At 38.9% G+C, this 144,179-nt stretch overlaps 4 protein-coding genes and 2 long non-coding RNA genes across 13 annotated transcripts; 3 read left to right on the forward strand and 3 right to left on the reverse strand.

The window, feature by feature from the left end:
• Positions 1-6,433: 6,433 nt before the first annotated feature.
• Positions 6,434-39,166, reverse strand: LOC143875578 (alpha-1,6-mannosyl-glycoprotein 2-beta-N-acetylglucosaminyltransferase). 3 transcript variants are annotated; one of them, XM_077377170.1, is made up of 16 exons: positions 38,874-39,166; positions 36,902-37,113; positions 28,018-28,154; positions 27,214-27,324; positions 26,993-27,094; positions 26,684-26,792; positions 26,388-26,588; positions 25,596-25,764; positions 25,154-25,235; positions 24,891-24,981; positions 23,931-24,027; positions 18,326-18,419; positions 8,603-8,675; positions 7,419-7,592; positions 7,195-7,317; positions 6,434-6,828 (listed from the first exon to the last, which is right to left on the reverse strand). In XM_077377170.1, the coding sequence occupies exons 1-16, from the start codon at positions 38,884-38,886 to the stop codon at positions 6,667-6,669; spliced, it is 1,950 nt and encodes a 649-aa protein (XP_077233285.1). In that variant the 5' UTR covers positions 38,887-39,166; the 3' UTR covers positions 6,434-6,666. The 3 variants fall into 3 exon arrangements, with proteins under 3 accessions (XP_077233285.1, XP_077233283.1, XP_077233286.1); XM_077377168.1 differs by having other exon boundaries at positions 24,891-24,984; positions 38,874-39,154; XM_077377171.1 differs by lacking the exon at positions 38,874-39,166 and adding an exon at positions 32,678-32,774 and having other exon boundaries at positions 24,891-24,984; positions 36,902-36,924.
• Positions 39,167-39,943: 777 nt separating this feature from the next.
• Positions 39,944-55,596, reverse strand: LOC143875579 (uncharacterized). Its single transcript, XR_013250144.1, has 5 exons — positions 55,297-55,596; positions 50,639-50,735; positions 49,896-49,968; positions 49,566-49,635; positions 39,944-40,240 (listed from the first exon to the last, which is right to left on the reverse strand). It is a non-coding gene; the product is annotated as an uncharacterized LOC143875579 (long non-coding RNA).
• A 1,600-nt stretch (positions 55,597-57,196) lies between these two features.
• Positions 57,197-77,540, reverse strand: LOC143875580 (splicing factor U2af large subunit A-like). Of its 5 annotated transcripts, XR_013250145.1 has the most exons (14): positions 77,291-77,540; positions 71,935-72,158; positions 69,609-69,722; positions 64,953-65,020; positions 64,233-64,303; positions 64,077-64,121; positions 63,916-63,975; positions 61,586-61,646; positions 61,380-61,492; positions 58,889-59,335; positions 58,374-58,509; positions 58,032-58,099; positions 57,667-57,766; positions 57,438-57,575 (listed from the first exon to the last, which is right to left on the reverse strand). XR_013250145.1 is itself a non-coding variant. In XM_077377172.1 (13 exons), exons 1-13 carry the CDS (start codon positions 77,408-77,410, stop codon positions 57,438-57,440), a joined length of 1,665 nt encoding a protein of 554 aa, XP_077233287.1. In that variant the 5' UTR covers positions 77,411-77,540; the 3' UTR covers positions 57,197-57,437. The 5 variants fall into 5 exon arrangements, 3 of the variants coding, with proteins under 3 accessions (XP_077233287.1, XP_077233289.1, XP_077233288.1); XM_077377172.1 differs by lacking the exon at positions 57,667-57,766 and having other exon boundaries at positions 57,197-57,575; XR_013250146.1 differs by lacking the exon at positions 57,667-57,766 and having other exon boundaries at positions 57,495-57,575; positions 58,032-58,252.
• A 3,071-nt stretch (positions 77,541-80,611) lies between these two features.
• COP8 (Proteasome component (PCI) domain protein) lies at positions 80,612-106,537 on the forward strand. 2 transcript variants are annotated; one of them, XM_077377177.1, is made up of 14 exons: positions 80,612-80,920; positions 81,005-81,156; positions 86,226-86,329; positions 86,426-86,486; positions 86,584-86,676; positions 86,827-86,927; positions 87,330-87,438; positions 87,819-87,863; positions 88,051-88,119; positions 88,216-88,307; positions 88,428-88,470; positions 91,465-91,524; positions 91,807-91,866; positions 106,107-106,537. In XM_077377177.1, the coding sequence occupies exons 1-14, from the start codon at positions 80,791-80,793 to the stop codon at positions 106,179-106,181; spliced, it is 1,194 nt and encodes a 397-aa protein (XP_077233292.1). In that variant the 5' UTR covers positions 80,612-80,790; the 3' UTR covers positions 106,182-106,537. The 2 variants fall into 2 exon arrangements, with proteins under 2 accessions (XP_077233292.1, XP_077233290.1); XM_077377175.1 differs by lacking the exon at positions 106,107-106,537 and adding an exon at positions 93,682-93,922 and having other exon boundaries at positions 80,614-80,920.
• Positions 96,546-106,100, forward strand: LOC143875582 (uncharacterized). Its single transcript, XR_013250147.1, has 3 exons — positions 96,546-97,044; positions 104,899-104,959; positions 105,105-106,100. It is a non-coding gene; the product is annotated as an uncharacterized LOC143875582 (long non-coding RNA).
• Positions 106,538-114,303: 7,766 nt separating the features above from the next.
• Positions 114,304-130,574, forward strand: LOC143875583 (uncharacterized). Its single transcript, XM_077377178.1, has 9 exons — positions 114,304-114,460; positions 114,941-114,989; positions 118,958-119,046; positions 119,180-119,236; positions 122,249-122,311; positions 125,879-125,944; positions 126,548-126,634; positions 128,251-128,344; positions 129,837-130,574. Exons 1-9 carry the CDS (start codon positions 114,356-114,358, stop codon positions 130,376-130,378), a joined length of 1,152 nt encoding a protein of 383 aa, XP_077233293.1. The 5' UTR covers positions 114,304-114,355; the 3' UTR covers positions 130,379-130,574.
• The last annotated feature ends 13,605 nt before the right edge of the window (positions 130,575-144,179 follow it).

Consider the following 144,179-nt stretch of genomic DNA (forward strand, 5'->3'; position numbering starts at 1 on the left):
GAGAAGAGTCTTGAAACATGTTAAAACTGCCTAGACGGTATTTTAGACTTTTTTCCCATATGACGCTAGAATCCAATTACCTCGATTTTCGTTTCAATTCGCCATGAATTTTAGATTTTTCATGCCTTTTCTGAGTCTTTTTCCTTTTCTTAAAAACTTGTTATGTGTTTTTTGTTGGCACCTAGGTAGTACTCTTCGTTAAAAGTTAGTCATTAAGGGGAGGGTGTCCAAGTCCTCATAAGCCCATCCGCATCCATTTACTTTTCCAATGTGGGACATTGGCTTCCGTGTGGAACCCCCAACAATCTCTCCCTCCACATGGAAGCAACATGGACAATCTCGCCCCTCCACCCTTGAAGGATTTTTCTCCATCCTCAAGAGTCAACCGGGGTTACCGACATCTTCCTTGATAAATTTTTCCATCCTCAGAGACACGCCGGGGGTACCACTTGTTGGGACCTGGTAGAGTTCACCCAAAGCTAGCCGTTAAGGAGAGGTTTTGCCCTAGTCCTTATTAGCCCATCCACATTCATTCACTTGTCTGATGTGAATTTTTGCTTTCGTGTAGAACTTTCAACAATTTTTTGTCGATTTTCTATTTATACAATTTGGTTCATATTCCTCTATTTTCTATAACTAGTTGCATTCCCGTACAATGCACGGGGCGTATCCGTTGAGATAGAGAGAAAAAGAAGTGTTGTTTGGGTTTTGACTCTTGCTTAGGAATATGAAACGTGTTTGAGATGGGAACGGAGAAAAATAAGATAGGTCGTCTAACCAAATCAGTCAAAGATAAATTATCAACGATATAAATATCAATAATTTATTGATTAAGGGATTAGGAGACGTGCCATGTAATTTGGAAAAAGTAACTTTTGGAATTCCTTGCGGTATTATCCTTAAACAAAGATGTTTTTTTAAATAAGGGAATGCAAGCGTTTTAAATTTCGGGGTGCCCCGTGGTGACACCCCAGCTGACCACATTCAACTTTATAGATAGTTGGAAAGAGTAACTTTTGGAATTCCTTGTGGTATTGTTCTTAAAAAAAGATATTTTTTAAATAAAGGAATGTAAGCGTTTTTAAATTTCGGGTTACCACGTGGGGGTACCGTGGCGACACCCCAGCTTACCACATTCAGCTTTATATAGATATAGATAGATTTTAAATTCTAAATTTTGGTTCCACTGCCTGGATCAGAATTGAGGTTCCAACGTACTAAATACCCTTTATATTTTCATTCTTCTATTGCTATTCGTAAGGAATTTTTCACAGTATTTAGAGACCCTAATTAAAATGACATGACATTTCATTTTGAGAGCCTCTCTCTCTTCTATTCTATGTTCTTCCCTCCCCTAAGCCTAAGCTTTAATTGTGTAGGATATAAGTCGGATTTAGAACACTCCAATGCCCCGTCTCATTCGCATTTGATCTTGACTTAACTCAGACAGTAAGATCCAAAAGGCACAGGTGTGGATGTGGGATCCGTTTACACCACTACCAAAGTATAGTCCGAACGTGATCAAAGTTTCGGGGAAAATTACATCTGAAAACGCAGTCTCTTTTTATTATAAGGGTGTTTTTTTAACAAAAGAAGTCTTTTCTTTGCTTTATTTGCATATAAGAGTCTTCTAGTTTGACAATCTGCAAATAGGGGCTTATAGTTTGCCATAAATTTGTGACCAAAATACCCTTTGTAGATTTTTTTTTAAGCACAAAAAGACCAAAATGTTCATATATTTGTAAAAGATGTAAATTACCTTTTAAAGGATATCGCCGGAACTACCCATCAAAACATGAGGTAAAATGGTGGGCCCCCATTGCATGGGCCTGAGTTGAGTCGGTGGGATTCACCGTATAAAAAATATTAAAGGGCCCAATCCCATCAAAACACGAGGTGTAAAATGGTGGGGCTCAGCCTCATGCATGGTTTGAGTTTTGGGAGTCACCGGCCCTTTCAAAACATATGGTTGAGTGTACCGAAATTTTGGTCTTTTATAGTAATCTTCGTCTTTTCACATATACATGGACATATTAGTCTTTTTACGACTCAAAAAATTCTACCATGACTATTTTGGTCCCAAAATTATTACAGGAGCGGATTTGCAAAATTCACTCAAATGTGATGACTTTTTTGCCAATTGACAAACTAGAAGTCTGTTTTTGCAAATAAAGCAAAGTATCAGACTTGTTTTGCAAAATGCCCCTATTATAATTCACGAAAAGGCAACAGTCAAGTAAAACTTGCGCCCACAGAAATACGAATTGTCTGAAATACGCCTCGAAAGCTGCCATTGCAAAATGGGTCACTGCTTTGAGGTTGCTTGGTAGGGTAACCTACGTAGAAGGACATGTCTCTAATTATCATTCTCCGTATGGAAAACGGCTCTAAAAGATTATAAAGACTTTTCTCTCCTTCCAATCGATCTCTAGGATTACTTTAGACTTTTCACAATGGATAACTTCTCTTTTCAAATTTGAGGTCCTTGCGAGTTGGGACTACCCAAGTTTGTACCCCTCTTTCATATTCAGATTTGTAAGCAGATTGATGGCTAGGATTGTCTAATTTCTAGTTTTTTTTTTTTTTTTTTTTAATTTGACACATCTATGATGGGCCCCATTAGATAACTGAATCAATGCTCTAGCCATATCAAACATCTCCAAGATCGGGAAATCATAATCGTCCAAAATTTGATCGGTGGGTTTTTTGTTATGATTTGTTCATGGGCCATTAATCGATGGCTAAGATTCGTGGTTGCCCGATAGGTGGGCCCTTCAGTTTGGCTATATTCAAGGTGGGCCCCACCAGATAATCGGCTCTGATATATGTAGAGTAGAGATCGATTGAAATGGACTGCACATTGTAATCTCTCGGCATGAAGGGCCTTTCAGAAATTTTCCGGATTTGAAGGAGGAAAAATACAGAGATTTTGGGGACAAATGCACGGCTTTTGGTAGTGATGATAAGGATAGGGGGTTTAAGAAGTTTACAAACACACCCAAAAGCCAGCATGTTTTTAATCCATTCTCCATCATTACTTGCCTTGACTAACACTCTGTATACTTTTCTATAATACAACACCTTTATATTTTTTTATACTTTTTACTTATTACTTTTTACTTCTTTATTTTATTTTATTTACTCTTCAGCTACACATGTACTTCTCACACTCTCATCACTTATTTCTTTTGTATCCTCTTTTTACTTGGTCTCCATTTCTTTATTAACTTGTTTAGAATAAGGTATTGATCTTTTTTTTAATCACGGAACAGAGTTGAAAATGGATTTGCAAACAATGCTTAAAAACTAAGATTTTGTGCAAGCGTATCCACAAATCTCCTTTCTGTCGGTTCATTAATGGCCTCTAGTGAGACATAATTAGTTGATATATAACTAAATATAATTAGGGCGATGATAAATTCGCACCGCTGTAGGATAATTCGCACCCCTGTTAAAAATGAAAAGACGTTTAAAGTCGGCCACAATTCTTGTTAAAAGGGGTGGGAATTGTCCTACAACAGGGGGTTTGAATTTATCATCGCCCAATAATTAATAATCTAAATAAATTTATTAAGATAATTTGAATTCATTTTTTTCTTTTTTTTGTCTTGAACGCTTCAAAGTAATTTGATTATTTCTCAAATCATTTATTTTTCTTTAATTATTGAAGATGAAAAGTAAGTGAAAATGAAAGAAAGTTTCTGATTTTCAACCTTCACTTTTGGATTTGGGAATTATAATTTATAGTTTGGGAGGCTGTTGAAAGCCAAATCTAAGAGACAAAATCTAAAGAAAATGAGGGATATTGTAGAGTGATCATGAGATCATTGATTATCATTTTGCTTTTACACTAACAATTTGGTTGGAGATACTGACGGATTTGTGTAGAGACTTGGATCTCTCTCTCTCTCTCTCTCTCTCTCTCTCTCTCTCTCTCTCTCTCTCTCTGTGTGACTATTTTATGTATATCATATTTTAATTTAGTGGTTGGTGTTTACATTGTTTATGTGAAGACCTGGAGTTCTCTGTCATGATGTTCCTGCCCCTTTTTTCCTCCTTGTTATTATCATACACGGTGTGGGCCCTCGCTTGCCTATAAAAGCTTATGAATGTATCTTATGGTCAATGACTACTCATTCATTGGATTGGGTCCTTCCTTAGATTTAACTTTCGGGGCGGGGGGGAGGGGAGCTTGCCAGGGTGAATTGTTCTCATACGTGGAACATGTAAGAGAGTGGAATCCACCGTAACATCATATCGGGGTGGAGAGAGAGAGAGAACATGTTAAAGAGTGGGACCACCATAACATCTTCTGAGGAAGAGGAGAAAAGAGAATGGTACTGGTTTGTGATTCTTGTATCGATTGCATCTTTGGGAAGTGGGACCCACCAAAAGATATTACTAATGAGAGAGAAAGAGAGGAAGGTTGAAGATATGTGTATCCACCAATTTGTCGGTTGCACCAAGGCTATATATACATAGAGGCTGATAGATATGTGGATCATGATCAAAACATGTGGATTTGACGCTCTTAAATTTAAAAATAATACGTATTAAATAGATTATAAAATAAAAAATTGAAAAACATAAATACTATGAAGGAAAAATAAATAAAATCCATAGATTTAGCATCATCAGCAGATTGGATTGCCGGAACCAAGGGGTGGAATCGGATCTTATACTCTGCCAGTCGGAATGAAAATTTTATTGAAATTTTTTAAATTAATTTTTTTGAAGGTCATTGGAATAGCAATCAAAATATTATACTGATTCCGATTCACAATCCAAAAGCAGCCATTGAGGGGGGGAATGTAGCATTTAGACATTTCTTTTGAAGAAAACATATTAAAATCTCGCCTTCTCTTCAAACCCAAATTTGGATTGGTTGCATTAATTCCAAGCGCTTCTAAATGGTAAAGAAAGGCCCACCTTGCACATATCTGCAATGTTTAGCTAATCTATTGGTGGGGCTCACCAAAAAAAAGAGTCAGAGGAGATCCAAAGCAAAGGTTATCAAATGAACGGTTGAGATCAATCAAGGTGGGACCACTAAGTGTTTGGGCACTACATGTGGTCCTGCTCTGCTAAAGCATTCCTCACCCAATCAATTGTCAACTAAAATAGGTCCACGCTCAATGCATAAAAGCCCTTTAATTGGAAGCTCAGATCCAATCGGTGTTAATAATTGATTAGTGGGACCCATCCTCAATTGGCCCCACCAAAATGGCTTGCTCCGATCACATCCACCGTGGAGATTGGGGGAAGACTATAGACTTTGGTACTCTCTTGGGACTACCTCCTTTTCTCTTACAAAGAAAAACAGGAAAGTACAATCAAAACCCTAAAAATTGCAGGGACCCACAAATTGAAGGGAGTTCAAAAAATCATGAAAAGGCCACTTTAGGTGCAAAAGTCTCCCAATTTGGCAAAAAAGAGGGAGTACAGAAAGCCCAATTTAAGGACCACCTTATAGTGGTGGGGCCCTTTTCTTTATATCCAATCCGTCTTTCGGCTGATAATGACAGAGGCTCTAATTTTACAGTAACCGTTACTTTCAAGTATCAATAGCCTTTTAGCTGTGCAGAGTGTCAATGAACTTTTGGAGCTTCAATGCTCCCCCACTAATGGCAGATGTCTCCGATGGTTCTCCAAAAACTCTAGAAAAACATTACAAAACATAACTAATGATATCGGCACAACCATGTTTTGATATTAGGTGTGAACTCACCTTGTCCCGTATGCTTAGCCTCCTAAAGTGTTATAAGTAAACCCTAAGCTCGGCACTTCCATTAGCCAAAATGGCAAGAACAATTTTCGTGGCTGGATGTTGCATGAGGGAGTAGCCACACAGCTCACTTTTCAGCAGATTTCTGTCTTTTTAATTTAATCCGTCTGAGGTGGCCGCTCCCTCATGCGACAGCGCCGCGAAATGCCTATCTGCAAAAGTCACTAGCAAATCCCTTTTAATTAAGTTGATCAAACACCTCTTTGTATTACATTTAATTAATACAACATTTTCTACAGTTAACACCCAAGGAGCATGAATGAAAAAGTAATTAGCCTTATAACCTTATTCAAGGAAATCAGAAAAGCAAAATGTGACAATCTGAAGTTCTTGGGTTTCAGCTGCAAAAACGAGATGGTGGACTTGTGTTTTACTTTTTTTAAGTTTTCTCGCCCCAGTCCACTGTTGAAATAAGGTTATGATGTGTATTGGGGCTTCAGTCGTTGCAGAATTTGGTTCCAGGTGCAACATAACGAAGAGGAAGAAACCAAAGTTTGGTTAGTTTCTAAGGGCCTCTGTTTGGGGTACAATAAGAGAGACTTTTTCACTTAAATCCCCTAGATTTAGCCATTTTTTTCAGTGACACAGGAGAATGATTGCGTATACTGTGCATCAAAACAAGCATAAAAGTCAGCTACACCGTACAGAGAATTCAAACTAGAGATCTAACTCTCTCCTGCCGCAATACAAAATAAGAGTTTCTCATGCATGCTGAGGCCCATATTTGTCATACCATATGCACATTCCAAAACATGCTGCAATTGCAAGAACGGTTTGTTCTTTTTCTTATATATTTTCACAAATCAACAGTTATACCTCTGCCACTATGATACAAAAAGTAAAGGAAACGGGGGGCGGTGGGGATGAAATGTAAGACATCTTCAAGATCTGCAGGTACGGTAGATCTCAGCTCGCATGACATCAATAGGCGTGTGATCGATTGTGTAACGTTCGGGACCACGATAGACTCCAGTCTTTTCTAGAAGGGAGAGACCTTCATCTCTACCATATCTTGATGAATAGAGCTTTAGATATTCTATATCCTACATTACAAAAATACATATATCAGACACATAAATCATAGAATAGGTTATTACCTTCTCTTGCCACTCATGTTCTTTCTTCGTGGTGCATGTGATTTCAAAAGAGACCAAATTCGGATAGAACAAGGAAACAGCACAGAGAAAGAACACATAAGATCCTGAGAAACACTATATTCAAGCATGGAATGAAAGGAATCAAGTAACAAGTCCTCAGATGACATCAAATAGAATTTGAATGACAATAATATCAATAGTAGAACGCAATATTAGATGAAGTCTATATTTTTATTTCTTGAGCATATAAATACTGTCACGAGCATAAGAACCGGACACGGATTTACTAGACAGGTAGAAGTAGGTACGTACCTGCAAGCCACTGAGAATGCGCTCTAGCCTGGATGAAGCAACCGGTTGATTTGAATGGGAGAAAACTTCACCGGGATAGAACAAGACACCATCACCTGGGGGAAGGCCGCGCCTGAACCTTATCTGATCCATACACACAAATTTTGCTTAGAAATTTGACACTGTAGATGATTGAGGGCACCCCCTATCATAAACAGAGGTATATGACAATTGACAAGAAATACCTCTGCACTAGCAACTGTCGATTTCTCATAGCAGTTGGCACCCCAATATAGAAACCCGGTGCCCCCTTCCTTCCACACTCGCCACATTACTGCACGGTGTTGAGTGCCTCGCATCCCTAGGTGCCAGTTAGGGTGTGGATCAGAAGGTCCCATGCACACATAGGTCCACCATTCCTGCTTGAGAGAATAAATGAACACAGTGTGCACACGCATATAGATGTAGATAGCAAACAAAATGCAGACATGAAAATGGCAAAATAGCATAATACTAGGTATCACAGTTTAAATAACCAGATACATGACGAGATACATAGATGAATCTTAGCTATTGATATGTGATATAGGGTGTGATGCAGGACCAATAGACAGTTAAAATAATTCAACAAGTCAAGACCTCTGTCCACAAAGTAAAATATATGCTAATAAAATTCATAGAGTACCTTCATTATCAGTTTCTGATTTTTAACTAATTTTCTGTTTTCTGGGATTTTTTTAGGCAAATTGAATCTATATCAGGCATCGGCAACACGGATAGGAATTTGTAGTGTCGGATACACCTCCAATACCCTAAACTAATACTTTTCCAAATGGCTGCCTTGGAGGAAAGAAGGATAGGGCAATGCAATTGCCACATCTAAGTTAGGCAGAAATGGTAGGAAAAATGGAAGAAAGGAGGCAAGCGTAATGATTTGGACATATTTGGACATATTGTCGTCAAAACATGTGAGAAGTGAGGACAGCCTTGTTCAGTAAGAACCGTCTAGTTCAGATGGTTCACCAATGAGACCATTTAAATTGGTTTACACAGCTTTTGAATAAGGATGATATAGTTGAAATGGACCTGGGTTCCAATTCTGTCAAGCCAGATAAACTACATCAACCTCCTATTGCAACATGGCTTATCCAGACAAGATGCAAAAGTACATATAAATGCACTACATGGTTACACATGTGAAGACAGTGGAACTATAGAGGCAGCCCTGCCATGCCTACTAGTGTGGTAGTAGGCCACTCAAGGGTGAAGGTCTAAGAAGTAACATTTACTGATACAGAACTCAGATCCTGAAATCCTTCCATAATAATAAGAAAAATATCTGATATAACTTTTTTCCAGATTTTATAAGACAAGTAGATGTCGGTAAGATATGAAGGAAACAAGGACAGATACCTTCATAATGTCTTACCTCGCCATTCTCCGGCTGTAACTCTGCAACTATATCCTTGACCAAATCCTCCCGATTACCTAGAACCCACTCACTGCAAAAGAGCAACAAAGCAACAAAGCACACAGTACTCAGGAATCACTTCATGTAGTCTTCAAAAGCAAGTGTTGGAAAACCAAACTCACATTAGATTTCCACGTAAGAAAGTAAAGTAGAAAGCCACTGACTTTGATCCTTGATAGTATAAACCCACCGACTTTCAAATAATTAAATTGCATTTCGACTGATCGCGAATCAAACTCCACCCTGAAGCACTCAGGGGATAGGCGAGTGCTAAGTGACCAAGGTATTTAAATGTTTGATACGAACATACATACATAAATATACAAAATATGTAAAAGTAGTGTTTAAAAACGAGGACTCGGCCAAGGTAAAAAGGATAGACCGGGTGAGTCAATGATTGATGAGATCAATTTTCCATTAACTCGGGCAGGTCAAAGGAGGTTTTGATAGACTTGGTACAGCACAACTAGGAATTGGACAAGCGAATCAATGATTAACTGGAGTTTTTAAACAGTGTGCAGAAGTAGAGATGGCGATATGCAAATACAATCGAATGATAGAAAAACACATGCTATGAGAATGAAAAAAGATATACTAATCATTTCAGAAAAATGAAAAGAGATACTATTCACTTCTATTCTAGAAGGAAAAAGACATTTTTATCCTTCAATGAGTGGTAGTTACTGTTCCCCATTGTATGCAGCCTCCCAGACTACTTTGGCCTGGACGTCTAGGTGGCTGCCTTGGTTTAAGTTGCCTCCAAAGTAGGCGTCTGGGCACTATTTTCCCATCCAGGCACCTAGGCCAGCTATTTTTGTAATAATGCGTGTGACAAGTGAAAAGAAGAATCTAGCAGACTCCAAGTAAACCTAAAGTTGAGCCTTTTAAATGCTTTAAAATAATAGAAGTAAAGGACATAAAGCCTAAAAGTTATCGTGGTTCACTGGTCGCATATGGTACTCATGGGATGATATTGATATGGATTTAATGCCCAAAAAAAGAATGATCATTCAGAGAGACTGTCAATGCACTTCAAGGCGCCAAAGCCCTTAACATCCTCCAAAGTTGTGCAGTAGCCTCCGCTGTGTAGCCCCTTACAGCTAAATCAAGATGGCATACCTCGCCCAAAATAATGAAATTAGTGCTTACCTAATGCACTCCCTCAAAAATTAGCAGAATGTAGTGACACTTTGGCCTTCTGATTAGCATAAGGTAGTAATACCAGGCCCCCAAGTGGGCTTACAGATTTTATCATGATCAAGTGTTTTTTAGATCATCTCATGCCTTGTGATTGGTGTTTATCCCCACAATCTCTCGAGTCTTCTCTATTTCTGCATTTTCCTATGCTTTTCTCTATTCCAGACATTTAATTATGATAAAGGGCATGATATTTTTTACTTCCTCTTTTCTATACTATGATATTGGGTTCGTTAAAAAACCTGGAATAACTGAGCATCTGATAATGCAATGCGACATTATGTCTAGGACACTCCTGGTGTGTATACTATTTTGCTTTCCCCTTGTTTGATGACATGGACAAAATTAGGGTCTCTTCTGAGGCGAAAAAAAATAAAATAAATTTGAACAGAGTGCTTTCATAACAGGGTCTCTTCCGAGCCCATACCGGGGCAAAAAAAAGGCGATTTCAAACTCCCTCCCTAGGTCGACAGTAACCTAGTGAGGGAGGTGGTCTCTCTCCCTCTTCCTCCCCTCCCCCACCTCCCTCTCTCTCTCTCTCTCTCTCTCTCTCTCTCTCTCTCTCTCTCTCTCTCTCTCTAAAGTGGAGGCCGGATCTGGAGCCGTGGAGGCCGTGAAGCTGGATCTGGAGCCAAGGAAATCCGCGGAGGTTGCCGCAGGCCGTGAAAGGCCGGCGGGTGCTGGATTCGGAGCCGTGGAAGGTCGGGTATGGTTGCTGGGTTGGCGTGGTCATCGTTATCAAGATCGTCGGTGGTGGCCTGAGGACGAGCGTGGTTGCCAGTGGCAATGGAGGTTGCCGGACTCCTGATGACGGTTGTGGTGGCTGAGACTCCCACGGCGAAAATGATTTTTGTAGGGGATATGGAGGTGAAACTGGAGGTGGTGCCCGCGGTGTTTGGTGGTGGTACGGATGGAAGTCGCCGGAGATCTGACGATGTTGTTGGATGATTGGCTATCATGCACGGTGAGAGTGCACGAGAACTTAGGGCCTTCAAGAGGGATTTTTGAAAATCGAATTCGGAATGTGGTGGAGAAGTCTGTGTGACATGGCACGCCACGATCTTGACTGGGTGGGCCCCACAATATGGAATTTTGCTTTCCCCTTGTTTGATGACATGGACAAAATTAGGGTCTCTTCTGAGGCGAAAAAAAATAAAATAAATTTGAACAGAGTGCTTTCATAATAGGGTCTCTTCCGAGCCCATACCGGGGCAAAAAAAAGGCGATTTCAAACTCCCTCCCTAGGTCGACAGTAACCTAGTGAGGGAGGTGGTCTCTCTCCCTCTTCCTCCCCTCTCTCTCTCTCTCTCTCTCTCTCTCTCTCTCTCTCTCTCTCTAAAGTGGAGGCCGGATCTGGAGCCGTGGAGGCCGTGAAGCTGGATCTGGAGCCAAGGAAATCCGCGGAGGTTGCCGCAGGCCGTGAAAGGCCGGCGGGTGCTGGATTCGGAGCCGTGGAAGGTCGGGTATGGTTGATGGGTTGGCGTGGTCATCGTTATCAAGATCGTCGGTGGTGGCCTGAGGACGAGCGTGGTTGCCAGTGGCAATGGAGGTTGCCGGACTCCTGATGACGGTTGTGGTGGCTGAGACTCCCACGGCGAAAATGATTTTTGTAGGGGATATGGAGGTGAAACTGGAGGTGGTGCCCGCGGTGTTTGGTGGTGGTACGGATGGAAGTCGCCGGAGATCTGACGATGTTGTTGGATGATTGGCTATCATGCACGGTGAGAGTGCACGAGAACTTAGGGCCTTCAAGAGGGATTTTTGAAAATCGAATTCGGAATGTGGTGGAGAAGTCTGTGTGACATGGCACGCCACGATCTTGACTGGGTGGGCCCCACAATATGGAATTTTGCTTTCCCCTTGTTTGATGACATGGACAAAATTAGGGTCTCTTCTGAGGCGGAAAAAAAAAAAAAATTTGAACATAGTGCTTTCATAACAGGGTCTCTTCCGAGCCCATATAGGGGCAAAAAAAAGGCGATTTCAAACTCCCTCCCTAGGTCGACAGTAACCTAGTGAGGGAGGTGGTCTCTCTCCCTCTTCCTCCCCTCCCCCACCTCCCTCTCTCTCTCTCTCTCTCTCTCTCTCTCTCTCTCTAAAGTGGAGGCCGGATCTGGAGCCGTGGAGGCCGTGAAGCTGGATCTGGAGCCAAGGAAATCCGTGGAGGTTGCCGCAGGCCGTGAAAGGCCGGCGGGTGCTGGATTCGGAGCCGTGGAAGGTCGGGTATGGTTGCTGGGTTGGCGTGGTCATCGTTATCAAGATCGTCGGTGGTGGCCTGAGGACGAGCGTGGTTGCCAGTGGCAATGGAGGTTGCCGGACTCCTGATGACGGTTGTGGTGGCTGAGACTCCCACGGCGAAAATGATTTTTGTAGGGGATATGGAGGTGAAACTGGAGGTGGTGCCCGCGGTGTTTGGTGGTGGTACGGATGGAAGTCGCCGGAGATCTGACGATGTTGTTGGATGATTGGCTATCATGCACGGTGAGAGTGCACGAGAACTTAGGGCCTTCAAGAGGGATTTTTGAAAATCGAATTCGGAATGTGGTGGAGAAGTCTGTGTGACATGGCACGCCACGATCTTGACTGGGTGGGCCCCACAATATGGAATTTTGCTTTCCCCTTGTTTGATGACATGGACAAAATTAGGGTCTCTTCTGAGGCGAAAAAAAAAAAAAAATTTGAACATAGTGCTTTCATAACAGGGTCTCTTCCGAGCCCATATCGGGGCAAAAAAAAGGCGATTTCAAACTCCCTCCCTAGGTCGACAGTAACCTAGTGAGGGAGGTGGTCTCTCTCCCTCTTCCTCCCCTCCCCCACCTCCCTCTCTCTCTCTCTCTCTCTCTCTCTCTCTCTCTCTAAAGTGGAGGCCGGATCTGGAGCCGTGGAGGCCGTGAAGCTGGATCTGGAGCCAAGGAAATCCGTGGAGGTTGCCGCAGGCCGTGAAAGGCCGGCGGGTGCTGGATTCGGAGCCGTGGAAGGTCGGGTATGGTTGCTGGGTTGGCGTGGTCATCGTTATCAAGATCGTCGGTGGTGGCCTGAGGACGAGCGTGGTTGCCAGTGGCAATGGAGGTTGCCGGACTCCTGATGACGGTTGTGGTGGCTGAGACTCCCACGGCGAAAATGATTTTTGTAGGGGATATGGAGGTGAAACTGGAGGTGGTGCCCGCGGTGTTTGGTGGTGGTACGGATGGAAGTCGCCGGAGATCTGACGATGTTGTTGGATGATTGGCTATCATGCACGGTGAGAGTGCACGAGAACTTAGGGCCTTCAAGAGGGATTTTTGAAAATCGAATTCGGAATGTGGTGGAGAAGTCTGTGTGACATGGCACGCCACGATCTTGACTGGGTGGGCCCCACAATATGGAATTTTGCTTTCCCCTTGTTTGATGACATGGACAAAATTAGGGTCTCTTCTGAGGCGAAAAAAAATAAAATAAATTTGAACAGAGTGCTTTCATAACAGGGTCTCTTCCGAGCCCATACCGGGGCCAAAAAAAGGCGATTTCAAACTCCCTCCCTAGGTCGACAGTAACCTAGTGAGGGAGGTGGTCTCTCTCCCTCTTCCTCCCCTCCCCCACCTCCCTCTCTCTCTCTCTCTCCTCTCTCTCTCTCTCTCTCTCTCTCTCTCTCTCTCTCTCTCTCTCTCTCTCTCTCTAAAGTGGAGGCCGGATCTGGAGCCGTGGAGGCCGTGAAGCTGGATCTGGAGCCAAGGAAATCCGCGGAGGTTGCCGCAGGCCGTGAAAGGCCGGCGGGTGCTGGATTCGGAGCCGTGGAAGGTCGGGTATGGTTGCTGGGTTGGCGTGGTCATCGTTATCAAGATCGTCGGTGGTGGCCTGAGGACGAGCGTGGTTGCCAGTGGCAATGGAGGTTGCCGGACTCCTGATGACGGTTGTGGTGGCTGAGACTCCCACGGCGAAAATGATTTTTGTAGGGGATATGGAGGTGAAACTGGAGGTGGTGCCCGCGGTGTTTGGTGGTGGTACGGATGGAAGTCGCCGGAGATCTGACGATGTTGTTGGATGATTGGCTATCATGCACGGTGAGAGTGCACGAGAACTTAGGGCCTTCAAGAGGGATTTTTGAAAATCGAATTCGGAATGTGGTGGAGAAGTCTGTGTGACATGGCACGCCACGATCTTGACTGGGTGGGCCCCACAATATGGAATTTTGCTTTCCCCTTGTTTGATGACATGGACAAAATTAGGGTCTCTTCTGAGGCGAAAAAAAAAAAAAAATTTGAACATAGTGCTTTCATAACAGGGTCTCTTCCGAGCCCATATCGGGGCAAAAAAAAGGCGATTTCAAACTCCCTCCCTAGGTCGACAGTAACCTAGTGAGGGAGGTGGTCTCTCTCCCTCTTCCTCCCCTCCCCCACCTCCCTCTCTCTCTCTCTCTCTCTCTCTCTCTCTCTAAAGTGGAGGCCGGATCTGGAGCCGTGGAGGCCGTGAAGCTGGATCTGGAGCCAAGGAAATCCGTGGAGGTTGCCGCAGGCCGTGAAAGGCCGGCGGGTGCTGGATTCGGAGCCGTGGAAGGTCGGGTATGGTTGCTGGGTTGGCGTGGTCATCGTTATCAAGATCGTCGGTGGTGGCCTGAGGACGAGCGTGGTTGCCAGTGGCAATGGAGGTTGCCGGACTCCTGATGACGGTTGTGGTGGCTGAGACTCCCACGGCGAAAATGATTTTTGTAGGGGATATGGAGGTGAAACTGGAGGTGGTGCCCGCGGTGTTTGGTGGTGGTACGGATGGAAGTCGCCGGAGATCTGACGATGTTGTTGGATGATTGGCTATCATGCACGGTGAGAGTGCACGAGAACTTAGGGCCTTCAAGAGGGATTTTTGAAAATCGAATTCGGAATGTGGTGGAGAAGTCTGTGTGACATGGCACGCCACGATCTTGACTGGGTGGGCCCCACAATATGGAATTTTGCTTTCCCCTTGTTTGATGACATGGACAAAATTAGGGTCTCTTCTGAGGCGAAAAAAAATAAAATAAATTTGAACAGAGTGCTTTCATAACAGGGTCTCTTCCGAGCCCATACCGGGGCAAAAAAAAGGCGATTTCAAACTCCCTCCCTAGGTCGACAGTAACCTAGTGAGGGAGGTGGTCTCTCTCCCTCTTCCTCCCCTCCCCCACCTCCCTCTCTCTCTCTCTCTCCCTCTCTCTCTCTCTCTCTCTCTCTCTCTCTCTCTCTCTAAAGTGGAGGCCGGATCTGGAGCCGTGGAGGCAGTGAAGCTGGATCTGGAGCCAAGGAAATCCGCGGAGGTTGCCGCAGGCCGTGAAAGGCCGGCGGGTGCTGGATTCGGAGCCGTGGAAGGTCGGGTATGGTTGCTGGGTTGGCGTGGTCATCGTTATCAAGATCGTCGGTGGTGGCCTGAGGACGAGCGTGGTTGCCAGTGGCAATGGAGGTTGCCGGACTCCTGATGACGGTTGTGGTGGCTGAGACTCCCACGGCGAAAATGATTTTTGTAGGGGATATGGAGGTGAAACTGGAGGTGGTGCCCGCGGTGTTTGGTGGTGGTACGGATGGAAGTCGCCGGAGATCTGACGATGTTGTTGGATGATTGGCTATCATGCACGGTGAGAGTGCACGAGAACTTAGGGCCTTCAAGAGGGATTTTTGAAAATCGAATTCGGAATGTGGTGGAGAAGTCTGTGTGACATGGCACGCCACGATCTTGACTGGGTGGGCCCCACAATATGGAATTTTGCTTTCCCCTTGTTTGATGACATGGACAAAATTAGGGTCTCTTCTGAGGCGAAAAAAAAAAAAAAAATTGAACATAGTGCTTTCATAACAGGGTCTCTTCCGAGCCCATATCGGGGCAAAAAAAAGGCGATTTCAAACTCCCTCCCTAGGTCGACAGTAACCTAGTGAGGGAGGTGGTCTCTCTCCCTCTTCCTCCCCTCCCCCACCTCCCTCTCTCTCTCTCTCTCTCTCTCTCTCTCTCTCTCTCTCTCTCTCTCTCAAGTGGAGGCCGGATCTGGAGCCGTGGAGGCCGTGAAGCTGGATCTGGAGCCAAGGAAATCCGCGGAGGTTGCCGCAGGCCGTGAAAGGCCGGCGGGTGCTGGATTCGGAGCCGTGGAAGGTCGGGTATGGTTGCTGGGTTGGCGTGGTCATCGTTATCAAGATCGTCGGTGGTGGCCTGAGGACGAGCATGGTTGCCAGTGGCAATGGAGGTTGCCGGACTCCTGATGACGGTTGTGGTGGCTGAGACTCCCACGGCGAAAATGATTTTTGTAGGGGATATGGAGGTGAAACTGGAGGTGGTGCCCGCGGTGTTTGGTGGTGGTACGGATGGAAGTCGCCGGAGATCTGACGATGTTGTTGGATGGATTGGCTATCATGCACGGTGAGAGTGCACGAGAACTTAGGGCCTTCAAGAGGGATTTTTGAAAATCGAATTCAGAATGTGGTGGAGAAGTCTGTGTGACATGGCACGCCACGATCTTGACTGGGTGGGCCCCACAATATGGATTTTTTGTTGGATTCGATACAATTAAGGCTATTGGGTAATGGGTTTCCTTTGGGTCAAGGAGAATGCTCCTGGGCAATTCATACTATGTAAATCTGGTGGGACTACTGGTCCCCATTGTAAATTTGCTGGTATGAATATATTTGTCAATTTTCAAAAAAAAAAAAATAGATTAATAGGAATCATATTGGATCCTTTTATTCTCAGTTAGGACGTAGTGCATCAGATCTGTTTGTTCTTTTCTTTTTAATCAATTTTCAAGCATACATTTTCACTACCTATACCTATGCAATTGATGTCCACTGTGACTTGTGTAATCTTTGGGCGAGGAAAAGAAGAAAGATAAAGAGAAGGATAATGAGAGAAGGGAAAGAAAGAGAAGTTGGGGGAAAGAATTGTGTTCAGAGAAATACAGAAGGGAAATAGAAGTTAAGGGAAGGAAAGAATTGTACTTATAGAGTTGGGAGAAACCTAACCTGTGTCAACCTTTAGTGAAGTCGTGGGAAAAGAAAACCACTCACATGAAATTGGGGCCCACCATCCACTTAAGTCACTTTAGTTAGATCAGTTAAAGTTATTCATGGTTAGAGTAATAAAAGACTTTAAGCTTTTATTAACAAGTATGTGAACCCTACGGACCAATCCTAACAACCCAAGTTACGTCAAAATGTAATATCTCGAACACTACCACTAAAGCTGGAGTAGAAAATCAGCTTGAGGGAGAGTAGAAATCAGCCTCGATTCTACTCTCTCGTAGAAATCAGCCTCTCTCTCTCTCTCTCTCTCTCTCTCTCTCTCTCTCTCTCTCTCTCTCGTATGATATGGCAATTTACCTATATGTGTTTGGTCCACTGTAACACCTGGCCAACACATGCACACACGTTATGTCAGTTTGCATTATGAAGAGTGCTTTTTAAAACAAAACCTACTCTTATGTCGGTTTCAAAAGCTCTGAAATCAAGTGGCAGTGAGGGTTACTTCACCCTCATAAACACCGACCATCGCTGAAGTTTCCTCCCAGCAGCCATTAATAAAATCTTCTCTAGTTATAAAAACCGTTTTACAATTTTTTCCCATTTCACCCTTAATACGTGCAAAATATATCTAGATAGGTTCAGCCATTCTGGCAACCCCACCAGTCACTCCCTCGTCAGCAAACCACATGATTCTTTTTTGTAATGTGAGTTTGCTATTGAATTTCATTTGATATCTTCGAAAAAGAAATTATTTGATAGACGGAATTGTTTAAATCAATTATTTGGATCAAGTATAAAAAAAGTTATTTGGCATGTATATCTGGAAATTGCCTTGATTTTGATGATGAAAGTATTGACTCTGGATTGCGAATATATTATGCATTGTGATACTTTGAATTGTTTTATGAAACTCTGGATATATTCGGTTATTTGCTTTAAACTCTCAGCCTGACTGTGATCTAGATCCTGCAAATTGGGGTTTAAACATTGGTAGCATGATCATGTTTTCCATTCTACTTGGCTTTTACTGTTGTGAACCGTGCTACAGGGGAGATATGTGGCTTTTGTTCTAAACCCTCGCCACAGGGACGGTATGTGGCTTCTATTCTGGGCCCTGTCATTGGGATAAGTGCAGCTGTAGTCACAAAGGACGTAGATTTTCAGGAAAATGTTTTTGCAGAGGCTGCAAATTTTCAAATGGAATTTGCAAGCAAGCTAAACACGAAATATTTTCATGTTATATGGCGTCTCTTGGTTCAACTGATTCAACCATGCCATGATTTACTATGCCTAACATCCAAACCAAAATGTTGAAGAAGTGGAAGCAGATCAATTTCTAAAATTGACTCTTTGAAACATTTCCTGCTTACACATTGCTTCAAAAGTTGATCAAACATTCGTTTAGAAAATTGATTTCAAACATATCTCGTAGTTTCTTGGTATGCATCAAACACATAACCCCTAACACAAGTGAAATATTTTAAAAAATGAACTTATTAATAAAAAACATGCATACAACAATACAAATAGGTACCTTGTACAAAATATTTGAGTATGAGGCCGTAGGAATTTTGGAACTTTAACGAAAGCCTCAAAAGTGCTAGGTGCAAGAGGTGAATCACTGGGACCTACAAGGAAAAGGCCCATCTAAGAAACCCGCAGAAACAAATTTTGATAACAGATTACAGATGAAACATTTGGTACACACAACACCCGGACATAAGATAAACAGTTAGAGAATTCAAAATGCACACTATTGGAAATGAAAATTATGAGTTCCATAATAGTGAAAAAATTTTTTACGATCACTCATACTAAGAGGCCACATTATGCTAACACTGATAAACATGTATTAAATTAAGCATGTGAGAACCATACGAAAACTAGACTAGTACCAAAAACTTAATGTTCATGTCCTGCTCCAGACCCATGACAACAACTTTGATGTACAAGTACTATAAGCCCGGGATGTAAAAGATGAGCTGAACTTGATTGGAATCAAATTACTAACAAAAAGCTATTAGCTGAGGGTAAATAAGATTGCACATGAAAACATCATGGCCGTGTACAAAAGTTGAATGCATCAGGAGAAGCAAAACTAAATAGCAGTCACAAATATCTGCAACATGTTTTGAAAATATTATGATGCTGAGGATAATAGGATATACATAAGATCGCACATGAAGATATCATGGCAGTGAATTAGCTAGAAGTTGAATGCATCAGGAGAAGCAAAAATAGAAGTTCAAAAAAAGAGGCACAGATATCTCCAATATCTTTTGAAAATATCGTGATATTTTGCAACTTTTTATAAAATGACAAAATTCAAAAAATTTCCAAAGAATTTTAAATATCATTGAGATATCTTCATATTTGATTTCTTATGTCAAAAATATCACGAAAATCTCACGAAAAAATCATGAGATTATTTGTTGTCCTAATTGTGTGCTTAAATTTTATATTTTTACGTATTTTAAACATTTTGTTTTGTAGTTTTTTTACAATATAAATCCCAAAAATAGCAAAGAGTAAAATAAAATATCCTGAGACAAATATGTGTGGCTATGACAAAACAAAGGCATCTCCAATCAATTCAATTATAGAAATTTCCACTGAAAATGGAAATTTAAAACCTTGATTGTAATTTACAGTTTTTCTAACTTGCAGGCGAGCCTATCAGGTCAGCTATTTCCAGTTGTTTATTAAGTTTCTACCTACAACTAAAACTATAAGTCTAGAAACAAGTTATATATATATATATATATATTTATGATAATGTAATACAATTTCAGAAATTATGCAACACAAGGTACTCTCACACAACAGTACCATGGTACTGCATATAGCACTATTAGAAGATGACTATCCAAAGTACAATGCTACACAAGTTACACAAGTATTCAAACATATGTTAAGCTAAATATGAAGGTAAATATTAACACATTTAAATCAGAACACGAAATATATGTGAGGCATAAAAAATTGATAAGAAAAGAAAACATTTAAATGACGAGATAAATGTGAGCAACTAGACTCAAAAACATATAAAAATATAAAAAATGAAAAAAAAAAAAAAAAACTAGGCCCAAATTAAAAAGATAAAAAACACAAAAAAAAAAAAAATCCATGTATAACCACCGAATCCCACCAAACAACATTCAATGAATCATGCAAATTTGATGATACGACAAATTCCTAGCCCAGAGAGAGAGATGACAAAAACAAAGAAAATACCTAGACCCATCGACTCATCAGTTCATGCTTCATCGCATGTGTGTTTTTTATGCTCAATTTGAGTAAACTATACAGTCACACAACCCTTAATCCCTGAGATAACGATCGAAGGAAAAAAAAAAGAGCTATGGGTTGCTTTTTTTACGCAACCAGAAATCCAATGATTTCAACACCGACATGGTGGCATATCGATACTAAGTCAACGATACTCCCTGATACAGACATTAAAGCAAAGTATCGGCAATTTTGTATCACACTCCAAAATCCAATACTAATCAATTTATAGGTTGATGCCAAAAGACCTTGCTAATTTTTACACACCCAAGATGCCACAGGTAAAAGATCGAGTGCCAAATTTAGTCACCCAGGCAATTTTTCAATCAACCAATTCACAAATGAGATTAAAACATTTTTTAGAAAAAAAATCAATGAATTTGCAAATTGGGGAGGAAATAAATAACAAACGGAATTTCAACTCCATGATTTAAGTATCACCCTACTCACTAAATCAGCAGCATTCCAAACAGGACATAAAGAACCAAATACAATTGATGTGTATCGTTGGACTCAAAATCTATACACTATATATAAAGCGAGAACCTTAACAATTCGTTCCCTTCTTTTCTACAATTTCCTCGTGTCCCATTTGTGTTGGTGAAAATAATTCCCCTTACAGCCAATTGACAAAGGGTATTTTTGCCATTTCCATCGTCAAGTACCCCTGCAAATGCTTCCAAAACCAAACTGGTGACCTGTCATTCTTCCCATCTGCTAGCCACCTTCTCCGAAGGCTGCATCTCGCCCGTCCTTTGCAATTGTGTGTGTTAAGAGATTTGTCTTATTAGCCGTGTTGAAAAACATCACGTAAATACTATGTCTGTAAAGGTGGCTAGCAATAATGAGTAACCAAAGGAGCTACCGATAATAATCAGTACTTATTAAAGTTTTGTAGGCAAATTACGGACCACGGATGCCTGTATATGACAATTACGAAAAAAAACTACGGAGAGGAGGTATCGACATATGACAATTACGCACAAACTACTTCTCCTGATGAATTTTTTGGGGATATTACGATTCCGGCACACTTTGCGAAATATATACGAATTCCGGGCGCCTGAAGAGGAACACCATATTATGGAAACCTCTAGAGATTGGAGGGCTAGGATCAGCCTATGGAACTGATTTTACGGGCATGACCTATTGATGTTGTGTTCCATCACATGGACGGTTTGGATCAACCGATGATGCACGAGCCGGATGCGGGTCCAAGCCCAATGACCCGTAAAATTTCCCGCGTCAATTTGACCCGGTCCGTTTGACCCATTTCCCCATCATTTAGAGGGAAATGATGTGATTATGAGAGTTTTTATATAGTGTAAGTCCTTATAGTGAGTATTTTTTTCAAAAAGTACTGTATGGCTTATATCGTAGGATGATCTAAACCGTCCATTTGATGGGCCACAATGTAAGTAGGTTGTGTGCCAAAATTCATTTCCATAGGATAATTACAACCCTCCAATCAATAAATGTTTCCTAAATATGCCGTTCCTCTATAGACTATAGGCTAGGATCATCGCATGGAAATGTGTTTTTTTGGGAACATCCTATTTACGATGTGGCCCATCAATTCAATGGTTTGGATCATCCTATGGTGTAAGTTATACAGTAGTTTTTTTTTTAATAGGGAGTAAGAAATATTTTTTGGTTTGCAAGCTTTGTCACAAAATTCTTGTTAGAATATATATATATGGTGTAACACCATGTAGTGAAGTATGTTTTTAATAAGCCGGTAGGGGTCCCCGCAAAACCCCAACTTACCTATCAAAAAAGAAAAAAATTTACTGAATATTTTAAGGCCTACACCATAGGATGATCCAAACCGTCCATTTGATCATTCCCAAATGATGATCGCATCCCTACAATCTATAGATAAATGACATATGGAAATGATTTTTGGCATACAACCTATGGTGCAAGTCCATACAATCAAGTATTTTTCAAAAGAATCTTACACCCTGTATCATAGGATGATCCAAACCATCCATTTAATGGGCCACAATATAAATTGATTGTTCCCAAAACAAAATTACATATGATAATCCTTTGTTCACGCACTTGCAATGCACGTGCGTTTTTACTAGTTTTACAAAAAGGGGATAATAGTAAAATCCCTTCGTAAAATGAGAAGAGAAAGAAAAGGCGTGGTTATGCACATGGTTTTAAATTTCGACCGAAATCCGAAATTTTGGACCAGAATTTTGGATTTCGGTCAATATCGAAATCGAAATCGCATCATGTTATTCCCTAGAGTAAAAAGGATAAGCATAATGTTAAAGTACAGTAATGAAAAAGAAACAAAAAAAGGGGCCCACGACTAAGGGAAAGAAATCCCTAAATTTTAGGGAACAAAATAACTCGCGAAGGAAGAAATGAGTCATCCACTTTTCAAAAAAGAGGAAGTTACGTAACTCCCACACAAAAGAGGAAGTGGAGATCGTAAAGTTGAGATATAAGGGGTGAGGTGGCAGTTACCAATCACTTACGAAAGGAAAAAATAAAAGGAGAAGAGAGAAAGGTGAGAAAAGCTTTCTGGCACTAACAGTTTCTCTTTCTTTTCTCTCCCTCTTTTTGCAAACTTCTTCCAAAAGGTTCCAGAAAGGAGATAAGTAAGAGGACCCTACTCTTTCAGGAGAAAGGAGAAAATCCCTTTAGAATATCTTACAGAGACTCCCTAAAGGTCCCTCTTTAAAGGGAGAAGACCTTTCTCCTTCAGGAGAAAGATGATAAAGATGACGGCTCCAAAAAATAAAGACGAAAGAAAATCCCTTTAGAATCTCTTTCCAGAGACTCTCGAAAGGTTCCTTTAAGATCTCTTCCCAGAGACTCCCTAAATGGAGAAGACCTCTCTCCTCCAGGAGAAGGATGATAAAGATGACAGCTCCCCAAAAGAAAGGCAAAAGAAAATCCCTTTAGGATTTCTTTCCAGAGACTCTCTAAGGTCCCTTGAGGATCTCTTTCTAGAGACTCCCTAAAGGGAGAAGACCTTTCTCTTCCGTGAGAATGATGATTAAGATGACGGCTCCCCAAAAGAAAGACGAAAAAAATCCATTTTGAATTTTTCCAAAGACTCTCTAAAGGTCCCTTTGAGATCTCTTCCCAGAGACTCCCTCAGCTGGGAAGACCTTTCTCTTCCGTGAGAATGATGATAAAGATGACGGCTCCCGAAAAAAAAGACGAAAGAAAATCCCTATAGAATCTCTTCCAGAGACTTTCTAGAGGTCCCTTTAGGATCTCACCTCTCTTTAGGATCTCTTCCTAGAGACTCCCTAAAGGGAGAAGACCTTTCTCCTCCGGGAGAAAGATGATAACGATGATATTTCCCCAAAGGAAAGATGAGTAAGGTCCCCTCCAGGATAAAGAAATTTGGTCTGAGAGGATCTGTTCACAAAAATCAGATCTTTCAAAAAGTCCCTCTTTCTAAAAGAGAATTAACCAAAAGTTGTATTTAGATAGGGAACCTCATGATAAATAATCAAAGGTATTTTCTTTCTTCAAGAAATGTAATTAATGACTAACATATCCGGAAGTGTACGTCTCCACAAAAAAATTAATAAAACCTCTTCTTGCAAGTGGGGAATTTGATCCCAATATGTTTTACGTGTGTGATTCTCTTTTTCATGTATGCGAAATTTGTTGCGAACATGTACATGTATCAAAATACATCTCAGGTGACTCCAATCGAAGTTCCAGACCAACATTGATCAATCCATCTCTGTGATAAATGGGGTAATACAACTGAAGGAGTGGAACTAATATAGAAAAATAATATATAAATGACTGGTGATAGAACATTTTCAAAAAATAGCAGACTGAAAATCAGTATGGCAGCATAAAGTTCTTACCAGAGTAGTAAGTAGTTAGAACACGAGCATCAGGTGCATATGTCTGTAACTCACTGGACATGCTGCGGACTGAATCATATTGCTCCCGATTTAAAGGCTAGCAGGCAGTATGACATAAATTTTAGTCCCTCAAAAAGAACAATTAGATGACAGAACACATACTTTATTATTGGTTAGTATGACCAAGGTTTAAATTTTGGTTTTGCTTTCGGTTTCAGTCGTCACTGAAATGGAAACGTTTCGGTTTCGGTGAAAATCCTGTAAGATGAAGCAAACGTATGAAAATATATGCAAATGACAGGATTTAAAGAAGAAACTTCCAGAAAGACTAGAATAAGCACAAATACGAACTTAGAAATAATTATATAAACAAGAAAGTCATCCATGATGGTTTAAAACATCAAACACCTAATGACATGCGTCGTCGAGCATATCAAATAATTTAGTACCTGCCAAATTTCACATGTACTTAACTCAACTCAACTAAGCCTTTGTCCCAAACTAGTTGGGGTCGGCTAATGAATCCTTTAGAAAATTTTCATGAAGAAGGTGAAAGAGTCTACCCGGTTCAAATCGACTAACTCTAATCCTGGCAATTTCACACGTAATTCATATAAATACTTATAATGCATGTACCACATTTTGCATTCACTTCGTATAAATATAATTATATAATACATACTAATATAGTATACGAAACTGTCAAGAAAAAACTAATATAGTATACACCTATTACACTTATGATTTCGGTTTATGCATTTCGGTTTCGGTGGAGATGGAAACAGAAACATTTCGGTCATTTCATATTGGTTTCAGTGGATATTTAAAACCATGACTATGACATTAGTCAAGGCACACCATAACCTGTAGCCACCAGGGACTCTGGCTGTGCAAGTCAAGTTTCACAGGTGCACTAGAGGGCTGATTGTTTCAAACTAATTTGCTACAACATGTTCATACCTCATCCCAAAGGTAGAAGTAAGCTTTCTTCCAGTGAGCCCTTGTCTTCAAAATTTCGACCTCTCTCCGCAAGGCATCTTTTGCAGCATCACTACTGTTGCATGTCAAAACAGATGCTGCTTATCAAATCTATCACAAGATCTGAAATAAAAATACCTCACAGAAGTTGTACTCATCTCGACTGCCTTGGTCTAGGGATTTGCCTTTTTATTAATATATCTATCACTATTTCAAAAAAAAGTATTATGGGATTAATGACATACCCAGAGAGAACTGGAGCATATGGTACTGCATATGCAGCTAATCTTGGATCCGAAAAGTATTCGTCTGATTTTGGATGGTCAGCTACAGTAATAATAAAATATTATCAACCAGATAGTGATACTAGAAATGATGGAATGAAGGGCACCCTTGCAAAAATCAGCTTCAAGGGCGCCCCTATTGGTTAATTTCTGCAAATTGTGGTGTCGGAAAAAGTGGATGACGCATAAAAAAGTGGAAACCATGTTGCCTTCGCATAAATCAACCAGCAATGGCGCCATTGAAGCTGATTTTTGCAAGGGCGCACTTCATTCTATCATTCCTCTAGTGATAGAATTTACAATTGGAACAAAAAAAAATTGAGCAGAACAACAAACACACATTTTATGGCGTATATAGAAGTTAACCATATATCTTACAATTAGACTTCTTTCACCAAATTACCTGGCCAGGGGCAGGTGTAAGCAAATACACGCATACTGTCACCCCATCTGCAAAAGAATGGGCTAATTCTAAATTGAAGAAGCCATTTGAAGTGCCTGTCTAATGCATCATACCACCCAACACTCCCATGATCTACTCGAAAACGATCCTCAATCACGGTTTCAGATATCTAAAATATAGTCAAAGAAGTGAGATGATATAATCAATCCATTTTGTCGACAAGTGAGGAACAAAAGAATCCATTTCATTAACAAGTTTTCATCTTATGCAAGATAACTTTGGCTACTACAACCAACGGCTTAAAAATTCGAAGGCAGAATGAATTCCAAAACCGTCATTTCACAAACCCAGAAATGGAACCTGATGATCAAGCCAATGAAAAAAAATATAACACACGAAAATCCAGGTTCATGGTATACATACCATACCACACTGACCAATCCCCTAGCACTGCAATAATACTATAACCAATGGCTTAAAATTGTGGGCCATGGTATCCCACAAGCAAGCAACACATATTCATTAGAAAAACAAAGATAATATAAAGCCTCTATCAAAACATGTTAAGGCAAGCACGCGGAAAATGGTATAAGTATAAGTGTCATAAAGGCTTGAACTTGCCCAAGCATGGGCAAAATTTGTATATCTTCGAGAAATTATGTTAGGTAAAACTCTGAACGCATTGAAATGGTTTAAGTTTCACATGGACAAGGGAATATAATCATTTTGGAAAGTTGTGCAAAAAATATAAGAAGCTTTTCCAAATGAAAAAGGAATAATAGCAAAGGATACACCAAAGACTGCCGGAAGTGAAGGAGTCACTGGGAGAATGAAGTCCCACACAGTCACACTCAATTTCAAACGGATCGAAATGTTTGTCAGAATATCTTCATCCATCATGTCACCTGACCCATTTTCTAGGGAAAACTCCCTAAATGTTGGTGACATAAGAATTCTTCTTAAACCTGTAGATGCAGATTTCACTCTTTCCACCTACAAAAAGGAAAACAACTAATAAAACAACTTATAGAAATAACAGGATCTTCCAAGGATTTAGAAAGAAAATGGATGCTTGTTCAAATACCCACCATTTCCGCTGATGGATTTCCCTTTATTGGTTCCACCATTTCAAGACAACTTCTAATTTCTCTATATAATTGATACTTTTCAGATTTAGCTAGACATTGTGCTGAGGACCTGTTGATTTGATAGCATATTAACAAAAACCCATAACCAAATAGTTATAAGTATTAAAGATTTAAGAAAACCTGTCATTCAAAAAAAAAATACCAGAAAACGTTTTAAATTATTTTCAACTTTTAAAAAATCAAACTAAAAGACAACTATACATCAAAGAAAACTAATATTTAACTGAGGTAAACAGGCTAGGTTATCACTCTGTGTCTGCCTTCATAGCAGTAATGAAAAGTTCCCCTTCATATTGTCCAGGGGGTTGCCCGGCAGGGACATCAACTGAAATCCAAATTGCTGTCGTTTCTCTGCAGCAAAGATAATATTTCCGTTATTGAAAGTGGGACAGAAAACATTCTACAGAACTCCAATCACCTGCCTGGCTATACTATAAGAAGCATTTTTAAATATTTCATCTGAACAGTACCCAGGAAGTAGGTTTATTTGAGTGACAGGTAGATCAAGAGGCACAAGAGCATCAGGCACACCTAAGATAGGCACCACACGACGTAAAGTCAACGATTGCCCAACCAACAACCTGCACATTGACACTATTTACAAAATATTTCCAGAAACAAAAATCTAAAGCAGTAAGGGCCGTTTGGATACACAGATTTTAGAATCTTGGATTTTCTCAAAATCCTAGTTGGGAGACGAGAGAAGAAGGAGACCATCTGTAGTTTTCTGATTGCCCATCCTTCTTTCCGTCATCAAGAGAGTAGGGAGATCATCCCATGTTTCTAGGTTTTAGAAATCTCAGGATGGGGGAGAGATTTCTAAAACCAGTCTTTCTTAAAATCCAGGATTCTAAAGAGAAGCGAAACGGACTGTCTCCTTCTTCTCTTGCTTCCCATCGATGATTTTGAGGAAATCCAAGATTCTAAAATCCGCGTACCCAAACGAGGGCAGTTTGGATACGCGGATTTTAGAATCTTGGATTTCCCCAAAATCCTGGATGAGAGACGAGCGAAGAAGGAGACCGTCCGTTGTTTTCTAATTTCTGACCCTTCTTTCCGCTGAGCGAGAGAGTAGGAGATAGTCCCGTGTTTCCAGGTTCTAGAAATCTCAAGATGGAGGAGAGATTTCTAAAACCTGGATTTCTTACATAAAATCCACGATAATGGATTGTAAAATCCAGAATTTTACACCGCTTTCAAACTAAAACCTGGATTCTAAAATCCACGTATCCAAACAGCCCCTAAGGAAAAAGTAAATCATCAAAATGTCAAACCTATCACCAGAAGTAGAGCACAAGTCACTACAGTGAACTTGTACAACCCCTGCAATACCAGGTCCTCCCCATGAGACTTTTGGACGCAAAGCAATCTGAGTGCTTTCCCTCTCATTTCTTGCCACAAGGAGAGATATCTACAAAGCCAACTTCACTTTCAGAAACCAGCACATAATGGGTAACTCAAAAACCGTTAAGAATACAAACTGTCCAGCAGTTAATGCCAATTGCAACATTACAAACTGCCCTCCAATCCTACCAACTTAAACACCTCATATCATTAATGTAAAGGGTGACAAAGCTGATTTCCCTACAGTCTCCCAACCAATGTTACATGGTTCATTATTTTGATTGGGTTGGCTTTGGGATCATGGTTCGCAACTTTCTCATGAACCCAGTTGGCTATTTTTTATTTGCTTCATTTGTCTGCTTCAGTTCTCTAGTTTGGTTCGCTCCTGGTTCGTTTAATCAGGTTCGCTACTATATATATATATATATATATATATATATATATATATATATATATAGAGAGAGAGAGAGAGAGAGAGAGAGAGAATCAAAAACTCATGTGGGCCCATGTTTTTGGGGGGATCCAAAGCATTCATTTAAAAGGCCCTATATTCATGTGTACCAAAAATCAGGTCCATAGGATCATCCTAACCCTTCCATTTGTGGAGGGGAAAAATGGGCAGATATGTGGGGAAACAGTATCTGTCCATTTTTCCCTCCAATTTTGGATGGGTTAGGATGATCCTATGGACCTGATTTTTGGTACACACCCTATCCATGTAAGGGCCTTTCAAATGAATGCTTTGGATCACCCCAAAAAATGTGGGCCCACATGAATTTTTGACGCGCTCTCTCTCTCTCTCTCTCTCTCTCTCTCTCTCTCTCTCTCTCTCTCTATATATATATATATATATATATATATATATATATATATCATCCTTTTTTATTGTAATCAAAGCGAGAAATCTCTCAACTAACTCTACCATAAGAAAGAGTGTTTCTTGCATCAGTTCAAATCTGAGGTGAACCTCAATTAGCCAGTTGATGAGTATGCCACGCATTCTTGGGCTTATTTGTCTGGAATCTGGATACTCGTGTAGTTCCCTGAGGAAGGATTTTGTGGCTCCATGACCCAATAATGTTGGTAGATGTCATCAACATATTCCGCAGCTTCTAGGTGATTGGTGACATCATCAATATTTGGCAGCCCATCCTTCTTGGAAAAATCAGCACACTCACCTATAACCTTAGATCTTGCCATTAGTGAGGATGTATGAGATCTACGGCGGCTACTTTTAGGTCTAGAAATAATTACAGTTACACTCGCACTTGAGCGGCCATGGTCAATAGATGGAGGCTTGTCTAAAGTCTAAACTACAATCATTTGAAATTTTTGGTTCTATATCCTTCCGTATAAGTCTGATTGCTACTTTCCCTTCTTTGCTCATGCATGAATGTTGCGTGGTAGACACAAATTTCTTCTTCAAACCTAAAGTAGCTTGGACTTCGAGGTCATTCTGGTTTTGGAGCCTCTAAGTGCAATTCTCCTAGCAGTCTGGCACCTCTATTGGGTAATGCCTGAGTTACTGCATCCAGGTCTGAGCCAAATTGAGTAAGGGCGAATTGATGTTGACCTTAGGTGTAATAGGACTCCCAGTTACTGCGCGTGATCGTATACTGAGGTGCTCCCCGCCGGTTGTTGGAACGACGCACTGGTCCTAATTCCAACAGAAATACTACTTCTGTTTGTAATCTTCTCTGAATGTTTAACATTCGTCTTGATACTACCTAATTTATCGTCAGTCCCCTTAGTCATTTCATTCCTTGATTAAATTGATGAAAAACGTTTGCAGATTCTTTTAGAAGCAGCGGACTTCCATGTTGATGTTAGAGGCTTACATGAAACCTTTCCACCATTAGCACCAACGGATCTACGAAACTGGCCATTAATCGTCACACCATCAGAGCAAATCTTAACCTCTCTGGCACCCATATTTGACGCATGGAAATCTTTTAACATGTGCTGATCGCGGGCCTCAAGTTTAGCACTGTCATTAGTCGTCTTCCCAATAGATAGCTCCCGACATTGCTCACATCGGCCAACGCTTTTCTCCCAGTCTTGATTTTGAGTCTTTTGACAATAATTTCGCATTTGCCTGTAGCTTTCTCCGCATTTTCCGTCTTCATAATTACATTAGAGGGTACTGATTTATGTGTCGGTATCAGAGACTTCCTTGCAATCATCTTTCCGTCAACGTCCAACGATTTGCGAATCGGCATCTTGATCTTCTCGTTATCAGTATAAAATTTAAAACCGTTCTTGAAAGAGCGGCGATCTTCAAGCCGAGGATCTTTGACCTTCGTTTTGCCCTTGGACACCATTTTTTCTGTATTTTGTTACCCCACTCTATTGTTTTATTTAGGGTTTGGTTTTTTAGAGAGTTTTTCTTCTGGCTTCATGCCCGGACAATCGACTATGGAAGCTATCTTCTTGATTAGGCGGTTAATGGAGAGATTTAGAGAAAATAAAAAGGACCTTCGTATGGTTTTCATTAACTTGGAGAAAGCATATGATATTTGCAGATGAAAAAAGTGGTGGGTCCTTGAAAGGAAAGAAGTGCCTACTTCATATATTAATATGATTAAGGATATGTACAATGAAGCAGTAACTAGTGTCAAAACTATGGATGGCACGTCTAGTGAGTTTCCAATTACAATAGGATTCAATCGAGGATCAACTCTAAGCCCTTATCTTTTTACTCTAGTTATGGATGAACTTACGGAGGATATCCAGGATGAGGTACCTTGATGTATGTTATTTGCAGATGACATAGTATTAATTGCCGAAACCAAAGCAGGAGTTAATTCTAAGATAGAGTTAGAGAGCTACTTTGGAATCCAAAGACTAAGACAGAGTATATGGAGTGCAACTTTAGTAATGTAAGGAGGCAGGGCGAGGATGTAGCAAATATGACTAGACAAGAGGTACCTAAGAGGGTATCTTTCGCTATCTTGGTTCAATCCTGCATAAGGAGAGATTGAAGAGTATGTTAACCACAGAATAAGAGCAGGTTGGTTGAAGAGGAAGCATGCTTCAGGAGTTCTGTGCGATCATAAAATACCTACCAAGCTGAAGGGAAAGTTTTATGAGAGAGTTGTGAGGCCAGCCATGCTGTATGGCTCAGAATATTGGGCCACCAAGAAGCAGCATGTGCATAAGATGAGTGTAGGGGAGACATAAGATGCGAATTCAGTGATGATAGGCAGGAGGGATATGGATTGGTAGCTCATGGTAGTTTTTGCTACGAAATCAGTTTTCCTTATGCCTGGTGCCTTATGAAAGTGTAGAAGTGGTAGTACGACGAATTGTGACGGTTCCCGCTTAGATGGATGTGCGGCCACACAAGGTTAGATCGAATTAAAAATGAAGACATCCGTAAAAAGGTCGGGGTGGCACCAATCGAGGAGAAGATGACAGAGCACCGCTTAAGATGGTTTGGGCATATCCAACGTAGCACTTTAGATGCTCCAGTAAGAAGAAGTGACTCGTGCCAAGTTGATGGAGTAAAAAGAGGTAGGGGTAGACCAAAAACAACTTGGGTAGGAACATTGGGGAAAGACTTGAGGGCTAGGAATATAACAGAGAACATGACTTTGGATAGGATAGAATGGAAGAAAATGATTCATGTAGACGAACCCAACTAGTGTCAGGATTAGACTTAGTCAATTTGAGCCGGGTAGATACTTTCACCTTCTTCATGAAAATTTTCTAAAGGATTCATTAGCCGACCCCAACTAGTTTCGGACAAAGGCTTAGTTGACTTGAGTTGAGTGTGTGTGTGTGTGTGTGTATAGAGAGAGAGAGAGAGTAGCTACTATATATAGAAAGACATGTCGTGCACCCCTCCTTTAGGAGCAGAATTTAACCAGATCCATTTGCAAATTACATCAAATAAGAAAACAAACTCTAATCTCCATCCAAATTTCAAGGTTACACCAGTCACTTCACCCAAGTGGAACAATGAGCTCATGTCGGCTAAAAATGAAAATGATAAAGAAGCAACGAGAGTATAAAACCCATTTTTCCAACCCTTTTTCCAAAATGAGAATCATAAAACGAACTGTAATTTGAAACAGAATCAAAGGGATATAACGGTCATTTCAGGGATGGTGAGCTTTAAGTTCCTACCGTAAGTGAAATTTAGCAACAGAATGTGATTTCTGAAGAATACAATAACTGCCCATTTTCTCTCTCCACAAATGGCAGGGTTAGGATGATCCTATAGTGCTGATTTTTGGTACACACCCTATCCATGGAAGGGCCTTCCAAATGAATGCTTTGGACCCCCCTAAAAATGTGGGGCCACATGTGTTTGTGAGCTCCTGCTCAGATAAGCTTATCTGGGTAGCTGCTCACAAACCATTTCCTCTTTCAATATACGATTTTTCATTGAATTTATTTCAAAGAAATTACAAGAAAAAAGAAGCCAAATGGGGCTTGATGAGAAAAACAGGGCCGAACATCAAACCGATACATGGGGGAAGTTCAAAATGTCTAACACATCAAAATGTTTGTTATGTGACTGGGATCACAATTTGCACTTCCTTTCAATTATTGTGAATTGTTTCATGCTGAACCAGTTCACAATACCTTTACTTGCCGAGCGAACATAGTAACGCTGATCCCAATCATCACATGCTCCTTAGTGCCTCATTAAACATTACGGGTCCACTTGGATGCACTTTAACTAGAAGTAGAAAGAAAGTAAAATGACGTCATTTTCCATGTAAAATAAAGTAGAAATAAAAATCCCGTGCATGGCAAGTGGCAACCAAGCGTCTCTGGGAAAGAGGAAATGGCGTCGTTATACTTCCCTTTCCCAGGAAATACTATTTCAGTGGCAACCAAATGGACATTACAGGACTCCTAATCCCAATCCACAACAACATCACATAAAAACCAACCAAAGCAATAACCAGTTTGTTCAAACCAAAACAACTCAGTAGGAACATGCCAATTTTTAAAAGGACAGCCTAGACTGAAATATTCTTTAGAACAAAAACTGGATGAAAGAATCCTGGTTTTTAAAGGATCAATTGCATGCATTATGAAAACGCTACTAGAGCACTTAACGCTAGGTTCCATTTTCATATGTAACGGTTGGATTCTCTCTTTTCAAGGAATAAAATTGCAAATAAAAAATCAACAGCCAGCACTAAGTTATAAGTATTGGATAAACATAAAGACAGAAATATCCCCAGCATGATAATAAAAACAATGAATACTTTTACTTTTCTGGGACCACCAATTATTCTGAGTGAATTGTTGATCAACCAAACACATATCTATCAAAATATATGGCCCAATGCCTCTCATGATGACCTTGAAACAGGTTGCAATATCAACCAAGACCAGCAGGAGAGCTCTGATGGGTGTCATATAGGCAACTTGTTCTGACTGGATGTCAATCTGTGCAGCGTATTAGGACTCGCAGAAGCCAAGATGCTTGGGGGCACTCTATTCCTCTGGTGGTTCCATTAAGTTCAACTTTAAAGGATTTATGCATGCATTTAGGCAGGTATATGTATATGAGTAATTTATCTTATGCAGCCTAGTTTCACTTTAGCATAGTGCTTTGTAGCAGAACACGTGAGCTTTACCTGGATCATTCTGAATCCTGAATGTAGTAGGCCTCATCGTGGGTGGTTCACTCCTATTAGGATTTCGGACACAATAAATAGATAGCAAATATATATAGGCATGATCCAATGCTTCCTGGATGCATCATATTCACCATGCTTCCTACCTAAATCACACACATGGGACCCACACTGAATGATATCAACTACTTGCATGGTGTGGTTCAATTAGATAGGTCATAGCCCAAAATCAACCATTTTAACAATATATTCAATGGTTCTTTGGACACTGCATTTAGATAAAATGCATTATTATATTTGAATTGTACTTTCAGCATATCTTGATCAGATAGCTATGATCACCTGATCATAACGAAATGTCCATAGCCACGCTAGGATTATTGTCAGGCATTGCACTATATGTCTCGCTTTAGGTGAGACAGTTGAACATTTGTTTCTTCGTTGTATTTCCATTCAAACTATCTTTCTTGGTCGCCCACTGCTCCCGGTTCCTTGAAGTTAAACTTTGATGGATCTAGCTTGGGAAATCCCAGGCCTGCCGGTGTTGGGGGTGTTATGCATAATGATAGAGGAGAGGTGCTTTGGGCCTATGCAGGCCCCATCGGGGTGGCGGATTCTACCGAAGCGCAGGTGCGTGCAGTTTTTCAGGGTTTGAAATTGATGGTGAGAGATAGTTTGAAAAATGTGGTGATAGAAGGGGACTCCTTAAATGTCATTTGTTGGCTTAAGGGTTCCCAAAATCCTCCTTGGAGATTTGATAGATGGTTCGATGAGATGTTAGATTGGAAGCTCTCTCTCTCTCTCTCTCTCTCTCTCTCTCTCTCTCTCTCTCTCTCTCTCTCTCTCTCTCTCTCTCTCTCTCTCTCTCTCTCTCGAATTTAAGCATATGCATCACTCGGCCAACAAGGTGGCGGTTAGACTAGCAAAAGATGAGTCTGCAAGGATTCTTTTGTCCTCTACGATGAATTTCTGCCTTGAGTTTATATGACTTTTGAAACATCTTTATATTTTTCTTTGTATCTTGACCACCTCGGTCTTTTTTTATATCAATAAAATTTGAAAAACCATTTTCAAAAAAAAATAAAAATGTTTGGTTTGAGTTGGGTTCTAACTGGTCACAAAGTTGAGTAATTTGATTCTCATGCTTTTACACCTTGGCCTCCTAGGGGCCATATTCTATGGGGTTTGTTTCTACTCACTTTCTTTTAGTTAGTTTATAATGAAAGAAACGGAAGGGTTTTAATAGGGATGTCAAGACTCAAGAGAGGTTCGGGTCATCCAGCAACAGATCTTCTCTACTGTGGTGCAATGGGCAGTTGTTAGCCCCAGTTACAAATGTGCCTCTAACATTTACCAAACGTAGGAGGTGGCTGGTGATTCTCCCCACTTTCAAAGTTGTCTCTAAATCTAGCATTCACCAATCAGAGGAGATCATCTTCCTCCCTGATGTTGTTCTTCGGCTTTTCCTTTCCTTCTGTGTTTTCATGTAGCTTGACCACCTCGATCAGGGAGTTTTTACTCCCTTCTTAATAAATTCATCACCATTCAAAAAAAGAGATTTTTAGGCATGGAATCACATGAATGGCTACGATCAATCACTCCTCACACACACACATTTGTTTGTTCACATTCAATGTCCAAAAATCCATTGATTGAGCGGTTAGGAGTTGTCAACTATTGTGCCATGGGCGATCCAAGGTGTGGTCCATAGCGAACAGTTCAAATCAATCAAGGCTGTTCCCATTATGGTGGAACCAAGCTGCAAGCATGTACCTTGTAGCTATACCACATGCATGTATTTTTGTAAATGATCAAAAGTTACATGGTCCGTTATTTAGTCAGCAAAAAAAATTTGCCAACAAAGTCAATAAAATTCAACAAACTAAGTCGAGTCAATGAATATTTTCCCAGCTCATCCAAGTCAATCATTGACTCACCAAGGTCAGTTGACCATGTCCATGTCAGAATTTTTAAGCACTGATGTGCTTATGTGGGCATATAGAAACATTCGTGTAATGCTTATGTTGTGTGAAACACATGCATGTTGTGTGAAACATTCGTGTAATGCTTATGTTGTGTGAAACACATGCATGTACACATACATCATTATACATGTATAGCATAGGAAGATGACGATGATGATGATGATGATGATAATATATATATATATATATATATATATATATATATATATATATAGAGAGAGAGAGAGAGAGAGAGAATAGAGTTCCTAAGGTGTCACCTCATATAGCTTATATGAGGTGGCGCTCACAAACATAAGAGGCCCACATTTTTTGGGTGATCGAAACCGTTCATTTGAAAGGCCCTTAGATGGATATGGTGCCTACAAAAAATCAGGTCCATAGGATCATCCTAACCCTTCCATTTATGGAGGTTAAAAATGGGCAGATTTATGGAGGTTTATACTTTATACCCATCCATTTCAACCTCCACAAATGGAAGGGTTAGGATGATCCTATGAAGTTGATTTTTTGGGCACACCCTATCTATGTGAGGGCCTATCATATGAATGGTTTGGATCATCCAAACAAAGTGGGCCCCTTATGTTTTTAAGCGCCACCTCATATAAGCTATATGAGGTGACACCTTAGGAACTCTATTCTCATATATATATATATATATATATATATGAGGACATGGTTTGAAGCAGCTGCTCAGATAAGGTTATCTAAGCAGGAGCTCACAAAACACATGTGGCCCCACATTTTTGTGGGGATCCAAAGCATTCATTTGGAAGGCCCTTCCATGGATAGGGTGTGTACCAAAAATCAGCCCTATAGGATCATCCTAACCTTGCCATTTGTGGAGGGAAAAAATGGGCAGAAACATGGACACACAGTGTCTGTCCATTTTCCCCTCCACCTTTGATTGGGTTAGGATGATCCTATTGGTCTGATTTTTGGTACACACCCTATCCATGGAAGGGCCTTCCAAATGAATGCTTTGGATCCCCCAAAAAATGTGGGGCCACATGTGTTTGTGAGCTCCTGCTCAGATAAATTCACAAACCATCTCTCGCTCTCTCTCTCTCTCTCTCTCTCTCTCTCTCTCTCTCTCTCTCTATATATATATATATATATATATATATATATGCAAGTACGTGTATTTAAATTAGCATCACAAAACATTATTATGGACTTTGAGAAAAATTAATTTCATCAGTCACTGACAAAATAATGTCAAACAAGCTTACAGGCTCCAAAGATCGAGGCATTTCTTGCTGGCCAACATTTGCGGTGCTTGGCATGCACCACACATGCAATAAATCTGCAGATGGAACCTTTGTAGGATCAACTACCCCACTGATAGAATTTGAACAATGAAAGCTACCATCATTCCATCCATAACCAGTCCCTCCTCCGGCAACACCTTCCACTGGAAGCACAATGATATCCTGAGGATTCCCTGCTCAATGTACCAAAAAGAACATAATATAGACAATATTAGCACTTCTGACTCCCGCAAATCGGAGTCAACCAGAAAAGATTCAAATTAAAAGGTAGAAATAGTTTCAATACAAATGACCAGAAGATTAAGCAGGAAATTTAAACTGGTATGGAAAAACCCATTAATCCGCTACAGTCCGTGCAAGTAGAAAGTTAATGACATTGAATATATTAAAAAACAGAGAGAGAAAGAAAAAACTGAAGCCTGGTACATTTGGGAGATTGTGACCAATTAGATATTCAGAAAGGCGGGTGATTGTAACTAACATCATATTTAATAGTATATAACTATATATCATTAAAATGTATTTTTGGTGTCTGACTCTGAATGGATGTAGATGTGTTATACTAATCATATAGCATGAAACTCTCGATAAATGAACACATTCTAATTTTGAAAAGTGCATAAGGATATCAAAAGTGAAGAGAATCATCGGTATCAGCCATCACAGCATTAGTCAAACCAAAAACGCTTAGGCACGAAAACATTAAGAGTCAGACCTTGTCATAGGCAAGACCAAATACCATCCCATGGGGCCCAAGTTGCTTTCGTCGTCAAATCTCAGCTCAAGTGCAAGTTCAGATAATCACTCAGATAGGGTAAACAAGAATGGGGTGCATGTGCAAGAAACATATAGAATAATTGTGAGGACACTCCTATTGTCAGGTGAAATTGCATGTGATTATAAAGCTAAAAAAGAAAATTAAATCTTCGTGTATTTAAGTGTACACATGCAGGTGCAAAAAGAGGTAGACTCATTGTTTAAAAACGTGGATGTGGCACGGAACACGGACGAAGAAAATCCTAGTCGACTCGGCACGATACGGCTAAGTACTTGGTTGACACCGCATTCCGCGTTTTACCCTACAGAGTCAATAAAAACTCCTTTTGACTCTCCCAAATTATGACCGTGTCAACCGAGTATACTCAGCCATGTCAACCGAGTACTCAGCCACGTCAACCGAGTACTCGACCGTGTCGTGCCGAGTCGACTAGGATTTCCTTCGGCCACATTCCGCACCGCATCCGCATTTTTAAACACTGACCACCCCCACCGGCTTGTCAAAATACCATAGTAGATTACTTGCACTAGCATTTCCCTAACCATTTCATAGCAATTTTCAAATATCGACCAGTGTTGTTTGTTCATCAGTTTATGAACAAAATCCACATCTTTCAACCCATCCAAAAAAATCCACATCTTTCAAGGCAACAGAATTTCTGACAATCCACCAAGAGATGATACAGAAAAAATCAAATTCACATCAAATCATACCCCTAAACAATCGAAATACAACCAGAGAGATCCTTCCTACAGTACATTCTTCTCTTTGGCAAAGTAATATTCCCTAATTGTAAGCTGAAACAAAAATATGAAAACCCTAATATTCCAACGAAATTGGAAAACCCTAAAACTCTATCTAAAGCTTGGTGAGCAAATCCGTCTCAACAAAACATCAAATAACAACAAAACAGCAACATGAACGAATTAGAGCAAAGATAGCCCGAGAAAACTGACAAATAAAGCAAAAAAGAACAAAAAAGAGAAAGATGACGAACCCTAGAACCTCAAAATATAGTAAAACCCTAGGCATTAGAACAGTTCTTGCTTAAAGGCAGTATAATGCAAAGAATGTCGCCATTGATTCATATCAGAAGGAATAAAAGAAAGTCTATCCATAAATGAATTTGAAAAACTTGAAGAGACGAACGTGTACCTGTGTTTTCCATCTTTCCAGCTTTTTAGCTGCTCCAGGCTCAGTTTCAGATACTACAGCAAAAGGAAAGGGAAGATAAACACAAGGAAATAAAAATGATACCGACACGCCTCTCTGCATGGGCTTTTATAATTTCCCAGTCCGCCGAGTTGGACAGAAAAGACTAAGACTGCTTTTCAGATCGGACGGTCCAGACTACCAGTTTGCCTGGGCCCAACTGTTGATGACGCATAATCATACCTCTCGGTTGAAATAATCAATAGTTTTTTACGGTCAGATGTAGATCGTGAGTTCATATAATTAGGAGAAATACTATGCAGGCTTATGTGGTGCAATAGAGACAGTTGATTCTTTGATTTGAAGAAATTGGAGAGAAGAACTCGAGCGCGCCACATCATCCGACCGTCGCCCGACAGTGCTAGTGGTGAAAAGACCTTAAAAACTTTAAAAGGCAACCAAACAATCTCAAGAAGATGTTCTCCCCTCGATCAGCCAACCAAACAGAGCATAAACGCGGCATGAAGGATCAAGACTCTGGGTTGATCCTATCAAGGTGATCTTAACAAAATTGTTTCAACGGATCCGATCAAGCCCGTGTGGCACAACACATGGGTACCCAAAATTTTATTATTAGGAAAGAAAAGAGCCTAACTTCCACCCATCTTTTTCCCATTTTTTTTATCATTAGTGTGCAAATTGGTTTATGAAGAGGATGGGCAACCGGATGGATGGTTCAGATCATCCTATAGTGGTCCCGCACACAAGGGACACTGGCTTACTTACGGTCTTACACAAATCAAATTCTCCAATGCATAAACAAAAGGGGGGCGGACACATAATAATATTTTGAAAAAGCCATGGAAAAGGAGGTGGAATATTGGCCTCACATCGATGACAGGCTTTCTGGCCATTGTAGTAAAGCTCTTTAAAATTGAAAACAATTTCAGATGGGTAACTGATATCCGCACCCACAATGTTCTACACTTTTACATTTTTCTTGTTAAAGGCCGTTGCAGATCACAAAGTGATATCCGCACCCACAGAGTGTTTAATAAAGTGAAGCTGCAATATAAAAACAAGGGATTGAAGGTATCATTACCCTTTCAGATATTGTGTAAAAACAAAGGGGGAATTGAATGCAAAGATCTTCTAGTAAAGAAGATTCATTTATAGTGATGCATATGGAAATAAAATCCTTGCATCGCCTGTAAGAAATGCCTATTCATACATAAATAATGGTCCGATCCATAGTTGCACGACTGATTTCATACTGTCACCACCTATCAGGATGCTATTTTATGGCTTTGACTTAGGATGGCTGCAAGAATGGTAGATTATCACCAATCCCCAGCTTTGATTTAAGATGGCTGGAAACAAGAATGAAAAATGGATTAGAACAATGATAAAAATGATCAGAAAAACAAAAATAATATCACAGTAAAGAGGAAACAAGAAAATATTCATCGTGGGGTGGCAGTTAATACATATGGGTCCAAGGTTATCAGCTTGAGCTAAGGTTGCATGCCAAAAGATTAAACACCAAGTAGGATCAAATTTCACTAAAAGCTAGCCCATTGCATAGGCACCTGGACCCATGCTTACAGACAAGGTTGCAGTATGCAGATTCATATGAAAAAAAACCACCACATGACAGCACAAGATCCAAAGGCTCTGTTTCTTTTGGCATAAAGTGGGCGCAAAACGAATTTTGCACCCATTTTTAAGCGGCATAAAATTTGTTTTATGCCCATTTTACGTCGAAAGAAATAGAGACAAAAGGAAAAGGAACACAACAATTTACTATTATGCATACAAAAATGATAAAGAACCATTGCTTTCTCAAAGTTGATGAGAAATTTGTTTTTCCATTTGCTATAGCCTTATTGTGCACAAATGACACCAGGGCCATGTTTGTTTTGGATTTTGACAACCGACTGTGAGTTCAAAACTGGTTATTGGACTCAAATTTACAATATGCAGATGGCATTCACATCTCTCTAAATAGCAATCTCACATTTAAAATATGTAGACGACATTCTCATCTTTCTAAATAGCAAAGAAGAGGAGCTAAAAAACAGATCATCCCATGTTTCTAGGTTTTAGAAATCTCAGGATGCAGGAGAGATTTCTAAAACCTGGATTTCATACTTAAAATCCAAGAAACGCTGTCAGGACACAATACAACAGCTTGATCATGAACCCTCTTTTACTCTATTTTCAAACTAAAACCTGGATTCTAAAATCCGCGTATCCAAAATGGCCCTAAATGTGAGAAGGCTCAAAAAGAAGCGAATCAAACTAGCAAGTAGGTGTGTTCTATGCACGAGTGCAAGGAAACCATCGACCATATCATGATTCTTTGGCCTTCTGCAGGGAAGATTTAGTGTACGTCCACTTAGTGAGGGACATGTTTTGCAGGACTGGCAAGCCATTTTTATAAAAAAAAAAAAAAATTTAAAAAATTGACAAATTTCATTAATATTAAGATAATAGTTGGGACCAGTAGTCCCGATCTGCATTACAAAATATTAAGATGGACTGGACCAACTTGCCGGCACCAGTCCAAAAGATAAGCAAAACAGCACCCATATTTCTATACAGTATTCAACCACTATCTAGGACTTCCATCATTCAATTCGTAAACTTCCTCAAAAATTCCAACCCAAAGAAACTCGTTATATGCCCTTACCATCTATACATTTTCTTCATCCAATCATAACCAAATATCTAGTTCCCATGAAACCACCCAAGAAAAACCTTTTTTGATCAACTCATCAGAACATCAGAACTAATTCTAGCACAAAAACTACCACGCACACTCTCAATTCCACCAATAAAATTCCTATTCCAATTCCAAATCCATATCGTCAGGGAAGAAATCTGAGGCAAACTGCGGGTAGGGAACCTCTTCAACCGGATCCATCCTGATTGCTATTAACTCATTTATCTTTCTAATGCAAAGAGATTGCTTCGCCTCCCAATCAATAAGCCTCGAGGTATTTGCGACCTCCAAACGGCCAACAAAAAACGAAAATTTGTAAACTGGTATACAAAAGCCCTTTATATTGTATGTACCTGTTAAGGGAAATTATTCTTCTACAATCATCTTATAATCCTCTTGAAACTGTTTCCATTGACGTTTAATAATACTTTTAACTTGTTCAGGGACGGTGGGGGCTTCCACCGAGGCTTTTGCTCTATTATATCTCAAGTTACGAACCCACCGCCGATGATGGAACCACTTGGAGCAATCCGGGAACCCTCTCCATAGCCTTTTGAAAGTTCGAGGGTTCGAAGAGGAAGAAGAAGCATCTATTTTCCTGACCTAGTTAATACTGTGCTTACCTAGTCTTAGGATGATCAACACACTATTTAAGTAGAGACGGCCTAGAAGCCAAAGTCACACTCATAACGCACAGGAAACTAAGCTAATAATCAAAAGGGTACACTCGATTGTCGCGCCATACCTCCCTGACCAAAAGATTTGCCTTTTCAAATGCCAGGGATAATCAGACAAAGCTTACTAGTTTCCGTAAGCCTCAAGCACCAGTCCTTATCAAGACACCTAACAGATTACTCCGCTTTTTTCCAAGCCCCAAGACGCCATAAATGAGTTACTGCCCTTCTACTGGCAAAATCTTTCCACCATCATAACTTATCCAAGTACCCTAGACTTTTTAAATAGTCTCAGTCATCATTCAAGACATCCTTCCAAGATAATCTTCTGCACCTCAAAATAAGGTTCCTTCTAATAGATCTATCCACTTTTCTACCTCCCTCTTGCAACACTCCCTAAGCCCACGCCAACTAGCCCAACCAAAGGAAGCTAGAGGCAGTCCCAGATGTTCATCCAGAGACGGTACAAACCTTAGGTGTCATACCTCGATACGATGAAAGGCCAAAGACACCTTTTGGAAATCTAGAGTTTTTCCTAGCCATCCTCCATTGGTTAGAAGAAGAAGGGAACATGAAGCCTGTGTTGCGAAAGGTACCCTGTACTTTTCCCGCCCATACTCCTGATGGTTTGAATTTTGAAAACAAGGGGTCCCGCTCCGACGGAATAATGGGTTTCCTATTTTGGGAAAGGCACCCTGGCAAGACAAATTTTGCCATCGTTAAATCAATCAAGTTACTGAACTGTTCTAATTGGACGGTCCCTCACTAATTTCAATTCGGATTCATCAAAATGGCCCAAAAGGCCCTTGAATTTGGGGTAAAAACCCGAACTTCACGAAAAAAGGGAATGAGAATAGTTGTAGCACCGAAAAAACCCTTTTGATGCAAGACCAACAGGAAAGAGATTAGTTCTTGTAGCTTCGATACCAAATGATGCAAAACTAGGAGAACTAATCTCCAATACTTAGATCATGTGAAGTTTCAGTTAATTCAATTAATCTAAGACCTCATATTTGTATTTCAATTATATGACTAGATCAAACTGTTGAATTTAAGATCAAGATTGAACAACAGAATCCAAGACAAAATAACTAAAACCCATCTATTTGATTTATGATCAAGTCAAGCAATAATGAAGTTAATCAAGTCTGGAAGGCTAGAATCTTTAGCAAGATTGTAGTCTACAACAATATCTCATAGGAACTTTTGAATCTTAAAATCATTTTTAAAAAAATAGAGAGAGTACTAAAGATGAGAAGAAAATTTTGGCTGTCGGACTTATGATCAAGTTTGATCATTCAAACCTTTAGCACGATATGTCAAAGATAATGTCTCGCAGGAACTTTAAGTTCTTAAAATTGCAAAACCATAAGAGATCAAGTTTAAAACAAGATGAGAATATGAGAAAAGATTAAGAAGTACATTACAACTACCGAAGCATAAATATCAAGGCATCACACTGAGGGTCAACTTAATGCATCATGCCTATAGTGTTGATTAGGTAATCAAATCAACATAAATAGAGAATCATTCAATTGTGGTCACGGAAGGCAAAGGGGCTTTTTCTTCATTCATAAGCATCATCATCAAGACAATAGCCCTAAGGCTTTACAATACATATAGACTTCCACTTGCGACTTCTAAACTCTTCCTAGACTTGGACTTAGACACATGTGGGACCTCTTGCCTCAAAAGTCCAAACCCTAAACTCTAGAGAGTTGCCCTAAAAACCCACGAAAATAAGAAACCCAACTCAAACCTCAAAAAAAGAAGACGACCTCTCCTCTAACTCCACAACGCAAAGCCCTACCCACTTAAAAAACATACAAAACTCACTTAAGAGACTTAAGTGAATTAAAAAGAAAAGAATCAAATACCCCTAATGACTTAAATGACTCAATTATAATTCCATGACTAAAATAAAAAGATACTTTTAGCATTAATATGGGCCCATCATCTTATGTAACTCTCTTTTGATTCTTGTGAAAGATTATCTCCATCACATTTGGAGGCATAATTAAAATGACTCAAATACCCTTAATGACTTAAATGACTCAATTATAATTCCATGACTAAAATAAATAGACACTTTTATCATTAATAATGGGCCCGTCATCTTACTTAACTCTCTTTTGATTAGCGTAAAAGATGGTGCCCATCACATTTAGGGGAGGGTTAGTGGCAATTTACATGATTTCCGGAGGACTCGATGAGTTACGTATTAGTTACCTAGGCCTTTTGTCAAGAACTCCAAAGTGTTGCATTAGTCGCAAGTTCACGTAAAACTAGGATTTTTCGTGGGCCGAGACTTAAAGTTCCCATATACATATGAGATTGACCTAGCTCAAGTCAAGCTCAAAGCAGGTGAAATTTCAGTCTTTTACTTTTCTCTCCCATATCGCCTCTTCTTCTTCCCCATCCATGCATCCAGTCAAAGGTCTCTCTCTCAAACACACACAAGGGTTTTCTGCTATGATTTGTTGACACGGACATGAGTGTCGCATGTCGACACGGACACGGAGTGTCAGACACGGCAAACCCCCAAACTTTAGAAACGGGGACACGGCTAAAATAGAAAGTATATGTAATCATGATTTGTGGATATGGATTCGTGTGTCCAGTTTTAATATGGATACGAGTTGTCTAAATGAGGTAAACACAATATTCAATTAAAAAACAGAATGTCACACTTGACATGGTACAAAAACATGTCCACACACCCACATTAATTCTAACACTTCCAGCAACACAAGTAGAAGTGTCCAAAGGAGTGTCGACACGTGTGGACACGGGTGTCGTGTCGGACACGGCAGGACACGTGAGTCGGCAATAAATTCAAAGTGTCGGCCAAATCATAGGTTTTCTGCAACAGTTACTCTCTCTTTGCAAATGGCTGTTTTCTGTCTCTTGTTATATCTCCGGGTTTCTACAATCAAGACAACGAACAAGGGTTTTCTGGATATGGTTGTTTTGCAATAGGCCCGTTTGAGGCTTTTCTGCATGGGGTTTTCTGCATATATGGTTGTTTTGCAACAGAGATACCTAATCTCTCATAGGGTTTTTTGCATATACGGATGTATCACTTGTTTGAGGGCTACCCGCATAGGGTTCTCCAATCGAGATAATCTCTCTCTCTCTAACCTTTCTACATAGGCTTTCTGCATTGGGTTTTCGGCTTGCTATCCCTGTAGTGAATAGCCCCACTAAGGGACGCGACATTTGATACAGAATCAGAACAAGCACATAATTACTTGCCATTTCCTTTTTCCATTAGAGAACTGTGGAGAAATTGGTAGTGCTCCAACTCCTGCTAGCAGTAGCAGAGGGGTCGTGAAATGATAAGGGAACCCTGGTTTTGAAAGTGACACCCATCGCTAAAACCAAATGGATCACAGGTCAAGAGATAACTTGAGAATTTTGGTTTTCTGATTTGAATCAGAGTCGCAAGGGTTGATCATTCAAAAAAAAAAATCAAAGTCGCAAGGTTTCATATGAGATTAGCGATATGCTTTTAATATGGTGGTGAAAAAGTGGGGTTTATTCAAGATAAGTAGCCAATCTTTTCTGGACATTGTTGCTTTGCAATAGGCCAGTTTGAGGCTTGGGTGTTCTGCATATATGATTGTTTTGCAGCAGCGATACCTAATCTCGTAGTGTTTTCTGCATATATGGATGTATCACCTGTTTGAGGGCTTTCTGCAACAAAGATACCTAATCTCTAGTAGTTCTTGTTGAAGTGCCTGTACTCTTGAGAGTCCCAAGTGTCCGCACATTCAAAGTCAAAGTCCTCAAAAAGTCATGGGCAATCTGGTGAAGTCCATTAGGGATTTAAAATCCCGCACGACTAAACCCCCCTTAGAGGCATGTATCGATTGTGGCGGTTTGGCATATTTGGAAGAAAAGAAACCATAGGATTTTTTATTATTTTTTTTTAATGGTAAAACCATAGGATTTTTAATTACCATCGTAATCCAATAGGAAAACTAATACCATAGATAAAAGTTGAAATAAGTTGACGGGAGTGAAACAATAAAGCGATCAACATTAGCCACTCGATGTAATTAGGAATTGGAAAATCATCATTTTGGAAAGAGCTCCATGTTTTTTAAATGCCTAAGAAAGAGCTCCATGTTCAAAACTAAAATCTCGTTGGGAACCACCACCTCATGAATGGATAAGGTTAAACTTTAACGGGAGCTCAAGAGGGAAACTAGGATTAGGTGGAGTGAGGAGCGTATTTCTGAATTACCATGGTATCGTGTTGATGTCCTTCTTCAGGCTTGACAGGAAATGAAATCAAAATGAAGCGGAAGCATATGCACATCTATGTGAATTTTTAATCATCAATGAGTGGGCCTCTTATAATTGAAGGGGGTTCCTCATATGTCATATCATGGGCTTAAAGGAGATAGACATGGCTTTGAATATTAGTAGGCATAATCATGGAGATTCTTGATGTGTTAGGATAACCCCAACTTTTCGGCATAGAACAACATCCAAAAACGAGATGGCAGATATATTGGCAAATAACGGAGTAGAGAGAAGAATTGATCGTAAGAGATACTTCTAGTGTGCAATGTAATTCTTCATTAAGGCATGACTAACTGAAGTTTAAAACTGCCACCAATCTTCCAAACAAACAGATTTAGTAACACAAAGGGGCAATGTTTAAACATAACTCAGAAAAACCAGCACTCCTTGATTCTCGTGAGAAGGCAAACTTCTGTTATTAATTGTTTGTTCTAGAATTAATTTGGAGAAGAAATCACTTGCACGTGGCGGTCAAAAGAAATACCAAAACTTGAAACAAATAAAACAAGGATATTCCAACAATACTAAAATTTTGCCATGCTAGAACTTTTCAGAAATGCATCAATAGTGATCTTAAGACAATTATTTAATTTATATTCTTAATCGTTTCTTAGATAATTTAGATTAGATGGTTTCTTTTATCTCTAATAGATATGATATTTTTTGGGTAATGATGATTTATTAAATTGTGAACCCAAACGTACAGTCATAGTCCTGGGAACAAGGCGCCCCCAGCGACCGTAGCAACAATTATATTAAAGAGAGCTAACTGTGAAACAGATTCCCTAATCAAAGAGAGCAAGCTGTGAAACAGATTCCCACTACCCCTGCCCCACCCGGGGCATTTGCTTGGAAATACAAAACCTTAAACAGATTGGACTAAATTCATGGTGACCAACAACCCCCTTGTCTGCACCGCCTTTGGCGAGCTTGTCGGCCATTCGCCAATCTCCTGTTATGTTGAAGCAGAGGCTTGATGCAGGATCCGATCTAGATCTTGAGAACCATCTCCGACTCATAACAAGGCACGGGCTACCGCCTCATTAACATTGTAAATGCTAGAGGATTGTAAAAAAAGTAGAATCTTTTGTCCCTTGGAGTCACGGAAAATTTCTCCAATCCCCGCCCGACCAGGTTACCTTTAGAACTTCCATTAAAGTTAAACTTGACCGAACCGGGTGGAGGAGGAGATCACTTTGAAGATATCTTGAGATAACCACCCTTTTCCATGACAATCGTCCACCAATCTCCTAGAATTTTAAGCTTGTCTCCTCTTCCCAATAGGATTAAATCAATTTTGATATCAAGAATGTTAAAGTATAAAAGATAACTAACGACTTTCTCCAACAGCTTAAGCTTTTGGAGAAGTTGGTAAGTTAACATGGTATCAGAGCCAAAGGTCTCGAGTTCAAACCTCCCAGATAGCAAAAATCCACATGCGATGGTCGGCCCAAAGTGGGTCCACATGTGCCACGTGTTTGCCAAGTGGGCCACACGTGCGGGGGAGTGTTAAAGTATAAAAGATAAATAACGCCTTTCTCCAACAGCTTAAGCTTTTGGAGAAGTTGGTAAGTTAACAAAGAAGAATTATACCCTTCTCTCTAATTTGGTGCTTGAATAATCGGTTTCTTTCTATAGATGTCATATTAAAGAAAGAGGGATAAGCTTCCATATAACTCGTCCCACTTCGCCGAATGGGCCCACGCACCAATTAAGAAGAATTATCTTGATGAAACGCGAAAGTACCCAAGATAGGATTAAACGTTTGATAATGCTCATCCATAAATGATGGGAGAAAGGCCATCTCACCAAAAGATGATCCAAGGATTCTTCACTTCTGTTCGGCTGGCGAGCTAAAAGTGTCTTCTCACCAAAAGATGCTCATCCAGTCACAGACTCAGAAGTGTTAATTTTTTCTTTGCCACCGTCCATGCAAACGCTGTCGTACAAGGAGAGGGGAAGTTTTTCCAATGTTTTACAACTTGGGAGACATCACGAATCATGGTTGCTAAGCATTGAAAGAAAGATTTCACTAAGAATATTCCTCGAGGATCTAGGTCCTCAAGCTGCAATCATCCAAGTTAGGAGAACAATAGCAAGAGAATAGAGTATTCAAAAAAAGAGTTAGACCCCTCCCTTCCTCCTTGTAGTCACAGACTCTAGCCTCCCTATTGGTAGCTAACGAGAATAGGCTTGGGTATGCACGGCACAATACAGACTCTCCTATCCAATGATCTACCCAAAACCTTGCCTCCTCCCCCTCCCAACCCTAAATCTATCTAAAGGTTCGTAGAGGGGTTTGGGATCATAGATGGACTTCCATGCACACGAGCCTTTACCTAAAGATAAGTCTCTACTCTCTATTACCCACATCACATCCCATACTTATCCCCAATAACCTTATGCCAAAGAGCATTTTTTCCCTCCCCAAATCTCCACAACCACTCATCACCCTCCCATAGAATGTCTCTCAGCAGCTTTTCGATCTTTTTGTCCCTATTGTCGGTATTTTGAACAAAGAAAGTTTGGTAGGGCCGCTTTTATAAGAGTGATTCTGCCTCCCAGGGATAAATACTTTTTCTACCAAATTGCAAGCTTTCTTTCCATGCTCTAGAGGACTAGGTCCCATAAGCTAGCTTTAGGCACGTCGAACTTTTCCTAAATCACAGAAACATTTATCAAGATCCTATATTGTTATAATTTATAGTATTCATAATAATGTGTGTTTCAACTATCAATGCTATTATATAAACATATATGGATGATTCAACATGGCAGGTTTCCCACGGCAATGGGTAGACATTGCTACTCATATCCAAGTCCAAGTTACAAACTCAGAATTACAATGGCACCATGAGAAATTGCTTCACAAAACCAAAGTTCCATATCCTCTTGTAGGGACAAGAAGATAACACTCACTAAAATGTTTCAATCAAGACAACTTGATCTTATTCTATGATTTTCCATCAAGCACCAAAGAATTACCTGCAAGATCACTCCATTCACACGAAAAGCAAAAACTGAAACGATGGATCATTTCGTGGATAATGGCATACTGTTAAAAATGAAAACGAGTCCATCAGATTATCTCATCTCACTGGAATTGAACATTAAACATCAAAACAAGCCATAGCAACAGCAATATGGGAACAATGTAAATTGCAAAAGCAATTCGAATCGACACCAACACATAGCAAATGAAGCTACTGCAAACTATGCCCATCAACACACCATAATTACAAAGAGTAAACAGGAATTCAAAATGTATAAAGCCCCTACCACTTAGAGAATTGGCTGTAAAGGGCATGGGTTTACCTTCTGAAGAACTCTGCTGCAGAGCGTGATCCATTGTAGAAAATAAACCATAGGAGCACAATCATCAATGTATCTGCCACAGTTAAGAACCTAAAAGAGCAAGAATACTCCTACTCTCAATTTTCTATGAGCGAACAATGACTCTTTTTTTCAGAGGAAATGATATCTATTAATATGTAAAGTTTTTATGCTTAAAATCTCCAATAAGGTGTCATTTTGGAAATCCAAACAATAGTGTAAAAATTATACGACATAGCATGGAAAGGAAGACATCAACATGGATAAAATATCTGAATAAAAAACAGTCATTGCAGGCAAATGGCTCAAAAAAACAACTCTAAATCTCGAAAACTCTAACAGCAAAGAATTTTATAAAAAAAACACCAAATTAAAATGATAAAAAATAAATACCATTAAAAAAAATGATAAAAAACCAAATCTAATTCTTAGAAGAAACATGCTAGTGTAAAATTCCAAAACCTTAGTTTTTTTTTTCCCAATCAGGTGAAAAACACTCTCCAGCTCACAATGATCTCACTCTTAATATAATAGAAAAACAAAAAGAAAACACAACTCTCATAAATACCCAACCATAAAATTTTCTGGTCATAGCATGAAAAATCCATTTCCTGCTTGTGGGCAGGTCTATCAGTCTTGAAACCCAAAACCCATTTCCAAAACATTAATCACATCAAAACCAAAGAAGAAAAAACGGCGTGAGTGATGATGGTCTGAAAGGATACTGAAAAGATATCGCTCCCACCATTCCAACATGTAGAGTCCGAAGGTAACATTGTAGAGGTAGATCTTGCGATTGATCCAGTTCATTCTTCTTTGAATCTACGAGAAGAAAATGAAGCAAAATCCATTTCAAAAAATAAAGGAAGCAAATTCAGAAAAGGGAGATGAAGGATATGGAATGGAATTGAAATTGAAATAGGGCCTATATAGCTTATGACATGTTTGGATATGCTGAAAAAATTTCCGTGAACTTTTTCCCGTGAAAAAAGTTTCACTGGAAAGAATTCTACTATTTGGTTCGGATCCTTGTATTTCCTGGAAGTTTAAATTTTCAATTTTATTATTTGCTTCATATTAGTAAGCATTTTCATGAAAAACTTTCTCATGCCTGCTCGAGTTGCAATATAAAACTTCTAGTGATGTTAGTCGTTTTTGACACGTCATATAATGCTACTCTCATTGTCCAATTTAAAAATAAAAGCACCCAAACTAGATTTCTCATAATGTGCATAAACTGCAGGCATATACGTAGACTTGAAAATTGTAGACGATACTGCATAGATAATATGATTCCCTGATTGGTTACCCGTATTTTACACAACACACGAGTGGAAACTAGCAAATAGCAAGGTCGCTAAGGCATTTGTGGTCTTGAGAGTTGTGAGCGTGAGAAGGTTAGGTGTGACTAATATTTGAATGAAGATGAATCATCAATTACCATCTACGAACTGAATATTAGTGGAAGGTGTGAGAACATAAGGAAATGTGCCTGACAACTTCAAAGAGGGTAATAAGGTAGTTGGGTCTTTAGAGTATAATTACTTCTGTTCTGTCACAATAATACCTCAAGGCCTTAACAAAATCAAAGATGAGTAACTAACTTGTTGAATTGATATCACTTCTTACCATAAAATTAATTCATAAAAGTAGAACACAGACCGTTTTGTAACACAATAGGCAATTAACAGAACTATTCTATTCACATGCAGTATATTTATTATTGTAATATAATAAATAAACTGAATGATCAGAGAGGTCTTGATGCATCTTTCTGCATAAGTAATCCGCCTCATGAGGAATAGAAATCATTGTACATGTTCTACAAGACAGGAGAGGCATCAAATTGCATGGCCAATTCTCCATTCCCCCAACCAAGAATTGCCAAAACGTCACCCACCCCATCACTACTTTTTCTCAAGAATACAATCACGACTAAGAACAAATTAGAACGTGTGGAAACATATAGATCAAGAACCTAAATAACAAAGCAACCATGTGGAAACACATAGACCAAGAACCTAAATAACAAAGCAACCTCAGATAAACATATATGATATATCAACTAAATAAAATCACATTACTCTGTTAATCTATGAAACCAACCATGGATGAAAAATTACAAGCACTAAGTTCATGGTTGGTAAGCATAATCAAGTCTCTATACAAAGAGAGCTTCCTAGCCGAGGAACAAATGCAATCTGTCAGCTAGGGAAACAGTCACTTGGATGCAAAGTTGCATGACTGGTGTGAAACATTCCCTGCTATAAATCATTGGCCTCAATCGGTGAATCTCTTCGCATAGTTTTATGCGCACAGTTCCTTTTTGTGATCAGAAAAATTCAATCGCCTGTGAGTATATTTTTAGTTCGGGTGAGAAATTTTAGTGGTACTAAAATGCAACAGAAGCTTCCCACTGATTTTTTATAAGGTTTTTTATAATAATAATAATAATAATAATATGGAGATAGAGTTGATCTGAAGTGCTGAAAAAAATAGCACAACATTTGTTTCTTCCAAGAAAATGCAAAAAATGTAAAGGACTATAGATATACAGGCAAGTCTCAAATTTCCATCAACGCCAGTTTATCGATTGTGCAAAAGCAAGAGTGAAACTACGAGCAAAAAGAAGGCATGCTCTTATTATAAGATAATACGGACCCAATTCTTTCAATGACCCCCCTCCCCGTCCCTTACTCGTCTTTGGAAGAATGAATATCGACCGTTCCAGCATTTCAAATTGCGCGGGAAAAATGAGAGAGGGGGGGGGGGGGGGGGGACATCTATATGTGGGACATATCCATCCATATCTGTGCTAAGGTTTATATCTATGGTTTCATTTCTTCAATAACTATTTCTTCCTTAGTTCTTTCCACCAATCTATCTAAGGATTGATGGAAATTCTGAGGGATGGGTTGTCTATCTCTGAAGAACAAACTCGGTTGATGGCATCAATTGTTAAAAAGTCCACTCTCCATGCCGCTTCTGAGTGGTGAATCTGAGCTGTGAGGAAGCCCCCCTCCCCTTCTCTCTTGAGGGAGGGAGCTTGCATTTTTACACTTGTATGGGTTAAGTGTCTCCCGTTAGCTCTAGTTTGGCTTAGTGCGATTCGAAACTGGGATTTTCTTTAGCCCCAACGGCGAACAAACAAACAAAGACAACAAGGAGGTCAAGCCCCCCTATTAGTAAGGCACGATGAGGTCGAGCTGATGAGTGGAGATCTATGAATGCACCTCTCTTGAATCGGTGTCAGAAGATCGATAATCATTCAATCCAAAGCTCAGACGCCATATCTAAATCCGCAATGACCGACACCGAGGATGGGATAATTTGTGAACCGCTGTCCGGGACGCACCCGATTCGCCATCAATATCCCTAACATTCTGTGGGATTTTTAGATTACTTTGAGCATGGGGAGAAGCACGACAGATAAAAAAAGGGGTGCCATCACTAAGGCCTTCAGCTAAGAAATATATGCTTTGTTTGCTATGTCCAAGCTGATACTGACCATGCTTGGGTTCGTAAAGGTCACTCCCTGAGTGGGAGGAATAAAAGAACCGAGCTCCTACTTATAGGAGCGAATGTCACCACTAAAGAGAAGTGGAGTGAGGTTCCTCATTAGAGGGACAGAACTCCCTTCCCTTCCCACCCCTTTCTTTCTAAGCCGCCATGAACATAGCAAATGGAGTGTACAAGCATTGTATAGATCAGGAAAAGAATAGGCAAATCGCTGGGTTGCCCCGTAAGAATGTGGAGAAGAACCAAAACATCTCTACAGAATGTTTATGCATGAATTGTAAGCATCGTTTGTCAAGAACATACAAGATCTCTGACAGTACTAACCTAACAGGGAAAGCAAGAAACAAAAAACTCAGATAGTCTAAGAAAGACCATGACCCAAACAGATGGGGAAAAAAGCAAGTGGTACAAGACAGTCAACTGTCAAATTCATACAGTTTTCAGATGAAAAAATAAGATCTATAAAAAATAGGAGTATATCCAATGTAAAGAAGACAGAAAAGAGCAAACCAATAGACCAGAGCTTGCAAAGAAACTGATCATTGGGATATTGGACTATTGTTAAAAAGGAAAAAACAAGTTAAAGATGGTAAATTAAATAAAAAGATCAGCCATTTTCTTGAGTAAAAAAGGTGAGAAATGCAATGGCGGGGACATGAAGAGAAGATAAGTATTTCCAGACAAATCCTTTTTGCCACAAGTAAACTTCAAAGTAATCTAATCTCCTCCTCCACCCCCCCCCCCCCCCAAAAAAAAAAAAGAAAAATTAATTAAATTTACTTTGAAGTTTATAAAAATTAAGGCAATGGCAGGCCCCTTTGGATGCCACAAAAATTGGTTCTTATCTGAAATTAAGATTATTTTAATTTAATCTTATTTTCAAATGGGACATTATGACATCTTTGGAAGCCAACCGACTATATCATTTCTAAAACTATTATAACTTCAAAGATTTTATATGGTGTAAGCCCTTATAGTCAGTGGTGGAGCCAGGATTTATAGATAAGGGGGGCATTATACATAAGGGGGGCAGATTATACATAAGGCTGGGCCCAATTGAGTTGGGCCTATAAAGGAGTTTGGCCCAACTCAAGAGGGGCAGCTGCCCCCCCCCCCAAGCTACATGTAGCTTTGCCCCTGCTTATAGTCCCTTATTTTTCAAAAAGTACTGTACGGACCACATGATGATCCAAACCGTCCATAAGATGGAAAACAACGTAAATAGGCTGTTCCCCAAAAATCATTTCCATAGGATGATCCCAACCCTTCAATCTATAGAGGAACAGCATATTATGGAAACCTGTATAGATCGGAGGCTAGGATCATCGTATGGAAATGATTTTTGGGGAACAGCCTATTTACGTTGTGTTCCATCTTATGGACGGTTTGGATCATTCCATGATGTGGTCCGTACGGTACTTTTTGAAAAATAAGGGACTATAAGGGCTTACACCATATAAAAACTCATAACTTCAGAACCATTTGCTTTTTACTTTGGCCATGTTTCGAACCGCATCACTGATTCATACATACAAAAAGAAGAAGAAGAAGAAGAAGAACGCCCTTTTCCAGTGAAAATAGCCAACGAAATCCCTTACCAAATTCACCAATCCATGTTGAAGCTAAAAAAAAAACATAAACCAAGCCACTTCAATCAAATTCAGCCCATTATTATGAGGAAGAAAATCAGAATCAAGTCAAGTAAGAATGTGAACAAGCCAACCCAAAATTTTCTAGTTAGGGTTCATGATTCCTGTTAATTATCAACAGGCAATCTCAAAGTAATCAAGGAATATAATTTCAGAGAAATTCAGGGAATTTAAATTGAGAGAGAGAGAGAGAGAGAGAGAGAGAGAGAGATGACCTTGAGGTGACCAAGCGACGAGATCTGAAAGGTATGGGGGTAATATTTGTTCGTTGACGACTCAAATGAGAGAGAGAGAGAGAGAGAGAGAGAGAGAGATTTTCCGCAGAAAACCTATTTAATCAAAAAGGAAACGTTTCCGAAGAAATGGAAACCACGGGGAAAATATTTTCAAGACATCAGTACTTGACCTGAGCCGATGGTTGGCAAAAAATTTCCCCATTTTCCACTTTCTTACATTTGCATTCTTTGATTACAAATAAGACGAGAGAGAGAGATATGGTCTTACACCTTCTCAACTTTCCGACATTTTCAAGAATATGATGAAAGGCCTTATGGTCCATTACTTTTCAAAAAGTACCGTACGGTCCACACTATGGATGATCCATCATTAGATGGGCCACATCCTAAATAGGTTGTGCCTGGAAAAATGTTTCCATATGTTGATCCTAACCCTCCGATCTATAGAGGGACCGCACATTAGAGGGTTGATCTAACCCTCTAAGATCGGACGGTTAGGATCAACCTATGGAAATGATTTTTGGGGCACAACCTATCTAGGTTGTGTCCCATCTTATGGACGGTTTGGATCACCTATGGTGTGGGCCGTACGGTACTTTTTGAAAAGTAATGGACTATAAGGCCTTTCATCATATAAAAACTCGACAATTCTAACCCTGACTTTTAAAAGTCACCAACTACAGCATCTCAATGTTAATGAAGATCCCATACGCCCTCCAGACGCATACTTGAATCCAAACACTACCAAAAAACAAAGTGAGCCCAAATTGTTTGGATGATCCAAAGGGTTCATTTCATGGGCCCTAACATAGATAGGGTGTGCTCAAAAAATCAGCTCCATAGGATCATTCTAACACTTCTATCTACTGAAAAACCGTCAACTGAGGGGGTATACCTTATACAAATTGAAACCTCAAGGGGTGTAACTAGGGGTGTAGCTGGTGACTTTTAAAAGTTAGGGTTATAATTGAAAATATCATAAAGTTGAGAGAGTGTATCGGTATTTTTACCTAAAAAAATTAATTCAAGTCAGCACTAATCAAAATTTACTTAGAGGGACCCTTCAATTTAGGGGTGCAGCATGGGTCAGGAGAAAGTCGGGTTCAACCCGATATTGGCTAGGGTTGGATTGGTGTTTTTCCTCATGTTGGTTAGGAAAAGTTAAACCCTATTTAATTTTGGTTTGGGTTGGGGATGAGGCCTTGGGACAACCTGAGCTGATTTGAACCCGATGTCCATCCTCTAATTCTATCTTGATTTCTTAGGATTATTATTTTTATTTTATGTTTTTGTTTGGCCCTAGTTTAATCCGAACCCAACCAGACTAAACCCGACTTTAAAAAAGCATGTTAGACGGGTAGGGTTGGGGTTGACCATCCTCAATGTTATATCTCGGGTTGGCCGCAACCTGACCCCAACCCGAAGTGCACCCCTAATTCAATTTATGATGATTTCCCTATGAATAAGCCACTAGAACAGATGTTTTCCTGAAAAAAATTTCCTGCCGCAGACATTTTTCTTTGCATCCAAACAGGGCTTAGATAGGAGGATCGAAGGCTAGAGAAAAAGATGCTTTGACAATTGCTCTATCAGGATTAAGTCCGAGTTAAACTTTAGTGGGCTTAGGACTGCTAAACTGAAGGGTGCCCTTGCAAAAAACCAGCTACAAGGGCTCCCCCATTCACAGAGAAAAATATGAAATTAAAAGAATAATAAATACACTCCGGTGAGAGGCTCCAATGGAGTGCCCTTGTAGCTCATTTTTTGAAAGGGGGCCCTTCAGTTTAGCATTCCTCCTAGATAGGCCGATGACCCTTCAGTTTAGCATTCCTCTTAGATAAGCTGATGAAAATTAAATGAAAATGCACATGGACACGGGTGGAAATCAATTCACAAATGAAAGTAAATTAACTAGGCTTTGATAAACCCAGAATCTAGTAATCAAATACCAAGAGATTTTAAAACATTCTGCAACAAATTTAGGCCGATCCCATAGAAAGATTCCTAATATTCTGCAATGTTTTTAACAAAAGCTCCATGGGACCAAAACATCCCTATGATACACAGCAAAAAAGAAGGGGGACAAGGAGATGGGTAGCCACCGAGCAGAAGAAACAATACTAGGCATCATATTCCCCTTGAGAGAACTTGTTCTCTGGGTAGAAGACAGCAACAGCTTGATTTGCATCAAATTTCCTTCCATTCAGTCCTACTCGGGCTTTCGAAGATCCATCGGTGTCCGCATATTCCAAGAAAACCTGAAAAAAATAAAAAAGATAAGGTCGATAATAAGAAGATTATCTCCAAACTCACCATGGAAGAACTGCCCAGTTTACCAAAACGGCAAACCTGATGGTTCTTCGTGTGGTTAGTAATGAAAATCCCAAAAACTCTCCAACTAATCACCAGCACAAACAAATTAAAGACATAACTGGGTTCTAATCGCAATCTGGTACGTATCAAGAATCAGAAAAATCAGATCACAGTGTATATCATAAACTTCATAAATTCGAAAAACTCAATTGAGTACAGTCAACTCTTGAGGGGCTCTCCTTTGAGCCGGTGGCCTACAGGTTGCAAATTATTTAAGATAGCGGTAGCAGTTTATGGGTTGTGTAAAGACGAATATTTTTACCCTCAGAATTTTCCCATGCAAAGTAGTGCTTTAAGATCATGGATTTTCAAATGATAAGAATGTGCATTTTCCTACTGACCTTTCCGACTCCTGGAGAAGGTTCACCATTTGGATTGGGTCGAGGGATGACAATGTTCACCAATGTACCTGCAAAAGATGTACGCTCATATTTGAATGTCAGACTACAATAAACTAATAAAGAAGAACAGTCCTTGGTAAAGAAAGATAGAAAGATGGAAAGACTAGGTCTTCAGTAGGTTAGGCCTGATTCTTTCTAGCATAATGTCGGACTACAAAAGGCTGTAAAACAGACAAAGATAAAAGATAAAAGGAAATTAATAAATGCAGATGAGATGAGACATAAGTTCCATAAAAAATAGAGATCGGAACTTTTAAGTTGATCATTACACTAATGACTTACCATATTTCCCGCCTTCTCCTCTCATGTCATCCATTATGTCTTCATATTCCTCATCATCTTTTAACTCATCTGCGGTAACCACCTGTGTTAAGCATACAACCTTGGTGGGAAGGGCACCTGCTTGGAACACCAGCCGCTGCAAAAAGGTATGAAGAATCTGTAAGATGTAAATGAAGCACAATAACTCAGATCCTACAAAATAGCATAAATTTTCTCATTTTTACTAACCATTATGCTCATATATTATAACTGTTTATAGAAAGACTGCAAATGGCAGAACAACTACTCCAAGTCCATGTTGGAGGTTCAATAATTTGCAAAAGGCTATGCTTATTTCGACATAAAATGGGCGTAAACAAATTTTATGGGCGTAAAAACAAATTTTACTTCCATTTTTATCCTTAAAATAAACATAAAATTTGTTTTATGTAAGTCAAAAGAAATGGACCCCAAGGGAAAATCTGTTGATGTTTTCAAAAAATATAAAAATAAAATCAACATATATTGTTCCTTACCTGCAAAGCTACCTGCTGTTGTGCTTGTAATAATACGTTCTCCTGTTCAGGTTTAGGTTGGGTGGTACCCTGGTTTGCACGCCTAACAGTGAGAGTTTTATCTCCCATCTTGATGCCATTAAGAGCCGCACATGCAATGTCTGTAACTGAGAGGTCCTGGTAAACACAAAAGGCATAGCCTTTCGAATTCCCTGTTTCCCTGTCCTTGACAAGATCGAAACCACGAAGAGGGCCAAAAGATTCCAGCAACTCCCTTATCTGTGATTCAGTGAAGTAATATGGGAGTCCACCCACAAAGATACGATCAGGCCCCTCAAGGCCACCAACTGAACCAGGTGTTAGCCCGACTGCAGCGAGGTTCAGATTGGGGTTGGGTTGGCTTGGACCGAGTGCAGCAGCAAGAGAAGGGTTGTAGTCACTGGGCCTCCTCACCTTTACCGGCGCCCCCTGGATATATGTATATAACAATAATTGAAACAGTCTAGAGCAATTAAACATAGAACGGACATGTGTTGCCCATGTCACAAATACACACAAGGCATTGGATACGGAAACACCAGCACACCGGAAAATGTTGACACATCCAAAAAACACTATAAATAGTACATATAGAAGGCAAAATATAAGTTCATCCAGGGTATAAAAACATAGAAAACGAGTATTTAGATAAATAGAAACACATTAAGACAGTATATAGTATCACAGAAACCCAAAAAAAAAAAAAAGATTAAAAAAATCCATTTTTAATTCAGACATGTTCACACAAATTCTAAATACTATGATACCCACATACAGACATGAGAACAGAAATAAAACAGCATTTTCCAAATTCTATGATATGGATACGGATGCTGCGTCAAGTACCATGAGATACTACACATGCATGAATAAAATATTATAAAACCTAACTAGATTTAACTTAAAAGGTGGAACTAATAGTAACCTTAAAATAGCACCAATGATTCTATAAGACCTCCATGTTCAAAATTACAATTTGACAAGCAAAAGCATTTTAGTAATTCAATGAGAGTAACATATATTTCAAATATTATAGCAGTTTTGTTCAAAATTATAATGTGACAAGCAAGAAAAAAGCATTAAAGTAATTCGAAGACAGTAACAGATATTTCAAATATTAAAGCAGTTTTGACCAACAGAAATATCCATTTAAGTATTCAAATCTCTGAGTACAAGCGTTGGTATCCAGGTATCATAGGGTCCAATGTTGGTGCCGAAAATGATGGTTGCTTCTAAAAATAGTGTCCTTCATAATTGAGTAGTGTGAAAGCTTTGAAATCAGTACGCTGGGGCTAAACAATTATCCAGGTATCTGCGTGCATCCATAGGGATTAATCCCGCGCTAAAATAGGGTGGGGATACCCTATGTCATCAAAAAAAAAGTATCCAGGTAACATAGGGCCCAATGTGGGTGCCGAAAATGATGGTTGCTTCTAAATATAGTGTCCTTCATAATTGAGCAGTGTGAAAGCTTCGAAATCACAAATAATTTGAAAAATAGATATACTTTAAGGTTTCAAGAAACACTAATATCATGAAAGGCGTACAACAGGATCAATCACTTGATTCCATGCATCCTCAATATGATTTCCAGGTCCCAGCCATAGCTTATACGAGGAAAGAAAAGGTTAATGCATTGTTGAACATTTCTGTGTAGATAACAAGAAATTGGCCACATTTGATTCTTCAAGGTACAGTGAGAATTTACAAAAAATAAGGCTTGCCATTTTAAAAGCATCGACTGTAACTTGGTCCAAGGAAAAACAGAAATAGTTCATACATTATGCAAGGACGCCAAAAGCCTTTAACCAGCAAAAAGAAAACGAAAGTGGCGTTGCCTTCAAGGTCATCAATAGTGGGGGGCATTGCCACCCCACAAGTGCTGAAACCTTTTATTGGATTGTGGTCCAGAAAGCTATGAAACCAGGATCCTTTAAAATGGATAGCGTACCAAGCTCAACAGGATGCGAAAAGAGTGTGGGATACATGACAGATATGCCTGATTTGTATCCTGCTATTATTGGTTAGGTGCATGGTCTTTCGTATGAAGACACAAGAAAGATGACCATTAGCACATAAATCCTCTTTATTCTTTTTATATTCCCCATCATAAAGGAACTGTGAATCCTAGCAATCCTTTATTCTTATTACATTCATCATCATTTTAAGGAAATGAGAACCATGAGCTATATATATATATATATATATACACATATATAGAGAGAGAGAGAGAGGTCTCTATGAGTTGATTTATCATATGAGAGACATGTATGCTTATCAAAATTCAAACCAAATTTGGTTCGACCTATTTTAACATTTTAAGGATTATCTATCACACTCATGCATATCGGATCCTTGCCGTATCCATATCCTAAGTTTTTGGAACTTTGAGGATAGCAATATCAGAGACCTGCACCCAGATCCAGGTAACATAGCCAGAGTATAAATACATAGGAAAAGGAAAATCTCAAACCTCAAAAATGATGCCATCCAAGGCCATCGCATTACTTGCTTCTTCAACAGACCTCATCTCCACAAAAGCGAACTTCTTTTCATGGTTGATATATACATTGACAACAGCATCACCTGCAAAAAAACAATGAGCACCCAATGATATTCAACCTCAAAGGTGAGGTAGTTGTGTAGAGACAAGGGAATAAGAGAGAAGTATTGGCATACCTGGACCAGCAGTGTTTCCACCAATGGCATACATAACCTGGCTGAAAAAGGTTGCGACAGACTGAAATAAAAAAAACACAAACAAATAAACATCAGCTAGCAGCAGCCAACTCCCAATTCAAAAAAATAAAAATAATAGCAATTTATCAAATGGTAACAGCACATTATCTCCAACCCAACAGGACACAGTTCTCAACAAGACTTTTCAGTGTCATCTACATAGCCATTTAACAACCAAACTTTTACTATCACTATTATTGTGCAATTTCATTACTAGCAATAATATCGGAACTCGGAAGTATAAAATACGCAGCAGTTCCATTGAAAATGAGATCATTTAACTCACATACAATATCCCCTATCCCAAGACAGGCTCTAATTTTCCATGTGATTTTTCAGGATAAAGCAACACATAAGTCATAATCAATCACCAAAGCAAATCTTCTTCTTCCTTTCTACTTTTTGCAGCTACATAAATCTATTAAGTTGTCAAACTCTTGTGAGTTGTATGAGTCAACACTCGAGTCGAGTCGAGTCATTGGGCTTTACCTCTGTTGAAGACTCTTACAAGTCGTCTGGTGACTCTTACATGTCGTAGCGGGTCGAGTAAAAAAACTAAGACTCTTATGAGTCAAGTCGAGTCAAAAACTTAGAAGTCGGAACTTAAAACTTAGAACTTAATTATTATTTTTGAATGGTAGGCAATTGCATTTAATCATGAAAAAAAGATCGAGGAGGTAAATACAAATAACAAGATAGAAACAAAAGACAAGAACAAGCCCAACTACAAGGGTCAAGGTGGAGTGGAGTCAAATAGCTCCACTCTCTCCCTAGAGACACCATATCTAGCTAAACTATCCGCCACAGCATTAGCTGACATCTTTTAACATGATCGAAAGAAATCGATGCATCCCTCATCCTGTCTTGGATCTCATCGAAGAAAGAGGCAACTCTCCAAGGGAAGGAATGAGAGCCACTAAGCCACCTTATCACATTGAGCGAGTCTCCTACACTACATTATTCAAATCTTCATTCTCAAGATACCTTATTCCTTGGTAGATAGCATGCACTTTAGCTTCGTTAGCGTCTGCGACTCCAATGGGACTCGTATCTCCAAATTCATCCCTCAAGACTCCCCCAATTCCGGCAGGACCAAGGTTCCCCATGCTAGACATGTCAAAGTTTAGCTTCAAAAAACCATGTGCAGGAGGTTCCCAGTCTTGAACAATCTTGGGTTCTTGGCCTGAACCACCACAAATCTCCTTCCAACCATACCATAAATCATGAGCGGATACAAATCTAAAGCAAGGAAAGATTTTCGCCCATGATTAAGTTCCAACCATAACTTAATTATTTTTGTGCGTGCAAGTTACAAGCAGATAGTTTTTTTTTAAAGATGACATATTTCATTGATACTATGAAAATTACAATAGGGACCAGGAGTCCCAAGTATCATTACATAGCATCAGTTAAAGCAATTTAGGGCATACCCTGAATCACCAAAAGCCAGTGATATAAACTATTGAATCCTCGGCATTCATAGAGCATATCTTACTTTACAGGTTAACCAACATATATTCTTCCCCAAGAGCATCCAGGTATATATCCAGTACTACTACTGCCTCTACTATTCTCTATCATCGAGTTTTCTCGAAAATCCAACCCCCTTGGATGATCGACTTCTTTCTTGTAGCTCACCTAAAATTGACATTGTATAGCCCAATTGCACCTACTATTTCACCCACATATTTACAAGCATATAGTTATTTATATTTTCTTTCGCTTAGTGCATTATCTATTTGCTATTGGTTTATATTTTTTACATGGTTCATCTTTTGATATTTTGTTTTTGTCAAAAACTCTTACGAGTTACGAGTCAATAAATTAAGAAATTGAGTCACGTCACGTGTCGAGTCACGGGTTGACAACTATATTCCATGCAGTAAGTCTTAAAAGAGAAAAAAGAAATCAAAAGTTTTGAATTGCCATTCAAAATCCAGTTTATATAACACTCGTGATGCCATACAGATAATAAATTTTACATGATTATTAATACAATAATTTTACTATAGCCCAAATTAAAAAAATAGTATAACCCACAAAAACAAGTGTGCAAACAGCTATTCATGTGCCAGAACATAACCAAGAGTCAATCCTAGTGTTAGATAAACCATTGTAATTTATCTGCACAAAAATGCATGTAAAAAAATACTCAGCAATTAGGCCAACTATTTTGATTTACCTGAGTATTTTTAGAAATCTTCATGAGACAGAGAATTATATGGATTTATAAAATTTAAAGTAAGTTAAGATTATTAGATGCGGTTGACCTGTTCATTAGCTGTAGGAGAAAGTCCACCAACATAAACACGCCGAGCATGTCGAGTGGCCTGTCAACAGTCCAGACAATTTTAGTTTATATATAAGGATGTGACAAAATGAGGATTCAAGAGAAAACCAGATCCACAAAAGCACACTTAATACATGATACCTGCTGAGTCATTGCCTGGACTGGCATCACAGGAAGGGTCCCAAACTGCCACGAGTGCAAAAGAAAAAATAGTCAAATAAACCAAACTCTGAGATCAAAGCCATGTCAAACATTAGATCTCATGAAAGAGGAAGAAAAGGGGAAGAAAATAAGAACCTGCCCAGGTGCTAATGAGAACAAGTTAGGAAACATTCCAGGAATGGCAGGCGGTGCCCCAGTCATCTGACCTGTAAAACGTAGTTAAATTACAATAAAGTAAAGAGCTTGAGAATTGTATCGCTGTACTCTATTAACATAAGAAACAAGAAATATGTACCATATCACCCTCATATGTTCTTTACAAATATGAGATACATCCTAGCCTCTTGTAATAGAGTTTACCAAAGAGATGAAAGGATATATCATTTTTAAGTACTAGAGGAAATATCTGTAAGACTACCAAAATGGCAATAGTTGCCGGTTGAAGACGAACAAGATCCATCAAACCGGTGCATTGATCCTTCCTTGTACATAAAAGCTACAGTAGTCGGCTCACACCCACTGGCAGCAGAGTGGGACAAGTGGCCCAACATTGCCTTCTTACAAAAACATATAGACACAAAACAGACAAACAAACACCAAAAACAAGAAAACAACCAAAAAATGGCTCTCAGTTTCAGAATTAAACCACGAAGTAAATAATAGAAAAAGAGAGAACAGCCGATCCAGGTATTGAATATATACATTCCTACTACCATACAATCCGCAAAAATGAAAGAATTAATTTGGCTTACCCAAACGACACCATGCATTTCGATACGAATTTTCCTAGTCAACCACAACCAATGAGATAATATAAACAAAAAGATTGTGATTAGAAAGGAAAGAGTCATGTACCTGCGGTAGCAGCACCGGCTAACGTTGCAGTTGGAGGAGTCGCCATGTCAAACCCACTAATTCGCTTGCTGCAACATTCACCACATCGTAAGAAAATAAATCAAGGCAGGCAAGCAACATACACAAATCATAATCTATACTAATACTATAATAAAATATAATATAATATGAGAATTTATATGATGGGTGGCCGTGAAAACACGTGAAGTCTAAAAAAGTAGGTACGGCCCACTCCATATGATGATCCAAACCGTTCATCTGTTTGGGCACAACGTAAATAGGTTGTGCCTCAAATATCATTTCCATAGGATGATCCTAACCTCCGATCTGTAGAAGATTCCATAAATGATTTTTGGGGCACTCCATATTCAGATCAGTTCAGATCGGAGGGTTAGGATCATCCTATGGAAATGATTTTTGGGGCACAACCTATTTACGGTGTGCCCAAATAGATGAACAGTTTGGATCAACATATGGAGTGGGCCGTACCTACTTTTTAGACTTCACGTGTTTTCACGGCCACCCATCATATAAATTCTCATATAATATATGTATATATAGATATAGATATATACTTGATGCAAGATCAAAAGGGAAGAAAATTAGTTAGCACTGATGCCAAACATGAAGCAGAACCAAAGAGAAAAGAAGAACTAGAAAGGAATCATTAAATAAAAAAAGAGCTGGAAAGGAGATCTCAGATCTACCTACGAATTAAGTTTAGAGATAAAACTAAGGATGCAATAGAGTGTGTAGGAATAGGGTTCAAAATAACAGATCTAAGGTATCGGATTATAGAGAAGTACTCTTTCACTTTTTGAGCTTTTCTTCTTTCACCTAGATTTACAAGGAGTAAAAGTTGAATGACTAAATACCACCAAGATTAATTGAATCAAGTATTAAAAACACAAATTGGATCACAAATCAACGGATCAAAGGTAATTCAACTTTTTCTTGCTTGTATTTACTTTCATTTTATTGTATTTTCAACTTATTTCCTTTTTTATTTAATTATCAAAACGTTAAAAAACTAAAATTATCAAAACATTGATATCGATTAAAAACTTCACAAAATTCAGTAAAAATTTAAAAAAATATGCACAGATTTTGGTGAAAACGTAGCTTCTCAATGGATTTTTTGGACCTCGTGAAAAGAAAATAAATAATATCAGGTATATTAGGCAATATGCGATCATATTGAGCAATGCAACCAATACTTTTTTTGCTCAAGCCAAATATACCTATGATATGGATAATTTGATCCTTACTCGCAATTAGTAGTAGCACTTCCCAACTCAATGTTAAAAGCTTGATGGAGAAGTCCTTAAACACACCTTTAAAGTTAAAATGCTAGCACTTCCCATGTCTAAAGACAAGCTTGCCGGTAAAGGTATTGGAACCTCCCACATCTATATACTCAGACATATCGCATATAGATGAGAATAAAATTTGATAATAGCAGTGAAGAACCAATAAATAGTTGGATTTCAAAATGAATGATAGGATGTTCATCATCATAGTCCCCTATACCTTCTCAAAAAAGGGAAAAACAAAACTAGTCACAATGCTCTGTTTGGTTGCTCAAAGGTGGCTGCGAGATTAGGAGAAGAAGAAGTCAAAGGGAAATAGACAAGCATAGAAGATGTGGAGAAGAATAGCGGAAGAGTGGTAAATAGTGTTTGGTTGCACGGCAATCCACGAGAAGATTAGTGGAAGATGTAGGAGTTTCATTACCAAAATAGAGGGTGGAAGAGAGAGAAAAGAGAATAAGACAAGAATCTTCTCCTCTTCTTCCAACCAAATTTCACCAAAATGGTGAAAGATGGGGAGAAGATAAGAGGAGGGAACATTGCCGCCACGTAGGCGCCACATATGAAAATCAGGCAATGATGATGTCTAGAAGATGTCTAGGAGTCAAAGGGAGTTTCAATGCAAAATGGCAACCAAACATGCGTCGGGAAGAAGTGTGGAATATCAGCGGCGTTTGAAGCGCTGCTAATCTTCCCACCTTTGCCAACCAAACAGAGCACAAGGGCCAAGGCATCATGTTGTCTCTATGAGAGAAAGAAAGGGGGGGCGCTTGCAGACATAATCGTAGATTTCTTTAGATCCCAATAATCCGAGAGAGCAGACTAAAGAGGTAGTTTAGAGATGACATATGATTTCTTTAGATCCCAATTAGTCCTAGAGAGTAGAATAAAGGGGGGAGTTTAGATGACATCTACTGGAGCAAACATGATTTCCTTAGGAACTTAGGTTCTCTTTAAAGTTAAATATTGGACTTGTTGCTCAATGTTGAGATTTTAGATCTTTACATGAGGAAGTGAATACCAAATGAACCAGTAAGCCAATTATGGAGTTATTGGAGTGAGTATTTCGTGCTATATGTAAGGGAGGCATTACCTTAGCTATCCAGATCTTTGGGCTTGAATTTTTTCTCTTTGAGTAATCTTTGGGCATGAATTATTTCTCTTTGAATAATATTTGTTCTCTAGAGGAAGGGTAGAGCAGGATGTGACCTCATTGTAACCCATTAAGACACACCCACTATCACATAGTACCCCACCATTGATGATCAGAAGTTTGGAACAGTCCACCCTGTGTTGGATGTTGGATGACCAAAAATAACGACATTCACACAATCTGACCTATTCCGTTAAATGCATTTTTGCCATTGAATGTGGAGCATTATTGCCTATGGGCTTTCTACCATATATAAATCGCCTAGCAACTCCGACCAACACATAACTTTTACCAAAAGTTATATGTGATCTTTATGTTCAAATAATAATTAAGGTGAAGCAGGGTTAGGAACAACAAATCTCTTTATGGTAAATGGATCCATTTTGCAAGTTCATTATTACTAGGGGTGAAACTCGGGACGGGCTTAACCCGAACCTGGCCTGAGCCGGTCGGGTTCAACCCGATTTTTGTTCGGGTTGGATTGGAATTTAGAAAGATCGGGTTTGGTTAGGGTTGGAAAAGGTTAACTCGAACTAAAATCGGGTCGGGTTACGGTTAAGTCATCCGCAACCCGAAAACTCAACAACCCGGACCTCCTGTGCGCAGCTGTCCAATTTAGAAGTTGAAAAACCAAAGTGCAAAACCAAAAATCATGCTCCTTTTTCTTACCTTTGTCAATGTCCAACTGCCGCCCTATTGATGGAGATTTAAAAGTGGAAAAACTAAAAAATCAAAACCTAAAAACCCGCTCCTCTTTTCCCCTTCACCGCTTAATAGCTTTACCTTTTGACCTTTACAGTTTAATAGCTTTGCCTCTTGAAACTTCTCGTTTCTCTGTAAAAAAGTTGCATTTCGTTTTGAAAATCCAAGAAACCTGAACAGGAAGCAAGTCCACCGCCAGATGTCGAGGGTTCTCCATTTAGAAGAGATCTTCAACATGCATGCCGTCCATGGGGTGACTCACCGGATGAATGACGAATTGACGACCCACAAGAGTCGATGCATGCAAATTTTTCCTATCGCCGTCTTACCCGTGCTTTCACTGCATGTTGCCTTCAGCTACTTCAGCTACACCAGGATTAAGGCCTTCAAACAATGGGTGAACTGGAAAAGTAAGTTTTTTTCTTTTTTTGTTGCTTCATTTTTTTTCATTTTTCCTGCAACTTGGGTTCGGATTGATATAAATCTATGATGGGGTGGGTCGTCTTAACCCTCTTCAGGTTGTGAATCAGGTAGGGTCATGGTTGGGCAAACGATCTCTCAGATTGGGTTCAGGTTAGCCTCAACCCAACCCAACCCAACTCGCCCCGAGTTGCACCCCTAGTTATTACAGGTCGTTTCTACAAAGGATCGGACTAATGATGTATGCAGTACTTGAACTATTTTTGGCCCACTGGAGATTTAAGGTGGGTTCACTGGACGAATAGTCAGGTTTGAATGAAGGTTAAGACCCAATGGATGATAGTGGGTGGGTGTCCCTTATTAGAGAATCCACTCACTCTTTGTTTTAATAACAAATATTTGCTTACAACTGACCAACTAGAAGGCTCAAATTCAAGGCTAGAATCCCATCAAGAACAAATTTCATTGACGACCAAATAAGGCTCAATCGAAGGTATAGACTACATTATTGAACGGTACAGAGACACATCACATGATGCATCTCAATTTTCCAATTGGACAATATAAACAACAAAGCGTACACATTATGATACGTAAATTATTTCATTCAAAAAGATAGGCTACTGATATTGGACCACCATGTTTTGGGAACTGTTGTAGCATTTGACGGCTGTTTAAAAAATAAAACGCAAGCTGAGTTTGTGCAAATATTATAACATATTGGTGCCAAAACATCAATATCCAAAAGAAAGGCATCCCATATCATCAAATATAAATTTGTCTAAAGAAAAATGGTCCAATATGTACCAAGCCTTGAGCATTAAAGACACTAAAAATTCAAATACCTTAAATCATAATACAAGGCTCCATTCCAACAAAATATTTGATACATCACATTGCATTGTCCATTCCAACAAGCACAATCAATTGTCCTATGAATAATGTAAAATTGCAAAACCATGCATCCAAATCTTGCTTAAACATCAAATTCAATAAACTTAGACAAGAATTTAAGATGTCTATATCTTTTTATTACTAAACACATTAACTTCGAGAAATGTTGAGGTTTACCTTTTTGATCGCGAACGAGAACGTGACCTTGATCTATGCTCAGATGTACCCTTAGAACGAGAACGAGAACTATGTTTATGCCGCCCATCTCTATCTCTGTCGTAATCTCGATGCCTGTAGAAACATGAAATCATATGCAACAATAAGCAAATGATAGCACTTGGTCTTTTTATAAATCGAAAGAGAATTATGTGCTCATAAAAGCGAAATGAGTGTCCCTTGTAGTTTTTTGTTTCTTTTTTATTCCTTCGGGCATCTTATCCGCTTGTTCATTATTGAATTAGTATATCCTTCCATAAGCATTGAAGACCCAAGAGAAGGACAAAGGTAAGAATACGACGAATTGAAATATCAAAGGCTACTCAAAGGAAAGAAAACTTGGGCCTCACCAATTAGGGCTCCCTCTCTTATTACATTGGATTTGCTTAAGTAGTTTAAGTTGAGTTTATAGGACCAATGTCTTTTTGTTAATGGTAATATGACCAATGTCTTTTGTTTCTTTTAAGTAAACAAGCTAGGATGGGGCCCATTTTCTCTTATTTCATTTTTTAAGTCATTAGGAGGCAGTAAATCAAGTGACTTTTAAATACAAGAGGCCACATTTCACTATTCATGCATTTTTTCACAATAAAATTCATGCATTGTTCACGTCATTCTTCATAGGATGTTATTGTGGGTAGTTTACGTTTTTCTTTTAATTTTATTTTATTTTGATTAGTTAGTTTAAGTGTTTGGTTGACAGTAGGAGTCACCCTATTAATTTAGGGCTTCTGACTCAGGGTTCACAAATCAAATTCGAGTATTTGTCGAAAGTGGCTTGGGTGTTACGGTGTCAGTCGCTAGGGGTAGGTCTCGACCATGCCCTTGATGTGGAACATGAGCCCTATTAGCCACGAGTCAAAAAGTGAATAATCGTGGTGCAGGACAACCCTATAGATCTTTGGAGGGATGTTAAAACACCTAAACGGGAATAGAAGGACGATAGGTAATACTGTAGTAGACACCCAAATGCTCTAAGGAAGACTCTAAGACATGGGACAGCGCTAAAAATACAAATTTTATCAAAAGATTCCTTCGGACAAGAAACAACTAACTGAGACTCTTCGGGGATTTTTACCAAACACCTAGGGCTAAATGAAATCTTTTAAAGAATACAATTAAGGTAGACTTTTACCAAACATCTATGGTTGTAATCAACCTAGGCCTGATCTTTGGGATGTTATTTCTCCAGTGTATAAATTCACAAAATATAAAAGGTTAGTAATTAAATCCTGGCGTTGCAATCTATTTTCTCTTCTTGGACGGTTATAGATTTGAAGTAGACCGAGAATAATCCTATTGGGAGATTTATATCAGTAGTTTGGTTCACAAAATCACATCTACATAAATATATATATATATATATATATATATATATATATATATATATATAGAGAGAGAGAGAGAGAGAGGGGGGGGAGAGAGATGTTATATTGGTTTTTTATTTTTATTTTTGAGGGCTTTGAGAATTACATTTATCATAAATTAGTACCGAAGCATTAATAGTTGATTTTGTATACATCAATTATGTTCTGTGGTTTTTTATACTGATGTTTAGTTATCACTCAGAAATTAAAAAATAAAAACAGAAGCGCACAACCAAATCAAATTTCATCATGACCATTAAGCGTATCACAACCTCGTGCAAGGAGTTCCAACCACCCAGTTAGAGAGGACTAAGCAAGCATGTGTTTCTCAAACTACTAACAACATATTTGAAAGATTAAAGTAAGTTCATATAGCCCTATGACATATAACCATGGTTTTAAATTTCGACCGAAATCCGAAATTTCAGGTTTTGGTCGAGACCGAAACCGAAATGGGGTATACTCAAAATGGTGCTTTATTTCGACTGAAATTTCGTTTATCCCATAATTTCGTCCGAAATTTAAGGGATTTCAACCAAAAATCTCAATTTCTGATATTTATCTAATATTTTCCCAAATTTCAGACGTAAAATACTCTTTTATCTGATTTTGAGGGATTTTGCCCGAAATTTCGGTTTCGGTGAGGACCGAAATGCATTCCGAAGCCGAAATTTGAAACCACGCATATAACTAAAAGAATCAAAGCATAAATTGTCATATGAAAGCTTCCTGATTTGAAGTATTAATATACACCCATTTCAAAGTAGGCCCAAGGTACGACATGTGGCATCTTCACGTTAATTGCATGTTAAGAACATAGCCTTGTCCAAATTACTTAATTAATTCAAGTATTGAGCAAATTCATTAACGAGAAAGAAGATGACTATGAAAGAATGTAGCTGCAAATCCAGTTTGATCACCTGTCATAATCTCGGCTTCGATGATAATCATGATCATCTCTATCTCGCCCCCTGTCCCTCCTATCATCCCTATCCCTGTAGTGGTCTCTATGATGGCGATCACGGTCTTTTTCTCGTTCCTTGTCCCTATCCTTGTCTCTGTCCCTTTCCCTATCCTTCTCCCTCTCCTTTTCTCTTTCCCTACCTCTGCTTTTCGAATCTCTTTCGTAATCTCGAGAAGCATACTACAATGAAGCACAAATATTAGTGGAAGAAATTTTAATGAAACAAGAGCCAAACAATAATGGGTATTTTATCATTCAAGAAATGTGAGATACATAAGGCCAACTTCATATGAACATTAAAACAAACTATTCTAAACAATTTCATATTTCACAAAATCAATTCAAGAGATGTGACATATAGAAATATGACTCAAATGCTATACATAAACTCTCATGGACTGATTGTTTACACTAGTTAGATGGGATTATAACTTCAAAACATAGGCATAAAACTTAAATAAATTTTGAATGTAATCAATTAAACCGCCCTATGTCCTTTGCGAAATAATAAGTGCAAGTCCACCCAATTTCCAAATAGAAAATCTATAAGAGTAAAATGGAAGGTTATGCAAGCAAAGATCATTAACAAGTACATATTTCAACAAAAGCAATTCGAGTGAATAAGAGGGTTGATTAAAACCCAAAATTAGGGCCCCGGGGAAGAGGGGGGGGGACATCGTGAGAGCATAATGGTGGGCCTACAAGATTCATCACAAAAAATTTTGTCTAGATAAGTCATTGATGCAGGGTAGAGAAGAAGAATAGAAGAAAGGGAAGAAAAGAGATGGAAGCAGAGGAGATGAATTTAGGGGGAAGTAGAAGAAGAACTCAATTAGGGGGAAAGAAATCTCACTCAACTAATCAATAATTCATCCAAGGTAATAATAAAAGTTGTAGCATGGCCTATATATAGGCTTTTAACAACCCCTAAAAGAAACAAACTTGTTTAATTAAGAATTCCTAAAAGACTAAAACACCCTAAAGACTAAAATAACCCTAATAAATCAACTATGCCTCAAAATACCTCTAATAACACTAAAAATAGCAAAAAGATCCCTAAGAGGTACAAATAACAATAAAAACGATATCTACGGGGCTCCTCGAGGGCGGCCCCGCCGAAAATAAACTCGCAAGAGACGTCGATCCCCATCATTTCCCTCTGCTGAAAAGAACTCCCCTCTGGAGAATGAAGAGTCTAGTATTGCTCTAAGATATAGGGGTCCAAACAACGAAGCTCCTCCTTTGTAAGCCAAGTAGCGTCAAAATCTGGTCGACGACACCACTTGACAAGATATCGCTGAAAACCACCATGGCGTAATGAAACGATCTCATCAGCAAGTATAGCATCAATCTGGTCGGCAGAAAGTGGTGGAACTGGCAGAACCACTGGTACTGGGGCTGCAACAGATGAGCTGGCAGTCCGACCTGTAGAAACATATGTCGGCATAGTAGGAGGCTCGAAGGTACCTCGATATGTGATAAGATCTTCAATATTGAATACTAGACTAATATTCATATCAACAGGTACGTCTATTAAATATGCATTAGGGCGATACTTACGAAGGATATGAAAAGGTCCAATGGCTCGAGCATGTAACTTTTTGAAAGAATGGTGAGGAAAACGCTCAGGTTGTAAACGAACCATAACATAGTCGCCTTCATTAAATTCAAGTTAACTACATTGTACATCGGTGGCTAGTTTGTAGTCAACATTACTTGTAGCAATCCTACGTATATCAGCATGAGGTCACGGAAGTGCTGGGCAAAATAATAGGGGGACTAAGAGGGACGAGCATCAAGGGGTAATGGCATAAGATCAACAGGCTGACGAGGGTTGACGTCATGAACACTCTCAAAGAGGCTCTTTCCACTAGTCTGATTAACAGAACTATTGTACGCGAACTCAGCGGTCGATAACAAAAGGTTCCATGTACCTGGACGGTCTCCTATCAAACATCTCAACAAATCACCCAAACTCCGATTAACGGCCTCAGTCTGACCATCAGTCTGTGGATGAAATGCTGATGAAAACTTCAATTGTGTTCCAAAAACTTCAATTATGAAATGCTCTGATACCAAACTTGATGCAGAGCTGTGCAGAAGAATTGAAGAAAGGGAATTTGGGTGCTACACGTGGCCAACAGTACGGATTTGGAGAGATGCTCAGAAGGCAGAGATGGGTCGTTTCTCCAAATTTTCTACACTTTGGACGGATGGAAATCAACCGATAAATTTGGTATCAGAGCGAAAGACCCAAGTTTATACACGGTTCCCCACAATGGGCTACTCCACAAGGACCCGAGAACAAGGGCTATCCTCATTTGCTTTTGTCGCACAAGGCACTGTCTCATTTGATTTTGTCACATCAAAGGGACCCGTGAACGCTCATTTGAGCATGCTAACATTGCCTATAAGGATCTAGCCAATCCTTGTTCGAACAATGTTCCCTAAGCCTTTTTTTTAATGATGTATGAGCTTTACCATTCAAAAAAAAAACTTCCCTAAGATGGATCATCAAAATTAAGCTTAATGGATAAGAATCATCTGAGATGAAACTATCCCAAAGCACATCCTCGGCATAACAAAGAACAATCTCAGTTACACAGCTGAACTCTTTCCCTCTCGCAACCCATCGCACTATAGTAGGGAAGATCACCCTACGAACCACATGCATCATCCCCAAGGCTACTTTGAATACTCTTCTATTCCTTTCCCTCCACACAAACCAGAAAGTAGCCGCCAAATCGAGATACCATAAAATTATACCTCTCGAAGACCAAGGAGTGAACGCCCAACTCTCAATCAAGGCAGAAATACACAGCGCACCTCAAACAAGGCCATGATAAACCACAAGGTCCACAACACATCTCCATCACGAAGTTGCAGTGAATAAAATAGTGATCAACGGTCTCTTAGTTGCCATTACACAAACAGCATTGACTAATAATGAACCAGTTGCAGCTGTGCAGATAGTTTACTATGAGGATTTTGACAAGACATGGGGTCCAACCCCACACACCTATGACTAAATCAACTCTAAAGAAGGAGAAGGAACCACCTCCTTGAGAAGCCGATCACTACACCCAGGATCAATCAAATACACGAACATGATCCCCAATACCAACACAGAGCTTATATCATTCCTAAAATATCTCTCCAAACTCAACTCAACTAAGCATTTGTCCCAAACTAGTTGGGGTCGGCTAATGAATCCTTTAGAAAATTTCCATGAAGAAGGTGAAAGGATCTACCTGGCTCAAATTGACTAAGTCTAATCCTGACACTAGTTGGATTCATCTACATGGATCATTTTCTTCTATTCTATCATATCCAGGGTCATGGTCATGTTCTCTGTTATGTTCCTAGCCCTCAAGTCTTTCCTCACTGTTTCTACCCAAGTTGTGTTTGGTCTGGACCTACCTCTTTTTACTCCATCAACTTGGCATGAGTCACTTCTTCTCACTGGAGTATCAAAAGGCCTACGTTGGATATGCCCAACCATCTTAAGCAGTGCTCTCTCATCTTCTCCTCGATTAGTGCCACCCCCACCTTTTTACGGATGTCTTCATTTTTAATTCGATCTAACCTTGTGTGGCCGCACATCCATCTAAGCATTCGCATCTCTGCTACACTCATCTTATGCATATGCTGCTTCTTGGTGGCCCAACATTCTAAGCCATACAGCATGGCTGGCCTCACGGCTGTCTTATAAAACTTTCCCTTCAACTTGATAGGTATTTTACGATCGCACAAAACTCTTGAAGCATGCTTTAACTTCCTCTTCAACCTGCTCTTATTATGTGGTTGACATCCTCTTCAATCTCTCCTTCCTTATGTAGGATTGAACCAATATAGCGAAAGATATCCCTCTTAGGTACCTCATGTCCAGTCATATTTACTACATCCTCGCCCCGCCTCCTTACATTACTAAAGTTGCACTCCATATATTATGTCTTAGTCCTACTCAGTCTAAAACCTTTGGATTCCAAAGTAGTTTTCCATAACTCTAATTTAGCATTAACTCTTGCTTTGGTTTCATCAATTAATACTATGTCATCTCAAATAACATACACCACGGCACCTCGTCCTAGATACCCTCCGTAAGTTCATCCATGACTAGAGTAAAAAGATAAGGTCTTAGAGCTGATCCTTGGTGCAGTCCTATTGTTATTGGAAACTCACTAGACGTGCCATTCGAAGTCTCCAAACTATGATACCAAAAGGACGAAATAAGTCTATACATCCTCCCTATCTCAACTGTACTTCTCAATAATCACTGCCCCCCGCAGATGGAAATGCTCCTCATTGACGATCGATAACATTTTCCAAGTAAGGACGAGTTCATCACTCTAATATTGTGAATGTCAAGCCCAACTTTCTCCCTTGGTTTGCACGCCACTTCCCAACTATGGTGTGATGCCCTAAGATCCAAGGTGCGATGCCCTAGACTCCAAGGTATGATGCCCTATAATAATTATCTTCCTCTCTTCGTTATTTTAAGGTATTTCTTTATCTTTTATCTTTTTCCTTCAAGTAAGAAACTAAAAAGCCACCCTGTTATTGTTCATCGAGGATTCAAAAGTCCCCGTACGATATTGTTTTAGAATCAGTCAACCAGGGAGAGTTAAAGATTCAAGCGATTAACCTCAATCTTCGAATGTTGTGAGCTTTTCTATTTCTTTTCTTCTTCTTTTTTTTCTTTTTTTTTTTGAGAATGGCAACTTTTCTATTTCTATTGATCTCAAATTTTAGTGTTCTTCCAATCAACAAGAGCAGAAACCCTTAAATACCTTTCAGCTGCCCAAGAAAGCAAAAGAAAAAAAATTGACCCTCTGTTAACATGAAAACCACTACAAATCCAAAAATCCTAGACTGAAAAGCATGAAAAATGGAGAAAATCTAGAAACATCGGATTCTACACCTCTAAACTGAAAGATCTAAGGGCCCGTTTGGATGCCGACAAGATTTTGATCTGGATTTCTCACATTTGCAGCCCTTTTTGCATTGTAATTTGGATCGGATCAAATTCTTGGATTTCTAATTCAGCAGCTGACAGTGGAAAAAATTAGATTTTTAAATTTGCTGTGGAAATAAGAAATTGGAAATCCACAGATGTGGCAGTTTCCTTCACCCTCTTTGCTCCTCAACCTCTCCCCTCCTAGGAAGTGCCCCCTTCCCTCTCTGTAACGAGATAACTAAGAAAACTTTCAAGAAACATCAACTTATTCGTTTTCAAACTGAAATTTCACACGAGATGAATGAGATTGAGAAGAAACAAATTGAAAAGCTAAAAAATAGTTTATCAAAAATACCTGTGACTTGGAATCGCCATAATCATCAAATCCGCCATGGCTGTTGCCTCTACGAGGCGAAGAATCGTAGTCATTGTATCCGTCGCCATTACCGTCGTATCTCGCACTGTAATCCGGCATTTTCTCTCACTCGGAAGAAGAGAAGAAAAGGTCAGTTTCACTTTCTAGGGCTTGCACATGAATTTGTAGTAGAGGTTTATAAAGAGAAAAGGAAAGGTCGAAAGGAGGAGTTCCATACAAATAAGGGTTCTTTAGGGCGTTATTTTGGCCTGGGCATGCTAAAATGCTTAATAGCAATCTACCCCGTTCATCGATCGTGGGTCCCACTTTGATGGTCCCACTTTCCTGTTTTTCTGGATGTTACTGGCAAACGGGTGCGCGGGGCCGGGTTTCACCCCACCCGTACGGGTCGGGTCGTACTGGCCAGGTCGAAAATGAACCGAAATTTTATGGGACCCAATTTGGAAAACCCGGACCCCACCCATACGACCGGGTGAACCTGCATGTCACCTTCTTTCTTTCTTTTTTTTGCTGTTTTTATTCCCACACTATATCCAAACCGTCCATGTGATGGGCCTTAACATAAATAGGTTGTGCCCAAAAAAATCATTTCCATGGGATGACCCTAGCCCTCGGATCTATGGAGGAATTGCATATCATTATTTATGGAAAGCTCTGTAGATCGGAGGGCTAGGATCATCAGGAAATGATTTTTGGTGGGTGATCTATTTACGCTGTGTTCCGTCACATCGACAGTTTAGATCATCCTATGAAGTGGTCAGTGCTTTCTGAAAAATATGGGACTATAAGGGCTTACACCATATAAAATCTAGCTCGTTTGGGTTTTTACGGGCACCCGCGGGTCCACCCGACCCGGCCCAGTTTTGACGCTGCATGTACGGCCGGGTCAAATTCATACGGGTCACTAATTTAGTGACCCGGCCCGTGCAGGGCAGCCCGGGTGGCTCACGGATCGGGGTCACTTTTCTCGGGTTTAGTTGCTAGATTGAATGGTCTGTATTTTTTGGGAAATGCAAGATCCAAACAAGGACGATCAAAGTGAACAAGATCGATCAAAATGTGGGTCCACTATGCTATATAGGGGTTATCAAAATGGGTTTTGCTGGGCATTCTTGAATTGATTTCACTTGAAATATATTTTAATTTGAAATATATCTAGAGTTGAATAATGTTACACTATTTGTGTGTCGTACTCTAATTACACTTTTTGATTAACATCCTTTTAATTTCCATATAAATTGAATAAATATTATTTGGCTAATCATTTTAGAGAAATAATGAGAAAAAGAGAGGGATTGTAACAAGGGAAAACCAGCCGCCAATCTATCACCGGCTAACACACAAAAGTACCCAAGATCTTGTACCGATCCGATGAAAATCAATCCTGAAATAACACATATAATAATGGAAATCGTTCAATACGCTAATTGACAGTTTCCATTTTCGATTGAGAAAGCAGCGGGGCCCAATGAGCTCTCCAATAGTGCACCGAAACGGGGGCCGGAGAGACGGTAAACCTTAGATCGGCTAAAATCGAATTGAATTGTCTTTGATTGAGTGAATCCTGCCCGATTTTGATTTCCGTCCCCGTAGGATCAATTGACTTTTATCGAGTATGCAACGTCGTAGCGCGTCTCTTTATATAGAGTTGTTCCTTCCAAAGGAGTAGTCTCTTTCAAGTTAGTGAGGTGAAACTCTGGACTGGGAAGAAGCCGTCACTACTATAGTTTTAGTCATTGATTTAATAGAAAGTACGGTACTAGTTCAATGATAGTGCTGGAAAGCTCAGATGCTACACACATGGGCTGGAAAGTCTATCCTCTCTCTTCTTTGTATGACAGTTGACAAACTCACAGGATGAGGAAAATATGCATGCCGAATAGTGGTGATAGTTACTCCTATAAGGAGGAGATTGGTTCTTTTATTCCTCTCACTCGGCGAGGCCTATCCTCTCAAGAGTTTGCCTACTCCAGCCCATAAGTCGTTCGGTCTCTCCCTCTATGCTCTCCCTGCTATGCTTTTGAGGAACCATAACGGGGCAAATCACAAGCAACCACTAGAGGACAAGAATATATGCGGTTCATCATAATGGCCTACTCCAAAGACGAGGCAACACGCAATCCACTATTTATAACCAAAATAGTACAATGTCACCTCCACCTGTGAAATCCACGGATAAAACCCTTCTTCAAACATTTTATGCAACCCCAAAGCAACCCTCAAATCTATACACTGAGTATGAGGGAAATCCTTTAAGAAAACCTTCAAAGACAATGCTTCTCTTGCAATGAAGAAAACTCGAGAGGAAGAAGAATAATACACCTGGTAAAAAAGAAGAAGAGGAAAAAACTCTTACCGTCCCGGGGTAAGCTAATATTTCAGGGGAAATAAATTCACGATTGTCTTGTCATAAATACTACTTTTTTCTTTTTTGTAGGTAAGCTGGAATAGAATCTCATACCTCTAGGTCAAAGGCCGAAGCCTATACTATAGAGCTAGAGGCTTGATCCATTTATCAAAGAGATGACCCATTCAAAGTTCAAACAACTTACCGGTGGTATGGGCACAACCAAGGTTTTAAATTTCAGTTTCGGAATGCGTTTCGATCCTCACCGAAACCGAAATTTTAGACGAAATCAATCGAATAATATTTTATCCCATACCAAATTTCGACGAAGGGATTTCGGGGATTTCAGTTGAAATTTCGGGATAATATTAAATATTAATCAAATATAGATTTATTCATAATATTCCTTCAATTGCAACCGAAATTTTAGGGAAAACAAAACTTCGGTCGAAATTTTGTAATGTTTCAACTTTAGGTAATTTCAGTTTGTTCTAGACCGAAACCAAAATTTCGTCGAAATTGAAAACCTTGGGCACAACCAAGGTTTAAAATTTCGGTACCTGTTTCGGACCTTGGAATTTCAAATTTTCAATTGAAATTTTGGTCGAAATTACCGAAATTTCAGTAATTTCGGTAAAATATTAAATTAATATAAAAAAAACAGTTTTTTTTTGGTCAAATTTCAGGAAAATCGAAAGTTCGACAGAAATTCCGAAATTTCGGCCGAAATAAATGACCGTTTCGGTTTTGGTCGATTTCGGTGTCGGTCTCTACCGAAATCCGGATTTCGGTCGAAATTTAAAACCATTACTTGTGTACAACACAATTAATTCGTAAATTTTGGGGAGTGATAAATCGTCTCCCAAATATCTTAATTCGTAAATTTTGGGGGGCTATAAAAAAACAAAGAATAAATTTTGGGAAGTGATATATTCCCCCACCTTCTTTCCCTAGCCACCCCAATCTCTTTTTACAAGTATTCCACACCCACACGTACGTAGATCAATGGAATAGAAGCTCAAACAGGGCCGTACTCGTTTAGAGCGCTAGGGTTTCAAGGAAAGGATCGGGAGCTCAGACGAGAGAGAGCTAGGGTTAGGGTTTCGAGGAAAGCAAAAGACCGTCGAGAGCGATGGAGAGCACCCTGGCGAGTGCCTCTGCGATCACAGACCAGAGGCAAAAGATCGAACAGTACAAGCTCATACTCTCCTCCGTCTTCACATCCAACGACATCACGCAGTCCAAAAAATTCATCGATCATAGTAAATATAAACACAACCCACAAAATTTTCACCTTCTTTTGAAATAGTTCAAATATGAGTTTATAATCTGTTTGGGTAACTCAGTGGTGTCGGACGACGTTCCGTTGGTGGTCTCGCGACAGCTTCTGCAGACGTTTGCACAGGAGTTGGGGAGGTTGGAGGCGGATTCCCAAAAGGAGATAGCTCATTATGCCCTAACTCAGATTCAGCCTCGAGTCGTTTCTTTCGAAGAACAGGTTCTCTCTCTCTCTCTCTCTCTCTCTCTCTCTATTGCTTTATCACTATATATATTCGAAGAACTTATCTGGTTTAATTACATCTTGCTGTTTTTCCCATGCTGACATTGAACCCATTGCCCAAGACTAACTTCTATTAGTCCGATAATTTGTTGCGTTTTATCGCTGGTTTTGTAGGAGCATGTTGTAATGTAAATGCTTAGGAAAGATTGGAATGCTAGCTAAGGTAGTATTTTTTTTAATTATTCTGGGAAATTTTGTAACAAATTGGTGCAAAAATCGTGCTTGGTTTTGGATATCAAATGTGTTGCCCATAAGCGTTCCTTATTTGGCATTTTTATTGCATTTAAGTGTTGGAGGTGGGTGGGGCTAATTCTCTCCTCACATTATGTTTCTATTTGAAATGAGCGTAGGGGCTGTTCAATGATAGGAGTATGCTAAGTAAATTCACCAACTGAAACAAGCCTGAAGGTGAGTTTGATGGTTGCTTTCAGAGAACTTTAAAGAGGGAAGTATTATAAGTTTCAAATCTTGAATCTGAAGACTTCTAAATCCAGTTTATAGCTTATTTATTGAAGTGTTTCTTTTGTTTACGGAGCTGGGAGGCATATGGTCTAGTCAGTTGGTTTGAGATTTAGATGGCCAGCCAGGTGACAGGGCTTTGGATAGGTTAATAATCTTGAGTCTTTGAAAGGAATGACCGGGACATTTCTGTGATGCCCCTAATAACCAACAAATGGCAAGTGCTCTTCCCACAAGTAACATCATGGTGTTACATCGAAATATGTAAATGTTGACTGATCAAGCTAATGTTGAACTTGGTAAAAATGGAATGGTTGAATAATTGAGAAATAAGATTATTCAGGAATTTACATTCGTATTTGTTTTTCCCCTCCCAAGAGCAGGTTCTTACACACCACTCACCCATCCGCCCCTGGAAACATACTTCCCATCAGCTGGATCTATTAGATAAACTCTTTATGGAATTAGAAAGCATAGTGTATCGCAATGTGTGGTTTGATCAAAATTATGATTTTACAGATTTGGATCAAGAAACTATTTGCCCCTCATGAGCAAAGGTTGGAATAGGTGGTTCCAAATCAATATTTGTATTCCCTGTCGATATTTTTCCAACAGCAAATCACCCCTCTTTGCCTTCAATTACATATGAAAACAACTTTTCAACTTTATTATGACAGTCCCTGACATGTGCATATCCAGGAGGTAGGAAGTTAGGGATTGATCTTATCTATTTAAGTTAATAAAGTGGATGTTATCCGCGTGTACGTGTTACTAAGTAGGAGTTTATTTTCTGCATCTTTATTATATCATAGACAAGCACTAAGAGTAGTTACGTAGGGAAATAAGGATGTGCTGGTTTTATTATTTAAACAAACTTTGTTAATGAATCGGCAGGCGCAATTTCTACACAAAAAATAAACTTTTTAAATTTAGGAGGTTACGGTTTCCCTCGAAGTAAACCACCTAAATTTCCACCATTGGGCGGGGCAAAGGAAGCACGTAAGTACGTAACAACTTGGTATCAGAGCGAGGCGGTTCCTACAATGGCGGATGGCTCTCGTTTCTCTCAGTTGGCCGAATCGGTGATGCAACTCCATGAGACCCAATCTAAGATGCAAGAAGAAGCTATGGCGTACAGAAGAATGATGGACGAGGTACTCCAAAAAACTCAACCTTTTGGCTTCCAATTATGAAAAATTGACTCTAAATCATGAAAAAGGAGAATCCACCATGGGAAACTCCGTAATTCGATCGGGAGGGAACTCACAGACCGGGGATGCGTGTGGTATCCAAACTCAAACCCTTCAGTTATATTTCCCAAGGTGGCAGCTATCCCTTAGGCTGGTTGTATCGCGCCAATTTTTTTTTCCAACTGTTATCAAATGGTTGATGATTGCATCTTTTCACATGGAGGGGAGGGCCTTGCAATGGTACAAACGGATGGAGAACTCTGGGGCCCTTACTAGTTGGTTGGGCTACCTTCTCCAAGGCCCTAGCGTCACGCTTCGGTCCGACGGAGTGCGAAGATCCAGTAGGTGCCCTCACCAAGTTAAAACAATGTGCATTAGTGGACGAGTACCAAACACAATTTAAACCCATGTCATTCGCGGCTACCATCGGCTTGGCGCGGTTACAAGAAGAAAAAATCAGATTTCAGCGGGAGTGCGGGTCACAGATCAAGGAGATCTCAGCACCGTTGGCCCTCAACCCATCCGACTATTACACGACTTACTCCAACTCAAATTCAGGAGAGGCGTCTCCCAGGGTTATGCTATAACTGCGATGAAAAGTTCTCTCCGGCACTGATGCAAGACACAAAAGTTGTATTTGATAGAAGGTTCATGGGACGAAGAAGGAACTCATTATGTTGATGCTAACTTGGAGGACCGGCTTCTTCGAAGAGGGGGGGATGATACGCGCATATGCAGAAGACAGGAAGTTAGGGATTGATCTTATCTTTTTTTTTTTTTTGGAATGGTGGGATTTATTTTATCTATTTAAGTCAATAAAGTGGATGTTATCCACGTGTAGGTGTAGGTAAGTAGAGGGTTTATTTTTTGCATCTTCATTTGCTTAGAGATAAGCACTAAGAGTAGTTACGTAGGGAATTAAGGATGTGCTGGTTTTATTGTATTTAAAGAAACTTTGTTAATGAGAATCGGTAGGCGCATTTTCTACACAAAAAAATAGTCTTTTTTAATTTAGGAGGTCACGGTTACCCTCGAAGTAAACTGTCTAAATTTCCACCATTTGGCGGGGTAGAGATGCAAAAGATTTGTTTTTCTTTTTTTTCTTCTTCTTCTTCTTCTATTTTTTTTTTTTTTTTGCGAATCAGATTCAAGAGCAGAGTTATGCCCTATACTTGGGGTGAAGGTTCCAAACTCTACCAGAAGGCTGAGATTTTGCCTCTTGGCTTGGGTCTAGTGGTCTGGTTCCTTCTTAAGTCCTCATGTTTCTTCCTTATCACCTAATTTGAAGATGTGTTTGGAAGAGAATTCATCAATTCTTTCCTGTCTTCCCATTTCCACCAAGATGCAAATGCCACAGAAGAGTAGTTTGGTAATTTTAGAGTTGGGAGCTTTGGAGCTCTTTTTAAGGTCTTGGCAAGGCTTCAATTCCTTACCTCTTTCTCTTCTTGTTCTATATAATGCTCTTCTACATATTTTCTCTAAACTATGTTGGCAAAGTTCTAGTAAATCATTACGTTTGTGTTTGAATATGGAGTTATGGATCATTTACTCCCATGGTTGTAGAAGGTAGGGGTGCAACTCGGGTCGGGTTGAGGCCAACCCGAGACATCATTTGCTTAACCCTAACCCGAACCCAACCCGAAATTGTCAACCCGACCCAACCCGATTTGTTGATTAAAAAAAACAAGAGGGGATGAAAAACCCAAAATCCAAAAAAGGAGATGAAGAAAAAAAAAGTTACCCATTTCATCTGAGGCATGCCCTCTTTCTTCTAGATGACTAGATGTGACCAAGGGACTTCCATTGCAAAATTAACAAGGATTTCGAAAAACTGAAAAGGGAGGATAAATGGGATTATGGGTTTTTTGGTTTCTCAAATGACATTTGAAGGAGGGGAATGGAATGCCTTTATTTACAGAGAAGCATGGGAGGCACGGCCGGAGGCACAACTGAAGACATTGCCGAGGTTCTGTATTTTAGGTTGAAGATGGGATTTTAGGTTTTTTTTCTAGCTTTTACACTCGTTAGATGAGTTTAAAGATAGGATTTTACTTTTCTTAGCTTTTACACCCGTCAGATGCAATAAAGGCTTGTTATGAAAAAGTAGAAAAAAAACATTGGCTTTGAGTGACAGTTGTCATTCTAAAAGATAAAAGGAAAAAGAATTAAAAAATTGATAAAAAGAGAGACGTGATTGCTGTAAATGTTATCTTTCAAAAAGTAACTTTAAAGTGGACAGTTGTCATTGTTATCATGAAAAAAGTAACTTTTGAGAATAGATGGCGCCATTCCTTTAGTTCAATTTTCAAATTCCTAGCATGTTTTACAAGGATGCTTCGGGTTTCGGGTTGGGTCGGGTTATCTATGTCTCAACCCGAACCCAACCCGATTTTAATTCGGGTTAGCTTTTTCTAACCCAACCCAACCCGATTTTTGAGTTGCCCCAACCCAACCCGACCCAAAATCGGGTTGAACCCGACCCAAGTTGTACCCCTAGTAGAAGGGAAAGTTTATAAAATTATTTGAACCTTTCAATCAGATTATATGGGCCTTTTCCGGGCCGATTGACGAGAAGGATTCCAATGAGGCTGAGATTCATGCAATGCTGTATGATACCCATCTCGTTGATCATTTTTTTGAAATGGAATCCATCTTGTTGATCGGATTTAGTTGGATATTATCATTATTGAGGGAGGTTCCGTTAATGGCATTCGCTGGGTGAGCAGTCGTGGTAGTCATCCTTGGAGATTTGGTGATGCCATTTAGGAGATCTCAGACATGACTGAGGATTACTTCACTTTTTCAGCATGTCTTCTGATCGGCTGGTTCAGAGGCAGATCAGCTTGCTCGATCGGACATTGAGAGACACGTGTTTGAGACTTTTGGTCATCTCCCTCCTCAGGGGGCTCCTATTTCTGTTTTTCTTTATTTTCCTTCTTTGCTCGGTTGTAGCTTGGCCATCTCGATCATGGAGCTCTTGCTCGTTTTTAACAATCTCACCATTAAAAAAAATGGAACCTTCCATTATTCCTATATATATATATATATATATATATATATATATATATATATATATATATAGACACACACACACACACACACACACATTTCCTTATGAAGTGAACTTGTTCACTTCTTCTCTTGTCACTTTTGAAGTTTAAAGTTTAAACATGGTATAGTCGACTGTTATGTTTGATGCCAATCTATTCATGATAATACTAACATCACGAATCTTATTCAAAAAGAAAAAAAAAACCTGTAGTCCTAAATCCATTTGATGCCCATGTGCTTCTTCATTAGGCTAGATCTTCCTATACGTTTTAATCTAGGACTTGCATCTACTCGCAAATCTTGCAGGTGTTAATCATAAGAGAGAAGCTTGCTGAGTTGTATGAATCTGAGCAGCAGTGGTCAAAAGCAGCGCAAATGCTCAGTGGCATTGATCTGGACTCTGGAATCAGGTCAGTGAGTAATCGTTTGGGCTTCTTGTGAAACTCGGTATAGAATTTTACCTCTTTGCCATAATTCTTAACCATCTGCATTGTCTTTTCCTTTAGAATGCTTGATGAGACCTACAAGTTGTCCAAATGTGTCCAGATTGCTCGCCTCTATCTTGAGGTAAGCTGTCCTACTATGCAATAAAATTGTCTGGATATTTGGTAAATCTATCAATTTGCAGTGACTGTAATATTTTTCTACTTGCTTCACATGACAGGATGATGATGCTGTAAATGCAGAAGTTTTCATTAATAAAGCCTCTTTCTTGGTGAGCAATAGTCAACAGGAAGTATTGAATTTACAATACAAGGTAAATGTTCTTATAACATTGGCTCATGTATTCAAAAAAAAAGAAAAAAAGAAAAAAAGAAACATTGGCTACTATAATTCCATTGTTACCTGAAAGCACCAGAATTAGTTATGCTGCTTTTGAATTGTGCTTTCTTTATTTTATTGACAGGTTTGTTATGCAAGGATTTTAGATTTAAAGAGGAAGTTTCTTGAAGCTGCACTTCGTTATTATGACATTTCTCAGATTGAGAAGCGACAAATTGGAGATGAGTATGTAGAGAAGGAAATTTCTGCATTTGTATATAAATTTTCTGCATTTGTATATGTGATCATTCCATGAAAGTGTTCTTTTTCGATTCATTCCATGAAATGGTGTTTCTTTGAATGCTCTTGAGCTCAAGAAGATTCAAAGCTGGTTAATAATTTAATATTAATTTTTGATGGGTTTATTATTATTATTATTATTATTATTTTGACACTTCTTGAATTGAGGCCAATAATTGAACATGCTAAACTCTTGTATACCATTCTAAAGTTTCTTGAGTCATGATTCAGACTGCTTTTTGGATGAGGCTCTATGCATATTACATAATGGCTTGGGAGATTTAGAAGCTAGTTAATATCAAGAATCATGCATTTTTTTTAATTTTAAACACTGTCTCCTATTCGCAGGCTGATTGATGAGGACGCACTGGAGCAAGCTCTGAGTGCTGCTGTGACCTGCACAATTTTGGCTGCTGCAGGCCCCCAACGCTCTCGTGTTCTTGCCACTTTGTATAAGGTACTCATTTTTGTTGTAATTGAATTGGAGATATTATTGCTTCAACAATGTCAATTTTTTTTTCCTCTACGCCTGCTGACTAGTTGATTCTCATAATTGAAGAGCTTAGATGAGTCGGCAATGGATTATTGAGACACAATCTTCAATATTTATGTTTTGTTGTGGTTGTTTAAGTGTTGAACTCAGTTAAATTGAATCCACTGGTCATATTGGTGTATGTGCTATTGTTTCTAGATGTTTATGGTCTTGAAATTAAGTCATATTTTTTTTATTCTTAGTCGATACAAATCCATAACTCTGATACTTTCTTCTCAAAGGAGAATCTGATCTCTCTCAACATGAAATCTTGTTGATGTTGAAACATCGTGTTTTACTTACAGGATGAGAGGTGCTCGAAATTGAAGATTTACCCAATATTGCAAAAGGTATAATCATGTACTGTGTTCTTTTTTTTTTGGAAATAACGTGTTCTGTTTTAGGAGTGTTTATTCTAGCTCAGTGCTTATATCCTGCAATGTTTTACTTTTTATTTTTAGTTTGTTACGTTATGTTCTGTTTTGTCCATTTAGGGTTTTTTGTGAACATGGTTTGCATTCTATATCTACTTATCAGGTTTACTTGGAGAGAATTTTAAGAAAACCAGAAATCGATGCATTTGCCGAAGAATTGAAAATACATCAGGTTACAGACATCATGGCTCCATGAATTTCATCTTTTCTACCTTTGTCCCTTGTTTGCTGGACGCAATAATTCAGCTTCGATTGATTTTTCAAACAGAAAGCGCTTTTACCGGACAATTTCACCGTGTTGGATCGTGCCATGATTGAGCATAATCTTCTAAGTGCAAGTAAACTTTATACAAACATAAGGTTGGAATTTGATGATGCCTTTTTTTCTTTCTCTTTATTTTTATTTTGGGAGGATAAATGTCTCATATTTTGCTATTTTCTTTTTTTGTGACATTTCTCTTCAATTTTTCATTCGTGCAGCTTTGAGGAACTAGGGACTTTACTTGGCATTGCTCCTCAAAAGGTACATTCTTCATCTACTTAATAAGTGATGCTATATGTCCTATTTTAAAAGGTTTGTATCAAAGTAGTGATATTAGGGCTCCATTGGTTGGCTAGTTAAAATGATTCCCTGGTCCTCGGGTGCTTCCTGCAAGGTTAAGACACCTTTTTTTTTTGGGAAAGATAAGCAAGGTTATGACACGTATGCACCACATATCAGATCATGTGCCATTCACTATGATAATTTCTTTGTTCTTCATGCATCCTGCCATTCATGTTGATTTTTTTGTCATGTTGTTTCGATATTGAGGGTTAAGTTGTCGACATTTGCTTCATATGTTTTTTAGATTAAATTGAATTAGCTGTTCTACTTCTACCTTTTCCTCTTCCAGTGAGAGATATGAGCTGCTAGTCTTGAATAGAGAGGGATACTATATCTGTTAAATATCATTGTTTTGGGATTGTCAAAAGAAACATAATTTGCCCTTTGATGGTTTACTTGAAAGATGGAATTTAGATCATTTACTAATGACCTAGATGTTTTAGTTGGAGATCATTCTCAAATGGTGTAGTTTACTAGCACGTAGTCTGTTCATTCTGGTTCTGCTAGTAGATTTGATACGTTAAGTACAATTGTTGGAGGAATTTTAGTTGGAGATTTTTTTTTTGAAAGATAAGCAAGGTTATGACACGTATGCACCACATATCAGATCATGTGCCATTCACTATGATAATTTCTTTGTTCTTCATATATCCTGCCATTCATGTTGATTTTTTTGTCATGTTGTTTCGATATTGAGGGTTAAGTTGTCGACATTTGCTTCATATGTTTTTTAGATTAAATTGAATTAGCTGTTCTACTTAGGTGTTCGACCTTTTCCTCCTCCAGTAAGAGATATGAGCTGCTAGTCTTGAATAGAGAGGGATACTATATCTGTTAAATATCATTGTTTTGGGTTTGTCAAAAGAAACATATTTTGCCCTTTGATGGTTTACTTGAAAGATGGAATTTAGATATTAGATCTTTTACTAATGACCTAGATGTTTTAGTTGGAGATCATTCTCAAATGGTGTAGTTTACTAGCACGTAGTCTGTTCATTCTGGTTCTGCTAGTAGATTTGATACATTAAGTACAATTGTTGGAGGTATTTTAGTTGGAGATTTTTTTTTTGAAAGATAAGCAAGGTTATGACACGTATGCACCACCTATCAGATCATGTGCCATTCACTATGATAATTTCTTTGTTCTTCATGCATCCTGCCATTGATGTTGATTTTTTTTGTTATGTTGTTTCGATATTGAGGGTTTAGTCGTCGACAGTTGCTTCATATGTTTTTTAGATTAAATTGAATTAGCTGTTCTACTTCTACCTTTTCCTCTTCCAGTGAGAGATATGAGCTGCTAGTCTTGAATAGAGAGGGATACTGTATCTGTTAAATATCAGTGTTTTGGGTTTGTCAAAAGAAACATAGTTTGCCCTTTGATGGTTTACTTGAAAGATGGAATTTAGATATGGGAATTGCTAGCGTCCATCACAAAAGGCATTTTGCGGCTGGTCTGTCGCATCTGGGACCAGCCACCTCGTGAATGAAGACAAAAGCTTTTGTCTTCATTCACGAGGTGGCTGGTCTGACATGCGACAGACCAGCTGCGAAATGCCTTTTGCGAAGGACTGTAGCAAATCCCTTTGGATATTAGATCTTTTACTAATGACCTAGATGTTTTAGTTGGAGATCATTGTCAAATGGTGTAGTTTACTAGCACGCAGTCTGTTCATTTTGGTTCTGCTATTAGATTTGATACATTAAGTACAATTGTTGGAAGTATTTTAGTTGGAGATTATTCTCAATTTGTGTAGTGTTCTAGTTCATTTTGGCTCTACTTCTAGAATGCGAGACATTGTAAGTGTAATTAGTGGTGGTATTTATAAAAAAAAAGGTTGTTAAAGATATAAAATAACAGAAATATCTGCAGATGCATTTTCAACATATTTCAAAGTTTATGAAATTTCATGTCATCTGGACAGGAGGTACCTAAGAGGGACATCTTTCGATCTTGGTTCAATCCTACATAAGGAAAGAGCGATTGAAGAGGATGTTAACCACAGAATAACGGCAGTTTGGTTGAAGTGGAAGCATGCTTCAGGAGGCGACCATAAAATACCTACCAAGTTGAAGGGAAAGTTTTATGAGACAACTGTGAGGCCAGCCATGCTATACGGCCCAGAATGTTGGGCCACCAAGAAGCAACAAGTGCATGAGTGTAGCGGAGATGCGAATACTTAGATGGATGTGCAGCCACACAAGGTTAGATAGAATTAAAAATGAAGACATTCGTAAAAAGGTGGGGGTGGCACCAATTGAGGAGAAGATGAGAGAGCACCGCTTGAGATGGTTTAGGCATATCCAACGTACGCCTTTGGATGCTCCGAAGAAGTGACTCGTGCCAAGTTGATGGAGTAAAAAGAGGAAAGGGCAGACCGAAAACAACTTGGGCAGAAACAATGAGGAAAGACTTGATGGCTAGGAACATAAAATAGAACATGACCTTTGATAGGAGAGAATGGAAGCAAGTGATCCATGTAGACGAACATGACCTTGGATAGGAGAGAATGGAAGAAAGTGATCCATGTAGATGAACCCAACTAGTGTTAGGATTAGACTTAGTCAATTTGAGCAGGGTAGATTCTTTCACCTTCTTCATGAAAATTTTCTAAAGGATTCATCAGCCGACCCCAACTAGTTTGGGACAAAGGCTTAGTTGAGTTGAGTTGAGTTGTAGGAAAGCTGTATGAATGCCAAACCATAACCATCTGCCTAGCAACAGTGCGACACATATGATGATCAGTTGAAATAATTTATTTGTAGTCCATTGTTATCTTTAAATGAATTTGTGTACTCTGTCTTAACATTTACACTGCAAAGACACTGCCTTTACCAATGGCATGCCATAATCAGCATCTCAGCTGAGTTCAAATGTTCCGAGAAAGTTTTTTAGCTGATTGTTATTGGCAGGCTGAGAAGATTGCATCAAGAATGATTTACGAAGACAGAATGAGGGGATCCATTGATCAAGTAAGTCTTTCTTCCCAAGATCCCATACAAGATGAATTATTCCTTTGAAGGGAATTATCTTCCTAGTATTAATGGGCCAATTGTTGCTTGCTAAACCAAATCACTTGGCTCATTTATTTAGTAGCTGAGATTTCCCTGCTTTGGAATCATCAACCTAAAAGACTTGATTAGACATGACATTTGGTTTTATATTTTTATCTTGTTCCATTTCAAAAAAAAATATATTTTTATCTTGTTAATGTGGGCTCATTGGGGCTTTTGGTTGAATGGTTTCATTTTCAGGTCGAAGAGGTCATTCATTTTGAGGACGACACGGAGGAGTTGCAGCAATGGGATCAACAGGTAAACTTACTTGTTAGTTGTTACTTAATTTCGTTTGGTATTCTTGATTTTTTCTTAAGCCGACCCCAACTAGTCTGGGACAAAGGCGTAGTTGAGTTGAGTTGAGTTGAGTTGTATTCTTGATTTTTTTCTTAAAACAGTCTCATGTTCTTTATTAATGTATGGGCTGCTGTCCAATGTAGGGCTTGCTATGATAAATAACTGTCAAACAACATCACCAATAAATCCTTTTAGAAAACCCCCCAAACCTTCTCCTTTTCACTCTCAATCCATCTTGGCGACGAACAAGCTTATTCTTTTTTCTGCTGACAACTGGCATATTCTTCTTTCCTTTTTTTGTGCTCTACTTGCTTCTCTCCCCTGAAGCTAAGGGTGTCAATGGGGCTGGGCCCAATCATTTCATTGGTTAAAAAAATGAATGGGTTTACGTCCATCCTGATTACAAGATAAATTTTGGTTCCAGTTAGCCTGTGTTGTCCAGTCTGTTAAAATATTTATCTCCTCTGAACTCAACCTTTTTTTTTTTCGATAATGGTAAATCAATTATAGAACCAAAGTGGGCCTGGGGCTGCCAGAAGAACAAGAACAAAAGAGAACAGATTACAAAGACAAAGGTAGGAAAAAACAGCCTGGACACCAAACCCGGACACACTATATTGTCAAGGGATGGGATACATGTAAGAACTAAACTTATCAGTCCCATGGGACTCAGTAAAACCAATCATTAGATATATGCACTTTGGGAATCCTTTACATTCAACCGTGTTCTCAAAACCAACCGTGTTCTCAAAACCCGACTTCATTATACGGTTTGAATTGGATTGACCTGAACATCCGCCATGTCTAAATCTGATCAATTCTCTCCCATTTCTCAGAAACCGCTTGAGTTGTCGGATTGACAGATCGAACCATCTGAGTAGAATGAATTGGACAGTTAATCACGAAGCACGCGGTTTGTTTTACTTCTACACATCCTAGCTCCACCTCCACCGTTCTGGTACACACGCCTCCTTCCAAGAAAATATTATGTTTCTGGGGTTTCATGACAGCCAACACTTTCCCTACCACAGGGGATTCCCAAGGCAAAGGAAATCCAAAGAGAAATTAGGTTGAGATGAAATCTAAATAGAAACTGGATGGAAATGAAGCGTCTTTGTCGTGGTGGTTGTGAAGAAGACGGAGGGAAGGGGAAGGAAAAGGAAGAAATAAAACGGCGTAATAAGTACAAACCTTACAATGATAGGAAAATGTTCCTACCTCCATTCACAATGACAAAAATGGTAGCCTCAAAATTTATTTTATTAAGTTTTTTTTTTTAAACTTTCTGTTTTTATGAAAATATTTGATGAATCATGCATGTCATGTTTCAGACTTGTCTGAACTGGAGGGGTTATTTGCTGCTATGGTCATCAGTTTGGTTTTTAATGGTTACATTCAACTGACATGTTGAACTAGGAGGTTGCAACAACTCATTTAGGCCCTGTTTGGATTGCAAGAAAAGTATTTCTGGTGGGAATTTTTTCTTGAGAAATTTTTTCCTATCCATGATTTGGAAGGAAATGATATAGTTATGGTATATTTAGAGGAATATTATCATAAATTGAAGATCCTTATAGATAAAACTTGAACCACACTGATATTATGTGATTGATACATTTGGCATGATATTGGCCATTCGAAGAAACCGATTTGTATTGATATATGTTAGATTATTTTACTAAACCCTGTATCAGGGGTCTGACATTGTTAGACTACTAATTTCTTCTCTTCATCTTCTCCCAGTTTTCTCTACTTACAGTATCATCAACCTTGCAGATTGTGGGCTTATGTCAAGCGCTCAACGATGTCCTAGACAGTATGGCAAAAAAGGGCCTTGCGGTTCCTGTCTGAACTCTCTGTGGGGAAAGGATACATGGATGTGTTTTTATACTTAACAGGGACTCTGTTTCAGCTAAGCGAGCGGTGATCTTCTTGTAATGGATCTTACACCGGTTGGTAAATTTTATGCTTGTGATATTCTTGGTTGGTTTACTAGTAATTATATGGTGTTTTAGAATATTTTTCTTAGGAAAAAGGCATGTACAAAGTATAGATGGGTACATTTATTTGGTGATCCAAACCATTGATGTGCCAGGTCCTCCATTAGTAATTAATATTATAGGTAGCTAGCTTTAGAAACTCAAATTATTTTATAAGGTTTTACCTAGTGCCAACGAGATCTGCGTTAGGCTTCAAGCCTAGACCCACAGGGTCACCCTATGTAGGCCCATCAGATCAACAGTCTTTGGTCATTTTTACTGCACAGGTAGATTGCTGGTTTTCATTATTTGTGGGCCCCACCCAAACCTCAATAAGTATCTTTATAAGTTTGATTTTTGGCATGGAAGATCTTGAGGAAAAATTGGCGACAAGCCGACAACCCATATCCAGGTCTTACTATCCAATGGTCAATATATCTTTATCAGGCTATGTCATGGACACAATGAGTCCCAGCAGGCAGCAGATGAAGTGACCAAGTCACAGCCTCATATCGTCAATATGATGCGGACCGTTGATCGAATGGCCAGCACAGGTGGATGATGATGTAGGTTAAAATTGTTTTAGAAATGATGGGCTCTACATATGGGCTTATTGAAGTTAATTGTTATGGAAATGAAGTAATTAATGGCTTCAAAGAGGCCTTAATGTCCCACTAGGAGATGGGATTAATTTTAAATAATCTTAACTTCAAATAAGGAACAATTTTAGTGGAATCCATCTATCCAAAAAAGCCTAAAGCAAAATGATGAAAAGAGGCAACTAACTTTCAATTTTTTGAATTAACCAAAAATCACCCATTTTGGTTTTAATTTAATTGAACAAAAAGTTTTTCTTCCTAATGACAAGTATGACATCATTTTTTATTTAGGGAAATGATTTCCTCAACAACTTTGGAGTTGATGTACACACTCCCTTGTTTTAATAATCATACCCAATTGTCTGTTACATGTTGTAACAATCCTCCAAAACTATCAAAATCCACCCAGAAAAGTGTTATATAGAATCATGGTTTTAAATTTCGACAGAAATCCGAAATTTTGGATTTCGGAGGAGACTGACACCGAAATGCATCGAAACCGAAACGGTCATTTATTTCGGCCGAAATTTCGGTTTTTCCAAAATTTGACCCAAAAAATATGTTTTTTTAATATTAATTTAATATTTCGGCCGAAATTTAATATTGAATAAAATATTAGTTCGGGTCAAGTACCAGATTTCGACCGAAATTTTGAAATTTCACGGTCCGAAACCGGTACCGAAACCGAAATTGTAAACCTTGTATAGAATGTCATTATCAAAACAAGGAAGTGGTGATATCAAAATCGTACAAAGTAGTAAATAATTAACGATCTCTACTGAGCATTGCTGAAAATGCAATTACTTCATAAGTAGCTATTTCAACATGTAGATCATGGCTTAAAAATTGATATTGCACCTCTGTTATTAAACCCGCTCCAATTTCTTACCTTCATATCATTGGAATTTATCACCCAATATCAGATTCTAGCTTTCCATCTTCAACACCTTCTTGACTGATATAAATGATTGGCATACATATAGCTTGAGACTGCCACTTTGCATTTCGTTCGAAACATGACAATCAGGATTCATACATGACCAACGTGGAATTTCGCAGTGAGAAGAAACAGAACTATTGTCAGCTTGAGTCCTGTTATGGCCAGTGAAATTGGACTAACAATTTCTTATGACGATTTTGATCGTCTGTCTGATTCATGGGCCCGGTGCAAAGTCATGACCAACAGAGGATTCTAATCCTCTGATTCGTGGGCCCAGGGCAAAAATCATGACTACCAGAGGAGTCTGATAGTTTGATTAGTGGCCTATAAACTCTTTGGATGTATAATTGGAGACATAAGCTGATCATCATAAGGCCCCAACAACACTGTATACATGTACGGTTGAGATTGGAGGGGGGTCTCTTTCCCTATTACAGGGGAAGTGTTTTTAGCGGAGAGAGGATTAGGGTTTGGAGAAACAGAAATGGAGGAGGAGGAGGAGGTCCTGTTGCCTAATCTTCCGAACGAAATCGCTGTACAGTGCATAGCGAGGGTACCCAGATCATTCCACTCTAATCTCTCCCTTGTCAATAGATCATGGCGATCTCTCCTTCGCTCCTCTTTCTTCTACTCCACCCGCTCCCATCTCAATTGCACCCAACCATTCCTCTATTTTTGCAGTCATGACCATCTTTTTAAATGGTTCGTCCTCGATCCCTGTGATGGAAACCCTAGAAAAATCAACACATTCCCTCTCCTCTTTTTAAATGGTTCGTCCTCGATCCCTGTGACCACGTCTATTTGTTATCGGCGGTATAGTGAATAAAATTCGGTCATCTCAAGTCTCGATTTTTGACGCTCGTACCAATAGTTGGGAAGCTGGCCCCGCGATGACGATCCCGAGATGGAATCACGTGGCTGCTGTTGTGAATGGGAAGATTTACGTTGTCGGAGGATGTAATCTTAATAGAATTAAATTGTAGGGCGAGGTTTTTGATCCGGTTCTTGCCTCGTGGACGCCTCTTCACTTCCCCCAACAACTTGGTGGGATTCGACGGAAACGTATCGAACATTATGAAAATGTGGCAGGGAAACTTCTCATGATCACGAGTATAGGGGGGGGGGGGGGGGGGGGGGTGTTTTTCGACCCAGAGAGGTCGTCATGGTGGATAGAGACGGGGTATTTTTCGGATTATTGTCTGAGATCGAACACTGTTGTAGTTGACGGGATTTTGTATTGCTTTGACATACCGGGCAAGATAAATTACTATGATAGGGAGGAGAATAGGTGGAAAGAGTTGAAGGGCATTGAGAAGGAATTGCAGCATATGACTTTAAAGTGTATGAGTGTTACATTGATGAATGTGGAGGGGAGGTTAGCGGTGCTTTTCCTACGCAATACTCTGTGGGAGACGAATTTTGCGCTTGGCGGGGAGGTCGAGCAGGATAACATATATTTCGTGCTTTGGCAGGTCGTGGTGCGTAAAGAGAGCAACGGAAAGTTGCTGGGTTCGATCGTTCGGTCAAAGTTTATTCAGACGACTCCATATTTGTCTCGTTACAAACATTGTTGTGTCCATCGTTGTTTGGCACTTGGGTTGTGATCTTAATACAAAGACAGGTATTTGAACTATGTGATATTGTATGAGGACTATAAATGTTTCGTGTTCGTTGTTGTTGTTTGAGTATATTGTTTTGTTTGTGTAGCATGAAACCACCATTGACCTTATTTGACATTCCTATTCTACCAAAAGAGCAAATGAAGAAGGTGTCTCTATTAAGCATTTTAATCATATGATATCGTGGTTAAATTAGTTATGTTGACTGTTTTTCGAGCTCTTTTTATCTAAAGTTGGGTATGTTTCCCTTCACCTCCGCGAGATGCGTACCTCCATTAGTTTTCATTATTTACTGTGGGGATCAAAAGTCAAAATTAGTAATTAGCATAGAAAATGAGCCTGACCCTTCTTCCTCGATCCATTTCCAGAGAATGCACCTCTTGAGTCTTGATTCTTAAAATCTAATCCCCGTAGACTGACTCATTCCACCCAGCTCCATCCTTCCCACATCTTATCCATCCATTGAATCACTTTCTGCCTCCATCTCTCCAAGCCATGCTCACACTTAAAAGTGGAACAGCGTGTTGTTCCATGACTTCTGATGGTTTTAGATTGAAGTGACAAGAATGGTTTGAAGGAAGATGGATGGAATTGCAGATAACCAAAAGAGTAACTTCTTTCTAATGTCTGTTTTGGGTTCCCTGTATAATTCCTTACATTATAATATTGACTAACTCGTTATCTGGAAATCTTGATTATGATTGTTTTGGGCCATATTATTATTTTTCTCTAATTGTTTTTAGTACTTTATTGGATTTTTTAAAATAAAATTGCAATTGCAACTTTATTTTATGATGTAAACCTAGAGTTTACGGATCATTTTCTGAATATGTCATTTACACACTACTGAATTCAACTGATCTGCTGTGTTGAAACCTATTGTTCTTTTTTAAGTTCTAAACTTAAAGCAAATCTAGAGCCTGAGTGGATTATTTTGAGCTAGAACTTAATCAAAGGAGAGTAGAGAACTCTCGGTTACATTGTGTAACCTTGTGTAACCGAAAGATGTTCAAACTACACTTCTGCTGTCCAAGTAAATAGACGTCATTTTACATTTAAGATCCAATATATACTCTCTGTTAACAATGGTCATTGAGAAAGACTTCTTATTCACATCAGGCTCTTGATGTGTGTTGAATCTCCATATCATTTCCTAAGCTCATCAATAGCATTGTAGCAGACCTGAGTTCGAATCAAAGATTTTTGGAATCAAATTGTACTCCAACCGGTCTTCAAAGTTGTGTGCTCTATAGCTAGGATCGAACTCGATTTCCGCTCTATATCATATAGTAATTTGGGTATTCTTCCTAACAAAAAGAAGGGTATTTGGCTCATTTAACCAAGATAGCCTTAAAAACATCAACCTAATTGCATGAGATTCATCCGTCCCTGTTCTTTCAGATAAGCAAGATAGATTTTTATAATCACCAATAGCATTCAAAGAAGTTCATCGCTTCCTTGATATCCCAACCATCTAACTTCGACACACTAAACTGATGTAGCTATATCTGGCACTCATTTTATGTGTGAAATCCAAAACATGATGTACCCAACCTGTACCTAGGTAACATTTATGATCATGTTCCCATGAGCTATTGAAAGTCATTAAGATCAGGTCACGTGGCCATTTCAAAATCTTTAACTCTTAGGCTATGTTTGGTTGCTCGGGCGTGGCTCAAAGAGTAGTAGATTATGAAGTCAAAGCGTGGGGTGCGGGGTGGGGGGAAGGGGGATGTGATAAATTGTTTCTCAAGTAGTATTATCAAAATCTTTGGATTGACGCCTAAAACATTGGCCGAGTCATTTGCACACGTAACTACTTAACATAAATATGTAGCGACTACACGTACACACAAAACATACTAACTTGTCATGATAAATTGTTTTTGACCATTTTAGAACGTTTTTGAAATACCCCAAATGTGGAAACGTTTTGAAGGGGGGAGGGGGTATTTTTGTCCCGGAAAATATTAAATTTTATTTAATTAATAAAATAAAAAGGAGAAATTTTAGTTTCCTAATTGGAGTAAATTAGGGCTTCTAAAAGCTTGTTACCTTAGGACTCGTAACATACCTTAGGACTCTTAACAAAAGTTTATAAATACACACTTAAACTACAGATTTTAGAACTTTAACCCTAAAAAGCATAGTTGTAAATTCCGTTTCGTTTAAATTTCGGAACGAAATTCAAAAAATTTCGTTGCGGTCAAAATTTCGTTCAATTCCGGCCATTCCGGACTAAATTTTCCGAAATCCGGAATTTCGTCCGGAATGGACGAAATTCTCCATTCAGGCCGGAATCGTGCATAACGGCTAGTTTGACTGGATTTTGCAGAATTTACGACAATGCCCTTGCAACAGCTCTTTTTGGTTTTTGACCATTTTAACCTCAAAATGTGACGGTTTATAGCTGTTGGGAAGGGTATTTTAGTCATTTTTAAATGCACAATCAATTAAAAACTCTATAAATAGCCTTTTCCCTACCTTCTTATCCTACACCTTCACATAAGTGATTCTCCTTCTTTCTCTACTTTCACTTACATTATCTATTCTACTAAATTTCCTACAAGTTTACCCTCTTCTTCAACTCAATCCAAGTCTATTTTGGAGCAAAGGGAAGGCATACATTCAACTTACCACTACAAGGTCAAGAAGTCAAGAAGTATTTCCAAAGGCTTATTTCAAGTGAGTGAAGGCTAATTTTTTCTTCTTCTCTTCAACTCAAGTTCAACCTCAAGGTCCTCTTTATTCCTTTCCATTTCCTTTCTTTTATTTCTTACTTCATTTGTCCCCTTCTACTTCATTTTTTTGTAATTTGTTTCAATTTTCTTTCTTCTAATTCATTTTTCCCCTTCTTCTACTTCATTTCAGAATGAGTGGGTCGGGCTCGGGACCTTCTGCAGGAGCATCCTCTATTGGTTCGGCACCCGCTAGATCGGATGACCCGGCATGGGCTTACGGTACATTGGTTTCGGGTCAAAGAAATAAAATAACTTGCATATTCTGTGGCAAAGTCATATCGGGTGGAGGTATAACCCGCTTGAAAGAACATTTAGCGGCTGTTCCTGGTGAAGTAGCATCATGCAAAAAAGTGACTGAAGATGTAAAATATCGAATGAAGCAACTTTTAGATGCAAAGAGAAAAGAAATGGCTAGGATGAGCATATCCAGAGCAGATGTTGGAGGTTTTTATGGCACACCAGACGAAGAAGAAGAGCAGGATGAAGAAGACATTGGCACACAATTGCCTCAAGTCCTTCAACGAAGAGGAAAGGAAGTTCTTGTAGAACCGAGTGGTACAAAAAGGAAAAAGAAGGGAATTATAGGAGGGATCAGGAATTTCTTTGCACCACGAACAACCCCTGGAGCCCAGCCAAGCATTAAAAGTGCTTTGGCTACTAAAGAAACAATGGATAGAGCAGACATGGCGGTTGGCATGCTTTGCTACGATGCCAATCTCCCTTTCAACATTGCCAATTCACCTTTCTGGCAACCTATGTTTGACGCTGTGAATGCCGTGGGTTCGGGTTATAAGGCACCTACTTATCATGCTTTAAGGGGTTCTATTTTGAAGAATACAGTAGATGAGGTAAACAACTACTTGGAGGAGATTAAGATCTCATGGAGATACACTGGCTGTAGCATTATGGCAGATGGATGGACAGACACCAAACAACGTTCCCTAATCAACTTTTTGGTGTACTGCCCTAAATGAGTCATATTCCTCAAATCCGTTGATGCATCTGGCATAGTGAAGAATGCCGATGAATTATACAATATCTTTGCAAAGATTGTCGGAGAGGTGAATCCGGAATATGTGGTGCAATTTGTAACTGACAGTGAGCCAAGTTACAAAGCTGCTGGGAAAAGACTAGAAGCCACTTTTGGTACATTCTTCTGGACTCCGTGCGCAGCTCATTGCTTAGATCTCATCTTGGAGCATCTGTGCAAACCGACTATATTTTCTCACATAGCAACCACAATTGAGAGGGCTCGAACGATTACAAAGTTCATCTACAACCATGGAAGCCTCTTGAATTTGATGAGGAAGAAGTTCACAGGTGGGAAGGAGTTGTGCCGCCCTGCTGCAACCAGATTTGCTACAAATTTCATTAGCATACAAAGTCTGGTGTTGAATCGCAAAGCACTTCAACATATGTTTGTGTCTGATGAGTATAGTACTAGTAGGTTTGTCCAACACCCACTGAGTGAAGGGGTAGTTAGTACTGTGTTGGATAAATCTTTTTGGGACCAATGCAAGTACATTCTAAACATCAACGAGCCTTTAGTGAGAGTGCTGCGCTTGGTAGATCGGCAGGACAAACCGGCGATGGGTTACCTATATGAGGCCATGGATAAGGCCAAAGAGAACATCAAGGAGAGGTTGAAGAGAAAATCAGATTACAATCCCATCTGGAGGATCATCGACCAAAGATGGGATAGGCAACTCCACAGCCCCCTCCATGCAGCAGGATATTTTCTTAACCCTGCTCTCTTTTTCATTCCTACCTTCTCTAGGCACAGTGAAGTAACCAGAGGCTTGTTGGCATGCATCACTCGACTGGTACCTGATGAAGGTACACAAGACCTCATCACCAATCAGATTGAGGATTATCGAGAGGCTAAGGGTATGTTTGGAATGAAGCTTGCAATCCGCAACCGAACGAAGTTGGGACCAGGTATATTTGAGTTTTTTGTTTAATTAAGTATAATTCATTTTAACTTTCAGTTTCTCAACAAATAATGCTTTACTATTTGTTACTTCACAGTTGCATGGCGGAATCAATTCGGAGGTGACGTGGAAGAATTACAGACCTTTGCGATCAGAATCCTCAGTCAGACCTGCAGTGCGACTTGGTGTGAAAGGAATTGGAGCACCTTCGAACACATTCACTCTGCAAAGAGAAATAGGTTGGAGCATCAGAGATTAGATGACTTGGTGTTTGTCCATTACAATTTTAAGTTTCGAGAAAGGTATATAACGTAATATAATGTTTTCAACTCTCACCTCATCACTTTAAGCTTTTATGTTTAACCTTTGACATTAAACTTAATGTTTTCCTTTTTAGGGACTTGTTGAGGAAATCATCTACCACTAGTGACCCTTTGAGCATAGACCATCTGGATGTCATGATGGATTGGGTTGCAGAAGTAGAAGATGTTATATTCACGCCGGAAGACATTGGGTGGGAAAATCTTGAAGCACCTACTGCTGTGGTTGGGGCCGGGGACGACGACGACGACTTTCTCATGCCTTTTGAAGAAGATGTCCCTACTGGTGGTCCAGGTGGTGATGACGGCAGCGGCGACGACGACGACGACGACGAAGAAGACATTGAGTATGATCATCCGAGTTATGATGACTGAGAGTTGCTACTAGCTATTGTCTATGTTTCACTTTCATGTATCTTTTTTTTTATGTTTTTCTATGTATCAGACTATCAGTTGGACTTGTGCAAGACTTTATGTGTTTAAGTAATGAATATGCCTTTTGGGACACATATTTTGGACTATTTATTAGTTTTTCATCTTTTTCTATTGATTTTTTATTTTATTTGGATTTTCTCATATTTTTTAATATATTTTTTGTGTGAACGAAAAGTTTCGACCGAAATGCACCGAAATCCCACCGAAATTCCGTTTCAGTGGCCAAAACGAAATGGCGACCGAAACGGAATTTACAACTATGAATCTAATTCTTGAAGTCTAGGAGAGAGAAGCAATAAAGCTTGTGGATATCGTCTTCTAAAGGTATGTAGAACTTAATTTTATGATTAATTCTATTATGTACCGAGATCCAAGATCTCTTGAAGAGAAGATTAAAAGTTTAATCTAGGGTTTGTTGGATTGAAAACAACAAGCATATATTCGAGGTGAAAATCCTATATTCCTCGAGTAAAGAATCATAGATTAGGGTTGTGGGAATTGATTTCCCGAAGATCTTCGCGTTCGTTTCACGTTGATGCCCTAATCAATTGAGGAAATTAAGAGATAACTAATTAAGATATTTAATATGCTTAAAGGAAGAAGAAAGAAGGGTTATCGGGTAGAAAATCGGAGAGAACTTGTGTTCTTGCGCGAATTGGGAAAACCCAAATCCCAAGTCTCGGACGTCCGAAGGGCGAGGGTCGGGCGCTCGAAGACATGAACCTGAGGGGTATCCGAAAGGGGGAAAATCTCAGAGGCGCCCGAGGAGTTGTCTCGGACGTCCGAACGGGTCCTCGGACGCCCGGTTCAGACGCCCGAACACACTATTAAGGCCGAATTTTTGGAAAGTTTTTCCAATCAGTTTTGAGGGCACAGATCTACCCCGTAAGACCTAGATATTAATCGAAAGTGTTAATCACTGGTTAATATGGATTGTAGGTGATACTACATAGTGATCGAAGGAGTTACTTCGAGGGAGACAAGTCAAACAAGTACCACATGTGAGTAGTTTTGTTCTCCCACAATTATTCTACATATTGAATATGATTTATTATGCAATTTTCTGTAATGTTCTCGGTTGGTATTGACTGTGTTAGTGTACACGAGGGTCAATATTCACAGTATGGTATGACTCCTAGTTCGGATCTACCACATGCACGTATGTGCCGGTTAGACTTTTATTACTCATAGTTTTGCATCAGGACATGGTGTTGTCCGAGTAAGGATGTAACAGTTAATGTCCTTTGAGACGAAGTGTTTTGCATGATTACTATTGTATGGGACTTTTTCTAAGTGGTCGAAGGAGGTCACGGATCAAGCCGTAATTATGGCTCTACGTAGTATTTTCGAGAGCTTCACCCTACGCAGTATTTTCGGGGATGTAATCCCGTACGAGATCATTGGGATGTGGCTTCCTACGAGTTAGTAGGTAGGTTCCGATGACTACGTAGTCTAGTAGTACTAGTCTCATTACACTAGGCATTAGGCGCAGTTACAAGTTATAGTTACAGTTGTGAATGGTTATGCCGGTTACATAGTTTTGCCAGCAAGAATGCTATGCCAGTTACAGTTATTATATAGATTGCCAGTTATTCTGTTTCTATTGATTGATATCATGTTATTAGTGAAGACATATCTATTTCACTGGGCGTTAGCTCTTCCACGCATTCTATGTTACAGGTGGAGAACAGTAGGATGCTTGTTGCGCGGGCTTCGGGTGTGAGCAAGGTTTCCCGTTTAGGAGTTTATTATTTCCAGTTATTCAGTTTAATTGAGATATTTAATTGAGATAGTAGCGTTAGTAGGAATAAATCTTTAAATATATCATTTTGTTTAATTGATGTAGTCCGTTGGACAAAGAGATTTAGTTTCCACATTTATTACTCTGATAGTTAATTAATTGAATATTATTTTTTGTGACTGTTTATTGCATGGTTCCAGTGAGAATGCCTTACATATTCGTAGTTTGATGAATATGTGGCGCTGTTATGTACCTAGACCGGAAATTCGGTTTGGGGCGTGACAAATTTTGTTTTTGTTTTGAAAGGTAACAATTTTATTTCATAACCGCGAAAAATACAGATAGGCATGAGGGACAAGTTGTCCCTATGGTATACGTAAAACCAAGGGGCGTGACAGTTTTAATGCCCACCTTGTTCATGCATGAGCTGAAGTGCCTTACTTCTTACACTTTACGCCAGGTTAGTATCAAATTATCTTATCTCCCATTGATATTACACCTCATTCACCATACTTCCTCTCATTTAGTAATTTACAAATCATTGTCTCATGAGTACTTTCTGCCCCTCTCCTTATTTTTTCACTTACTTAACCTTGTTCATACTACGTAGAGTTGCAATAATAAGCAAGTGTGATGGTTTGGGTTCTCTTACTAATGTATTTCATTACTCGTGGGCCTACGTCTGTAGATTTGAAGGGTGGAGGAACTCTTCCAATTCATATAAATATGACATTCCCTTCTTTACCCTTGTGAGGATTAGCTCTTTACCTTTTGCGATTTTAAATGGACTTTGGGCTGTCATGTCTTTTAATGATCATCTCATGTATGCCTTAGTACTATGTCCGTTCATGTTGTCAATACATTTTAAATTGTAGCTATATGCTTTATTTGCAGTTGTCAGTGTGGATGCCATTGATATGTCAGGATTTCTTTTATGAGTAGCTTGTGGTTTGAAGTTTGAACTTAATAGATTCTTTCGTCTTCTATTTTCATCTTCTATATGTCAGGATTTCATCTTGTAATTTCAAATTTGTAAACTGGGAGTTGCTAGCTACTTTCGGGGAAAGCCATTTCACGCCCAGCTGTTGCCTGTGATGACAGCCACGTGTTGACTTTTTGGCAGATTTTGTCTTACTCATTTAATTCATCTGACATGGCTCTCATCACATGCAAAAGCCGGGCGCAAAATTGCTTTCTGCGAAAGTGGCTAGCAAACCCCAGTTTACAAATTGCAACATGAAATCCTGACTTATAGAAAGATGAAAATAGAAGACGAAAGATTGTATTAAGTTTTTCTTCTTTTCTGACTTCCTCTTCCGAGTTGCAGCGGTGGTCGCCGGAGGTGGTGGAGATGAAAAAACAGAAAAAGAAGAGGTGCGAATTTAAAAATAAGCTGCCAGTCTACTTTTGTGTCATAAATAAAACACACTGTCTAGGTCATTTACTCTTGTTTTATGAAAATATTTGATGCGTCATCCATATTTCATGCTCGAGATTGGTGGGGTTAAACTAATTTCGAGCAGATGGGGTGACTTTCGGCTTTTTTTAAAAGTTACATTCAACTGACATGTTCCACTGATTATTGTGTTGGACAATTGTTGGAAGCTGACACGTAATAGAAGATGCACATGATGATGCTGTGCTGCCTTAGAAACCTGATTGTATGTGATCGATACATTTCTCATGATATTGTCCTCTTGAAGAAACTGATTTGTATTGATCTGACATGATAGATTATTTTCCCACAATTTGTATCAACCTGTGTTAGATTATTTTACTAAACCCTGTATCAGAGGCTGGACATTGTTACCATCTTCATAGGCTATGTGACTACTCATTTTCTTTCTCTTCATCTACTCCCAGTTTTCTGTATTTACAGTATCATCAACCTTGCAGATTGTGGGTTTATGTCAAGCACTTAATGATGTTCTAGACAGTATGGCAAAAAAGGGCCTGGCGATTCCTGTCTAAACTTGTGGGAAAGGATACATGGATGTGCTTCTCTACTCTGACAGGGACTGTGTTTCATCTGAGCGAGTGGGTGATATTTTTGTAATGGATCTTACATTGGTTGGTAAATTTTATGCTTGTGATGGGCTTTTTGGCTTTACAAGTAAACTATATGATGTTTTCGCATATTCTTCTTAGGAAGAAGGCATGTACGAAGTATAGATGGGTACATTTGTTTGGTGATCCAAACCATTCATCTGCTGGGCCCATCAGATCAACTGTCTCTGGTCATTTTTGTTCATACGAGTAGAGTGCGGGGCTTCATTATTTTTGGGCCCCACCCAAACTTCAATAAGTAACTTACAAAATTCACTTCATGGTTGCCTTAGCAATCTAGATAATCATCCTAGAAAGTAGAAACAGGACACCCATCATTGAATCTCCACCATTGTTTGAAATTTATACTGAAACTAACACATAATGATAAGAAACAATCGATATATTTCTGTTTTTACTCCCACAAAAACAGTAAAAATCTCCAACGAGTATTACCTTGTTTTTAAAATTTCAATATTGCCCGGCTGCCCCTCTTTAATTACAATCCTTAATTTCTCTCCCAATCCGAACCTAGTTTGTTGTACTATTGACACCGGCTTGGATCTCCTTGGGTGAGAAAATTCTAGACTAACTATAAAATGGGCCAGACGGGGCTAAATACAGGTGTCCTCAACACGACCAATTATCTTAGTTTTTTCAAACTAAATAAAGGACCTGATAACAATTTCACCTAAAGGGTTTAGCTAAGGAGCTTTAGGTGAGTGAGCTGTGATACAATTGTAACAAATGATCCTTAATGGGTAGGGACACAAATACAAAGTAAGATCGATGGATCTGAATGAGTAGATTGACATGTTTGTGACTGAGTAGGATATAACCTAGTTACGATTCAAATAGAATGTGACACAGATATAGGTATTGGGCCTAATTTGAATTACTGGTGATGTGGATGATTCAATATTTTGTTTTGAACATTATACTATCTATATATTGGATTGTGCTATATGTAGAACATAGGAGGAAATTGTTGGGTATATAATGTAACCCATGTATGTTCTAATATAAGCCCAATAATATAATGGACTGGTGTAGTGGGCCTATTTAGGCTATAGCCCACTAACCTATTAAAACCCTAGTGTATCTAATATATATAGGGGCTGGAGGCAACAAACTTGGTATTCCAAATTAGATACCTTGGGTGTAATGCTTCAAGCAACCTCTTGCTTGACCTAATTACTCTAACATATCCTTCTTAGGAGCCAACCACAACGTCACCTGCACCCTATGCAAACCAATCGGGAAAACATTGACCCACCTGTTCTTCAAGTGATTTGGAGATCCATGAAATGGCAACTCATCTACAGATGAAAGCCTTGCAATTGGCTCCAAGATAAAGAAGAATGGATGAGAAATACCTTAAAGGGGAAAGACCAAGACATCACAACAGCCAAGCTAGCCTTAGAAGCATCAATCTACCACATTTGGATCGAACTAAACAAAAGAATTCACGAGCAACAAGGGAGGCACAAGTGACAGGTACTGCGAGACATCATTGAGAGCGTGAGGGACAAGCTTAGGTTCCTTCGGCTTGATGATGATAATAGGAATAGGAATGGGCAGATTGCTGCAAATTTTGGATGTTCCATAAACCTTAAACAAAGCAGCCCAAAAACTTGCTCTTGGATCAGATTGGAGAAGGGAACTTACAAGCTCAACACCATTGCCTCGTTGGAAGGGCATAGAGCAATGATAGGCAATATCTTGTGAAATGAAGAAGGACAAGTCTAGGGCATATTCTCAATCAACATGGAACCTGTAGAGATCCACAAATTAGAGATCAATGTCTGTGACCAACCCAATAGGGGGGCGGGGGTTTTTTAAGAAAAAACTTTTGCCCTTGTTAAATAGTAACAATTATATTAAAAGATAAAGAATCTAATTAATGAAAATCAAAACCAAGATGCAAGAAATAATGTAAAGAGACGAGAAGAATGTAAAGAGGTGAGAAGAATGCGCAGAGGTTTTTATAGTGGTTTGGTCAAAATCCCGGAACTACATCCACTCCACCAAAAATCCTCGGTGGTTTTACTAAAGAACTCCTTACAGCAAACCGTTACAATTCACCTTCGTGGTAGCTCCGCACCTCATCCCTTGCTGAAGGGTCTTCCGGGTGCCTTCATCCGTGCAATCCAAGGAGGCTCTACGCCTTCTCATTCGCCATAGGTAAGGATCTTCCAAGCGTCCTCGTTGTTACAATTGGTGAACGATAACAGAAAGAATACAAGAAACAAGCCTCTCAAAGGTTATACAAGATTAAGATGTACAATTTGATTATATGATCCAAAGTGTAAAAGAAATACAAATGAGGCTTCTTAGGGCTATGTTTCAACTCAAAATGATATCGCAAAGTGTTCTTGGAGTGTCTTATGTGGTTAGAGGGGTAGAAACCCTTTTTATAGAGAGATCAACCCATCCGTTATGGCACTCTAACGGTCATCTCAGATGTTCCTTCGGACGCCTGAGCAACTAGCCGTATATTAAAAATCTGGAAAATCCTCTTTGGACGTTTGAACCTTTTCCTTGGACGCACGAGACGGTCGCCCGAACAACATCCTTCGGGATCCCGATGCAACGTGATTGAGAATTGTATTGGTTCTATTAACTTTACCTTCGGACTTCTGAGCGAAACCTTTGGCTGCCCGAGCAAGGTCCGATTTTTGACAATTCTTAGTCAATCATTGCTTGGGCTTTCCACTTTGCGTCTAATTCATTTCCTTCATATATTCAACCTTCTCTAGGACATTTTTAATCTCCCTTTGATGCATAATTTGATATCTAAATGAGATTGGATCTTTTACATTCTAAGGAGAGAAGCTTTGTCTGACTCACACATTACATCTTCAAAACCCTTTCTCTTCTTTGGATCTCTTCAAGCTTCAATTGATCTTCCTCTTGGCTCAATGCTTTAATCCAAGCTTCCCTGACAGTGATCTTAGCAAGATCTACAACTTAAAAAATTAAACACATTAGTACATCAAAATCACTTGTGTCTGTCATCTTTAAAACAAGATTGAGGAATGCCAAGGGTGACCTTTGGTCTCACAAGTCATTCACCAATGGATCTTACTCGCCATTGAAAACAAAGTCCAAGAAATATGGGTGGAGTCGGATTCTCTAATTACTGTAAATATTCTCAACGGCATCGTTAACTGCTCATGGATGAAGAAACCCATGTTGTCGAAAATCAAGAAAAACTTCTCTTGCTTCAAAAGTTGGTGCATTACTCCACGTATGGAGGGAAGTCAGCTCAGCTGCTTACTTTCTCTCAAAACCTGATTACCCCTGCAAAGGGGGAAAGATTCCCTCCCTATCATTCCCCCAAACCTCATGAACATTGTAATGGAAGATAGTTCGGGATGTAATTAATGGAAGATAGGGACTTTCGCACAAAGGCATTTTGCAGCTGGCTGTTGCATGAGAGCAGCCACCTAAGATTAATTAAATGAATAAGACAAAATCTGCTGAAAAGTGAGCCCACGTGGCTGCTTTCTCATGCAACAGCCAGCCTCAAAATGCCTTTCTGCGGAAGTCCCTAGCAAATCCCTTACATTAGATTGTAACTCCTATTCTCTCTTTTTCAACTAGTAAAAGTGCACGTGTGCGACTGAGGCATGCATTTCAGCAGAATTCTGACAACTTAGCTGAGTTCCGTAACACCAATTGCGTGCTTACATTAACAGAAATGCATGAACTAAATAATGGGGGGAACCGTGCGACCGAGATGGTTGATAAGGATGATACATCAAAGTGAAACAAAAACAAGAAGACCCTAATGGGGAGGAAATAAAAAAAACTCCAAAACTGCCCTATTGTTATATTATCTTCTTGGCCCTCTACCACATCTTCAATGATAGTTTGTTCCGCAGTATTCAAATGATACCCTTTGTGATGCTCTCAGAACCAGCATATCACCGGCCTTGTTTTAGCATGTCTATTTGAGAGGGCGCCTTGCTAACATAAAACCCAAAAAGATGAATAGAACTGAAGCAATTGGTTCACAAATTGTTTTAGCATGTCTATTTTAGCATGTCTATTTTATTTGCTCATTGTTCCGACAGGACCATCTCGGTTCTGCTTATTCATATATATAAATATATATTCTGTTGCTTTCTTCAAAAAAAAAAAACTGAAGCAATTGGTTCTCAAATTATTTGACTCGCGTTTTTTTAGTTCTGTTTTTCCCTGTCTTTTGCTGTATGAAGCTTGATGAAACTGTAATCACTTAGGGAAAATAATCTGATCATTAGAATATAGTTGCTCTTCCAAGGATTTTATAGGGAGCTTATTGATCAATGATGAGGATCCAAAAACTTTGGAAATGAATGTTCATATTTTGCAAAAATACTGATGACAAAATAAAACATCTAAACCCCCGAACCAAGTTAATAACAGACCGAAAAGGAAAAATCAATTTACAAGTGGGGTGCATTATCCTACAGTGTGGCGAAAAAATCATCGCCGCTGTTTTTCGGACTGCTCTTTCCATCTTATGCCGGTGCCACTTAAGCAGTGGGATTTACTCCACCGAGTCTGCCACGTGGGAAGACAGATGTGGGACCTCTGTTGGATCTTTTTCTTTATCATACTTTTTGTGGGAAGTGATAGATTTGTCCCCTTTCCTTCACTGGGTAGTCCTCTATAGTTTATTTATGAGTTATGACAACCTTTTACATTACAAGGAAAAATATCTTCTAATGATCTTTAATTTACTTATGCTAGAGAAATATTTGGAGATATAAATAACTGAGCCTGTCTTTGAGCAATCTAAGATGACTTCATTAACTAAGCGTTCTTAATGGTCCAAGTTCTCTTGAACAGCCACACCCTGATTGAAACAAAGGGGACATTGGAACCTTCAAAAATTTGAAGCCGGGCTTGTTGAAGAAAATCAAGCATCTGAAGTTGTTCTCTGTACCAATGCAAAGTGTAAAGCCATAAGTAAGATGATGTTCTTGATTGATTGTATTCTACTTCTCATTTGGTAATTTTACCTTTGATGGTAAATTGTTTGCAAAGCTTGTTTGCTTACGCAGGACCTCATCATATCCTTTACAGATGACCTCCCCACAATCATCTCCGAAACAGATTATTCCTCTTGATTGATTCTCAAAGACGAGACCCGCCCACCAGAAATTCAAGAAAAAAAAAAATCTATGAAGACCATTCAATAAATATTCAGTTTAATCCCACTCTTAAATGAAGTTTGGGTTTTGGTAGAAAACCAAACCTTATTGACAGACATCGATCTGCTCAGGGTAGTATATTTTTCGTTGCGTAGCATGTGACTGTAATAGAAGGATCTGTAACATGATTCTCGTTGTCACATGATTCTTGTTGATATTACCGCCTAAGCAGATATGGATTATCTTCTTGGAAAAAAAATCTAGATAATTAGGAAGTAAATCAATAAAAGTTCTAATTCTGTCAGTAATCCGACCACTAAACTCTGACTCACATTTTGAGTCCCAAAAATGCAGAATGAAGCAAAATCTGTTGAAGTTCTTTATGTCATAGTACCATGGGTTTCCAGCATCGTCGGCCTCTTTTGCTTCGGCCAGAACCTCATCATAGAAATACATGTTGCAGATCTTAAAATGATCTTCGAAACCAAGTTTTAGAAAACAGAATTCTTTTGAAAAGTTGTGTTTTTCAAAAGTTCCTGCATGACCTTCTACATTTTGATTTAATCACTAAGGGTCCTTCAACTTATTTAATTTATAAAAATACTGCAAAGTTTGCTACCGATTTCAAGTGCATTGCTCGTATTTCAACACACGAAGAAAATCTTGAAATGGGAAAAAAAACAAACAACAAAAGGCATGTGATCACAATAGCATAGTTATTGCAGGCATATAATATCCACCAAGAAAAGGGAAGCTTGGAAATGAACACAACAATACTTGGATGCAAGTAACTTTTGCTGCACAGTTTAACTATTATATGTATTTGCAGACCATCCATCTTCTTACTGTTTAAAATATCTGTTATTTTTTCTAATATAAAACATACCTTAACAGTTGCAACTGGTGTAAATTATAATTTAATAATTAAGTCTGCCTCTTTGATAAGTGGCAAAAAAGGAAGCTTGGAAATGAACATCAAATTACTCTGATGCAATTATGTAAAATGTGCTATTTTAATATATATATATATATATATATATATATATATATATATATATATATATATACATATATGAGAAAACGGTTCCTACACATATGTGTAGATAAGTTATCTACACACTAGCTTAAAATACAGTGGGGGCCACATTATTTGGGTGATCCAAACCATTCATTTTTAAGGCCCTCACATAGATAGGGTGTTCACAAAAAATTAGATCCATAGGATCATCCTAACCATTCAAACTGTGGAGGCAAAAAATGGACTAATTTGTGAAGGTTTAAAGACATCCATTTTACCTCCACAAATCGTCGGGTTGGGATGATCCTATGGATCTGATTTTTTGTAGACACCCTATCTATGTGAGGGCCTTTAAAATGGATGGCTTGGATCACCCAAACAATGTGGGTCCCCACTGTATTTTATGCTAGTGTGTAGAGAACTCTCTACACATATGTGTAGGAACCGTTTTCTCTATATAATGTGTTTAATTTAGTAAGAGAGAACTACTCTAATCCATTTACTTCTAAATATTGACAAAAGAATATGGCAATTATAATTTAGTTCCTTCCCTTTTTTCCAAGTAAGAAGGGGTCTGCTGTATGGTTTAGGATTTTCATCAAATCAAAATTACTAAAGATTGTCATCGCGGGCCATTCCATAATAATTGCAAACCTGCTAAACCTTCGATTTTTTGTAGTCCTTTTTTTATTATCTTACGCATGAGATGTCCAGATACATGGCCCAATGATATTGTTGGATATTAATGGTCCTGATTATACATGCATGCCCCCTTGTGGGACCCAACCCAAATGATGCTCCAAAACCTTCGATCTATAGATGTTTCTATAATGTGCAGTCACCTATAGATCAGATGGTTAGGATCATCCCATGGAAATGATCTAGGATACAACCTATTTATGTTTGTCGGCTAACTAATGAACGGTTTGGATCATCCTATGAAGTAGGCCTCGCTGTACATTTTGAAGAATATTGGACTTCACGCGCACACGGATGGTTTCCATAATATGCAGTTCATCTGTTGATCAGAGGGCTAGGATCATCCTATGGAAATGATTTTTTGGGGCCCTTCAAATACAGTCTGGATCATCCTATGGTGTAAGCTTTAACGTTTTTTGAAAAATCCTCGACTATGTCTATTTCGGCTTACACCATATGCCAAAAAAGGCTATTGATAATTGCACTAACTCACCTTGTCTTATTATTCAACCTTGTCAATGGTTACCCCAATGTAGGGGTGTAAACGAGCCAAGCCGAGCCAGGCTCGACTCGGCTCGTTAAGCTCAAAAGCTCGGCTCGGTCAGGCTTGGCCAGGCTCGCGAGCCTTACCGAGCTCGGGTTATATTATGTTCACACCCCCTCATCTTCCCTGGACAGCCCTACTAGTGTAATTTGACTACTTTTTTTACACTATGGGGGGTGGTCCTAGTAACAAATGGGGTTCCAAAAATGAAGTGATATATTTTGCCCCCCCCCCTTTCACTCCCTGGATAACCTTTTTAATGTATATATTAATATATAATATATATATTTAAATATATTAAATTCTTAACGAGCCTTAACGAGCCGAGCCTGGCCTAAATCAGGCTCGGCTCGTTAAGCTTAATGAGCCTGGCGAGGCGGCTCGGCTCGGCTCGTTAAGGATTCGAGCCGAGCTCGAGCGAGCTTCCCAGCCCGAGCCAAAATTGACACCCTTACCCCAATGTCCAAAAATGCCAATATCCCAATGGTTACCCATAAAAAAAAAATGTCCAAAAATGCCTTGGAAGCATACTAAGAAAGAAAAGACAAGAGGAGTTAGTGCAAATATCAAAACATGATAGTGCTATTATCAGTACCCTAAAAACTCTAAAATCTCTGTACATAAAAATAAAAACTCATAAAAGAGGGGAAAAACAAAGAAACAGAGGAGAGGAGAGGAGTAGGAGGACGAGGCAATGACGACTCGAATCGCTCCAGGCGTGGGAGCGAACCTCCTAGGCCAGCATTCGGCCGAGAGAAATCAAGACGCCACTGCCTACGTCGGCAATCTCGATGCTCAGGTTCTCCTCGTTACTTTTTCTTCTTCTTTTCATTATTAGGGTTTTGATTGTCATTCATGTGTTGTAAGACTCTTTTAATGCAAAAATTCAGCAGTACTACTAGATAGGTTTTGTTGTTTCTCTTTTCTCCATCCATGTCTCCCTGTAATTCGAGTTTTTAAACACTGTTTATAGCTACTCGAGCTGTGATCTTGATACGTTCTCTGTAGTACTGTTTCAATTCAGACATTCATAGTGCCAGCTAGGGTTTGGTGTTTCACCAGTAATTCAACTCCTTAAACACTCTTTTTACTACTCCAGCTGTGATACGTGCATTGCAAAACTATTTCAGTGCAGAAATTCATAGTGCCAGCTAGGGTTTGTTCTTTCACTTTTTCTTCTCACTTGAAATTTCCAAATAATTCGAGTTTTTAAACACTCTTTTTACTACTCGAGCTGTGATCTTTATATTATTTTATTTACTTATTTTTTTTTTTGTAGGTCACTGAAGAGTTACTATGGGAATTGTTTGTCCAAGCAGGTCCCGTTGGTAGGTTATAATATCCCCATTATTATACATTATGATGCTTATTGATTCCCTGTACATTGATATTGGGAATATATAGTGGAAGACGTACGACACTGTGTTATCAGCATGCTTGTAAAGCTTAGCAGTTGGATAAACAGCCTTCATACAAAAGTTTGACATTCTATCCGCTATCCAGTGTGATTGTCGCTGCATATAAATTGCCCATACATCTTAAATGGTCTTCTCAACACTTCTGAATATTGACTTCTAACTGGTTTCTGTTTTTGGAATGGGTGTTCTTGTGGTTGCTTTTCCATTGACCCTCTTACTTCATCCTTTTTGTATCAAACTATCAAAATGATCATTGCTTTGTTCTCATTTCAAGTGGCACAATCCCCTGAACATATTATCAACTCTATCAATTTTCCCACTTATTATATTAGTGCTTTTTTTTTCTCTTCTATTTACTTAGCTAAATCAAAGTTAAAAATTAATTTTCTGATTTGCTTACATTCTTGATTCCTACTTTCCTTCAAATTGTTTTTAAATTTTTTTTTTTTCTTATAGAAAAAGTAAAGAAAAAAAAGGTCCATTTAACAAACCTTCTTTATGTATCTATATCCTAAGCTAATGAAGTAGGGACTAGGGAGTTATAAGTTACTTAATTTGACAAACCTTGGGCTAAGTGTCCATTTAACAAACCTTCATTTGATTATGTAGGACAGCAAAGAGTACTTTCAGCTTGGTGGTACCAACTTGGGCTAAGTGTATCAAACCCTAAGAAAACCAATTTTTGGTTGCTCATTGGGTTTTCGAGAATGACTTTGCCTGAGGAGATAATTGGAGAGAAGGTAACTCCAGAGTGAACATGCTCCAAGGTGTTGTGGGTTTGCCATATACTAACATGCGAGGTTTGGGAGACCTGAGAGAACAATTGTTGCAAATCTATACGTTAAAATAAGATTAGGTACAAAATCCAATTTTGACATGTACTTTCATTCCCTTCAAGTTGAGCTTGTTCACCGCTTCTTGAGAAATCACATTCTCACAACAACCTGAGTCAATGCTGAGTTTAGCTCTACCGCCTCCAATGGAACACATAGCAGAGAATGTCATGCCTCAATCAATGTCCTTCGGTCCTTCCTCAGGAGTGGAGAAGAGTCTCCTACTTACCAAACAAGGCTCATTTGAATCTTCATAAATAATGTGCCCTCTTCTTCCACACACATTTCCCTAGTGTAAGTTCTTATTCATCTCTTGTTTTCCCATATTGGGGCCTAGAATTCTTGTTAGGGGATCGATAGAGGTATCATGGTTATGTGATAGATGTATCATGGTTATGTCATATAGATATTGTGGAGTTAGAAGAGAATGGCGAGTTTGGATGCCTTATGTGTAACGTTTTCTTTGTGGAGCATTTAGTAGAAGTTATAATTTGGAATGAAAATAGTTGACTTAGTAGATTAGCAAGAGATGAGCATAGTATTAGAAAACATAAATTAAGAGATAAATGGCGAGTTTGGATGAACGTTTTTGCCCCTTGTTGTAGGTCACTGTCCAGAAGCTTGGAGGACCACTGATCACTTAGGGCTAGAAGGTGGATCTTGTCTAGGTGATTGATCAAGTGTTAGGCAACCACTTTTTAAGCGCATGCTTCCTTTGGAGCCTTGCAGTGTCAATGTTCGAGGTATCTTAGGTCATGCTCCATTCTGTGGCTGACTTCGTCGAGACTTGGGCTTTTACTCTGCGATCTACTAGAAGGAATTTGATGTGGTCTCTCTTCCTTTCCACCATTTATGGATCCTCTGGATACAGAGGAGCAAGAAGGTTTTCAACAGCAAGGTTAACCTCTTAGTGTCATTTAGTAGTTCGTCTTTCATCTCGTCTCCTAGTGGGTGGTTTTTTCCGGCCCATAGTTACCGGATTCACCATCCGCCCTCCGATCTGCGATCCGGGGTCGCAAGATCCGAAACATGGTTCACTAACGACCCGGATCGCCAAAAATGACGAACCGCGGCGACCCGCGGGAGAGAAAGAGAGAGAGAGATGCATATAGACTAGAAGAGAGATGGAGAGAGCTACAAAGGTTATATATTTTGGGTTGAATTGGAACTAGAGCTTTATTTGAAAAAAATATGTAGGGCATACATGAGGTTTTTCTATTTTTTTATTAAAGTGATGTAGTATGGACTATGGAAGAATATTCATATATTCCAACGGGAACTTTCTTTTTGAAAAAATATGTATGACATACACGAGGTTTTTATATTTTGTGTATTAAATGTGTGTAGTGTGTACTATGGAATGACATTCTTGTATATATATATATATATATATATATATATATATATATATATATATATATATATATGCCCTCCATTGAGGGCCAATCAAATGAATGGTTTGGATCACCCAAACAATATGCCCTCCATTGTATTTTAAGCTAGTGTGTAGATAACTTATCTACACATGTTTGTAGAAACCGTTTTCTCATATATATATGAGGAAAATGATTGTGAGCTTGAAGCTCATATAGCTTATATGAGCTTGAGGGCCCAAACACATGGGTCCCACATTTTTTGTGGTGATCCAAACCATTCATTTGCAAGGCCCCATCATAGATAGGGTGTGTACCAAAAACCAGCTCCATTGGATCATCCTATCCCCTCCAAAAGCGGAGGGCAAAAATGGGCAGATTTGCGGCAAACGGTGTCTGTCCATTTTGCCCTCCACTTTTGGATGGGTTAGGATGATCCTATGGAGCCGATTTTTTGTACACACCCTATCTATGTAAGGGCCTTTCAAATGAATGCTTTGGATCATACTAACAATGTGGGGCCACATGTGTTTGGGCCCTCAAGCTCATATAAGCAATATGAGCTTCAAGCTCACAATCATTTTCCTCTCTCTCTCTCTCTATATATATATATATATATATATATATATATATATATATATATATATATATATATATACCCTCATCGTACCGCGTACCGGACTACCATCGTACCCCGTACCCGTTCCCGTACCGCGTACCGGAACGAACCACGTTCCAGGTAACCTTGTCCGGCCTTGTCTATGGTACTTCATGATCCAAGGTAATTTGGATCTCTAGAGATCCAGTTGTGAGGGCATTCCTGCCCACGTCATCCTTCCCTTCCTTGGCCGACTTTAAGTGAGACTTCGAAGGGCCAACCTTCAACAATGCTGATACTATTGTGGTTGGTGGTATCTTTAGGGTCATGAACCTGTCCAATCGGCATCAAAGACTCAAATGAAGCAGAAGGGGATTCCAGAAATGTAATCAAGTGGATCGAATCCAAGGAAGATACCCTTGGTGCTTTGCCGATTACTTCAAGGAGATGATCGACAATGTTGAGGCCTTGAGAGGTATCATGTGATCATCCAGCATGTTAGGCGGTCAGTGAAAGAGACGGCTCTCTCTAACGGAGTTGACTGTGGTGAGCCCTGAGTTGACTTCTTCATACTCTTTCCCCATTCAGCTTGGTGGCTTGGTTTTCTAGGCTGTGTTGTTATCTGGCCTTTTTGTTATCGTCCTGACCATCTTTGTCCGTGCCTTTGCTCTGTATTTTCTTCTCCTCAATAAATTGTCTTATCATTAAAAAAAGGGACTTGGTTTCGTTCGAAAGTTGCATACTGCAAACTTGAGCTTGGACAAGTTAACTGTGAAGCGAAAACTTAGTTCTAGAACTAGGAATCCTTTTGTAAGAATTGCTGTTTGTTTTTATAGCCATTTCCATCAAAACCTGTGGTTTCCAACACAGATATGAACATTGGCAATATTTGAATCACAATAGCTAACTTAAGTTACGGTGCTTGACTAGGAAATATAAAGCTTGATTTCTCTCAGCCTATTGCTAATGAATGAGAATATTGTGCTTGAAGGAACCTGTGTAATGGGATAAAGTTCCTTCATTGAGCGTTAACTAGTAGACGGATTTTTCTTATGTTTATTTATTCTATGACAGTTAATGTTTATGTCCCAAAAGATAGAGTGACGAATCTCCATCAAGGGTACGGATTTGTGGAGTTTCGTAGTGAGGAAGATGCTGACTATGTAAGTACTGCCCAGAATTGATGTATTGTTTTCTATGGCTACTACAGTCATTTATCTGTTGCTGGCTAGAAGTTCCTTATTTATATTCAGCAGTCTCTCATCTCTAATTCACATTACATATTTGTAAACGCAGGCAATCAAAACTTTAAACATGATTAAACTCTATGGGAAGCCAATACGTGTAAATAAGGTGCGGATAATTTTATTGTCCTCGTTCATGGTTGACCATGCTTGTTTATGCATTTATACTACATAGGGACTATTTTCTATTGTCTTTCTTATGTGTACCAATGTAAGTTCCTCTGTGAAACACAATTTGCAGATAACCACAAGGCATAGTTGCTTTAATTTTCTTTATGCTATATTCCTGTTTAGTCTTAGTCTTCCATATTTGTTGTTTCTTTGTTATTTGCAGCAGTGTGCTTTGTGGCATACCACACACTAACAAATACAGCTTCTCTAACATGTCTGACCTGATCTTCCTTTGTCATTTTGGCATTGAATAAACATTCATGGTGGCCAGTAATCGTCCAAGCTTGGGAAGCTCCTCCTAGTGGTATGATCAAGATTACTTTGATGGCTCTAGTATGGGAAGCCGGGGCCTGTAGATTTTGGTGGATTAGTCGCGACTCTCATGGTTCAGTTCTTTGGGTCTATTCTGGTCCTATTGGATATTGTGCTGCGAGTGAAGCGGAGGTTAGGGCAGCATATGTGGGCATCAAAAGGTTGGACAAAGACATTCTAGACAAGGTGATCGTGGAGGGGGATTAAAAAAATGTGGTTAGTTGACTTCATGGGGTGAAGACTCCGCCATGGAGATTTACTTCTTATTTTGATGAGATTCATGACATTACTCTTGGCTAATCCATTGTCTTCAGGCACATTAGCAGAACTGCTAACAGTAAAGCGGATGGGTTAGCTAGGGATGGTGTCGGGAAATTGGGTCTGGAGTGGTTTGATTTTCTCCCGCCATGACCGGATTATTCTTCTTCAACTCAACTAAGCCTTTGTCCCAAACTAGTCGGGGTCAGCTAATGAATCCTTTAGAAAATTTTCATGAAGAAGGTGAAAGGATCTACCCGGCTCAAATTGACCAAGTCTAATCCTGACACTAGTTGGGTTCGTCTACATGGATCATTTTCTTCCATTCTATCCTATCCAAGGTCATGTTCTATGTTATGTTCCTAGCCCTCAAGTCTTTCCTTACTGTTTCTACACAAGTTGTTTTAGGTCTGCCCATTCTTCTTCTTATGGTTTGTATTTTTTTCTTTTTCATTGTATCCTTTGGTGGAACATCTCGGTCTTCCTTTCTTTTTGAATGAAATTTGCAACCATTCAAAAAAAAATAAAATCAACAAGTGTACATACTATAGGCCAGTAAAAGGAGACGAAAGTTAGTACTGGTCAACATTTGGAGGTACTGTTTTGCATCTCCTATTGGGGACCCTCTTGTGGAATGTGGACCAACCACATATCCCCCCAAGGTTTCTTGTTTCCTGTTGGTTGATGTTGTTTGAGCATACTCAAAGGGCTTGTTTGTTAGAGGATAGGACGTGTGGGAATAGTAGAGATTTTGGCATCTGTACATCCATAGCTTTGCTACGCTTATGATAGCTTATATAATATTAGAAGTCATTGCGTGTGTGGCTCACTCCTACTTTCAAGGGTTAGCTGGGGGATACCTACTCCATCTTTCCTATTTGTAGACAAAACATCCACAAAAGGATGTATACAATCATTGAGCAATTTTATCTTGCATTTGGCAGTCCCTTACGTCTTTGTTTATTTTACACAAGGAGTGTGTTAAGTTGATAATGTCATGTGCCTAAGGAAGGTATAATTATTTTTATTATTAGTACATGGTTTTTTGAAAAAAAAAAAGATGCCCAAGGAAGTTGTGGCAGGTTGATGACATGGGTGTTTGGCCCACTGTTTCAAAGCCCCCTGTGTCAATCTCGACTATGACTATTTGCCCAAGTCGACTCCCCTTTACCTTGGCCGAGGTCTTGTTTGAGTAAGCTTTTTCCCCTATCAAGTCAATCAAGGCTTCTTTGAGTCTCCCGAGTTATGACCACGAAACCTAGTACTTGACCTGGGCACTTTGAATCCACTAGGATTTTCTTTGGCCGCATTTTGGCACGCATCCGTGTTTTGAGACATTGGTTTGATCCTAATTTCGTAATTCCCCTGCATCATCGTCATCTTGGCCGAGTTGACTCCCTTTTACCTTGGTCACAGTCTTGTCCGAGTCCGCATTTTGCCCTACAAAGTCAATCAAAACTCCTTCGACTCTCCCAGGTATTCGGTCGCGCCGCGCCGAGTCAACTAGGGTTTGCTTTGGCTGTGTTGTGGCCCACATCCATGTTTTGAAACACTGGGTTTGACCATATTTATGCTACCTCTAAAGCTGAATCCAACTAGAAGGTTTCTCTGTCATTTTAAATTAATCCCCAGTTTTTTGTCAGAAAAAATTATAGGCATTATTTTTATTTCTATTTAGCAGTTGAAACAGTCACTTGCATAAAACTAATGCCCTTCCACACTGCTTTGTAAGAGGCTACCCTCAGCCTTAAAATGTTATTTGGGTACTCTGTGGCATAGTGTTCTTGTCTGAGGTTTCTAACAGTCACTTGTATAAAATTAATGCCCTTCCACACTGCTTTGTAAGAGGCTACCCTCAGCCTTAAAATGTTATTTGGGTTTGAGAAGACCTCTAACCTTGTCACCTCGCTTTGACTCAGTAAATCACCAGTTGTTGTTTCTCCATTTAGCTATTAATGTAGTGATCCTCATTTTCTGACCTTGGCTTATCCGGCTCATGATACTGAATATGCGTATGCCATCTTGGTAGATTACATGGGAAATGGTCAAGAAAGGGAATACTATATTGTGCTTGATATATTTGTTGTTTTCAGTCACGTAGCTTGATTATAGCATCCAAAACTTACAACAGTTCTCTCAATAGGCAGTTATGTCGTCCACTTTACTTTTTCTTATTCTTCCCATTCTTTGACTTGATTGGGCTTATAGATTATATCCTTTAGATGGGCTGGTATTGTTCTCTTTACTTAGATACCTATTCCTCGGTGCTTTAGAAAAGTAATCCGAATGTATTACTAAAAGATTTTTCAATCCATTAATGGTCATTGTATGGCTTGTCAGAACTTCAGATGAAATCTAATGTTTCCTTTTTGTGTTCTAGGCTTCACAAGACAAGAAGAGCTTGGATGTTGGGGCAAACCTTTTTGTTGGAAATCTTGATCCTGTAAGTCATTAGATTCTATTAAATTCTCTCTCTCTCTCTCTCTCTCTCTCTCTCTCTCTCTCATATCTGTCTGTCTAATATCTATTTATGTTATATAATATCTTGACCTGGTAAAACATTAGATTCTCTCTCTCTCTCTCTATATATATATATATATATTATATATATATATATATATATATATATATATATATAGAGAGAGAGAGAGAGAGAGAGAGAGAGAGAGAGAGAGAGAGAGAGAGAGAGAGAACGGTTTCTACACACTAGTGTAGATAAGTTATCTATACACTAGCTTCAAAAACAGTGGGGGCCACATTGTTTGGGTGATCCAAAGCATTCATTTGATTGGCCCTCACATAGATAGAGGGTGCCCAAAAAATCAGCTCCATAGGATCATCCCAACCCTACGATTTGTGGCGGCAAAATGGACGTGTATAAACCTTCACAAATCTGTCCATTTTTTGCCTCCACTGTTTGAATGGTTAGAATGATCCTATGGAGCTGATTTTTTGGGCACACCCTATCTATGCGAGGGCCAATCAAATGAATGCTTTGGATCACCCAAACAATGTGGTCCCCATTGTATTTTAGGCTAGTGTGTAGATAACTTATCTACACTAGTGTGTAGGAAATCTTTTCTCATATGTGTAAATATATATATACACACTTTGCTATTGTCCTCAATTGGACTTAGTTTCATAATAGTACAAGCTATGCATGCTTGGTATGTGGGACCCATGCCATCGGATGGCCATGTGTGTAGTGCCATGTGTTTGATCAAGGATATTAGATATCAATAGTTAACAATGTTAGCTGTTGGTCAGATGGCTAGGATCTCACCGCTTGGTGAGACATTTGGATCATGAGTGATCCATGCTGGAGTCATCGATACTTGGTGTCTCACATGAACAAACATGTGCTACGCGCCCAGAATAGAAATTCCGACCTTTTAGGACCCAAGACCATTGCATTCTCTCTCTATATACATATACATATACATATACATATACATATACATATACATAGAGAGAGATGGATAGAGAATCGATCACCATTTCCGTTTCGTCTTTAAGCAAGGGGCTGTCAGCGGCAACGAGGCTCTTTGCAGCGGCAACACCTGCTTGAAGACGAATAAGAACATGGCAAATTAGGAGTTGTGCTTGAAGACAGTCATATGTCTGAGAATCATGGACATCTCTAGAAAACAATTTGCCAATTATTCCCTTGTCGCGCCTTTCTTTCTGGGATGTGGGGTGGAAAGTATTTTCGTATCAGTCCTAGATTTCTTGAATGCCTTGGAAACTATGTCACAAATATCTCCGATATTTTCAAAATATAGCATTTTTATCGCGAGATTTTGATAAAACGACAAAATCCCAAACTAATCCCGATATTTTAAAAATATAGCGATATTTTCTTTTTTATCATAAAATATCCCGATAACGATATTTTTATCTTATATTTTTTCTTAAATTTAATATTTATATATGTATTTTTAAATAATTTTATTTTCACCTTTTATTTCCCGATATAAACCCGAAAAAATTAATAAAAATTAATATATCACGAGATTTTCCCTTGCCTAGAAATTCCCGAGAATGACATTTGTGACATAGCTCGGAAAAAACAATCTGGAAATGGGGCTATCAATCCCTACCTCGATGTAGGATGTTGAGGGTTCAAATCAGGAAATGATACAGATTTATCCGGAACCATGTTAGTTTGACCTCTTCCATAACAACGGGCAGTCTACCCAGAAATGAGGATATCAATCTTTGTCTCGAGACAGAATCTTGAGAATCGTTACGCTTAGTACCCAATTATCTTCTGGAATTATCCAAAACACTAATCCCCTAACAAAGAATTGAGCCAGAAACGTTCAAATCAAGCGAAGAGAATCAGTGGAATAATCCTCATAATACCCCATTAGAAAAACCCTCATTCTCAAAAATCCATTCTTAAACCTATGAAGGAATAAATAGCAATACACCACTAATCAAACCTTAGAAACTTCTATTCCATCTCCATCAAACCAATTAATACCTAATTACAGCTCTCTACAATAACATTACATCCCCAATCTCAATGTTTTTTTTATTTTCTTGTTCTTATAATTAGAGCTGAAAATCCTGATTACAACCCTAGTTCATCATTTGCCACAAAAACATATTTTTTGAATGGCAACACTCACCACTAAAAACATTAGTCATTCAAACCTTTATTTTTACCTCAGTAGACCCTTCAAACCCTGACTTCACCTCGACCAAGCAGGTGTTGCCACTGTAGAGTGTCCCCTTGCTTGCAAACAAAGAGGAACATGGTGAACGAGGCCAATTTTTTTTTTCTTAATACTTTTTTATAAGAATAAACTGCTGGGGCAAATATCCCTGCCCAGCCTGTAGAGTCCCACTAAACACGAAACAAGGTCATGCATTTAGTGCCTCAAGGGCTTGGGAATATCAATCCACGCCCACCCACCCGGCCACACATACTCACTCACTCACACACACACACACATATGGCCTCACATTTTCTGGTCCGTCAACCAGAAATAGGGTGGGCCTACATTGTTTGGGTGATGCAAACCATTTATCTGATGGGCCCTGACATAGATAGGGTGTACCCAAAAAATCATCTCCATAGGATCATCCTAACCCTTTGATTTGTGGAGGTTTAAAATGCACAGATTTGTGGAGGTTTAAACCCGTCCATTTTAACCTCCACAAATCGGAGGGTTAGGATGATCCTATGAAGATGAATTTTGGGGGACACCCTATCTATGTCAGGGCCCATTAGATAATTTATCTGGTCCGACGGACCAGAAACACTTTTCCCTATATATATATATATATATATATATATATATATATATATATATATATATGAGAAAACGGTTCCTACACATATGTGTAGAGAGTTCTCTACACACTAGCTTAAAATACAGTGGGGGCCCACATTGTTTGGGTGATCCAAGCCATCCATTTTAAAGGCCCTCACATAGATAGGGTGTCTACAAAAAATCAGATCCATAGGATCATCCCAACCCTATGATTTGTGGAGGTAAAATGGATGTCTTTAAACCTTCACAAATTAGTCCATTTTTTGCCTCCACAGTTCGAATGGTTAGGATGATCCTATGTTTCTGATTTTTTGTGGACACCCTATCTATGTGAGGGCCTTAAAAATGAATGGTTTGGATCACCCAAATAATGTGGCCCCCACTGTATTTTAACCTAGTGTGTAGATAACTTATCTACACATATGTGTAGGAACCGTTTTCTCTCTCTCTCTCTCTCTCTCTATATATATATATATATATATATATTAGCACTTCCACCCATTGTCAGTTTGTTGTTGGTGGGATTGCTAATACAGGTGGACAACTATACAACCTCTGTGCCATCACATTGGTGCTACAAAGTGGGACCTATGCAGATAGGTGTGCCGCTTATGTCAGGCTGTTCCATCACACCCATGGACCAACTAATCAGATTGGAAGAAGATATTGTCTAGGGGAGAACCAAGCAACCTCTTTTCTCATGAACTAACCCTGTAATTTTTTTGCAGGATGTGGACGAGAAACTTCTGTATGATACTTTTAGCGCATTTGGAGTCATTGTCACAAATCCTAAGGTTAGATCTTCTTGATATCTGCTTATTGGCTCCATTTCGTATTCTCATTGCAGTTGCTGTTAGCAATCTTCAGAATTTTTTATATTTACCTTTTTCTGAAAACTGTTTTATTGATTCGTGTTATTTTTCTTTGAATGGAATTCATCTGATTCTTATTTGTAACTATATCTTCAATTTAGCCCCTTCATGCATTCTCAGTGCGGTTCATTCTAAAGTTATCGGATGGATGAGATGGTAAGGGATGTTAATGGACATTTGCAGTCCTTGATGTGGTGGGTGGGGCATTCTGTTGCATTTCTGGGTTTGTTCTGCTTGGTGATGCGTATTTTTTGGCCTGTTGAGGGAATCTTTTATTTGCCTGTTTTTATCTGCTATATTTTTTTCCTGTTTTGTTTGTAGTCTTTGACCATATCACACACACGCACGCACGCATGTTTCTCTTTCTATAAAGCTTTCATTACCATACTAGAAACAAAAGTTCGATTGTTATGGGCTTGTAGACGAGCTAGGCTTGCTAGTTTGTTTTTATCGCGGTGTCTGTTTTTGAAGTAGTAGCTTTCATTGCTTTTTGATATCCTTTTTCTTTGTTCTTTTTTGTTTCAGATAATGAGAGATCCCGAAACTGGTAATTCCCGTGGCTTTGGCTTCATCAGCTATGATTCTTTCGAGACATCTGATGCAGCAATTGAGGTATTTTCATTATTTAATTGTTTTGAAATGGTGTTCCTTTTTGGTATGAGTAGAATTAGGGGCCCAAAGTCAGGACTCTGGACACTTATTTCACATTCGAATAACATGGGGTATGCAGATTTTGTTGATGTGCAATCACGGTTTAAAAACTCTTTGTTTGCCCCAGGCTCATGGATCCAAGCAGATTTGAAACTTAGTTGAGTACTCAAGGACTGAGGGTTTTTGTGTTTGAAAACCTTACTCCAGTCAACTTTTTTGTTGCTTGATTGAGGTTTTCCAGGTTCTAGATTAAGTTTTTAAAGTACTTGTCTGAGTCTTACTTTCAATTCAAGTACTGAACTTTGTTTTTGTAGTGGGCTGCATTCTTTTAGGTTCTGGAAAAAAACCAATTTATTCTATTTACTCGATCTAAGTTTTGACTGATTTGAACCGATTCAATGGGTTTTCAAGAAGTAGGGCTAGTTATTAAGATATGAGAATAATACCATTAGTGAAGTCCTCGGGGAAAACCCAAGCGATATCAAATCTCTGGAGTGTTGGTTTTTTTTCTCATTGGAGGAGGAAAGGAATTTTTTTTGGGTACATTTCCTTCTTTGCAGTGATTTGGGATTTGTGGAAAGAAAGAAATGCCAGAATCTTCAAAGGAGTGGCTAAAAACGCCCCCTATCTTACTTCAAAGGTGATGGTGCTATCGGTATCTTGGGCTAAAGCACTTCCTAGCTTTTCCTTCGTGTCCGCGTTTGATCTATGGAATGGTTGGAGATTGGTTTGCTCTAGTGTCGACTCTCTTTTTTAAATGTCATCCAAGTGTGGGAGCCTCCGGATGTGGGCTTCTTTAAATTGAATTTTGATGGATCAAGTTTCGGCAATACGGGGCCGGCCGGCATTGGGGGAGTTTTTAGGGATAATAATGGAGTCGTCAAGTGGTGCTTTGCGGGTCCTATTGGTATAGCCGATTCGAGCGAGGCGGAAGTTTGGGCTGCCCTCCAAGGGATTAAATTTTTAGGAGGATTGGATCTCAATCATGTTGTGGTGGTAGGAGGTTCCCTTAATGTCATTCGGTGGCTTTCCAGTTCCATCCCGTTTCCTTTGCGTTTCACGGATTTCTTCAATGAGATTTTGGATATCGTGGGCTCTAACCGTATTTCTTTCCGCCATCTGAGGAGATCGGCAAACAATGTGGCGGATAAGATGGCTAAAAAAGGAGTCTACTTGGAGAATCTAGAGCATTATGATTTTCTTCTTCCTTGACTTTGTATTTTCTTTCTTCTCCTTTGTATTATGGTTGTATATCCTATTGCCTCATTTCTGTAGATATTGACCATCTTATTCTTTTTATTGAAATTCTTCACCATTAAAAAAGAAAGAAAGAATAATACCATTAGTTTGCCATACTTCTGATGATTACTGTCTAGAGAATATTATGAGTAGTCAAGCTCTCAAGAAACTCCAGGAAACTGAATGTTTTTGCGAGCTCTCTTACGTAGGTTTGGAGATTTCTAGGTTTGCGATTTCATACAATTTACTAGTGTGGAATGGGTTTTCACTTGGAACTAAAATTTTCTTGCCCTAAACCATCTGTCTAAAATAATCTATTCACTTTCCTTTTTTTATAGGCCATGAATGGACAATATCTTTGTAATCGTCAAATAACGGTGTCATATGCATACAAGAAAGACACCAAAGGGGAGCGCCATGGCACTCCGGCAGGTAAGTTGCATTTTTCATTTTCATTACTGGAATCCAGATTTCTGTCACATTGTCAGCAAGGATGGTTTTTTTTAGAAAAGCAAGGATGGCTTAAAAACTCAAAAACCGAACTTGGTGAGGACTTCCAAGTCCTGGTTGACTCAAAATCTTTTTCAGCATTCTATCAAATTTCTCATCATATGTTTTTTTCCCAAGTCATGTGGGTTTTGAAGGGATATATACTCTCCCTACTACCTATTTGATCAAACCCTTGATTCCATGCAAAGGACTTCTCAGTGTCCTTGAACCTCATTGGATTGTCTAGATACTTTTTGTCATTCAAGTTCAGACACTAGAACTTGATACTCTGGATGCCCGTGTCAGCCAACTTAACAGACTCACTTGAATGGGCTGATTTCTACCATCATGATTTCACAACTCCTTGAATTTCTTGTTTACGACTTGCTCAGCAGTGAGAAGCTGGTTCACTGCCCTTTCAAATTTGTTGAGCCCAGTCTTGTTCCAAGCCTGTTATAATTTTGAGATTTAACCACGATCCTGGCCCACAAAATTTCTCCTTAAGGCCCTGTTTGGATTGAAGGAAAACTTCTTTTGGAAAAAATTATCCTAAGAAGGTTTTTTTTTTTTTTTTAATTTTTTGATGATTTAGAGGAAAATGATATGGTTATACTTATTTAGAGGGATATCATTATAAATTGAAAGTCCCTATAAATAATACTTGAAGTAGGGTGGTTCAAGTTACTGTTTTTCATGTGTAATCAAACAATGAAAAATAAAAAATTTCTTTCCCAAACTTTTCTAGATAATTCATGCAATCCAAAGGGCATAGGAACTTGCCCAACCTTTCATGGTTATGAAAAACACATAAAACTCCTTCAGACTTTTTAACTGTTAGTTTGAGTCAGTATTCGGAACACCGAACACATTGGTCTACTATAAGAAACCTATACAGGTTACTTGAAGATTGCAGATTCCCTGACTTTTATTCACTTTTGATTTTAGGGTAAACAGAAATGAAGTATTAAAACCTCATATTCTAATACTTTTATGTTTCCATGTTTTCTTTTTGAAATTTTTCTTTATGGCTGCAAATTCTTAGTACTTTTTTTTTTTAAAAATAAGAAGAAATGGAGTACATGTTTTAAAACTTATTATTGTTGTTATTTTTATTATTATTGTTATTATTTTGAATGGTTAAAAACTTATTTTTTAAACTCTTTTTTCCAAGCGGAAGTAGTTGGGTTATGCTTTTATTTCATAGAATTAATGGATGATGTGAGGAGTGGCAAATTGGGTCTTTCTGTAAAACTTTAGTCTGGAGTACATTTCTGGTGACCGTTAGTTACTTAGGTCTAGGTTCGGCCTGGTCCAGTCCATGGCGCACCCAAAAAGCTATTTCATGGATCGGCCAAATCAACTGAATTTGGGGGAATTTTGATTAGGGTTCCATGTTGTTGAATTATTTCTCATTCTAATTACTGATGTAATGCAGAGAGAGTCCTGGCCTCGAGCAATCCTGGCACAACAAAAAACAGGCCTCACACCATGTTTGCGAGTGGACCGCCTACACTCCTGAACGGTCCTCAGGCGAATGGCGCCATGGGTGCACCAATGCCGCCTCGGCCCTTTGTCAATGGCCCTGTTCCTCCTGGGCAAATGCCACCTCTTCGCCCTCCACCCCCACAGGGTGGGCCTTTCCCTCCGCCTATGCAACTACCGGGCATGCCATCTTGGCCGGGTCAGCCACAGCAACAGGGCCAAGCAATGGCACCCCCTGTTATGCCGCCGCCACCAATGCAGCACTTCAGGCCTTTGATGAGACCTCCACCTCCCAACATGCCACCTCCTCTGCAGGGGATGCTATCCAGGCCTCCCCCACCTCCTATGGGGATGGGTGCACCGCCACCACTTTGGCGCCCAGCCCCTCCCCCGCAGCAATTAGCTGGGAGGCCTCTCCCTCCGCATCAGATGTCCATGCCGCCACCACCACCTCCAAATGCTCCACCACCACCACCATCTGCTACTCCCGCTTGAGATCGGCAGAACAATTTTGGATGTGTAACTTCAAGAAAGGCGTGGGTGTTTTCTTTCCCTTTTCCTTGTTTTCACAAAATGTAGGATTCATCTCTCAAAATTATGGTTCACCACTATTGTTTGCATTTTCTGTTTCTTTGTTACACTCCATACAAATTATATCAATATGAATTGCACAATGGAGGAAGATTTTGTACTTCTGTTGGTGTTTATAAGTTGATATGCGATATTGTTAAGCTTGATTTAAGCATTATTATTTACAAGAAGTAACTAGTGATTAGTTAGCATGCTACACAGTTAGCAATCTGAGAAAACAATGATCTGATTAAGGATCTTTTTGAATCTTGCATGCATGTAGCTGTCACTTAGTTGTCTTAAATCCATATACTTATTACACCAATCAACATTAGTATACTCCATTTGGGCGAATCTATCGGACTTCTACAATGTTTGCTGAAATGAAGACAAATTCTTTTCGTGTAAGTGATGGAACATTAGCACTGCATTGATAGAACTGCATCTTATGTTACATTTTTTGGGCTTTGATTATTGATCTCTGGAGGCTAAAGTTCATTCTACAATTTCATCTACCCTCTTTGGCTAAACCCATTATACACTTTCATCTACCCTTCTCTACCCTTCCATTATCTGTCGTACTGTTATTGTGTAAAGCCATCATCCAATATGTACTCACATGCACTTCTTTATTTGAGTAGCTTCAAATCGCCATTAAGAGAATGGAGCCTCTCTATTTTCCATTTTCTAATTACCATGCCTTCCCAAATTTAGGAAATCGTGGGCCTTTAAAGATCTGCTCACCTCTATCTATTTGACTAGATTCAATTCCCCAGAGAGAGAAGGAAGCTTCTCTATTTTCCATTTTAAAAATCCCGTCTTCTCAATTTTACGAAATTTTGGGCCTTTTGAACATATCTTCCAGTTATTTGATGCAGTTCTCCACTTTGACTTTAGGCATTCAAGAAAATATCTTCCATACAAATTCCTAGATGGGTTTTTTCATGATTTCCCACCCAACTTAGCCATGGATTGTAAGTCGGGTTCTTTGTATCAGGCCTTGAAAATGATCTTGTTAACATCAACAAAAAGAACATGGGAGGTGAGACAGGAAACATGCTCAATGCTTTCAGTGAACTCTATTTGCTTTTCTGAAGTTTTTCAATCATTTTTCTCACATCATCCCTTTTGCCCTGTAAGTCTGTAACCCTGGAAGTCTTAAAATATCAATCTGGACTCAATTAACTGAAGGGCAGCTGATTGAAGTTCATTTTACCTTCATAAGCTAAATTTTACTTTTTCTCTATCCAAACCTGATCAACTGTGAGCAGTTCTATCAAGAGCAGGTTGTTGATATGTTGTAGTCTTTGGAGACCTGGAAAGAAGTGACCCAGACCCGCGGGTCGGCCCGGCCCGCCTGTATTTTCCGGGGTCCGAGTCACTCATTTGTGACCCATTTGAAAATGACCAGCGAACCCATCCGGCCAGTGAAAACTGGGGTGGGCCGGGTGGACCCGCGGGTGCCCTGGGTGCCCTTGGAATAGTGAAACAGGTTTTATTTTAGCCTTTTTCCTTATTTGTTATATTTTTTTGCATTTTGTTCATAGTTTTTTCCTGTAATTGTAATATTTTGGTACACTTTTGAAAAAAATACCGTAGTTTCTCTACTTTGTTGCCATTTTTCCGTAAATTTCTCAAAAAATCAACATAAATGACTAACATGATCACATATAATTGCAAAGATGGGCAAGAAGGAGCTTTGGCGAAGTGGCCAGCAAATCCCTATAAAAACAAAAAAATTCATAAAAGCAGGAAAAAAAATGGGTGACCCGCGGGCCGGGTGCTCGTCCAAGATTCGTGACCTGTAATTTTTTCCGGCCCTTTTTACCCAAAACCGTACGGGTCGGGTCAAACCCGGCTGTCTCGCCCGTTTGCCAGGTCTAATATATTGTAGTATGGTATATGGCTACTTCACAAAGGGGTGCCAATATCAATTTTTGACTTTTGCTGAACAGTTATTGTATTTTTGGTATCTTGTGACATCACACAAACCAAATTCTGGAGTGAGAGGAAAGGATAAAATAGGACAATCGACCGGTCACGGATTTTTTCGTACATAGTAACACTAGTAAAAAGACATTTGCCCAACCCTTTCTTTTTTGGTTTCCTTTTGGGAAAAATGTAACACCAAAAGTGGTCTCTACTTTTTATTTTTGCTTTGATTTCTAAGCTGTAATTAGTAAGCCTGATATATATTTTCATACTCTGATTTGGACTGTGCCTATGAATTCGGCCGTGGTCCTTCACTGTAAGGAACCAGTTTTTATCAAAACAAAAGCCTAGCTGCAGATTTAAAGGAGGCGCACCTAACTCAAAAGTACATTAAATGCACTTTGGGAGAGCATCACAGAACCACACACTTTGCCTTCCAGAGATTTCCACTAAAAATTTCACGTACTAGGCCCCCCCCCCCCCATCTAAAATGCTTCCAAACAGAGAATCCTTCGTCTAAATGACTGAATCCAATGTAGTTAAACTTGGAAAGGTGGACGCTTCAACTAATAGTGAAAATCCCACAAAAAAGTGGAATTTTGCTAGAAAAATCTTTGAAATGGTGTTTTTTCTCTCTTCTCTATATTGGTAATGATACTCCCTACTTATTCCCCTACTCTCAGAGTCTATGCCTTGCAACCGAACACTACTTACCACTATTCTCTGAGGAAATTCTGGACAAATCCAATGCTTGACTCCTCCATGTTGACTACTTATTCTACTACTCTTAGTCGATGCCGTGCATCCAAACAGACCCTAAGGTTAAGGTTATTAGGCTTTAGCTTTGTTCTCCATCTGACTCGAAGGTTCAATCCCATCTTACCTACCAAAAAAGACTATTAGGGTTTTTAGGCTTTTCACTATTTTAGTTGAGAGAGATTTTTCCTATCTTATTATATAACATACCAAAAATACCCCTAATGTTATCTTATACAAATGAAAATGTGAAGGGCAATTTCATATTTTGCCACTATCCAATCGGACACGGGACACTCCAAAAGAACTATACCTTGTGTCCATGTCCTATCCTACTAGATTTTGGATGTCTATATCCCGCTTGAGACACTCCAACGGACCCACAACTTGGGTCCATGTACAACCCATTTACTATTTAGATTCAGATCCGTAATATCCGGTAACAACCCTAGAGATGATTTGGTCCATTGAGCAAGTGCGCCCCACTTGTATTTTTGCCCCTATCCGCATTAAGAGCTTTTAGAAATGGGACGTGATAAATCGACTCCCTAAAAGGATAAATCGACTCCCCATGTGTCTATCTCTCTCCTCTAGGTTAGAGAGAGAAAGAGGAGAGAGATAGACACATGGGGAGTCGATTTATCAATTTGGGGAGTCGATTTATCACTCCCCTTTAGAAATTTGTCACTTGTCAAAATCTCCTTATATAAAGTTCATTAATGGAGGAAATCCACAATTAACATCATTGGCCAAAATTTTCTCTTACCAAATAGTACATCCCTTAGCCCCTCGTGACACTTGTTTAACCATTTGTAGTTAGGGTTTCGAAACAACCCTATCCTCAAAATCCCACCTACCAAACATGTCCTAATCTTATGCCTTCTTCCTCTTTAGCTATCACAAAAACTTAGCCTAAATGGGCCAAAATCCCCCAAAATATTAACCCATTGAGGCCCACAAAAGGCTTTTCCTTACGTTAGAGTAAGTGAAAAACTCTAATGTCTAAATAACCCTAATATTCTTTATTTTATTTTTTCGGTTTTTGTTTCGATTTTCTATTAAAGGCTCCATTTCTTTCAATGTAAAGTGGGCATAAAATTTGTTCAGGGGATGAAACAGAGCTTGACAGGAAAAAGATAAGAAGTATGTAATGTCTCATTTTTTTTTTTTAGGGGATGATATCCATAGTCACAAACATTTATCCTGAATTTCTAAGGAAGGTTTTATCTAGGGATTTTTAAATTTTTTTTTGTTATTTTCGAATTGATATCAGGAAAACCGGAAAAATGTATAAAATTAGAACAAAAAATAATATCATGAATTGATAGTGATATTTTTGCAGTTGAAACAAAATATGAAGGCATCTGGAAGATTTTTTTAGCATCCCGAGAAAATTCAGATTTCAGAGTTTTGTCGCTTAGTCGAAAAATCATGAAATATTGCAATATTTTCGAAAGGGTGATGATATTTTCACCCCCTGCATTACTTGCACGCTCCCCTAAAAACGTGATTTGACATAAAGTTGCCCACTTTTCATGTCAAATCAAGTTAAAAGGGGAGCGTGCATGTAATACAGTGGGGGAGAAAATATCATCTCCCTTTTCGAAAATATCAGGGATAATTGTGACTATGATAATATCTCCACCCCCATTTTTTCTCTATTCCAATCCTTTCTTCATCGTCATGTCCCGTCTTCTCTGACCTTGTAAAGTTGTAAGCTTGGGACCTTTGAGAGGGACAGCCTGCAACTGGAGAGAGCTCTATCAATGGGTGAGAGGACAATGCATGCCTCTAAAGAAAACAAGACAAACTTGATTGGGACAAGTAGAGCTATAGCAATTTACAAGCACGCTTAGGGTTTTGACAGATTGATTGGTTTGATCTTTGGGTAGCCATGTTTATCACGTGAGCTAAGTAACTGATGTGTACATCATTTGCTATACTTAAATTAAAGCAAATGATGTAGGCACAACCTATGTTTGGATAATAGGCATGAACTCAACTTGTCCCATATGTTTTAACTGGCTGTTAGAGGCTGCTGAAAGCTTTTTGGGAATTGTAATATCCATTTAATTATAGATTTTGGACAAGGTGAGTTCGCACCGATTATTGTGCCTATATCAGTTGCCTAGAACGACGGAGAGCAAACCACCTGGGCACCACTCCATGTATAGCTTTGGGTGGAATCTTTTACATGATGTCCATGTGGGCAGTCTAGGTAAGAATTGAGAATCCTCTGATTTATAAAGACAACATTCTATATAGGGTCAAAGCCATTGTTGTCTCCCAATCTTCCAATTTGGATGCTCTTTCCCCTTAATTATCCACATATCTCTTTGTGACCACCATAGATGAGGCCATTCTTGTGGGAATTAGGGATGGGCTTCAAATTTAATTCTCGACATTATGGACTAGGAGTCTTTTTGAAATCTTAGCCGTAAGGAGCAATATGAGCAATTTGCAAGTCCAATGCCACTTTAAACCCTCAATGTGAGTTGAGTAATATACCTTGGCCAGACGCCCTCAATCCCAATAGCACCTTCAAATAAATATTTTGTTGTACGAACACTAATAAATGGTAGCTTACAACTCTTCTCCGCCTGAAAACTAACATGAACATAATGTGATTTATTTCATGAATAATCATTGAGTTAGACTATCACTCTGTGTAAGAGTGACCGAAAGGGTTTCGAGTGGAAGCTCGCACCTCCCCGCCCTGCTCAATCAATCGCGGTATCACCTGGCTCCGGGCTCCGACGATCTGGACCATACTCAAACAAAACCGAAACCACTTCTGATGTAGTAATTCTGGATCTAGAGATTTGTGAGAGAAGAAGAAGAAATAAAAAGGAATATATAGAAAAAAGAGAGAAGGGAGGTAAAGTAAATCGTGGAGTGAATAGTTCAACCCCACTTCTATCTCCTTCATTTGGATCTCACTTGAAGACAGAAGCATAAATATGCGATTAGCGATGTGTTGGAATGCATAAATCAAAATCAATGTGCCTTCGTAAATGAAGTGTTTTGTGATGTTCTAAGGTACCTATGATGTATTGAAATTTGAAGAGTCCTTGTATGTTTTCTAGGATTCTTTATATCAGGTTAGTTTTTCCAGGAGTCACTTGGAGATTTCTTTTGAAATATGTTTGGGATACCTAAAAGGATTCATGGGAACTACAACTATGTTTAATGTAGTTAGCTATTTCAGGAGTGGTTTGTGTTTATATGTAGTCATTTGTGTAGATGAAGTGAGGTTGAAACAAGAGCGAAGAAAAAGAAGTGTCGAGTTTTAGAAGGAAAGAGAAGAACAGAGTTTGTAGTTTTTCCATCGAGCTCTCCATCATAATCCTACTACTAAATTAGTGGTTAATATACATGTGGGGTCTATTACATTTTTTTTAATTTTTTATCCTTAAGCCTTTTTATGTAGGCTTCACTAATAAATAACTAATTATTATGCATGTGGTCCCATTAGCTTTTGGCAGTCATGGCCTCCATCTTAGCCCACTACTGGATAATGGGTCAGCATACGTTTAGGATACATTATCTCTTTTGCCATTAGGCCTCTCTGCGTAGGACTCATTAGCATACAACTCATTAATTTATATGTTCTCCAGTTTTGTTTTCAAATGGTGGACTTCTGTATTAGCCCCACTAATAGATCATTTATTTTTAGCCATTAGGCTCACAAAGGCACCGCTAATATATAACTCATTAGGACATTTCTAGGCTCCACAGACCATAGCATAATTGAGCCACTAGCTAAATGGCCAAGGCTTTGTGGGAGATTTTATAAGTGGTGTTGTTTTTTTTCAAGTGTCTGTCATCTAAATGGAATAAATACTTGTACAAGAAAAAAAATTCTCTTTTTAAATTTCTTGAACCTAACAGTTACAACAGTTTTTAAGAAAGCAATGGAAAGGAGAAGGCTTTTCTTAGAAAGTACTTCCTGTGTGAGAAGGCATTTCCTATGGACGAAACCCTGAGGGTCAAATTTATGGCAATGAAATCCACACTCTTTTGATTTTGCAATCCTCACTTTATTATTATCATCATCTGAATGTGTTTTCTTTATCAGTGCCATTTTATTTGATATTATTTTGAACTGATTTTCTCATCAATCTAAGCTTTGGGTCCTTGCAAATTAAGTAGGGGGGATGGGGTCTGCCTAACCCCGATTACTAATATAAAAAAAAAAGTAGGGTTCAACATAAAGAGATAGTAGAATATGGTCCCTTTGGCCTTTGCCATTCTGGGTAGTTACCAGAGAAGAAATAATGTGAATGAATGTTTCATAAATGAAAGGATGTTCACACACCAAATGCAGTAAGGTGTTATGCTTTTGGTCCCAGAACATTCAAGCTGACTTTATTGCCATAATCATTGGAGCTAGAGGAGGTTTGCAGCCAAGTAAGTGTGCATCCACATCGAGGAATAAAAGAACAATAAAAGAACAAAATGATATATACACTCCATGTCCTTCTCTCCATATTTATGTTCTTGTGGAGGGCCACCTTAGAATTAGCCACACTTGTTCAGTTATCATAGAAGGAAGAAAAGCTGTTAGATTTTGGGGCCCTGAGAATCTTTGAAGCTTTGATCACATGAACTTGCCATCTTTTATCATTCCTTTAATTTTTTTTTTAGTGCCTTATAAATGCAGTTGTGTGACGTGGATCCAATCGGGCACCCTTGCAGATGGGTTTTTGTAAGGGCAGCCTTGATGATGGTGAAACACGAGGAAACTCAAATATTTTACAACTTTGAAATCCAGGGCAGATTTGTGAGATTGAGTTCTTGGATTTTTCATGAGATGGCTTGGGATTCAGCAAGGGGATGCTGAATTTTTGTGATGGTGATAGAGAAATCTTGCTTTCAGCAATAGAAGATAGCAGCCAAGAGAATTTGACTTGAAGATCATAAAAAAGCCTCTTTTGAAGAGGATTTTCACTCCCAAATCCCACTGGATCCAAGATATACAGAAAAACTCTCCTTTTCAATTTCAAATTCAATTTAAAACAATTACAAATAGAGGGAAAAGTTTCTTTTATAGCCCACTTACAATGAAATTGACCAAAATACCCCTAGCAGACCCGTACGGGTTTCGAATCCCCCGGGCTTACCCGACGTGTGTGGTTTACGGATAATTGCGAGCATCAGTAGGGAATAGTCCAGCCCTAAAAATTGGGGTGGGGATACCCTATGTCATCTTTAAAAAAAAAAAAAAAAAAACACTACCCCTAGCATGGTAAAATGAATAAAGAGTGCATGAGTAGCTACAAAATAACAAAATTACTCTTAGTTTCCTAAAAGACAAAGAGTAGACAAAAATAACACACTAGGCACCATATGAACAAAAGCAAGGAAAATTACTCTAATGAGCAAATATGGTCTAATGTGGTAAATCCAGGGAATGCTTCAACATCAATCCTTCACTTTAGGGCTTCTGTGGATACCTCTAAAAAATTATTTGCATATAATCTTATATTAGATTACATACAGGCAACTGTTCGCACCTCTTTTTTTGAATGGCACGGTTCATGGTTCATTCGACCTTCAACGACAAAAAATTTACACATTATTTGATGTTAAGGTGGCCAGATTGGCATGATTTTTAGGTCATACGAGATCCAAAGCAAGGCCTCTAAAATGAACAGTTTGGATCAATCAAATGTGGACCCAATTGTAGGAATGTAAGAACTAGAAATAATAAGAAACAAAGAATAACAGAGGAGGTTTCACTGTTGAACAAAATCAAACGACCCTTTTTCTTTTTATTCATTCATCTCACACCAAAATAATGACAATCGGCCCTTTAAATAGATCTTGCACACGTTCAACAGTAAGTGCACGATTCCATGTTTTACAAACCTAGTCAAATTCTAAAACTTAACTTGACCCAAAAAGATAAACACCTGTCCCTATAAAATAGCTACTCACTTTCTAATAGATAATAGTAACTTAATGAATAGGCATAAAACAAGACTCTTACACCACCCACTCTAGAATAACGTTAAAAGTTAAAACCGACTTGCTTAGGCTTGTGTGGGCCCACGTGCAAATTCGCCGTTTTGAATTACTTTCCAACATGCCCCCTTAATTCAAACTAGGTGAATGATTGTACTCCCATCATATGTCGAAATGTTTTGGACTTCTCTTCTGGCAAAGCTTTAGTGCATATATCCGCCACTTGATCTTCAGTGTTGCAATGCTTCAATTTAACTTCTCCTTTGGTTGTGACTTCTCGAATGAAATGATGACGAATCTCAATATGCTTCGTCCTCCCTTGATGAACTGGATTCTTTGTTAAGGCAATTGTGGACTTGTTGTCACAAAACATCCACGTAGGTCCACTTTGTTCATCCTTTAAATTACGCAAAATTCTTCGTAGCCAAATTGCTTGACAAGCTGTAGTTCTAGCAGCAATATACTCGGCTTCCGTGCTTGAGAGAGCCGTAGTAAGTTGCTTCTTGGATGCCCATGCTATGACACCCGATCCAAGGCTAAAACAATAGCTCGTTGTGCTTTTCCGATCATCAATGAAACCTGCTCAATCACTATCACAAAAACAAATCAATTTATTGTTAGTGACTTTTGAGTACACAATATCAAAATTGATTGTGCCTTGGATGTATCTTATAATTCTCTTTGCTGCCCCAAAAATGATGCTTGCTTGGATTGTGCATAAACCTGGAAATAATGCTCACTGCAAACATAATATCTGGCCTTGTATAAGTTAGATAAATCAAACCACCAACAATGCTTCTAAAATTCTTCTCATCTGCTTTTTCAACCTCATCTTGCAAAGTAAGTTTCTCATTAGTATTCATAGGTGTTTTTGCAGGTGCACAATTTGTCATACCAAACTTTTTCAAGAAATCCAAAGCATACTTTTTTCTGACATATGAAAATCCCATTAGATCCTTGAAGGACTTCAATTCCAAAAAAATAATGCAGTAGACCCAAATCTGACATTTCAAAATTTTTTAGCATGCTCTCTTTAAATTCCTTAATCATATCAAGAGAACTCCCAGTGTATATCATATCATCCACATAAAAGTAAACAACTAGGATATCATTACCATGAATTTTAACATAAAGAGTTGGTTCACTAGTACTTTTTTGAAATGAGCTTTCAAGAAATACCTGTCAATTTTACTATACCATGCTCGTGGCATTTGTTTAAGCCCATATAGTGTCTTTTTAGATTTTTACACTTTATGTTCCATGCCTTTGATTTCAAAACCTTGAGGTTGTTCCACATACACTTCTTCCTCAAGTTCTCCATTAAGAAAGGCTGATTTCACATCAAGCTGAAAAACTTGCCAATTCTTTTGAGCTGCTAAAGCCAAAACAGTTCTAATAGTATCCATTCTACCAATAGGTGCACATGTTTCAAAATAATCAATACTTGACTTTTGTGCATAACCTTTTGCATCTAACCGAGCTTTGTGTCTTTGGAGAGAACCATATGCATTGAACTTTGACTTGTAGATCCACTTAAGTCCAATTGCTTCTTTGTTTGGAGGCAAATCCACCAATGTCCAAGTATTGTTCTTAGTAATTGCATCAATCTCTTCCTTCATTGTATCACACCATTCTTTTTTTTTCACTACATCACAAAACTAGAAGGCTCAATTGCAAAACAGGCAAACTCACATGAATAATAAATATCAGCAAGACTTCTCATTCTCATGGGAGAGGAATCACCAGATGAACTTGGTGACTTATCAGGATTTGGTAAACAAACATCAAGAGGAGTTTCACTTGATGTATTTTCATTTAGAACACATAAGGGGGCTTCAACATCATTTTTCCAACTCCAAGCTTCTTTTTTATTAAAAATAATATCACGACTTATGATCAATTTTTTGGAAATAGGATCATAAAGTCGATACCCTTTTCTCTCCACACTATAGCCAACAAAAATACACTTTATACTTTTATCATCTAACTTTCAACTTTTTTCAGATGGAATAAAAGCATTGGCTATAGAACCAAAAATTTTAAAATGACTCACATTGGGTTTTCTTCTACTCCAAGCCTCATATGGAGTTTTTCCTTGAACTGCTTTTGTAGGAGCTCGATTGCATAGGTACACCGCTGTGGCTACTGCTTCAACCCAATAATCATTAGATAACCCTTTGTGTTTTAGCATGCTCCTTGCCGCCTCAACAAAGGTTCTATTTTTTCGTTCTGCGACTCCATTCTGCTGTGGGGTATAGCTCGTTGTCAACTGTCGTTTGATTTCACTTTCATGGCAGAAATCCTGAAATTCTTTGAAAATAAATTCACCACCACGGTCAGTACGAAGAGTAATAATAGAATGACCACTTTGGTTTTTGACAAGTGCCTTGAACTGTTTGAAGATAGAGAAAGCCTCATCTTTTTGTTTCAGAAAATATACCCATGTCATCCTTGAGTAATCATCAACAAATAGAATGAAATATTTATTCCACTCAAAGATAAAGTTTGCATAGGGCCACAAATATCAGCATGCATAAGCATTTAAGGCTTATATGCTCTCCAAGACTTACCACTTGAAAATTGCTCACGGTGATGTTTTTCCTAAACGCAAGCCTCACACACTTTTCCATCATATTTCAAAGAAGGAATACCAAAAATCATATTCAATTTTTGCAGTAAAGACAACCACCAAAATTCAAATGTCCATATCTCTTATGCCATAACATAGAGTCATCATCACATGTATTAAAAGCATTGAATACTAGTTTTGAAAACACTAGTGAAAACATCTTATTTTCTGTCATCTTAATAGACAAAACTAGTTCCATACTTTTCTCATCATAAAGTTTACATTCTCCTTCATAAAAAATAGCACGATACCTCTTTTTAATCAATTGATCAAACTTAGTAAGTTTTGAGCCAACCCAGGAACATACATAGCATCTTGAATTTGTTTCTTGCCAACCAGTGTAGAAATCACGATGGGACCAATTCTATGGGTATTAACATGATTGTTATCATCCATCCTTACTCGTGGTTTGACAGTTTCATCAATTTCAAGAAAATAATCCTTGCTCCCGGTCATGTGGTTACTACAACCACTATCTAAATACCATATTTCATCATTCAATTCAACATTGGCAGTTAGACATGACAAAAATACGTTATCTTCTTTTTCAACTTTTTCATCACTTTCTCTTCATGATAATTTGCTTGTTCCCTAGCCTTTTGATGACAATTTTTTTCAATATGAACATACGTTTTACAATAAAAATATTGTGATAAATTTCTATTTTGATTTCCACTATCCTTATACTAGCAATCCTTATTACTATGATTTGATCTTTTGCAAATAGAACAAAATAAAGAAGTAGATTCATGGTTACCTCCACTTTGATTTTTTTGATAACCACTGAATTGGCCTCTACCTCTTCCTCTGCCGCGGAATCCACCACGTCCACAATATCTTCTTCCTCGGAATCCTTTATTTGAATCATCAGATTTTTTCTTCGAATCCACTTTTGATTGAAATGCTTGTTCTGGTGGATTTTTTGTAGTCTTATTCAATCTCTGCTCATGTGCTTGCAAAGAACCCATTAATTCATTAATAGAATATGTAGATAAATCTTATGGCAGCAACTACATGATCAAATTTATTTAGAAGACTCCTTAACACCTTTGCAACAATTTTTTGATCATCTAATTTTTCCCCATAAGTTCTAATTTGATTTACAATAGAACTCACTTTAGAGAAAAAAACTTAAATTGATTCAGAACTTTTTATCATCAAATTCTCAAAATCACGACGAAGGGTTTGTAACTTAACATAAATTACATCCGTAGTACCTTGGTATTCTTCTTGAAGCAAATCCCATGCTTCTTTTGATGTAGTTGCAGCCATGATCCTTGAAAATATTGGTTCATGCATGGCTTGTTGGATGAGGAAAAAAGCCCCTGCATCTTTCTTTTTACTCTCCTTCAATTCCTTCTTCTGTGCCGTGGTCAATCTTTCCGCTTGTGCAAAATTTTCAAAACTACACTCTACCAATTCCCATAATTCATAAGACATAAATAACGTCTTCATCTTAATTGACCAAAATTGAAAATTATCTCCTTGAAATAAAAGAACACTTTGCTGAAAATTTGAAGAATTGGTGTTACTTGCCATGTTGCGAACTTATCGAACTCTTGCCGGTGTTTTTTTATTGAATTCGCCCTGGCTTTTCTGCCCTCTACTCGATTGAGAAATCCCAAGACCTTCTGCTCTGATACCACTTTGTAGGAATATAAGAACTAGAAATAATAAGAAACAAAGAATAACCGAGGAGGTGGAGGTTTCACTGTTGAACAAAAGCAAACGGCACTTTTTTTTTATATTCATTCATCTCAAACCAAAATAATGACAATCGGGCCCGTTAAATAGATCTTGAACACGTTCAACAGTAAGTGCACGATTACATGTTTGGTCAAAATCTAAAACTTAACTTGACCCTAAGAGATAAACACCTGTCCCTAATAGATAATAGCAACTTAATGAATACGCATAAAACAAGACTCTACACTACTGACTCTAGAATAACGTTAAAAGTTAAAACCGACTTTCTTAGGCTTGTGTGGGCCCACATGCAAATTCGTCGTTTTGAATTACTTTCCAACACCAGTATGCCACATGAATTACCGTAATTTCGGGTGAAATTTCAGGATAACATTAAATAATTATGAAAAATCTCCATTTTTTTGGTAAAATCCCTTAATTTTAGGACGAAATTTCAGGATAAACGGAATTTTGACCAAAAATTTGGAATTTATCCCGATTCAAAATTTCGCTCGAAAAAATATAACATTTCGAGTATTACGGATTTCGGTTTAGGTCTCGAGTGAAACCGAAATTTCGGACTGAAATTTTGGATTTCGGTCTAAATTTAAAACCTTGCTTATGATTTATCTAGAGGCATATCATCATATATTGAAGGTGCCTCTAAATAAAACTTGAACAACGCTCATTCAACTTCTTTATTCATGTGATTTAAACAATGAAAAGCAAAAACATTATGAAAAAGTTCTCCTTTCC

The sequence above is a fragment of the Tasmannia lanceolata genome, unplaced genomic scaffold (genome assembly GCF_043159265.1).
Source record: "Tasmannia lanceolata isolate RefF3 unplaced genomic scaffold, GAP_Taslan_0.1 ptg000004l, whole genome shotgun sequence".
NCBI lineage: Eukaryota > Viridiplantae > Streptophyta > Magnoliopsida > Canellales > Winteraceae > Tasmannia > Tasmannia lanceolata.

What these genes read in the sequence shown, in the direction of transcription:
- LOC143875578 (XM_077377168.1), bottom strand. An exon ending in CAAATAAACCTACTTCCTGG is followed by an intron (nt 27,095 to 27,213) that starts GTACTGTTCAGA and finishes TCTTTGCTGCAG; the next exon opens with AGAAACGACAGCAATTTGGA. An exon ending in GCTATGAAGGCAGACACAGA is followed by an intron (nt 26,793 to 26,992) that starts GTGATAACCTAG and finishes TCAAATCAACAG; the next exon opens with GTCCTCAGCACAATGTCTAG.
- LOC143875580 (XM_077377172.1), bottom strand. Translation starts at nt 77,410, where the DNA reads ATGCCGGATTACAGTGCGAGATACGACGGTAATGGCGACGGATACAAT. An exon ending in AACAGCAGGTAGCTTTGCAG is followed by an intron (nt 58,510 to 58,888) that starts GTAAGGAACAAT and finishes ACCTTTTTGCAG; the next exon opens with CGGCTGGTGTTCCAAGCAGG. An exon ending in AGGAGAAGGCGGGAAATATG is followed by an intron (nt 58,100 to 58,373) that starts GTAAGTCATTAG and finishes CATCTTTTGCAG; the next exon opens with GTACATTGGTGAACATTGTC.
- COP8 (XM_077377177.1), top strand. Translation starts at nt 80,791, where the DNA reads ATGGAGAGCACCCTGGCGAGTGCCTCTGCGATCACAGACCAGAGGCAA. An exon ending in TGAGGGGATCCATTGATCAA is followed by an intron (nt 91,525 to 91,806) that starts GTAAGTCTTTCT and finishes TTTCATTTTCAG; the next exon opens with GTCGAAGAGGTCATTCATTT. An exon ending in TGCAGCAATGGGATCAACAG is followed by an intron (nt 91,867 to 106,106) that starts GTAAACTTACTT and finishes TCAACCTTGCAG; the next exon opens with ATTGTGGGTTTATGTCAAGC.
- LOC143875583 (XM_077377178.1), top strand. Translation starts at nt 114,356, where the DNA reads ATGACGACTCGAATCGCTCCAGGCGTGGGAGCGAACCTCCTAGGCCAG. An exon ending in TCGGCAATCTCGATGCTCAG is followed by an intron (nt 114,461 to 114,940) that starts GTTCTCCTCGTT and finishes TTTTTTTTGTAG; the next exon opens with GTCACTGAAGAGTTACTATG. An exon ending in TTGTTGGAAATCTTGATCCT is followed by an intron (nt 122,312 to 125,878) that starts GTAAGTCATTAG and finishes ATTTTTTTGCAG; the next exon opens with GATGTGGACGAGAAACTTCT.